The sequence below is a fragment of the Phyllopteryx taeniolatus genome, chromosome 20 (genome assembly GCF_024500385.1).
Source record: "Phyllopteryx taeniolatus isolate TA_2022b chromosome 20, UOR_Ptae_1.2, whole genome shotgun sequence".
NCBI lineage: Eukaryota > Metazoa > Chordata > Actinopteri > Syngnathiformes > Syngnathidae > Phyllopteryx > Phyllopteryx taeniolatus.
This window is the reverse complement of record NC_084521.1, coordinates 7978607-8108491: the sequence shown is the minus strand read 5'-3', so window position 1 is coordinate 8108491 and position 129885 is coordinate 7978607. Positions and strand designations below refer to the sequence as shown.

Sequence of the window (129885 nt, the reverse complement as noted above, 5' to 3'; positions counted from 1 at the left end):
TCGGGAGTAAAATTGTTTAATCTTCCCAAAATTAACTCATAAGTGTCTGTCGGTTGAAATGTGCATCTCTATTGCAATGGTAATTTTAAATTCACACTTAATTTTTACTGCCACTGTACTTTCTTTTTTTTTACAATTTACCAACCGTCAAAATGTGTCTTTACCCGCTTCTTTGCACTTTTCCTTCTCCATCCCAGGTAGTGACCGCCATTATTAATTCTGGGAAGAATCTGTCAGCAGAGCATAAGAAGACGGAACGCTGCCCTCTGCTCTATGAATGGCACAAGAAGCAGTACGTTGGTGCCGCCCATGGCCTGGCTGGAATCTTTTACATGCTCATGCAGGTAAACCAGGACTGATGAAGTCCAGTTTCAAGTAGCCAGTTAAAAAGTATCTCTCTCGCTTCAGCCAGGGGCAAGGGTGCATCCAGACGTGCTGTCCGAGTTGGTTCGGCCCAGTATCGACTATATTCGCCACAAGAAATTTCGTTCTGGTAACTTCCCATCGTCGCTGAGCAATGAAAGCGACCGACTGGTTCATTGGTGCCACGGCGCACCTGGCGTCATCCACATGCTCATAATGGCTTATAAGGTAAGAAAGATATGCACAATCCAGTGATGACGCTCAAACACACTCTGGCTTGAACATAAGGTTGAATTTTCAAAGTTAGAAAATGTCATGAGAATGTTTACTGTATTTGTGCGAATTAACAGGAATTTATTGAAATAATGGAATGGAATAATTTATCAAGTTGAAGGTTGGCTCTCAATAGGGAACTTATATATAGTTGGAGAAAATATACTTTGGTATAATCCTGACTAAAACAACTCGATTCCATAAAAGTATAGTTGAATATGAAGAGCCAAATATCTGAAAGCATTTAGCAAAAATTACAGGCTTGGCTTTAGAAGCATATGGGAAGATTTTTTTATTTACATATTTAATTGGACTTTTTGGAGTGATAGGGGCTCTATTCATTTCACATTTTAAATGGATGGGGGTGGGGTGCATTTTCATTCATTTTTTTAATAAATTAGTTTGGGAATAGGAGTATTTAACTCAACATTCATTATTTGTTCTTCAATGACATTTGATTGTTCAATCAAATATTTAAAAGTTTAGAATGTTCTACTTAAAACAAATCTGTTGAAATTTCATGCTTTTCAATTGTATTAGTGTGCATTGATGTATGCTTATGACGAAGCAAATGTTTATATTTATGCTTGAATGTGATAATTTTCAATTAGATTATCCTCAATTCCCAGTTATTTCCCATTATTCCCATGGAGAGTTTCCTATTTGGAATATTTCTGAAATTCTCCATTTTCAGTTTACTGGAAATTTTCCAACTCTTTGCAAACCTAATTGAACATGGAGTCTAATCCCATCTACTGGCTTGATTGTCTGTGATCGATCTGTTCATAAAACACGCATTTAAGCTTGAAGACGAGAGTGACAGAGTCGAGCAGACTAAAATAGGATATGTGCAAAGGATCTGTGTCACACTCACTATATTTCATTTTAATAGCCTGACTTTACACGCACACACATACTGTAGCTATAAATTGTTGAATTCCCTCCCTTCTTTCTCAGGGAGCTGCTTGGCACCTAATGTGCCATTAGCTCTCTCACTGCACTCACGAATCCACAAAGACTTGCATCGCACAAACTTCAGTAAGCGCCACACAAAGCTCATCTCTGTCTCACCATTATGACTCCTTAAAGAGGAATCTATTGTGGAAAATGTCCTTTCTGTTTGCTTGTATACAAATAGTTGGGTGTTTCTGCCCACCCATCAAGTGTGAAATTAAGATAGCATGTAAATCTTTTATGAGCAGTCTATTTCTGACAATGTCTGTGTGCTGTAGTTTTTGGATGCCCCGACATAGCGGGGTAGTTCTTGACCCTCGAGATATCATGACAAAAGCATGTCAGTCACGTTATGACATCTGGGAACTATTTTTAAGGTAGATACTGAGCCAGAAATTGTATTTAGGTTTTCCAAACATTGGGATGCGAAGCAAATTTTATGTGAAAATAAAGAGCTTTGAATTTTGTGATTTTGCTTGGGTAGCGTTACTCTTCTCTATAATTGCATCAACACAGCCTGCTGAGATGTATCTGGAAAGTGCAACCCCAATTCCAATGAAGTTGGGACGTTGTGTTAAACATAAATAAAAACAGAATACAATGATTTGCGAATCATGTTCAACCTATATTTAATTGAATACACTACAAAGACAAGATATTTAATGTTCAAACTGATAAACTTTATTGTTTTTAGCAAATAATCATAAACTTAGAATTTTATGGCTGCAACACGTTCCAAAAAAGCTGGGACAGGGTCATGTTTACCACTGTGTTACATCACCTTTTCTTTTAACAACATTCAATAAACGTTTGGGAACTGAGGACACTAATTGTTGAAGCTTTGTAGGTGGAATTCTTTCCCATTCTTGCTTGATGTACAGCTTCAGCTGTTTAACAGTCCGGGGTCTCCGTTGTCGTATTTTACGCTTCATTATGCGCCACTCATTTTCAATGGGAGACAGGTCTGGACTGCAGGCAGGGCAGTCTAGTACTCTCACTCTTTTACTACGAAGCCACGCTGTTGTAACACGTACAGAATGTGGTTTGGCATTGTCTTGCTAAGCAGGGGCGTCCATGAAAAAGACGTTGCTTGGATGGCAGCATATGTTTCTCCAAAACCTGTATGTACCTTTCAGCATTAATGGTGCCTTCACAGATGTTTAAGTTACCCATGCCATTGGCACTAACACAGCCCCATACCATCACAGATGCTGGCTTTTGAACTTTGCGTCCATAACAGTCCGGATGGTTCTTTTCCTCTTTGGCCCGGAGGACACGACGTCCACAATTTCCAAAAACAATTTGAAATGTGGACTCGTCGGACCACAGAACACTTTTCCACTTTGCGTCAGTCCATCTTAGATGAGTTCGGGCCCACAGAAGCCGGCGGCGTTTCTGGGTGTTGTTGATAAACGGCTTTTGCTTTGCATAGTAGAGTTTCAGGTTGCACTTATGGATGTAGCGCCGAACTGTATTTACTGACATTGGTTTTCTGAAGTGTGCCTAAGCCCATGTGGTGATATCCTTTACACATTGATGTCGGTTTTTGATGCAGTGCCGCCTGAGGGATCCAAGGTCACGGGCATTCAATGTTGGTTTTCGGCCTTGCCGGTTACATGCAGTGATTTCTCCACATTCTTCATAGATGATGAAATCCCGAAATTCCTTGCAATTGTACGTTTAGGAACATTGTCCTTAAACTGTTCGACTATTTTCTCACGCACTTGTCACAAAGAGGTGAACCTCGCCCCATCTTTGCTTGTGAATGACTGAGCAATTCAGGGAAGCTCCTTTTAGACCCAATCATGGCACCCACCTGTTCCCAATTAGCCTGTTCACCTGAGGGATGTTCCAAACAGGTGTTTGATGAGCATTCCTCAACTTTCTCAGTCTTTTTTGCCACCTGTTTGGCAGCCATAAAATTCTAAGTTCATGATTATTTGTTAAAAACAACAAAGTTTATCAGTTTGAACATTAAATATATTGTCTTTGTAGTGTATTCAATTAAATATAGGTTGAACATGATTTGCAAATCATTGTATTCTGTTTTTATTTATGTTTAACACAACGTCCCAACTTCATTGGAATTGGGGTTGTAATTAAATATTGACAGGATGGCAATGAAATAGCTTTTAACCTCTTTGCCGAGTTCTTGGTCCTCAATACATCGTTTAATTTCTCACCAGTGTTCATGTTTGCCAGTTTAATTTCACCATCCGTTTTTGTGATGACATTTTGAAGAAATTTGATGAAAATACTTTTCGTGTTCGTGGCCTTCTCAAACAGACTCTGTGGGTTTGGTTGGCAATAGAAAAAGAATTAGGCCACATACATAATTTTATAATACTGTATATTGACTATTTTTAAGGCTGGGACCTTCCACTGCATTACGGCTGTGAAAGGATGTGCTTTGGTGATCAGAACTTCAAGCCATTGTCACAGTCTAATTTTGATGGGTTTGATTAACGAGTAGGGCTTTTGATAAATTTTTCCCCTTTGTGTCTATAATTTGACCTTTTAAATATTGAATAATATGCATTTAACAGCAACATATTAGGATGTGCGGCACGGTGGCCGACTGGTTAGAGCGTCAGCCTCACAGTTCTGAGGACCCGGGTTCAATCCCCGGACCCACCTGTGTGGAGTTTGCATGTTCTCCCCGTGCCTGCGTGGGTTTTCTCCGGGCACTCCGGTTTCCTCCCACATCCCAAAAACATGCATTAATTGGAGACTCTAAATTGACCGTAGGCATGACTGTGAGAGCGAATGGTTGTTTGTTCCTATGTGCCCTGCGATTGGCTGGCAACCAGTTCAGGGTGTATCCCGCCTCCTGCCCGATGACAGCTGGGATAGGCTCCAGCACGCCCGCGACCCAAGTGAGGAGAAGCGGCTCAGAAAATGGATGGATATTAGGATGTAAACTGGGGCTTGTGTCTTCCCAGGTGTTTAAAGAGGAGAAGTACCTGAAGGAAGCGGTCGAATGTGGCGAGGTGATCTGGCAGAGGGGTCTTCTCCGAAAAGGTTATGGCATCTGCCATGGTACCGCCGGCAACGGCTATGCCTTCCTCTCCCTGTACAAGCTCACCCAGGAGAAGAAGTACCTGTACCGTGCCTGCGAGGTAATGAAGGCCGGAAGCTGCTTTTAAAGTGGCCTACTATGGAGGAACCACCAAATCAAACTACAGTCAGCATCACATTATTGCATCATCTCCATGTAGTAGTAGTATTAAAAAAAAAAAAAAAAAAAAAAAAAAAAGTGGCCAAACTGAAGTAAAAGACCATGTAAGATAAATGAGCTTGAGCTGTTTTCCAATCATGTGGAAGTTTTTTTGATAATGTACTGTACTCCCTCGTCGTGCTTGGTTATGATAATAAGGCACATACATCAGTAGCATTCAAATGACCTTGTGTTGAAGTGAACATTTGAACCAATTTGTTCTGTTTCTTTCTTGATTCAGTTTGCCGAATGGTGTTTGGACTATGGGACCCACGGATGTCGTATCCCCGATAGACCCAACTCGCTCTTTGAAGGTATCTAAAATCAAGACCTCTTATTTCAATTGTCACCTTCACCAGCGCTTTCATCTGATCTTAGTGACTGATAATGTAATTCTGAACAGAATGACTTCAGCTTGTTGATTACATTTTACATGACTGCAAACGGATGGATATTTGTGTAGTATGATATTCAGCAAGACAGCAAGCAAGTTAGATTTTTTTTCTTAGCATATCCTGCTCCTGTTCTTATTGCACAAGAGAGAAGCTGTAAATGAGAGTGAAATTCAGGATGCATCGCCCACACAAACAGTTCGCCCACGTGGTCCCAATGAATTCTCCAGAGCTGTTCTGGCCACGCATTGCAAACATTACTCATCGAAGTCAGTTTACCTTTCTGTCTAACTGATTCAAATATTTTTATAGCTCCTTTGGGAAAATAGATATACAGTGCTGTGAAAAAGTATTGGCCCTCTTCTCAAATTCTTATATTTTTGCATGGTTTCCCCACTTTAATGTTGGCCCATCCAGTTATTACGTTTAGGGGGTTATTACTTTTTTACACAGGGCCAGGTAAATTTGTTAAAGTTATAGTGCATTCTAGGTCCATTGTGATGTATAAGGCAAACTAATGCAACTCTGGACCTCACTTTAATTTCAATTTTGAAGCAAGGAGATTTGTATCACATGCCACACTGCAAATGTGAAAGTTGAAAGTACATCGCTGAGAGGAATGAATCCCGTTTCACCCGTCAGGTATGGCTGGGACCATCCACTACCTGTCAGAAATGGCCGCACCCGAAGCTTCCTGTTTCCCTGCCTTTGAACATTGATCTGCTGGAGCGAAGAAGGGCATCACGTTTTGAGCAGATATCATCTTATTTGCTTCCTGTAATTTCAAAACCCCAAAGTGTTAGGAGCGTATTTTGGGACCAAACTACATGCATGAAATGCTGTTGGAAGGATTTGGCCACACTAGTAGGACAATTCAGCGCACTGGTAGAACAACTGTCTTACGAGTAATGTTTTTCCCACTACTATTTCAACTATGAAACCGTACTAGTAAACTACTGTGCTGCACTAGTTACACTACTTGGTCCAACTAGTAGGCACCCACTAGTAGCCGACAAGTAGCACCACAATGCCTACGGTTGTCCTACTAGTATACAGAAATGTCATATCTTAGTATAAGGCGGTAGTGGAAAGAACATGGTAAGATGTAGTCATTCTACTAGTACACCTTAGTTGTTCTACTAGTGTGCAAAATTATCTTACTAGTGAGGACAAAGAGTATACTAGTACATGGGCCTGAAGCTGAATATCAAAGTTATGGAATGAATGCTGAAATGGCTTTCCATAGACATCACTGTCACACATGCTTTCAAAAAAATACGGCCAAGAAACACAACACATGTACTGTATGTGTGATGTATAGTATTTGTATTCACCTGCATGCTCAAGTGGTTCTTCCATGTCCTGTCAATGTGAAAATGTTTGTGTGTGTGTGTGTGTGTGTGTGTCAAAATGGAGTAAGAAGCAAAACACATTAATAACATGTTTGAAGATAACCCAAAAATTAAATAATTAATTGCCGAATTGGTAGCAAAAACATTGCATTGACAGACTGGTATATTCATGATTTATCCAAATTCCAAAGCAGTGTTTCTCAAACTTTTTACACCAAGTACCAACTCCAAAAAATATTTGGCTCTGCAAGTAGACCATAATGTCCATGATACAATTAAAATGTACTGAACAAAAGTTACCTAAATAAATGCACTATATGTACTGCTGCTAACACAATAGTCATTGTGGCCGACAGCATATGAATGCCTAATTCTTTTACTTTCCTGAATGTCCCTTGTCCCTCAGTTTTTATCCGAAATGTCTTTGTGTCCTATTTGTCCAGCCAAAGTGTGTTATGATTTGATTATATTGTATAAATTGTGGGGAAAAGTATGTACCACTTGTTTTGCAGTATATTTTACCAAAAAAAAGAACAAACAAAAAAACCACTGGCTCAGGTGTGTTTACTGTGGTTTATAAACGAGCTGGTGAAAATGAACATTTTTTGTAGTTTGGAAAGGAAACAAACTAGGGACCTAACCACTGCCCTGTGGCACACCTAACTGAGGTGGTGTTTGTCTGTATTCGGACATCTTGTCCAGTAGGAATGGACTACAAAGAGGAAAGGCAACCATTCCAGGAGTAGATTTCCTCCACACATTGGAAATGGTAACAAATGTGAGCATGTCTTGCTTTATAATCAATTTATTGGGCAGTGAACTGTATTTGGTAACTTAAGGGGACATGCTATCTGACTGTCTCAGTCTTATACTGAATTAATTGTAATGTACTACAATAACTGGGATTAAAAGCATTTCATAGTGCCCTATAAAAGAACATTTAAAATGCAAAGCTACTTGTAGCCATTAATCATAAAGCCTAAGAACAAGTTACAGACATTCCTCTTCATTGAAAATGTGTTTCCAATTTTGCTGCCTTTGGACTTGTAAAGCAATATGACGATGTCACGTTTGAACAGTCTGCTGAATCTGTGATGCCCATAGAGGTTTTTATTTACAGTTTATGAGTACAACCCTCACATTTTTTGGAAAGATTTTATTCTTTTCATAGGACAGCACTAAAGAAGACATGATTGTTGCTACAATTTAAAGTAGTCAGTGTGCAGCTTGCGTAACTGTCCTGTCAAAATAACTCAGAACACAGCCATTAATGTCAAAACTGCTTGTAACAAAAGTGATTACACCCTTGAGTAAATATGTCCAAATTAGGACCAATTAACCATTTTTACTCGGTGTCATTGGATTGATTAATTTGTGTTACAAGGTCTCAGGTGTGAACAGGGAGCATGTGCTTTACATTGGAGCAAAGTGTCATTTTTTTCAGCGTTGTGCCATGAAAAGACATAAAATATTTATGAAAATGTGACTGGTGTACTCACTGGTGTTTTGTGAGTTACTGTAAAAGCTACAACAGTCACAATTCAATTTTCAAACTTTATGAAATTGTGAAAAGAACACTAACTACTAATATATATATTAAATCATGGTGGTAGCAGAGGTCAAGTCATATTGGTACATTATTCCTGGCTAACGCTTTTCTAGTTGTGGACTTTGTTCATCTTTATAACTGATAACCTGAAAATACTTTTAAAAAAGAAAAAAAAAAAAAACTGCATTGACACAAATAATATCCCACTTTTTATTACATGGCACGTTTCAATGGCATTAAACATTGTGCAGTTGAGAGGAAAAAGGAAGCTGGTGACAGTGAGTCCACCTGATCCACTTGAATGATGAAGAAAATAAGTGGTGAATGCAAATGAATGTGTGCATGTGGATCTAGATTTGGACTGCTGTGCCTGTTTTTTTTTTGTCTTTTCTCCAGGACAACAAACAGAGTGCCACTCTTCTCACAAAATAGTTAAGGTTCAAACAAATGGTGCACTTCCTTCTTCTTCTCCTTATTGTGCTTGCAGATGTTACTTCTTGTCGCTGTTGTGGAAAATTTGTTCGTAGGACGGTGGCGGGTGGTTGCAGTAAGATGGCGGAGGAGGGTAGGAGGCCAGCATCATGTGGGTGGAGCCGGGCTGTGGCGGATATGCGGGGTGCGTCGTGGTAAGCGTTGGGTCCCCACCCGTCATTCCGTTCACGCCGAAGCCGTGCATGCTTCCCGGCTGCTGGGAAACTACACAGAAGACAGATCCATTAAGAGGAAGATGAGGCAGAGAAGGTCCCAACTGAGCTCCATTAATAGCAGTTGTTCCCACAGGGCAAAGACAATATATGCCTGTGAGTATTGTTGTATGCTCTGCTTGTATGTGTTCCTGCTCCGTGTGCTGCAAAGTAGCAGTTGTTTGAATGTTTAATGTTTCAGCTCATCTATGGCGTTTTGCATAATATGTAAGCATTATTATTATTATGTAAGCACGTGTGTTAGATGAAATTATATGGTTTGGGTGAACATTTTGGTGTTTAAATATACAATGTTTAATCATCTTTTGTTACAGTATCAGTTGCCGTGAATTCATAGTGAGAGATAAACGTTGCATACAACATGTTCTTCTTCTTAGGAATCAACGTTACTCAATACTATTTACCCGGTGTGGTGACAGGGTGTCTGGTGAAAGATACGTTGAAGGCAGGCTCATCTCTAAGAGACGAAGGATACATCCTTCTCCGGATGAAGAAGCCAGCACCGCAGCAGAACAGCACCCCCATCATCAGCAGCACCCTGAGAGCAAACAATGTCAATTGTGAGAACGCTCTTGCCCGTAAACGTAGTTGCCAGACACAATCCTCTTTTTATCATACATTTAATGCAACAGTAATCACTTGTTGTATCCCGATAACCCAGGTGAAATGAATCCATGCATAACATTTATTTGCATTTCACAGAGAGGGAAATAATATTTTATTCCGACTTTATGAGCAACAGTCTACTACCCAGACCATCCTTACACTTTAAATCTGATGTGTTGTACGCCAGGAGGCCCTTTATACGCTCAAAACAGGGGGTTGTTAATGCTGAGTGACTGTATTTACAGTATATTGGAAGAAGTGGCAGCATAAAAGAATGATCTGTTATCGCACCTACGCCTGAAGACACCTTACGATCCGATCCCCCCGTAAGGGAGATGAAGTGACCCAGCAGAGGGAACCCAACCCCAGATAAGCGGAAGGTGGATGGAGATCGAGAACGAAGATTTGCTTCTTGTTCTGATGGCAGAGTACTCACCAGAAGTACCAGAGTCTCTGGATGGACAGAGCTCTGACACAGCAGCGAGTCCCGCAGCAGTCCTCGTACGAGCGACATCTGGATTGACGGCGACACATACAGTTAGCATCCAGTGAGTTCATCTGTGCAATGCCATTCGGTGAAAACACAGAGGAGCGACCCAAGCAGGAGGGAATTCTTGACTGATCCGCTTTAACAACAGTCAACTGGAAACCGCGTTACATTGGAAAGTAACTGGTAATAGGAAAAAAGTAGACCGCTTTGATAAGCTTGAACAGCGTAACACGCACACAGTTGTTGTGACTTTCGGCTTGTCCCAACATAAAGTAATTACACTAGATTTTTTTAATTTCATTATTTCTTTACATTCGCTTTTATACAATACAATACTGTGCTATTAAAACGTGTTGCTGCTCTATGTGTTGAAGTAGCATTTGTTTGAAGGTTGAACATTTCCGGAAAACAAACTCACTTGTAAATGAGTTCTCATTTAATGCTGGCTGAAATGATGTCTACTGAGGTGTGATATGCTGACACATGCATCACACATGATGTGCCAAAACATTTATTATTGGCTTACTATCAGCATGCATGCATTCCAGTGAATTGGGTAGCATATGGTGATACTTACATGAAGTATATTGGGTATCCACCCTCAAAATACCAGCAGTACTTTTTGGCCTCTACAGCCTGTAAAAATAAATAAAACAAAAACACATAACACACGCTGCAACAATATGTGTTTGTTTTGCCATTAAATATTACCTCCAAATTCTCTGTATGGTAATTTACCAATTAAAATGGATTACCTACTTTTTTAGTCAACAATATGTACGCCACTTTTGCAGTGCATGAGGAAACTCACACACCGAAGCAGGGCTAATTTCACAGACGCATTATATTTTAAAGTATGTACATCTGCTGACTTTAGCTTCAGTTGATATTGAATGTTGACACTATTAAACTTTCCTTTGGTTTCTGATGTCTAAAAGGGGGCATAGTAAGAACAACAGCTCCCAGGTGGTTATAAAACACTTGTGACCTTTGTTTTTTGTTTTTTTTAAACGGGTGTTTACAGTATACAGCAAGTCCCAATATAGAGTTGTGCGCCTTTAGTGGAGTGCTACATTCTGCTGCAACATAGGGGACCACACTGAGGTTTATTGGAAGAGATGCTGTGCAGTTAAGGGCAAGAACAAGAGGCAGAGAGGGTCCACAAGTCCAACTGAGCTCTAGTAATAGTCGCTGTTCCTACAGAGAAGAGAGAATCTAAGGCAGGGGTGTCAAACTCATTTTTGTCGCGGGCCACATCGCAGTTATGGTTCCACTCGGAGGGCCGTTATGGCTGCAAACCCATGTGATTGCCTCATATTATTACATATACACACACATTAATGGATAATTACTTTTGAAATCAGAAGCCAGTAAAACAGTTTGTTCAACTACAGTATGAATCAATTTTATTGAAAAAAAATGGGTTGGTAACAAAAAATGCTTGCAATATCTCAATATTTTTAAAAGTTAAGCCAATTTGCAATTTTGGTATTTTAGCAAGAAACACAAAGTCAATGCACACTCTCGCGGGCCACATAAAATGACGTAGCGGGCCGGATCTGGCCCTCGGGCCACCAGTTTGACACCTGTGATCTAAGGTTTTCCTGTGAGCAGTGGCGTCGGTAGGCCTATTTTAGGGGGGCTAGCCCCTCCGAAATGATTTGGCTGTTTGCGGTTGGGCCAATTTTATTGTGTCTGAAGCACCCCCTAAATGCCGACACGTATAGTGTTTATCCAGAATGGAAAATTTCGATCCACGCTGAGGGCTAATTAGAAATCTGAATTTGTTATAGCGCTATTGTATCTTGTGCAGTGTCCGCTGACAGTATGTCAGAATACCCTTCTGTATACAATTTCATTGTCTAATTTGTGATGAATTTTAGTCCCGCCCAAAGAGAGGAATGATCCCCCTGCAACCTCTGAATGCTCCCTCCGCCGTCATGAGAAGGCACAGTGCTGCTGTCGGCTGTCTGCTTAATTAACTGCCTTTGAAATGATCTCCTTGTACACACACGAGACTGCCGGCTTGATCAGATCTGCAAGAAGAAGCTGAGAGTACTGAGAGGACAGACCTGGACAAAGTATCACCCAAGGGCTGCGTTCGGCCCATGCGCAGTCCTTGGGAGGTCATGATGAGGTCAAACTAAAAGTTAGGCGATGCTTTTATTACTATTTTCAAGCCTGATTGAGTGCTCTGGGGATTATAAGTAGCACAGTGGAAGGAGTTTTGTGGACCACTGTTGCTGTGGAAAATAATAGTCTCACTTTGTAAAACGCAGCCTCATTCCACGCAGTCTGTGATAAGACAAAAATATGGTGTGACCTTGGGTAGTAATTTACATCCTGCAGCTTTGTGGTTTCAGCCACGTCAGTTTGTTGAATGTCTCCAGTAAGTTTACCAATGCAGTGAACGCTCATTTATCGCACGGGGATATGTTCCAGAGCCACCCACAAAGGCTGCTTCCTTCAAGCGGTTTATTTGTCACTCCATTTTGCACTTTACTGAAGAACTGACACATAAAACAAAGGCGAAATAAACAAAGTACATTTCTACTTCTCGCTGTTAATTACGCTGACCGGCATGTTGCGTGGTACTGCACTCAAGGCACGCAACTCTGAATTCGGACTTGTGGGTATAAGGTAAAAAAAAAAATATATATATATATATATATTTTTTAAAAAAACGATGAACCGAGATATAGCAAGGGTTAACTGCCTATGCCGCTGGTAAAGTCTGGGAGGAGATACACGCTAGGGGTTGAACAGACTAGTCACCTAGTTGACGAGTCAACTTCACTTCTCCGCAATGACCTTTAAAGTTGAAATCGACTAATCTCAAACTTCCTGGTGGATCGTCACTTCCTGTTACGGGTCACGGACGTTCTTTATCGAAGCTTCTTTGTGTCTCCTGGCAAATTATTCATTAGTTTCCACTGAAACGCAGTTTCCAGTTCGATAGCGCGTATCAGCCAAAATTCACCCCTTGTTGGATCGCAACTCTGCGTCGTTAGGGAATTTCCGCTAGCTCTCAAAGCTGCAAGCCTTTCCAGCCTTTCCAGCCTCTCCAGGCTAGCAGCACCACACCAGCGAAAAACAAACATCCAGCGTCCAACCAAACCCCTGATGGACCCTCGTTATACTGTACTGTTCAGCGTCTTGAGCTGTTCGCTGGAGGAGGTAGCAGCGAACCTCGTCAAGCTAGCTAGTAATTTTAGTGTTCTCATTTTTTTTGTTTGTGTATAATGATGACGGGAATGATAAATAATAAGGCATAATTAATAGTAACAGTAATAGTAATGCTTTCGTGAATGTTTAGTATTCCGTTAAATGTCAAAAATGACCTGCAGCTTGGGCAAGATTAATCCTGTAATTATAAAACGGTGCTCCATTTTTTTCCCCAATACATAATTTTGAAAATTTGAAATGCGCCTGAATGCGCTTCTATCCGTTTTCAATGTTTGGACCTAATTGTTATCCGTTTACCAGCAATGGCCATCATCCAGCTCTGTTCATTGTCTTCCTCCAATTAGACAAGAGTGAGGAAAATGCCTCTCTCTGTGCTCCCGTGGGACAAAAATGACTCTTACACAACCACCAAATGTGCTCCGCTGCTTTTAAAGCTGCTGGGAGGTTTTAGCCAGAGGACATCGGATGGGGGATGAATGGTTCAAATGGTTCTACACTGAACATTAGGCCCTGAGAAGCACAAGTGTGTGTGGGGCAATTCGCCTTTGTAGTCGCTGCTTGTGAAAGGCGTGCGATCAATAATGAAGCTCCCTCACAGACATTCGTAAGCACTGCATTTCTCTGACACTGGGCCCCCCTACCTTGCACTATCAAAGGAGGAATATTTAATGATGGAACACATTTCATAATATACAGTATGCAGTAAGGCATTGTATGTACCCTTTGTACTGAAAACAATCCATCATAGCCAAAGAGTAGTTTTCTTAGTAACTTCCACATAATATTTCAAAACCATCCCTCTCATTAAATTTGACACTTTCTTCTTTTTAAAAAAAAATTATATTTGACTTTATATCGCACATCTCTCATGCTTGATTCCTCTCATCCGGTACAAGCTTGTCCCATCCATCTTGCACCCATTCACCCCGTCTTATTGATCCATGGTGGCCTCAGCGATTAGTAAGCCAACAAGAGATATTTCATTGTCAGAGTGAGCTGAAACGAAACATCACAATCAGAAACAGATTTGAAACAAAGGGGAAAATGAAATCTGTGGGCAGTCAGCCGATCTACTATGCTCGAAGTAGTGTGTATTCTATTCATAGGATGTTCAAATTGAAACACAGAATGGTTGAAAAAATCGACTGTAAAGTACATTATAAAGTTGGAAGCTCAGAAAACGTGGAACTTGATTTCCGTTAGCCTGTCTATGGTATTTCACATTATATGTGAGCATTAAGCTTGCTGACTTTAGTCATTGTATCATTTGTATGTTGTTGTTTTTTTTTAACACATTTCAGTGTTAAAATAAACAATGCTTAATTCTCTTTTGTTTTTGTGTCACTTTTACAGTAAACTTCAACTGGGCTTGACAAATAAACCTAGAAGCAAAAACTTTTTTCTTCTTATTAGGAGAACTATGGGACCGAAAAAGCGCATTTTCTCAAAGCGATGTTATACTATCGTTTCCATTTTCCAACAGGCGCTAAAGAATAATTTCAAAAGTGTGATTTATTGTATTTAAAGCATGTACCGGTATATCTATATTGTAGATTTCCACCTATAATTGGTGAGTCTGGAACATATCCCCCGCAATAAACAGGACCTGTGTCTGTAGAGTATGAATGAGATTGCTATAAAAACAATATTGACCAGTCTGGTGTTTAAATGTGATCGAAATACACCTCTGCTCCCCCTTCCCGTGTCGGTTCGGCCACTGCAGTAAAGTAATAAGGGGAAAAAAGAAAAATCTGCAGCCACTAATCTACTGTGAATACAAATTCCCATAGCAGTTTCTGTGTCGTAAATCCAATTTATACTTTCCAAGCACTGTCAACGTTGCAGGGTTTTTATAACTGCATTAGTCATAAATTTTGTCGCTCGAATGACTGTTGAAAGAGAAATGAGCTGAGTCCCGCTTCGGCGGTCTACAGACTACATGGTTGGGCCGCTCCACAAAGCATGACAGAACCTTCGAAAATGTGTACATAAAACATGATGAACATTCTTTTGTATTTATATATCTAATAACTATAGAGTATATGCGGAACATATACACCGACCAGTCATCAACTTTGGACCAGTTGACACATGCTTTTACACTTGCATGCAACTAAGTGAGGTAATCAAAATATTACAAACAGCTCTCAGTATCATGCTGTACAGTTCCACGACATTGCAAACTACAACCACAATAACGAATATTTTTTAATTGATACCTCTAGCAATATAAATCAAAATTGAACTTTATCCCTTTGTGAAGCCAGAATATTTTATCATTTTGTTGCGGCTGGCCGGTGTGAATATAAATAACAGACAAACAACACTGACCATATGGTCTCCTAATGGGTTCATCAAGTTCCTAAATATAGGCACAGAAAGTAAGTCATACTTACAAAGCAGGAGAGCGACTGTCTATTCATTTCAAGTCTAAAACGATTATGGGTTACTTGTCTCAGGTCTTGGACATTTCCTAGTCTAAAGTCGCCTGCATCATGTCAAACTATTCTAATAGGGACAGGCCTTTGACTAAATGTCGTTGCATGAATTTGGGAATTAATCATGCAACGATTATACTGTATAACCTATAAAATTTTTGGAGTACAGCAGGACCTTGACTTACAAATTTAACTCATTACATGACCAAGCTCGTAACTCAATGTATTTGTAATCCAAATCAGTTTACACCACTGAAATAAATTGAAAGGCCATTAATCTGTTCACAGCCCCCAAAAAAAACACCCCCATTTTTTTGTTCCAAGTTTTTAAAAAAAACACAGCACTGGATTGACAAATGTAAATATAAAAACACGACAAAAGAGAATGTGAACAAAGAAACTGGTTTAATACATTTTAATTAAGCCAAAAGTCACGTACCAACCTGAGTATTTGTGTGTTGAAGTGTGTGTGCCTTTAAGGGCCTCATTTGACCCAAATGTCAAACAATTGGCAAAAAAATAAATTAAACCAAAGAATGAGCGACAGGCAAATCTGCCAGCGAGTACCACTCTGAATAGCATTTCCATAAAAATACGAAAAACAGTCTTACTTTTGACAACGAACACGTTGACGGTGTCGGTGTTTAGCCGGAATCTGCATTCTCAGCGTAGGAGGGAAAAAGCGGGATTACCTCCGAAGTCAAAGTACCCTTGACATCAGCACAGCAGAGTACGAGCAGAACAAGGCCTGACATGGCTCGCAGGCCACATCCGGCCTGTCCACACGTCTCTGACCGACCCTCATGAGATTGTCATGACGTCAAAATAAAACGTCAGCGCTGTGCTCTAATTTTGAAAGTGTCTCTCTATGCGTTGCCTCGGGGGTGCAGTCAACAACGGTTTATCGTGAGGGATACATTCCAGCACCAACCACAATGTGAAAATCCGCAATGTACAGACATTTTTTAAACTTAATTAAACACACTTTTTAAAATATCCTTTAGTGACTGTTCTCACTCTCTCGCTTTCACGGTTCTCCAAATAAGAGGCAAAGTGTGCTTGCTTCAAGCTGTTTGTCACTGCCAGTTAAAGTTTACTGTAAAACTAACACATTAAACAAAAGAGAATGAAACAGTGTATATTTAAACACAAAAAATGTTCAAGAAAACCAAATAATTCCTACTTAAGGTCTCCGAGTTTAATGTTAAAGTACATTACGAAATGCCATAGACAGGCTAATGGAAATGGGCATGGATGTCACTGTAATTACAAACCTTCAAACATCTGCTACTTTAATAAACACATGCAGCAGCAACACATACTAACACAGCATATAACATCTTTAGGTTACTAAACAATTGATCATTGAAATTTATTAATCGATACAGAATCGTGCATCACGATGCATCTCAGAATACATTATTTTACTGTTTTACCATTACAAAATGTAATGATCGTTACTACCGTGTTTTGTGTCTGGAAGTCTGGTACACAATTAAACATTGTAAGACAAACGCACGACTAACAGAAGGTACAACATAGAAGAAGTTGTGTTTCTTTTTTGAGTTGCAAACCTGAAACGTTCCCATTCTATTTTTTCCCCCCGAATTCATCAAAAACATAATCCTTGAATCCAAATGTACAATAATAATCTTTATTACTTATAATCCATGTTACTTGCTTCATGAAGTGGCCTCTGCACTCAAGTGGCCTCAGGAATACCTCCGAAAATCGGCAACTCAAGTCTGACTCGAGTCAAGTCATGTGACTCGAGTCCCGCACGTCTGGTTTCAACGCTGATCAAAGTGAACAGAGCAGTGTTGAAGGGCTTGATTCTGACCACACTGCCTGTATACATTTAAAATGGATGAGCTCAGTCAGCTGAGTGATGATGAAATAATCATGATTCAAGTTAATAATAAATGTACATGAGTGTCAGTGGTGGGCTATAAGGGAAAATGGGGATCGTGAGCACAGTGTTACCTTCAGAACGAACTTTATGGCTCATTGCGGCGTTTTCTATCCATTTTTCGATACAGCTTATCCTCATTAGGGTCACAGGTGAGATGAAGCCTATCCCACCTGTTTTGGGCAAGAGGCGGTGTACACCCCGGACTGGTCGGCAGCCAATGGTAGGGCAACTTCCTCATTCACACTCACATTTACACCTATGGACAAGAGTATCCAAGGAACCCAACATGAATGTTTTTGGAATGTGTGAGGTAGCCAGATTACTCGGACAAAACTTACACAAGCATGGGAAGCAGCTTTATCAAAAGGTACAGTGAGCCGCCGCACGTCACAAACCCTGTGAATAATTGACCCCCCCGAAAAAGAAGGTTTACCACCTAATATGGCCTAAAGATGGCTGAAAAGAACTACTTTTGTCTAAATGACACTTATCAAGTTACTTCAACAGTTTAATAAATCAATAAAATTAAATCCAAGTGGGCTGGGAACCAGTCCAGGGTGTACCTCACCATTGCCAAAAGTCAACTGGAATAGGGGCCAAGCCCTTCTGTAAATAGTGAAACTCTGCAAGTATCAACGCCCACCCCCAAAATTTTCTAATTGCCTATAAGTGCCATAATATGGTGACAAAGCACTTTTTTCTCTTAGACAAGGATATGGCCTGACAACATGAAGAATGCGTGAAAATGAAGGAAAAACTCAACGAAACTCCTCCTCTCAGTTAAACATACAGTAGTTGCTTGTCACCAAGAAGCCACCAGATGGTGGCAAAGCAATATTTTCATGTTAGACATGGTTTTGGGCTGAGCCAAAAAAAAAGCAAATAGGTGAAGGGTAGGTTGCCAAGCATATCTGCACATAGGCCAATTTGCAAATGCCAAACCGCTAATTTTCGTGGGTTCATCGTAAATTCATTTTAAAATGTCAAGAGATTATTAGGGACATTGCTGGCATCTAAAAAGAATGAAATATATTATTTTGCCATACACGGGCCCAATAACACAATGTTAGGATATGGGGATGGTAGATCACAGGTAATATATAATCATCTTTGCATCTTGCTCATGCAACTTCTCACCTTTAGCACTTTTTTTTCGTGACGTTCTCCTCAGTTTCAGGCTTGTGCTTCTGTGACAAAACGGTGGAAAGAAGCGGACTGCCTATCTAAAAGTTGGGATTTGTTTCAAGTCAATTGCTTTTAGCGGTTATTTTTGCATGCCGATTTGACAAAAACATGTCAAACATCCCACTGATGTTGTAGCCTGACCTCTATGTATGCTGTCATTATTATTTAAAGGGAGCTTAAGTTAAATTGTTGTTATTCTGGTAAGAGGTTGAGCTTGCATCGCTCTAACACTACATATCACAGGAAGAATAAACGTATTTTTTTGTTTGTTTGTTTTTTAGGTCATGACATATGGAGGGGTTGTCCTCCATATGTCATTACAAAAACGGACAACGTCTGTCAAACCAGGATAAAAATAACAGCGGCGCGCTTCACTCACCTCTAGAAATAGCCAGAATGTCAAGGCTAAATCGGTCCGTGGAATCCTCATAATATCTTCGCCGGTCAAAAGTAAACGCTCCACTTGGAAAAGGGCCGACGTGGAGGAGAGACGCTCCTTTATGGCCGTGTCGCTTTCATTCCCAGCTCCCGGAGAGCCACGGGGATCACATCCAGCCGACTCCACCGCCACAGGAAGCCACAGCAGCCTCGCCTCGGCGGTGAGACGGAAGCTAGTTAAAAATGGCAAACTGGAGCAGCGGCAACGCTAGCTGTCGGTGACGTTACGCCCCTTTCGAACCATCCGTCCACCGAGCTCACACCTTTCACTTTCACCACTGAGTCCATTTTCAACCCTGAAATGAATTGAAACCACCGTTAATCCGTCCCAGACCCCGTTGTTAATTGACGGACATATATAATTGTAATTGCCCTGAAAAAAAAAAAAAAAAAAAAATACCGTCAATAGCCATTTTCCATAAAAAACAGGGGTGGTCTCGTCCAATTTTTTGTTCATTCATTAATTTTTAAGATTTAAATATTATTTTAATTAATTTTAAAAATCCGTAAATAAGTGAATCTGCGGGTGCTCACTCCTTCCTAGTACTGTTTTGGGACTAGGGACTGACACCGATACTGTATCGACGTGCAGTATTGGTGCAGATACTGCATGTCTGAGAAGGTGCTGATACCACTACACCGATACTACTTTAGCAACCTGACATTTACGGTAACCTCCGTGTAGGTGTAGTAGTAGCCGTGTCGCCCGTGTGATGATAAGTTAAACAGTTAGACTGCAAATCACACTCAAGCAAAATGGATGACGAATTTCGCTCGCGCGGCGACGGAGGCAGGTCGTCAGGCGAGCGCCAATGTTTCCCCAGCCAAGCCAACTTGTGGTATTCTCAGAAAGCAGTCTTGTATTTCATTTTACACACTTTATTTTGTCGTTAAAATACAGAGGTAACATGGCATCCGTATTCCCACTTGTTTCGATCCACCAGACTCGACATTTTTCTTCGTCTCTTATGTACTGTACGTCCTCCTTTTACATAGTACCCCGTATTGTTCAAACTGAGATACCACATAACTGAATTACCATGTGCTACAGGCTACATCGAAGTGAAATGTGTGGCAAGCCTGTGAGAAGAAAAAAAAACATGCAGTTGGATGTTAAAATATCAGGAATGACAAATTGATACTCTAAAAAGTGTTATATTTGAATGAAACGTGTGCCATGTTTTTAGACATCCATCCATTGTCCAAGCCGCTTATCCTCACCAGGGTCGCGGGCGTGCTGGAGCCCATCCCAGCTATCATCGGACAGGAGGCGGGGTACACCCTTAACTGGTTGCGAGCCAATCGCAGGGCACATACAAACAAACAACCATTCGCACTCACATTCACACCTACGGGCAATTTAGAGTCTCCAATTCATGCATGTTTTTGGGATGTGGGAGGAAACCGGAGTGCCCGGAGAAAACCCACGCAGGCACGGTGAGAACATGGAAACTCCACACAGGCGGGGCCGGGGAATGAACCCCGGTCCTCAGAACTGTGAGGCAGACGATTTAACCATGCCGCCTGTTTTTAGACATTGACATTTGATTTTTAAAAAAAAACAAAAAAAAACATTTTCATTACAATTGCAAGACGTAATAGTAACAAGTATAAGTTCTCAGTACCCTAATTGTACTCAAATTGAAAAAAAGTGGTATCGGTGCCATAATAACACATATACTGTATGTAAATTCATGACTGTATTCTCTCTGTCTATTTTTTTTATGATACTGAATAAGATCATTCAGATCACAAGACAGAAGGAGGCGTTTTTTTGTTGTTGTTTTTTGTCCATGCTGTTTTGAATTTTGCATGGGAATGGCAGATGGCGCCTACAAGAATGGAAAAAAGCACTGACCTATAAAGAACTATTTAAAATTTGATCTTGTGCCCAACAGTGAGCACAAAAAATGAATACAGCATGTAACGTAGCGCTAGACTTGTCATTAATAAGTTATTATTATTATGATAGTAGTCCCCATGGGTTACTGTACATATAATTTTGGCTCAGTCCACATTTCCCCCTGTACCAGTCACTTGCATAAATATTTCCATAAATTTAGAAACTTATTATTAATCATTGATTCTTTATTATTATATTTCTATGTCAAAAGAAGAACTGTAGTGATTCTTAATTAGATCGTCTTCATTGACCCCAAGCCTTCTCGTTACTAAAATATACTTTAACAACCATTTTAATGTAGAATGGTGAACTAAATAGTCATAAAAGACCAACAAATACCCATAGTTTATACTTAATTAAAACGAACTCTGATGCACCTTTTATTATAATGTACTTTATTTTGATCAAGTGTAAAAGGTTGTTTTATACAACCTCGTGTGCATAAGAACAAGTGGACCAAGACTATGGAAAGCCGAAAAACATGAATATACAGTAATTTTAAAAGCGTAGCATCAGGGGAATTCTGAATATATAACAGGTATCGCATGTTATAGGGTGTAAAAATGAATACTTACTGGGTAACTTTTGGTCCAATGATAATTGCCTGAGTGAACGCTAATGACACAAAAACTGATGTGTGATGCAAAACACACCTTGTCGTCATCGTTTTCTATTTTGGACTGTACCACATGACAAGTGTGAACACACCCTTAGTGGGAAAACTAGCACATTGATTTCCTGACATCTTCACACAATAATTTTACTTGAGTGGCAAAAAAAAAAAAAAAATAAAAATAAAAAAAAAACTGTTGCAAAAGGTAAAAATAGCTCCTTTAGTGTTTGTATGACTTTGTCAAAAAAAAAAAATATATTATTTATACATATTTTAAAGCTGTATGAACCTCTCCAGACTCTTATTCATCTCCCCCACACTCCTATTAACCTCTACCATATTCTTATAAACACTATACTCTTAAACACCTTTTAAACTCTGAAACATACAGTAATGCACAGTAGTACTGTAGCCTATGTATATGTTATTCCTTGTAATATGTGTTTAAAAGTTTGTTTGTTTTTTTTATTTACAATTGTAATGTTTTAGGCTAGGAAGTGTTTATTTTACCACCAAAAAAAATAAAGCATGCACTCAAAATCCCGTGATATGACGAATTATGCACGAAATGAAGATGAGAACAAATCTGAAATAGTTGAACTGCGATACAGTGAAGGAACTTTGTAATCACAATGGTAATCACCGGTAATCAATTCAATATTTAAACCTCAAAGCCAGAATTTTCTACCCTCTCCCCATAATACCAGAAGATATACTGTACTCCGAAACCTAACAAGGCACCTTGCTATCTCAAAGTTTTGCAGAGCATATAAGTTATTTTTATCATCTGTCTCCTCCCCTCAAGATAAGGGAGAGGTTGCTTGTATAACATTTTGAAAGACAGATGTATAGAAGGCTTCCATTCATCGTCTTGTTGCAAAAAAAAAGAAAGGAAAAAAAATCATTACATGGTTGTCTTTGACTCTGTGACATTCAAAACATCCTTTTTGAAGCCTCACTGCTGAGCTTATAGGGCTTGAAGATCCAAAACAGTGCTACCAACTAATTAATTTTATATTTAATAAATGTATCCAAAGCCTTGAATATTTCCTCTTAAGACAGAAAACAGTCCTCTGATAAGAACTTCCCCTCTCATATGCTTGCATTGTTCTTAATAGGTATTTGTATAATATCATTTTTTAAATTTCAAAATTGTTAAACATTTAAATGTGATTAAATATATAGTATATATCTATTTCCATTTGCTATATCCTGCCATTAGGGTCGTGGGTGAGCTGGAGCCTATCCCAGCCATTAAATATCTTGTCTTTGTAGTGTATTCAATTAAATATAGGTTGAACGTGATTTGAAAATCACTGTATTTTGTTTATATTTATGTTTAACACAACGTCCCAACTTCATTGGAATTGGGGTTGTATAAAATTTATCAATTTATTTTTAGGTTTTATTTTTCACATTTTGTTTCTATTTTTTAATTAAACATACATATTTTACTCTTATTATGATTACCATCCTAATGATTTTTATTATTATTCAAACTTCTGTAACACCTGAATTTCCACTGTGGGGATCAATAAAGGATATCTTATTTGATTCCGTTTGAGCACATACTAGTTATTCTCACCTTTGCTGCCCCCCAATGGCGACTGTGCTCAGGTGTCTTCAACGCTTCAAATCTGTTTAGCGTAGTTGTTTTCAAATGGTATGAATGCGTAATTGTTATTATCACTCACTCAAGCTATATTAGCGAGACAACAATCCCATTATTATAAGTGTATTTGTAAAGGCAGAACTCTTGTAATGGTTCCAATTAGATAGGGCCTGACTTTGTGGCATAACTTGTTTAATAGAAAACAACTTCAGCAAATTCAGATGAATCAAACTAGTTATCCATCGTCGCTAGCTGACGTGCACTGCTTACACTAACAACATGGTGTGAACAGAGAGGACCTAGTTTACAAGAGCAGTCAGTGTTAAAGGAGCCAGGTGGAAGCCAACACTGGAGCCAAGTGGAAGCCAATCAGGGAGTGAATTGCGCTGAATCTTGCCTAACAGATGGTACCCAACTCCCAACACATTTTCAATGTTTATTTGTAGTATAAGACATTTTTGTACAACCATTGTTTCAAGACCGTCATTCCCAAAACTATAAAGTCAACATGTACAACTTGAACAAATGAATATTTATAGTGCTGCTAAAACAAATGACAGAGCCCTTGAAGGTTGTATCCTATGTTGAACATTCCACAAATACCTGACATGTATATTTAACAGTATTGTATTCTTAAATTATATAAACAAACATCATGTACAAAAATAAGTTGAAAGGTAAATTTAGTATAGTGGACACAAAACCCTAAAAATACTTTCTTCAATCATGGCACCAAAAAAATAAAATAAAATAACACAATGCGCCTGAGTGAGATAATAGTATAAATCAACCAAATTATAGAAGAAACAAAGTTTTTCGTCAGTTTTAGTGTGAAAGCAAATCAGACATTTACATAAGTGCTATTTGAAGTGGCATTTTTTTAGCTTATATTTTTAGTTTATTAACCGGTGGCTTAATGTGTTTTTTTTTGTGGGGGGCGGGGGAGTATTTGTCAGACAAAAAAAAAAAAGTACATTCATGAGCCCACCAACCAAGGCAAATGACCATGCACATGTTATAAATTCCTATGTGTTATGCAATTGTAATTTAAATTCAATTGTTATTAAAGTATAAATATGTCTACAGTTTGGCCTACAGAGAGGGCCAACACCTTTCTTTTCACCCTTGCAAAATTCCTTAGGCATTTTTGGATTCCATTTATTATTTACATATTATAACTAAGACATTTTTTCATCTCTTTTTAAAGTATTTTTTAATTTAAAAAAAAATCCATAATGTGTGTCTTTTGCTGCTGTTCAAATGTCATATTTGAACAGCATTCACACTAAAGCTAAAAAGTTATGTTGGTGCTTCTTTTTCAAAAATCATATTCATAAAACTTATTCAGGGCTATATTCACTGCCTACATTAATTGTAGTTTTTCTTAAGCTTGTAATCATTCTTTCTTTGTAGATGTGTTTTTCCCAACTCTTTTTTTTTTCCTGGCAAGATGATACATTTAAAATCTAAAATGAGAAGAAACAATGCTTAACTTGTTGTTTCTGAAGTCAAAAATGGTTTTAGTGTAGGTCAAATCGGTGAATAATTGGTGAACACCTGCTCTTAAAAAGATCACTACAAAAGAAAGATCCTCACTTCAACAGCCAACAGGTTCAGGGGTTAAAGGTCATCTACTGGTGCTTTGGAGTATAATTGCAGATACATTTATGAGTAGCCACTTCAATAAAGCACTTAACAATGACAAGTTGTGTGTGAAGCGTTATACAAACTTGACACATCCATAGGAAACAATTTACAACCGATGGGGTAAGTGTTGCTCGTGATGGAGTGGAGAGATGTAAACAGGGCTACTTAGGTCAAAAAGTGATTGATTTATGACCATGTCACCAACACCCAATAAAGTAATACAATGAAAGCCCCGGATTGAATGGCTCAATCACATTTTTGAGCCCCGTTTACCTCTTATGGGTGGAGTTTCAGTAGATGAACTCCCCGGGGACCTCCTGCAGGACACTGAAGGGCTCCTCAAACTTGAAGCGTTTGGAGTTGGCCTTCTTCTCTGTGACCAGGGCCTCCTTCTCGGCGGCGGAGGACTGGCGGCATTGGCCCAGGGTGTAGGCGGCCATGACGATGAGGTCCTCAGTCACGGGACCTTCATCTTCCTCCTCAACGCTGTCTGTACAAGTAGTAGCAGTGCAACTTTCTGGGCTACTGCTGGATGCACCCTGGACTTCCAGTGGGGGGCGTTCATCGCATGTCGCCGTTTCCTGAGGATCTTCGGGCTGGAGCCACGGGTGTTGGAGACACTGCTCGGCTGTGGCTCGGACCCTGAACACAGACGTATATGAAAAGCCGTTTCAGCATGTAGTCGATATCCTTGATAACTATCTTAACAAGTCATACCTTCACGCAATAGAAAAACAATTAACATAGCAGAAAGAGGTTGGACTGACTGTGGCTGTTTACAGAGCAGAGTCTGGATGAAGGACACGGCCTGGTCCAGCTCCTGCAGTTCCTCCTCATCATAGCTAACGTTCATCTGGGAGATGTTCAGAAAGGTCTCCTGCTTGTCTTTGCCCAGGAAGGGAGAGAGGCCTGTCAGCATCACATAGGCCAAAACACCTATACTCCTGAACACGTAAGAAGAACAATAGTTGAGACCATCTTGGCACAGGAGAGAAATTCAACAATGTCGCGGAACAGACTGTGCTCAACCTTTCAGGTTCCACTTACATTTCAAAGATGATATTAAACCACCATTAAACCATTAGACCACGCATTATAATGTAGTGCAGTTCAACACCACTGCAAGTTCCAAAAACAACAATAACCTGAGACATCAATTACCATTAAAAACTGAATATCTTATGTAGACTCGTCAGTGAAACATATTTAAGCTTCACGTAACACATAAGATACAAATCTTTAATAATGACTCAAAACAAAAAACAACCATCTCGATACACAGAATGTGTCATGATAGATTTGTTTTCTTACCACATATCTGTTGCTGTGCTTATAGGCTCATAATTTAGAATCTCTGGTGCTGTAAGAAAAGTAAAAGTGGTTACTTCGCAGATAAGATCATTATAGGGTTAATATCATATCACACACTCACCAACGTACTCAGGAGTTCCCATAATCTCTCTGAGCTCTTGGTGGCTGCTGACGATACGGGACAGACCGAAGTCCACTATCTTAATGTCACCCAGAGGAGAGCTGCTGGTCAGAAGGATGTTCTGAGGCTGATGAATCCCCAAACATGATAGTAATGTTAGTGCCTTTGTTGTACCATTTTGTTAAAAATAGCCGCATATGTGTTATGATTTCTCATCAACTCTTGTCTTGAGTTAGGGTTTTTTAATGCAATGGTCGATAAAAATGAATTCACAAACCTTCAGGTCAAGATGGACAACATTTCTTTGATGTAAGAAGGCGACTCCTTGTAGGATCTGTCTCATGAGCCTCTTCACGTCGTTCTCGCTGAAGGACTCGTCCTCTTGATCTGACACACACTGGTTGAAGATCTCCCCTCCAGCAGCACTGGTTGGTAGAAACATACACAGGCGGATAAAAGTCACACATATCTTCTTCCAGGAAAGGTCACGAATTCAGATCACAATCCACTCACGCGTATAATTGTGTGTACGTGTAGGCAAAAATAGAGCACTGCCAAATATAGCGAAGTCATTAGGAACGGCAAAACCAAGCACTCTCTTACCACATGATATGACAAAACTTGGTTGTAAATATAAGCTTAATACAGTACATATTACACAGTCGGTCAAGATGTTACATCAGGCCCTGTTAATTTCCTAATGTTGTGATAATCACAAATAGACAATGAGTGAAAAGAAAAGAGGGGAAAATTAGTCAGAAATAGACAAAGCATCCCCTTGAGGTGCTGTTGAAGTAGGCTTAATCTCAGAGGAAGGTGGAGGTTTGAGGAAGAGGAGGCCTCACTGAGCATATTTGGATTTCTTCAAGGTCAGATGATGGATTTAGACCCAACAAGAGAACACTGGTTATGCGACGTATAGGCTACATACGGAGGATATTGATGACATAACAGGTGACAATGAAGAAGCCTTTTGGATTTAGGTTGAAACCTCTCCAACAAACAAGAGTCCCGTTGCCTCGATTCAACCTTTGCGAATTTCCATGACTTGGATGACTGAGAAACTGCACACAGACATTCACACCTATGGGCAATTTAAAGTCCTCAATTAACCTCCCATGCACGGTAGAAAACCCACGCAAACACTGTGAGAACACAACCATGCAGTGTGGGACTCCTCTCATCAACTCCGGCATCTCTCCGCCACACATTTAAATAGGACAAAGACCTCATTAATTCCTCAACTGGAAGGAATACTCCCAACCGAGCACAATCAAAGCACCAAATTCTCAAAATGTGCTGCTGCATCCTCGCTTTCTCAACAGAAGTAAAATGCTGAACTACGAATTACTCAATTAAAGTGATTATATTTTGAACAAACTATTTGAATGGAGGCCCCCGGTGAGTTTACAAGCTAACCTACTGTAACAAAAGCAAGCAAAAAAGCTGACTGGCCCAATGGCCGTGTGTTGCTCCTGATGCCTGACAGAGGCTTTGAAGTGCAGTGCGAGGTCACGTTCATACACCCCGCAGGCCGCGCAGAGTTTGACTGGAGAGTTGCTAATTTGATTAATGAAATTGGTGTCATTACAAAGCAGTGGGAGTGGAAATAGATCGAGATAGTTCGGGGGTGGGCACATCTGACCTAAATATTGATCATAACTGACCTACAACCATGCAATAAACACAAACACGCATGAAAACAATGGACATGCAAGGACAGGCAGATTTTCTTTTTTTACATTTATGTGCATGGCAGTACAGAGGAAGGCGCTAAAATCAGAGTGAGATCATGTGAATGCCTCAGAGTGCCCCACATCCTGCACTCATCATGTAACTGTAGTCGTGTCCGTGCTTGTGGTTACAGATGAAGCGGTCTTTAGAAATACAAACTCAAGACAGAGACACTCATTTGCCCAAATACACCAAATCAGACGTCACTGCCGATACAGTGCGGTTAACCTTACAGCGCCCCAGGGTAGGAGTTGAAGGCCCCTATTGAGCCAATCTAAATTAATAAGTGTTCCCATACTGGAACAGACGCTGTATTTATGAAATAAATATACGTTTTGTTTTGTTTTAAATGTGGATTTAGTTGATTTGGGTGCACTTTTCCCACAATTGACAGCGGAGATATTGCAAGTCAAATACAATGAATGGATGGAAAGCAAGGATAGAGAAAACATACAATAGAATAACTTTATTTTGGAGGGATAGAAAGGGATGAAAACAGGTTACGTTATTTGTTATGGGGATTTGTTTTTTTAACAAAACAATGTGAGATTGACTAGTGTCTTATGTTTACTGTCTATAATGTTTGTATCAATACACAGTGAATTTAAAAAGTCCATACACCCCTATTCAAATGCCAGGTTTCAGACATTCTTGTAGGCGTTTCCTGACATAATTATTTGCTTTCTATCGGAAGCCTGAAAGTTTGTGTTTGAGCCAAACAAGCATTTTGGAAATATGGACAAAAATATTGGACCGTAAAAATTTTCCCACAAGCCTACTAAAACAGCTGAAATTTATTTGGGGTTAATCAGAGGCACTTTAAGTGGTGACAGTTTTCTGCTGACTCCGATTTAACATCAGTTTGAATGTCATTGGTTGTTTCTGCCACATCATAAAAGGCCATTTCCCTGTTATAAGAGGGTGTGCACACTTGTGCAACTACATTATCTCAATTATTTATTTTTACTTCCCCTCTCAAAAAGGTTTGAAAAAAAAAAAATTGAGTTGTGCTGCTTAGGTAACATTAATGATGGAAAAGGTTTTGAAATTGTTTTTTTTGGGTCTAATTTATCCATCCATCCATCCATTTTCTGAGCCGCTTCTCCTCACTAGGGTCGCGGGCGTGCTGGAGCCTATCCCAGCTGTCATCGGGCAGGAGGCGGGGTACACCCTGAACTGGTTGCCAGCCAATCGTAGGGCACATCGAAACAAACAACCATTCGCACTCACAGTCATGCCTACGGGCAATTTAGAGTCTCCAATTAATGCATGTTTTTGGGATGTGGGAGGAAACCGGAGTGCCCGGAGAAAACCCACGCAGGCACGGGGAGAACATGCAAACTCCACACAGGCGGGGACGGGGATTGAACCCCGCACCTCAGAACTGTGAGGCTGACGCTCTAACCAGTCGGCCACCGTGCCGCCTGGTCTAATTTATATTTCAACAAAAACCTGGCATTTGAAAAGGGGTTTGTAGACTTCTTAAATCTACTATATTTGTTTCACTGTGTGCACATTGTCCAAAATCTCCGATTAATACATTTACTGTCTGTGTAAATGTTGCACTGACTGATTTAAGGGTTATAGTCTTTCAATCTGTGGAATAGAGTTAAACAGTATTCAGTGGAAAACTAATAGAGAATATTGACAAGTTGATCTGAACTGTCAGGCCTCTGTTTTTTCCCTCACGTGGTCTTTCTGTGTCTCTGGGCGAGGGGCCACGCTATTGCATGTCACGTGCGCTTGTCAGGCTCAACCGTTGTAATGAGAACTGGAGTTCAGCCAGCATGGATCTCAATTTTCAATCTTTCTAGATTATTCTCTCTTGGTTTGACTCTCCTCTCTGTACTGGTAATTCCCTAGCACTGTGCTGCAGGAAATTATCCAATTTCACTTATAATTTTATCAGAAAATGAATATTTACTACAACTAATGTAGCTTTGTTTATCTATCTATGTCAGTGACCTATAGTGACATGCAAAACAATTAAAGGCTCTTCCACTAGATGTTTTTATCATCATTATTTAGGTATATAAACTGATTATGACATCTTAGTTTGATGGTAAAATATGTGCTTTGGCTCAATATATGTTGGGAAACACTGCTCTATACTAAAGCACAGGCAACTTTATTTGTTTCCTTTACAGCATTTTAGCTTTTTCTGCTCAACGTTCTCCTGATTTTTGTATTTATTTATAATACCCATTTTTGCTTGCTCAAACCAACTCCATCAACTCTGCACTGCATCCTCTGTCATCAGTGTTTGCCCTATCGTTCCATCCATGTTCTGTACACTGCTTAAGATATCCATCAATTGTTCAGCAAATACAGGTCAGGCAGTCCGTATGCCCCTCACAAAGAATCAAAACATTCTGCTCTACTTCCCCTGGATGGGAAAACATAGGGGGTGGGCAAAGAATAAAAAAGGAAAGGGGATGGGACGGCATTTCTGTGGACTCAATGGTGTTGACACAAGCTGTCAATCTCAGAGGTTGCCTCTCTCAACACTGACCACTGTACAGGGCAACAACTTTTGCATTCAAAGTTCAAAAAGAAGCCAGATAAATTTGATTGTGACACGATTAGATGAATAGGTAATGTTTTCAGATAAAACAAAGTTTAAAGAAATATGCGCTCAATATACAAGATGAATGAAATGGAGGGATGTGTTGATTTGTCACAAATTTGACATGTTTCTATTAAATATTTAGCACTTTTCTGGAGACAAATGCCTATAAATTCAATGTTTATGCAAATAGTCAATGTCAAAGCCTGAGGAATAACATTGACATGAACAGCGGGGAAGCGTTTAAGCGTCATACAAGAGCATGCCTGTGAATATCAATGACGTTGTGTCATACATACAGTATGTAGAGGTCAGAAAAGACAGATCCCTTGTAGGTCAATACCATCTAATTTTGTAGATGTACTCAGTGTTTTGAATGCCCCTCAACCCCCATTTGTGTGTGTGTATTGTCAATTGTCACAATACTAAGAGACAAAATCAAATCTGAGATGAGAAGGGAGAGAAAAAAAGAGACAAAGTGAGACAGACCTTCTTCGCCATAGACGACACCATGAACTGATGCACGGACAACACACACACACACACACACACACACGCTCTATGGGAACCAGGTCAAGCATGGCCTCGACATGTCCAGTGGGATGAGATCATTGACAACTGGTGCATCTACTACACTCAGAAATATGCAGATGCTGTGTATGTGTGTGTGCGTGCGTGTGTTGATGGCTGGAAGCAGACCAAGCACATCATTGAAATAACTAGCGGTAGGTGGACCATTCAAATCTAGCCCAGGTAATATTGTTTAGATTAGTAAGACCACAACACTCAAGCTAAAGTACACAACATTGAGTGAGTATACCCTGTTTGAAAGGTATGTTTTTTATTGATTGTTTCTCAGTGAACACAAGCAAAAACTTTTACAATGTTAGGTTGTGTCAGGGTTTTTACAGGATTCACGGTTACGCTCTTTCCGGCATCACGTGACATGTCGGGTGCAGTTGTCTGGCTGCGTGGGTGAAAATAGTGATGGTGAAGAACAAAGTCACACTTCCAATCGAAGCACGATGCAACCCCAAAAATCGGAAGAAATGTGGCGCAGCGAGATGGCAGTAAAAGCGACTTCCCTATTAATATTCTTCTGTGTGTTGAAAGGCATGCTCCAATATTGTGAGCTGATTAGTTGTTAAGTTGATTGTTGGGCTCATTATACACACATTATTTAAGAATTATATTCAGTGAATTTAACTTTTAGCCATGTAAATCACTCACTGGGAGTCCCTGGAACCCCGGGCTGACTTAGAGTAAGCGATTGCTACATTCCAATTTTTTAAGTGTGAGTTTTTACAGTAGACTGTACAGGTGTGTTGTTAAATAAGCATTTTCTGATTAATATACAGTCTAGTATTGTCAGAAAAATGACACATGTTGTTTTGGCTGCTTTTAGTTTCAGTGTGCATGTTTTTCTTTTGCCATGCACTCTTCAGTCAACCAATGCCACCGGGTGGGTCAGATTATTTTATAATGAAGTACAGTGCACCAAACAACAAAAGTGCATGACTGGCATACTGTATGTAAATGTTTTCATTGATCTGGGCTGCTGAGCCTACCTTGTTTACTCTGCCCGGGAACAACTGGGCGGTCAAATGTGTGACGCGAATAGGAAAAAGAATCATAGTAATTCTGTTCTTAAAAAAAAAGTGTCACGATAATAAAATGGTGTCATATTTTCACTTCTCACAACACATGCATTGTCAGATTGCTTTTTTTGTTGTTGTTGTTCTGAACGAATTGGATACTTACAATTCCAGGACCAGCACCATCTCAGAGGCCATTTCATAGACCTGGTGAAGACTAACCACCCGCTGACTGTCTGTGGCCAGCTCAAGCACGGCAATCTCGTGGATGATCTCCATACGGCAGTCCCGCCCTTTTCGCCGCTTCCTCATGAACTTTGCGGCGTATTCTTGACCTGTGCATTTCTTCACGCACTTTCGGACCACGGCGAATTTGCCCCTGAAGACAAAAAGACAATTCTGTAAATATTTATATTAGGACATTTTTATCTCCCATGGTAGAGCATCAGGTACCAATAAAGTTGCTGTAATGTGCTGGGAGTTGCACACTTAATGATAACTTTGACTTTTTAATATGATGTGAATAAATATTTGTTATTCTTCTCCATGTACTGTTAATATATACATGTATTTTTCTCTTTTAATACATTGACAACACAACATTGCAATATTGTGTTGAGAAAACACTGCAATCCTCACCCTAGTGGAGATCCCTTAAAAAGCAAGCTTGAGTCATAAAGACAGACAGGAAATTGTATTTTATTTTGTTATACGTAGCAGGAGAGGAGAACAAAGGAGAAAACACTCATCAAAGTTCTGTTTATCAGCTGTTTGCCAGTAAGACTCAAACTTGCAATCTATACAATGTAGGAAAGCCAATACTGTCTGTACTTGTACTCATAAAAATACTCCTATGCTACGACACAGACACCACTTAACCAGCCTGACATATTCCTTCCAACTAAAAGATACTTTAAGGTAAACACGGATGACAGCTCTTTTAGCCTACTGAAAATTGTGTTCTGCAAAACGGGTGATAAATTTCGCCCAAGTTTCTTGAGCCCCGTCGCCTGTACCACTTCGCTTGGTATCGACGGTAAACGTTCAATGTATGTACTTGTACTCGTAGGCGGTCTGAAATGACGACGAACCGGAGGAGATCGAGGAGGCTCCAGGCTTGGCACTGTTCGCCGTCAAGTTCATCTGTATCTTAATGCAAGTCTTTTAAAGTTGTTGGCATATAGCATTGAGCCCACCCCAAAAAATGAATGACATGAAAAGTTAAATGTGCTTTTAATGCATGTTCTTTGGTTCTACATATGGTAGGTTGACACGTACGCATCGAAAATCACCTCCCGCTAACCCTGAAGTAAAAGTTGAAATTTCTATCACTCCAGTGACGGTAGGCAGTGGTGCGTTTTTGCTGTGGTGACAACTGGAAACAGCAGATACACTGCTGAGTGGTTTGGGAGACCAGGCCTGCTCTTTAGAAACCATACTGGATGACCACAGCCCGTTCCGAAGCCGTGTCAGCACATTTCCAAAGCCGACAACCTCGCTAAAAGGCTACACCCTGAAAACTTCTGTGTGCGTGTGTGTGGTATCGAAGCTGAAATAAAATGGGTCGCAGTAGATAATGATGAAGAGTACACATAGCAACTTTGATATTTTTTCCTGAGGGGAAATGTGTACTCTGTTATATTTTACAATGTCAGCGCCACACAAAGAGAGCATGGCACTTGATAAAGCCTTTGGTTCGTGAGCACGGCCGTGAGCACAAAACCCCCACATGGCACTGTTGCACAGCCCGCCCGCCCCAGGGTACGCTAACATGAAACCATAAACAATAACATGGTAATAATGTTATGTTCAATGTTTCGGTACTTTTTGAACTCGCTGTTCTAACAGGTGTTTGATCCAGCGGTGGACCAATCCATTTCCTGGTCCAATTACAATTGCTTTTTAAAACAATCATCTTCACCACGCTGTTCACATTTTGAGGTCATGAGACCAAGACGACAAACACCTAACAACAAAAACAAAAAGTACTGAAACACTGAATAGTTGGACATATGCATTCAAAATTTATCAACATGTTATTCTATTGTGTACAGACTCGTAGCTGCAGAGTCAATGTTGTGTTTAAAACGTACTGCAAACAGCAGGTCGATTCCAAACTGCTATAAATGCCTAAATAATCATAATGCATGTACAGTGTTTTGGAAAAGTGCTCTTCATATAATGATGATGATTATTATTATTGAATTGTAGATTGTGTCTTGTATTGGTAGTGTGTTTGGGGCAGACGAGGTGTGGGTGCAATCACTCAAAAGCTTAGTCTACTAGTACCAGATGAGCTAATACGAGCATGGCCCTCCTGTCACGCGGTCCCACAAAGGAAAAAAAGCTTTGTGTCTTAACCATATGGAATTCCATCGTCGCTTCATATTCGCAGGATCTACCCAAATGAGCTCGGCCACGAGCCATCTGGGATTCCACTGCAGGGGCATATTGAGAGTATTATCTTAAACTACATGCTCAGCCCAGCTCGGTAGCCATCTGGTGGGGTTCATACGGAAGGCTTTCTGACGCATGCACGGCTGGTGAGGTCTACTGGTGGAAGCGCTGAAAATGTGACCTCAATGATTATTGAATTAACAGTCAGTGGTCTACATATGACGGTGGACAAAAATGTCAATCCGGCATGGAATGTCAATCAATATCAGGAGCAGAAGCTATACAATCTCGCATTCAAAACAATGCAAGCATTGCTATGTAAAAATGGGCTGTATAAAAAGATGCTTAAAGATGTTACACAAAGGACATACGCATATGAAAGAAGATATTTCCCTCTCCTGTCCTCCGCTAACCTGCGCTCACACTGCTATTTAAACAGGTGTATCATTACTTCATTGTACAACGCTGTATTGTTTATTTCTATTGTACAAGATGAATGAAAATTCGGCCAGTAGAGTCAGACCGTACACTGCAAGATGGGAAAAGAGGAAAGACCAGCCATTGCAGCACATGCAATGGAAATCAGATTAATATTTTTCATATTGGTCCCAAAAAACGATCCCATCACCCTAACCCAAGTATTATTTGACTGAAATATTAGAACATATCAGGTTTCAACCACACGGGGTTTAAATGAGTTTTGGTATCTACAGTACCTGTTCAGTGCCTAATCTTGAACTTAGTTTCATTTGAAAAGTAAAAAATGTATTCAGCAGGTTATACATCTAACCTCAGTTTGATATTTGACAACTAGCTTTACATTTGGGATGTCCATCAAGTGTGTTTGTCAGGAAACTACTCACCACACACGTCAATTGCCATATTTGTTGTTGTTTCTTGTTTTCCAAAAATGTTCAAGAATAAATGAAAAAAATGAACGCTATGTCATGGTAATATCCTTTTAAAAGATGAATGTACTGACAATGTACAATGGAACCTCGGTTTTCATGATTAATCTGTTCCAAAAAGTCTGACTAAAACCGAACTGTACCAAAACTGAAGCAATATTTCCCATTGGAAAGAATGTAAATCCAATTAATTAGTTACTAACAGCCCAAAATATGAACAAAAAATACATTGCATACAGAGCAACAATAGTTTAACATACAGAAAACCATGTGAAATACATATAAATTACTAATGAAATACGTAGACAAATAACTTTTATTTTTAACCTTGACTTGATGGCATATGAATGGCGAGCAAACAATAAGGTTGCACATATGCGCATGGTATGTTTTGTGTGGGAAATCAGTGACACGGGTAGGCGAATGAGTTTGGGACGGACCATTTTCAACGGAAAAAAAAATACAATTTTTTTTTTAAATTTAAAAATGGCGAAAAATATTACCACATACAAAAACCCAAAAGCTGGTAAATGTCGGTCTTTTTTCCACTTTGAACTTGTGTCAGATGACTTGCTGACTACAATGCTGTAGTATGCCGAGTGGTATGGTACTGCAGATCAATGTAACCGTTCTGATGCTGATCTGGTAGCTAAGCTGAGTCACAATGTCAGGTCATACAACGCAAAGCCAAGCACGCACACACACACACACACGTGCGTTCAATCAGTCATACAGCTATTCGAGGAGGAAACTGGTGGCTGATTTAACTTTGATTCAGCCAAGAAATCTTATCTGAGAGGTTGAACCGAGGTTAACAAAAGAGTCAATTCATACCAACAATGTGACTCAAGCCAATCTTTCCGTGACTATTCCTTATAAAAAGCATATTCTACGCAAAGCTGAATAAGCCTTGTGACTTCATTAATGATCATTTCACTTCACTACAGCACCACTAAACTGTAATCCAACAGGCTGAGATTTTTTAGTTTTTTTGGGCGACAGACCACCCAGAGTGAACAATGGAAACATACTGAAGTCAATCAATACGTACAGGATTTAACCTCTTCTGAAGTTCTTTGAGTACTTTGCTGAACAAAAAACGCAATTCAAGGGTGGAAAGGTGAAAAAAAAAAGAACTGATGACTGATACCAGCCTGTAGCAATATTTGGAAATACCAATGGGACTCACACAGGTTAAGTGTGCTTCAACACATACAAGCTTGTACAGTCACACTAAAGACATGGCGCGGCAAGATGATAACCATGTGATTTGGGGAGAGAACGCGGCTGGAAAATGAACAGAGGCCTGCAGAGTTATAAAGATCAGATGATAAATATGTTGGTTTTCAGTAAGGGTTGACATGCATGTGGGTTTGGCATGAATGTTGTTTTCCAGTGCTTGTGCAGCTGTTGCACTTGTGGGAGGTACTCCTGCAGACATGACAAAATAATGTTAGCTCGTCAAACAGTCTTCAGATTTTGAAAGTAACTGCCCCCAAAAATACAATAGAAAAAAATTCTCCATTGCCTCGTGACACTGATTCAAACCTTGAAGTGAGGCAGCTGTGTTAACCACGTGATCACTTTGCTGCCATATTTGCCAATATTTATAGTCCAACGTGTGTTAAGGTTAATTACAGTGGAACCCTAGGTTCAACACAATACATGCTAATTTGGTCGTATTTCACAACTATTTTCCCCAAATAAATGACTTCCAGGGTCAAAGAGTTACAATTAAAATAATAATTTTTCAGAGTAACATTTGAACATTCTTAACTGTCATATATAGTAAATATAAAGATTTATATATTGTGATGAATAATATTTTGATTACTAAAAAACTCACAGACCACCACATGGCCCACCGACTCCCCACTGGTTGAGAATCGACCGTATAAGCTTAGTAGAATAAATGCCCATGATGGCAATCTGAACAGCGCACGTTGTAAGGCTTACGGGAGTGAGGCTTACACAGGCTAGCTGGCTTTTTACACAATATTGTTAAATCTATCCCAAAATGTTGAAAAGCAATTTCTCGCTCTTCGTTAGCTGTTTGTGAAACCTTCTGCGCGCGAGATACGTTCTACTCAAATCCTATGCAACTCCTCGGGGCTGAGCCACCCCTGTCCATAAAACATAGTGACGCCCCTGCATGAGCCTAAAGTATGATTCAATCCAGAAGATAAGAAATTTAAAAATATATCATTTTCATGGGTTTCACATTGGCCAAAAGTGGCCACGGTGCAATTAAAAATAAATAATAAAATAAAATAAAATAAATAAATAAAAAGGTCTATTTTGATACAATATTGATATAGTTACAAGAGCTAAAGCAAAACCAGATAAAACTCCACACCCAATTGGGAAGTTTCATTACATGAGCATAAACACAGCATTTTTTATTTTATTAGATACAGTCGTACCTTCCGAGCTCTTTGCCGGGGATAATGGTGAAATGGTCGGTGAAAGGTTCGCTCTTGATGGTGGTTGTAATTTCGGTCAACAAGCCTCCCACGATGCTCCGGTTCGGTTCGGCCGGCGGGCTGTGCTGGTATTCGGCCTTACCGACCGTCTCCGCCGCACTTGGACATTCGGGGATCATGACGTCTTTCAAAAAAAATAAAAAAACACCAACCGAATACGTTATTTTTCAAAAGTTCCTGTTTGAACTCCGGTGAAGTCACGTCTGTCAGCTAACCTTACTAAATAAACAACACACGACAAATAAGCACGTAAACATTCGTCAAAGGGTAAAATGGCGGTTAAGAATGCAAATTAAACGTAATGTTTAGTCAGAAAAAACAATTTAAAAAAAACGCTTGTGAGCGGCTCATCGTGCCGAAGTTATCGGTCTGTGCTCAGCTTTCCGTTTGTCAGCGGTTCACAGGCGAAAGCGAGAGCTTGCGGCAACCATGGGAACCACTTGATTGACACCTCAACTAACCAATTAGGTAAAGCGAAGGAGGACGTACCAATAGACAGCTCCACTAAATATCGACTTCTGAACAGTCGTTTAAGATGTGCACCCCCCCCCCCCCCCCCCCCCAACCATCCACCTGCTTTATTTAAGGTCTGAAAACACTGGACCATTTTGAATTTTTTACAAAGATATGCTCTCAATAACAATACAGAATAAAAAAAAAATAATTTGGTTTTACTCGCACATGTACCTATAAATAGCAACCGTGTACTTAGCCCCCGCCACAATATACAAAAACGTCTCTGAGAAAAACAAAACCTCAAATAGGTATTTCACTTTTTAAAATTCTATATGCATAATGATTTTGGAGCACAGTGTAGATGATTTTTATTGACTCGCGAATAATATTTTAATGTAACCGTAATGATGACCGATGTGTATAAATCCATTTTGATCACTGTGAGAACAATGCAATAAATGTATCTACCCAAACCTGCAAATATATATATATATACAAAAATAAATAAATCTACTGAAAATCCAGTTCAAGGTTTTCCAATATGAGTCATGCTGCAAAATAAAAAAAACATGAGGAATATTAGGATGTATTTATTTCCTATTTAACTAAAATAACAATAATAATAATAATAATACGTACTGCACACAGAAGCAGACGCACATAAAGAGCAAAAACAGTTTGGTTGTCTCATTGCTTTTATATATTTCATGAAAAATATGAATTATGTGAAGTTTGTTCTACATTTCTTTAAATTATTATCATTTTTACATAATCAAATACACTGAAAATAAACACGAAACAAGGTGTACATAAGCAGTCAATTTGGTAAGAGAACATATTGGTACAAAAAAATAAAAATAATGTTATGGCTGATGGACCCTGTTCAATATAGACAGCAGAGGGCCCTCTTGCTAAACAATAAAACTCAATATGACCTAAGGTAGAAGACGTTGGCTCTGTCCAAGGTTCTTCGCGAAATGCCCATTTCAAGCACATGCAAACAATACGAAATAAGATACAAAGTAAATAAACCACAGATTAAAAAAAAAAACATTTAAAAAATTTAAACAGAGCCATGCTGTTCTTCCACACTAGATTCATTTCAGTCTTCACATCTTAATTGCAACATTTATAGTTTTTCAGTCCTGAAAAAGAACTGTTTCCCATGTAGGGAAAACAAAGGCATGGACAAACATTTAAATTATTATTTTTTTTTCAAAACTAACATAACCAATGTTGGCACGAACAATAACCATTAGGTCATAAAAACGACAATAATAATAATAGATACATACATAGAATAATATGTAGGAGCCAGGTGAGCTTTCCCAGTTATGAAGGAGTAATAAAATCATTTATACTACTTTAAAAATTCAGTGGAAACATTAGGACAATAAATTCACAATTTTGTGATAAATAAGTCTTAATATTACATGACTAAAGTCGTAATAGTCATGTGGGAATCTTTTACAATCACGCTTTCAAATTATGATTTGATTCCAGTAAATTTACAACTTCATTCTAAAATATATGACTTTTGACTTACTGTATTCTCATAACAGTGCTACATTATACTCATAAATTTACAAAAAAAATTCCCATGTAATTTTACTTTACGTCTCCCATTGTGGCCCTAATATTTCTTTGCACCCTGAACTAATCTGCCTAGCACAGTAATACTGGTAAAGACGTGTGGTGTACAGGCAGTTAGAAAATACATGAAGAAAATCACTTCATTAGTGTCATCATGCACAAAAATAACATCTATTTATTCAAAAACATGGCACCCATGGTAGTTATCTGAAACATTTTTCATATATTGTACTTATCAAATATAGAGACCTTTCTTAACAAAAAATATATTGCATTAGCTACATAAAGATATTGCATTAGTAATAATACTTCATAAGACACTATTATGCAAGGCATACAATGGAAATCTCTACCCAGAGAGGAGTATGGGTAGCTGATTGTCTTGTAATTAAATGGCTTCTAGTTTATACGGTAAATGTACAAATAGGTGAAATCCCTTTTAATACTTTAAACTTAAGAACTACTGGCCTCACACAAAAGATGGGATGGATATTGAGGATATCAGAGTTGTTTGAGCATTTATTCAATATTAAGTATATTGAATAAATGTTCGAATGGGTTTATGGAAAGCTGTTTGAGCATTCATTTACTGTAATTTCCTTGATATTCATCTTAAGATCATACTAGTAGGCCAAAATTGGCACTAGTAGTGGGAAAAACATTACTAGTAAGAAACGCTGTCGTTCTACTTGAATTGTCTTAATTGTGAGGACAAAGAACATTCTAGTACATTGACCTTAAGATGGACATCAGCGATATTGAATAAATCCTCAAACGACTTCCCATACATAAAAATATTGCATTAAAGGTCATACTGTACAACCCTCAAATTAGGGACAATAAAATTCACCACTAAAACCATGATTATATTGCTTCATTCCATCTATGGATCGAGGGTCGCTTTACATGTGATATAAGGATGACATCATATATATATATTTTTTTTTTCATTTTTCAAACCATAACCCACATTAGTGTCTTCTTAATATCGCAAGCCTTCATATTTCAAAACATAATGGCTGGAGCCACCTAATCATCATCCCATGCTCAAGTCCTTATGTTCCTACTTTCAGTTACTATGAAGTTGTGGGCCAAGGGTGAGCATAACAATAATAATTAAATCGATTAAATGATCAAATATGTGGATATTAAAGCAACTGGAGCAACATTTTGTGCACTACCTGAGTCAGTCTCAACTAGTTTGTGGTCGAAACAAGTACAACAGGAAGATCAGCAACATCCACACAGATGCCTACAAGGGAAATCCACAAGGTAGCATTATTCTGCTCAATATGACACTGGCATGGAAACAGGAGTTCAGATCATTCAGAAAGAGTGTGAGAGAGAGATAGATAGAGAGAGAGAGATTCTTTCTATTATTCCTATAGCCTAAAATAGAAAGTGTGTCAAACACTGATCTCTAGTCTGGAGTGGCCATAATAATAAGACAGTGACTGCATACCTGACTAAATGAAGCTCCTCTCACCTCAACATTGTTACTTGTCACCAAGATGCCACAGGATAGCGCCAAAGCAATACTTTTATATTAAACAGGGCTTTGGCCTAAACACAAAAACAGCAAATAGGTGAGTTTTCGGCAAATAAAAGAGAATAGGTTAAAAAAAATTGAGAATAGATGAATTCACAGATAACAAATTGTGAATATGTGGTGGGACACTGTAATAGTAATAAGTTAGTTTAATATAATGAGACTTTTTTATTTTTTATTTTATGGTTGAACCACGACTGACCAGATGGGACAAAACACTCTTACCCTCTTTAGTTAATCTTGAATCTAAATGTAATACTGTATACACCAAGAAAATGTGTGCCCTTTGGAATTCTCAGTTATTGGGTGTGGCAAAACCGACCCAAGCCTGTAAAAGGAATTACAAGCCTGTAAATGGAATTACTCAAAGATTTTACATCATGAAGGCTCAGATCCCAAATAAAATTAGTAAACACCTGAAACCTGAAGTCATCCAAGGGATGGAAATAGTGGCCACACAAAATATTGACACTTTGGCCACAATTTGGACATTTTCATGTGGGGTTTACTCACTTTTGTTGCCACTATTGTATAAAAGTTAAAGATGCAAAAAAAATGGCTGTCAATATCTCAGCATATCCCCCCAAATCTGACAGATTATGACTATTTGATTATTTAAAAAGAACCCATATTTCCAGTAAATTTTAATTAATTATCTTCAATTCTCATGGAAAGGATGCACCTGAATATGTTTTTAAATTCCTTAGCTAATTTCCCATTTCTTATTTATGATCATTATTCTTTTTATTGGTCAAAAAGTTACCATTGTCCATCACCTTGATTCTGCATTCCACATACTGTTTTATAACCTTCTTACCGATTGGGTGATTTGTGATCTGTACATCTCTTAGATTGTCTTTGGTAGTAAAAATGAAATAACGTGTGAAGCATGCTTGCACTACACTGAACAAGACGTCCGAAATATCGATCCATCTCTTGTCTATACCACTTACCCTGGTCAGGGTCACAAGGAACCTGTTACGGTAAATTGTACTACACCCTGAACTTGGTCAATTGCAATTGTGAATTAAAATGTCAAGTGGGAATTTCTCCCACACCAGCTGCATGAAAGTGAACTATGTGAACTACGAAACTACCAATGGTACCGCTAACACTGCAGAGGCTGGAGGTTCAAACGCTGATCGAGGTATACTGTACCTCACGTTTTGATTGATAGCTGGCAGTATACTGTACAACAAAATAGTATTTAAAATAGTATTTGTGGGCAAGAGACACACCCACATGGCGAACACACAAAAAAAGGCCTCAATAGACCCTAATGGCTAATACAATTCTGACCAAATAAATTTCAGAGAAGAGCTTGCTGCTGGGATTTAACACTGATCATTTGAAGCAAGATGCTTCATAAACATACACGAACACACACAAATGCACACATTCACATAAACTCCAATACTGTATACAGTGTTACCCCACTATTTGCGGGGGATAAATCGAGCCCTGCCGCAAATAGCAAAAAATCTGCAAGTGACGGCCCCTCGATTAAGGCTTATAATGTCCTATGCGTGCCACAAAATGGTGGCAAAGCACTACTTTTTTTTAGACAGGGCAACGCCTTGTCTAAATGAAGCTCCTCTCCTCCCTTCAACATAATTCCTTGGCACCAAAATCCCACATCAGGTGATTCGCAAATAAGCGGGGCAACACTGTGCTCATAAAAACACTTACAGACACCATACTACAGGAAATAAAGTGAGGATCTCATCCAGTCATAATACTGTATGTACAAAGCTTTTCCACCTTGATTGTTTGAAACGCTGGCGAGTCAATTTTTATGATTGTCCAAAGGCACCGCTATGGCTTCCTTCTGAAAGATGGCCATAGAATTGATCATAACACAAGGAAAGGGAGGGCATACTGAGTATTTACAACTGTTGAGGGCTTGAGGCTGCAGCCAAAAAAAGACCCAGGAGAAAGCACAAGGCGGGGTGCAAGGGCGATAGCAGAGTTCCCCCGGAGGAGTTGACGGAAGACGTCTTGGTCTCAGAGACAACGAGAGCAGAGAGGGGAATGTGAGAGACGAGTGTTGGACTGGCGTAGTTGATGAGGGAATCTATCTTCTCGGCTTCCTTACTGCAGGCTTCAATCTGGAAAATGCACATTCAACATGCAAACATCAACACTGACAACTCAAAAAGTAACTGGACAAGCAACGTTTTAAGTAACATTATTAACAGTTATACAACTGTAAAAATAGGTTAATAACTCTAATATCATTACTGTAAAAAAAAAACACTCTTTAAACTCTCTCAAACATAAATGACAAATTAAGAGGGTGTGATAAAAGTTGCCATATACTGTAGATGCACCTGACACATAAATATTTTTTAAACTGTCACACTAGTATAAAAACAAGTGAATCACCAATGTAATGTGTAACAAGTTAGCTCCACCTCCAAGTTTTGAGTCTTTTGAGGCCTATTTTTCCTGAAAATTGTGGTTAATTTACAAATGTGTTTCTTATTGGGGAGTAACACATACACCAAAAATGGTAAAACATCACCTTATAATAAAATGAATCATGAATTAAACCGATAGTGTGTTTGTGTGTGTGTGTTACCTGCAGAGGCGTTGGATGCTGGTCGACTGGCGCAATGAGGATCACCAGCTCGTGACCAATACTGAGGTAGCCAAAGACATCACACTGTGGGACGGAGACGTGAAGTCGCAGCATTTGAAGGACATCGTGGACTGACACTGGCTGGTTCTTATTTAGCTGTAACAACAATTATCAGGTCAAACAACACTCTGAACAGACTGAAAGACAGACAAAGATAATAATTCAAATATATTCTGAATAATCCAACAAAAACAAAATAACAAGATCCTCTAATGTATTCTGAAATGCCAATAAGTGTATTAACAAACATATACAGCAAACAGTTAAGCTAGGTTTATAACTACAGTGATACGGACCAAGCCCTGCCATGAATATGGAAAATCCTAGAAGAATTGACGGTCCAAAACAGATTCACAATCGCGTAGCATGGATTCCAGAAGATGGCGGCAAAGTAATCTAAAGGGTGAGGCTCATAATACATAAACACCATGCTTCTAGCATGTTCATAATCATGAACCCATGTTACATAAATGACGGCGTTAAGTAGTTCCATTATTCAATACAAACAAACCACCTACACACGAGGCTCATCTATAGCATTAGCTAGAATACGTACAGGGAATTCTAACACCAAATTAGAAGACACGAGCTATGGACTGTAGAGCATCCAAACCTTAGAGAAAGTGTTCATTTGTTCCTTGTTCCAGAGGACTTGCAGCAGACTGGCACAGATTGGGCAGCAGGCTCCTGAAAAATTATAAATTAAGGCTTGTCATGATGTGTTCTTCACTCTTATCATGTATATGGTCGTTTGCAACGTGCAACTCTGGCGAACATGCAAATTCGCTTCTTCACCGATTCGCTGAAGTTGAAAAATTTCGATTCAAGCCACAAATTTGGGTGGCGATGCGTCACGACAGACAATCAGTGTCGAGAACATACTGTCTCACACACAACGTCCTGGATTTGTTGAGCAGAACAATGGAGGACAAAATTGTTTGTGGGCACCCGAATCTTTTTGATAACAACCAATAGCGGGACCGTACGAAAAAGAGCAAGCCGGGAGAATGGTGAGCGAGGAAGTTGCGGTATCTGGTAAGTATATTTATGTTACTTGTTTACAGCAGTTGGTTGTACTTTACTGTAGCCAAAGTTTGAAGACAACCACCAGCTGAATTGGCCAGAATCCCACCATGACTGGTTCTTTTGTAGCCCCAGGGTGTGAAAGAGTTGAATGACTCACCTGGGGGTGTGAGAGGCTGGCAGCCCGCTGTAGACAAACGTGGACAGGAAATTAGACTGCAGGCAGAGTCAGTTGCCATGTCAGACATGGCCCCCACAGCCTGACAGTGTCCCTCGTAGTCAAGAGCCACCCGGTCTGAGTAGGCCTCACACACCGTATTATAGGTCTCGCCATTGTGCCCACAAACTTGCTGCCGACTCTTGCAGGCTTCCTGAAAACAAATACCTCAAATTAACTCACTGGTCATACCATTACATACTACCTGCAGGCAAAACTCCTACTATCAGTTCGTGCCCTCAAGCTTTCTTGGCTGATGCAGCAGGACACCGTCCCAGAGCATACTAGCAAATCCGTCTCTGGATGGCCCAAAACATCCAAAATTAAGGTTTTGCAGTGGCCAAGTCTAAGCTTTCAATCCAATAGTGAAGTTGTGGTATGACCTCAGACGGGCAGTTCATGATCCAAAACGCTCCAATAGAGTTAAAACAATTCCACAAAGAAGAGCTATAGGAAAGACTCATTACCAGTTATCGCAAACGCTTTCATTAATTGCTGACAAGGCTGGCACAACCAGTTTTGGTTCTTTTTCACAAAGGGACAGATAGGTTTGAATTTTTTGTCCTCAATAAATAAAATTGTCATTTAGAAACTGCAGTTCATATCTACTTTGGTAGTTTTTGTGAGATAATAAAATAGGTTGGATGTCCAGAAATGTGATTTCCATGTTTTCCATCCGGCGGCACGGTGGGCGACTGGTTAGAGCGTCAGCCTCACAGTTCTGAGGTGCGGGGTTTAATCCCCGTCCCCGCCTGTGTGGAGTTTGCATGTTCTCCCCGTGCCTGAGTGGGTTTTCTCCGGGCACTCCAGTTTCCTCCCACATCCCAAAAACATGCATTAATTGGAGACTTTAAATTGCCCATAGGCATGACTGTGAGTGTGAATGGTTGTTTGTTTCTATGTGCCCTGCAATTGGCTGGCAACCAGTTCAGGGTGTACCCCGCCTCCTGCCCGATGACAGCTGGGATAGGCTCCAGCACGCCCGCGACCCTAGTGAGGAGAAGCGGCTCAGAAAATGGATGGATGGATGGATTTATTGAATGATTTTATGTACTTGTTGATATGTCTTGTCTATTTTTCAAGTCACCTGCCAAGGGACTGTGAATGTAAATTAGCTGTATGTTAACTTCAGCACATTTACACAAGTATTGTGCTGGTGTTCATTATTGTGTATTGTCCCTTTTAAATAAATTAATAATGAAAAAAAAGTTTTACATTTTATTTATCTATCGTGGATTCAACAGTTATCGCAATGCACTTTCCATATGGAGCAGGTCTAGAACCAGACTCTTAACATATCAAAGAAACCCAATTGAAAACCAGCATAAAGTCACCCCCAAAAAAGGATATCACAGAATCCCTACTGATTCTTGGTAAGCTACCAAATAATTAAAATTTGTATTTCTTAGTACAAGAAAAAAAGTCTTGAGTTTCTTCCCTCACCTGACAGTGACCCATATAGGCAAGAGTTTTCCCGGCTTGTTGCAGTTGGCACAGACTGGGGTGAATGAGACCGTCAGTATCGCAGACTGGCTCCACACTGTTCTTGTCGCAACCCAACTGCCGGCCGATGCATTCATACTGCAGGCAGTCCGACATTTCGCTCAGGCAAACTTGATATTTTGGGATACACCTAGAAACACACAGGTTTAATTTGATATCAGGAATGACAGCATTCATGAAGAGAAATACGAAGACAAACTAATAGTGTAGCATATAAAATACTGTGCTTAAATTATCACACACATTCTGTAATGTAAGATTGAGAATTTCCATATTGAACATGAGGACAATTAACTGTTAATTGAAAAAAGGTCTTTAAACCCAGAGCATCTGATTTTGACTTTTTATTGTTTATTATCCTAAAGAAGGAATTAAATCCAAATTAATTAATTCATTAAATTCAATTAAATCAAATCTAAATCAGGTGAACCTATCAGTATAACTCTATAAAGGGGTTGCCACAGGGAACCATCCTCTTTCTCTGCATCTTCTGCTGTTATTCCAGCCATCTGCAAGTCTTCCCTCACCAAATCCATAAATCTCCTCTTTGGACTTCCTCTTTGCCTCCTACCTGGAGGCTCCATTTCCAGCATCATTCCACCGATATATACGTGTCCGAACCATCTCCGTCTGGCCTCACTAGCTTTGTTTCCAAACCTTCAAGTCTGTATTGTTCCTCTGAAGAGTTCATTTCCGCTCATATCCATCCTCTTCACTCCCAAAGAGAATCTCAACTTCTTCACCTTCTTCTTTGCAAAATCCACTACTATCTGTTTTCTAAATTCCTTTCCTTAACACCAAACCTGCCCATCACCTCCTCATCACCTCTGTTTCCTTCACAAACATCCCCATTGAGGTCTGCTCCAATCATCACTCTCGGCGCTCTAGGAATACGCTCCATAACCTCATCCAACTCACTCCAGTAACCTCTCCTACTCCAAACAGTCAGATCCCACCTGTGGGTCATAACCATCCACAACATTCATCATCACATCTTCAATTTCTAGCTTCATCGTCATCACCCTATCTGACTGTTATCCTGGAATATTCTTCCTTCAGAGTCACCCGTACTCTATTCCTCTTCCTATCCAAAGCATGATAAAGAAATTTGAATCCTCCTCTGATGCTTCTAGCCTTGCTGCCCTTCCATCTGGTCTGCTGCACATACTGTACAAAGTGTCTACCCTTCTCCTCTGCATCATACCACCCAGGGTTTATGTCTAGATTTAACATTCCATAAATCTAAACCATCAACAATATGAATGGTACTGTTTACCCATACCCTGAAAATACAGCCACATGCTGGAATTAGTACACACGTTCTATGGAAAACATTTTTGCACAACAGCATCATCCTAGTTCCTATGGCAACGTGCAAAGAAACCTTCTATGCAACCACAGAAACCATCAACAAATTTATGAGCAGATGAGAGGTGTTTTTTCTTGTTTGCAGTGCTTACACTCAAAGTGAAAGAAAACTGCTTCAAGCAGCGTGTGCTTGTGTATGTGCATGTTGGTGAGCTTCAATCAAATCCACTCATCACTGCCTGCTTGTTCCTTTGAACGGTGTGCCAGGAAAAATACTTTAGGCAATTTATTTCTAGGGGATCACAGGCATCATGGGGTGTGAATGAAAGTGGTAAACCGGCATGAGGGTGTGTGAATTAGTATGAAGAATGTTTTCCATACCACATTGATGGTTATACTGAAAATCATCAGCTTTGAGCTGTGTGGATTTCTTAACGTTCCACAACATTTTCACTGTCCCGGTGTTTCTTTGTTTCTTTTTTGTTTTTGTTTTTGTTTTGTTTTTTTCCCTGGCTACCCAGAACCTCTGTTTGCCTATTTTTGTAAATAATTTTTGGGAGATTACCCAGCATGTTTTCCTTGCCCTGCCGGCTTCTCTGCACTTTTGCCAGTTTGAAAAGCATATTGTCAGAGTGATGTTAATACTTGCTATCTATGCAAATACAACAATTCGGAAAGTGGCGAATTACAATGAAACAAAGTACAACAAAAGGTGAACTTTAAAAATAACTTGCATCAAATATGCTGCGGGGTTTGCCCACAAGAAACTCGAAAACTATTGAACGAAAAATGCCATAAATGTCTTAATAATAGGTTTATCTGGAACTGTGGGGTTGACCTATTTGTCAATGTCATGAGTTGCTGAATTTTAGCTCAGAATAGACAGCAGCTGTACCAACCTCTGGTTTCTCTGGCAGGGTTTACTGGCACAGGGGTTAGTGAAACGGCACTGGCCAAACACAAACTGATGGTCCTTGAAACCCATACAGCGTGCCACACATGCACTAGGATATGTGCGGCCGTTGGAAGCACACACTGGGATGAAGTGGTCTGGACAGTTACATGGAAGACCTGAGGAAAGGCAGGGGTGACAGGGGAGGCAAGAAACGAGTTAGTCTTGACTGGAAACTGTAGATTGGGTTTTGCTAATAAGGACAAGCTCTATAGAAAATGGAATTTTCACTGTTAAATAAAAAATGCCATAAGATTAATCAGTTATCTGTAACTTTTAATAGTTTGTTTAACATTATGTTAATATTTGCCATCTATGTGATAGCCTGTAGGTTCTTGCCTCTAAGTTCAAGGATCCATATGTTAGACCTCACACACCATGAATGAACAAATCTAGAAACATTTGTTGAGGTTACTCACATTCTAAATTCAAGCATTGACAAAATGTTATCATAGCTGTCTGAATGGATAATTTCAAGTTCATGCTTGGTTTGTTTTCCCAGATGCAACTGTATTTACAGAATGAGGGATACAGTTGACCACAACAGGGTGCTGGACAGAAAGCTAACATTATTTTATTGATGAGAACATTGTGTTTTTGTCTTCTTAACACGGCTGGGACAAAGTATCAATATTACGATGCAACATCTGACATCTATATTCGATACTGTCCGTCGTCCAAGTATGTGAGTTGATGATGAAGAAACACTTCCACATTGTTGAACACAGGTATGTGTCGGCCGAAAAGGGACAAAAGGCATCATGGTGGCAAAGCTTTTCGACAAAAATCTTGTAATAAGCCAGTGAATTTTTATTAACCATATCTCCAGCTGCCGCAAGTGAGTGAAGATGTGTAATGAGGACTACCTTATGTAGTCTACAATGAACTGAGAAACACGAGGAAGGCCTGCTACAGATCTTGAGTCAATATTTTGGACAGGAGAACATCAACCAAACATATCCTTTATGTTTTTCATTGAGCGGGATATTAGTGTACCCAACATAAACCAGGAGGAGAACAAACAAACTCCACGGAGAAAGTCTCGAACACAAACGATTCCTTCCTCTGGTTCCCTGAAATGTAACTCTGTCCTATTGTACCACAGCTTCATTACATTTGCCATTATAACTCAATATACCAATACACAATATTGAGAAGGATGATGACAAACAGAAGTAGAACATTATGTATGATCAGTGTATGATTAAACATCCAGACAGCCTCTCATACAAGCAGACAGACCAGTAAAATGTAGGCGGTCTTCATCTGAGCTTTCAATGTTGAGACATTCTCTGTCAGAACAGATGGGGTGGCCACCGAAGCAGAAGCAGGTGTCACAGTCTAGCCTGAAAGATACCCCGTGATCTGGTGAAGACAGAAATCACACACACACATGCACGCACACATTCACACACATCACACACAGACAATTTGAAAAATTGAAGAGCACATGATGTTTCTACTGTACAATGGCATTCACAATGGAACATGGAAAAATAAAAATGAATATGAGTTGAATGAGTGGCATTAAGAAAAAAACGTGATGGGAATTCTACTTTTTAATTCGGTGATGGGCTATTTAAATCGTGTGTAACACAAATTTGAAGAAGAACAAATCTCACAAGCGGAAGCAGCTTGTTGAACATGCCATTTAAAGATTTGTGATGGTGTGACATCAAAAGCCAGTGAACCCAGATACAAGAGAACCCGGGAAGGAACGCAAACAACTTTAATTCAAACCAAAAGTAAAATTTAAACAATGGCTGGCATACAATAACTAAATGCAAAAACACGAAACAATGGTCAGGAACCACAACCGTGCCACAGAAAAATAAACAACTTGGTTTTACCATGACAGTTAGGATTGCAGCGTATTTTATTTTAGAAAATACAGTACCACACACACCGTACCGTAACCTCGGTCAATTCCCAACAGCAAACGCCCTTTCATCTGGATCATTACTGCTTAAAACTAAAGTTATGTCTAGAATTACTGAATTGTTTGTGGTCTACAGCAGCGGGCCCCAACCACTGGGCCGGCCCGTGGGGCATGTCCCCTCAGCTAAGCCCTTGATATGTCGAGTATTTATGTGGCAATTTGGTCCTACGTGGCATGCAGAGAAATGGCTGACAGTTGAGCTCACAGTTGATTTGTTGTCACATTTCTGTCGGGCCAATTATGTACTACTCGTGCACTCACTGTAGTAGTCTCGCCACGCTGCACTATTTGCATATCTGTTGTTGACCAATACTGGCCACTCATGCCAGAGTAGCATCTCCCCCATTTGCACACTGACTGAGGAGGATCTGCAACATTTGCACAATTAACATTGTCAAAGATTATCGCGCTACTAGTCACTTTAAACTGCATACACTCCTTGAAGTCTCGGCACCCTTTGCACAATGGTCATTGCGCCGGACTATTGCGAGATTAGTCATTCGAACTGCTCTAAATGCTAGAGGACTCTGCATCTTTTTGCACAATTGTCAAAAAATAAATTGTATCGGCATTACCAGATAACTAGCAACCCTTTATATTGCTCAGTGACTGTTTTTCTCAATGTCTTTATGTCTCAAAAGTGTTCTGTCAATTGACTGTCTGTTGTCGTACTAGAGACAGACAAATTCCTTGTGTGTTTTTTTGGACATACTTGGCAAAGATGATTCTGATATTTAAAAAAAAGAACCCCCCACAAACACAAAGATTTAGACAGCAGCACTTACTTTTTTTCTGTCCTCCAACAATGCAAGGCTTGCTGGTGTCCACACAAGGCATCTCCACACAGTTCTCCAGGCGCCCACTTGAACCACAAGTGCAGACTTCATAGCACCCGGCCGGACCACTGCGAGTCGGCACCTGTAAACGTGTGTCCTGTTGCACCAGAAAATCCGAAGCCTCGCCGAGTTTACAGCCTGAAAACAGACAACAAACTCAGAGACACACAATTCTGCGGAATATCAGAATCAGAATATTTCAGAGTATTTATGTGGTAATTTGGTCCTACCTGGCACGCAGAGAAATGGCTGACAGTTGAGCTCATCAAGGCAACCCTTTCTGTTGACCTGGCATAAGTGGTTGCTCGGGCAAGGGTTAGGGTTGCATGGATGGATGACCTCTTCAACCACACTATTTCCCAGGGAACTTGGGGCTGATGGAGAAGACAAAATTTTATATTAAATAATTCATTGATAAAATTACATTGTATGCATGCAGAGAAGACCATTCCTAATGAGATAATTAGGGCTTAATGCTAATGGACAATGGACTTAATGTTGGTGCGTATTATAAAGATGAAACTTGTCCAGATAATAGACAGGAATGCATCAATGATGTGGTAATGGCGTCATTACATTACCCCATTATCCGGTCATATTGCTGGGACTGTCAAGATTGTCATCAGATGCCTATATTGCTCACAGACCCTAGGTGGCATATTTCATCCTGATCTATCCAGCCATCCATTTTCTATACATTGTTCTCATTAGTCAACCTTCATTCCTGTACTGTGAATTTTTCACTTACTGAGGTATCTGTGGAGGGGGATGCAGCGTTCAGGGTCGTCAATGGGCGACAACAGCTCACATATCCTCTCAGGAGTTTGTTCCTCGTTAAAATGTTTTCTGTCCCCACATTGGGTCAGGATTTCCACACAATCCGACCTAAACCCAACAAAAAACGTGATCATGCAAGTTGTACACATTTCCGCTCCATTCCAGTGTCAACAACGCACAAGAGTATTACAACATGGACACAGGATGAAGTAGTTACACCAGGATTAGAGAACAATACAAAAGAAAGCATGAGGTTATTTATTGTCTGCTGCAGCCCTCTTGGCGCTGATTTGTTATAAACGGCTTCTCAACTTTACAACAACGATTTGTTTTATTGTTGCTGTCAGCCTTTTCGCAAGCAGAATGTGTCTCCTTATTGGGGTCAACAGGCTTCTGATTTAAATATACAATAGAGAGCAGAAATAAGATATACTTCACACCATATGGCCGAGTGGTCTGTAGAATGCAGCATTGTGGCAGTTGGAAGTACCTTACCCTGTACTGGTAGACTTACTTGCATATGACGCTCCCTCTGGACTTGCTATGACACGGTTTGATCTGCAGGGAGCAAGCAACCGCCTTCCACATATCCGGCAGACACTTCCTGATGTCCAGAACAGGAATGTTCATAAAAGGCATTTTGATTGTTCCATTGGACCACAGCTTGATGTCATTCATAGCTCCTTGGTCTGACTGCATGTTACAGCTGCGAAACAGCTCTGTGGGCCTGTGGACAGAGATAATAGGAGGCGTCCGTTGGTCTAAACAGAGTGAGCTAATTGATGCTTCAAAGCAAGTAGCTTCTATTTCGCAATTTGGGGTGTGTTCCATCAAGCTTTGTTTATCTTAATTGTAAATAAATAAACTCTAGTTTCCCCTTCAACCAGGGTGGCTGTAATCTGACTCTGAGAAGGTGGATATTAACCACACATTTTACCACCATAACGTAAAATAATATGAGGGGGGAAGATTGATTTTTACTTTCAGGAAATGCTTGTGATCAAAAGGCCAAGTACAAAAACAGTGAGTCTAACCTATTGTTGAAGTTGGTGCAATAGGAGAGATCCTTGCACCCCAACTGGCAGGGCTCTCTTACATCAGCCAGGCAGTTGATCAGCTCAGTCTCCACTGGGTTGTACTCACACAGCTTGTCAAAGTCTTGCCACGTTTGGCTGCCCCAGTTTGTGCTAATCTCTTGACACATGTCCCTGTCAGAGCAAAGAGATGTGAATTAATACAAGGGAAGTGACCCTACCCTCGTCCATAGTACCATATTGCTTCTGTCAAGATATTCTGCTGTTTTGTTTTCCAGGCTAAATAGATTCTTGTTAATATCTTTTGCATTGACATTTTGCATTTGTACTTTGTCTGGTTGCAATTCTAAACTTTTAAAGTTTGAATATACAGTTCATGTTAATATGTAAAGCCCATTATGTGGTGAGCAACCGGCAGTACCTGCAGAGTGAGGTGTTGGCCTTGGAGCAGCAGTGCAGTTTGGCACAGTCCATTTTGGCAGGATGTGGGACTTCTTTTTCAGTTGGGGATGGGGGATGGGCACTTCCCAGAAAGCACTGCCACATGGGATCTTGGGGGAGAGGCTGGGAGCCACACTCATCGATCAAACCCTCCATGATCTCATGCTCTGTGCTCAAGGTACGGAGGATTCGCCGGCAAGCCACCTGGCAGTGGGTAGCCTCCGCCCGGTCACAGCAGTACAGACCTGGACACGACGGGCTTGGTTAGTCAGATGGTAGCAACAAATTAATGTAGACATCTATCAATATATCTATAATCTAACTGGAGAAGAATAGGATGAAATACCATCAGCATTTACATAAACCTCTAATGGTCAATTTCCAGATGGTTTCCTTTATCGGTTTAATGAGTAGGATATCAGATACATTCTCAAGACAACAAAGTACATCCTAACAATGTAACATACCATGCAGGTTTTACAACATGTAAAATTGGCAGTAAGTAATGTCGTGGAAGACACTATCCCCTTTATTTGTACAGCTGGAACTTACTGTCTATAGGGCTGCGTATTGGGTAGGACTTGGTGAAATTAGCGACACAGCTGAGGAGTTGAGCACTGTGGCTCTGACAGTACTCTTTGACGGCGTTGATTTGAGACACGGTGGGGGTTGAGTCGGTCCTGAAGATGGCCTGACAGTACTCTCTACAGGTGGTGTGACGTCCCGCATAGCTGCAGCACGTGGAGCCCACTAGATGACAGCACACAAACATAATGTAGCACTCCGTATTTAAAAAAATAACACTACTCACAAAAAGTGAGGACGAGTGAGCAGAATTTGTGAAAATATATATTTTTTGTGCTTTTACAGTTAGAGTGTAGTGGCCTCATCACTGTCCAGCTAGTAACTTACTTTCATTTTTGGTGATGCAGCTGTGTAGAGGATTCTGCAACAAGAAAAATACTGTTGACAATCTGTTGAGACTATTAACCGACTGTTTCATTCCTCAACATAGATGAGAGAATAAAATCAATTCTGAGCAAAATAAGACTTAATTACGCCATTATGTTATTGTTATTTCTATGTTGATGACTTTTGCATCCATTTTGTGTATCTGTGTGTGAAACCTCGACTTACCTCTGTGACTTTTTTGCATAATTTTGTTAGGTCATTTTTGGATGATGCCTGTGGAGAGAACCAAAAGCGGAAAACAACACAGGATAACAATATATCTTGAAAACAAAGTCTGGACATGATTTATTTACAATTCTACATACCTGTCTGCATTCCCTGCGGCACTCCGATGAGATAGCCAGCTCACAACAACCAAGCCCTACCCAGCTGTCTGACTTTCTTGATACTCCTGAAAACAAATCAAACCATATAATAAACTCAGTGTCTAATGATGAAATATTCCTGATTTAAATAACTGATCTACTTTTTTGCACAGTGTAAAAGATTACAGAAAGATTCTGTTTACCAAGAAGATTTTCTATGTAAATACACATAAAGCAAAGCCCAAAACATATATGGACCACATTTTGAGTAAAAGTAAATTTGTATTTGGTGAATGGCAAAAGATTGTAAATACTGTCTTGACAATTTGTCCTAAATGCTATATTATCTTACCTGGAAGTGTAGAGTTGATGCAAACCCACAGCTCATTCTAAAGGAAATACAAATAAGATTAGACAATTAGTATTGCAATTTCATGCAATAGAGTGTTTTACCTCTGAGTGTGTTTCACAGGATTTGATAGGACTGTCATGTACACCTGTTACTTTCAAAAATGTAATACAAGATGTCACTTTAATTTTATATAAAACTTTATGGTTAATTTAATTGTTACTTCTGATAACACTGTGTTACAGTATGTCTTTTTCTTAGGGGCATCCATGCACACTCTCTCCTTTATTCTGAGCCGTTTCCTCTCTTTGGGCAAACGGCTTCTTTCCTTGACAATGACAATTCGCATCGCTCGGTGTGCGGCGGGCCTAAGACGCATGTTTTTGGGATGTGGGGGGAAACTGAGAAAATACACACAAGCAGGGGTTAGTTATCATTTTGATACATGTAATGATTTAACCAAGGTCAATTGTCAGGGAAAAGTAAGGGTCAATACTGCTGGTCAGAATCTGGCTACCTTGTGAAAAAGGTAAGGAGCCTTCCCTGACAGGGTGATGATGTTGTCCAATAGACACTTCTTGGCATTAAGTTTTCATTTGTATGTGAGGAGTTTCTTACCAAAACGTTATAAATCCATTTGCATTATTCTGAGGAGAAATGGCTTTATTGTACCCAGACCTTCACATTTTAGAAAAACAACTTATTGCCTCAGTCTGACTATGTTCTAGCAAATATGATAGAGTTTGTACACAATAAAATGGCATGGCAAGATCGATTTTTATTTTTTATTTTATTTTGGCCTTTATCTAATTTTGGAAACGAGCTTATCATGGACATGTACTGGATAATTAATGCTGCTGGCTGTTTCTTTCCTGAATGAACGCCTTATCTTGCTATTCTACGGCCGACCTTCACACAGAGTGTGTCCATTCTGGTGTACCGCTTAACTTGTTAAAGGATGTGTTTTGACATGTAGTAGTGGAATAGAGGCATCGGAGCTTGTATAAACAGACTTAAGAATCATTCTTTTTCCTTGAGTCATCACCGACAGGCTGTACATCACCACCCATACTGTCGCCATCATCTATCATGTTCTTGTGAAATTATAAAGGCAAACTCTTCTGTGCTAACACTGCAGTTTTGCTTACCTTTTGGCTTTGATGTGTGTGTGTTTTTTTTCAGTGAACTTTATTGATTAGGTTTTGTGTCACACAGGGATTGGACTCACCATTGACTCTGGACAGTAACTTGGCAATCTCTGCAGGAGATGTTTCAAACGAGACTCACTCTTTATAGTGGCGAGCTGCAGGAAAAGAAAATGGTAAGTAAAAAAAAAAAAGAAAATCTTTCTATCTATCTATCTATCTATCTATCTATCTATCTATCTATCTATCTATCTATCTATCTATCTATCTATCTATCTATCTATCTATCTATCTATCTATCTATCTATCTATCAAAAAAAATTGGTCTGACCTCAATGTGACACACACTTACAGTATGTCATCAAGTTCACTTTACATGTAGTAGCATTTGGACAATGACAGTTATGATTTTGCTGTGAACCAAAATGGAATCGAAAGAAAATGCATCTGTAAGCATGCCGTTCTTTTTACGTGAAACATGGCAGAGAGACGGAGGAAACAACGACGTGCGAGGCTCAGTCAGAAGAGGCACAACACCACTGGCCTCACATTCAATCTCTGTCCACCTTCAAGTCTTCTGTCTGCCTAAAAAGGTCCATCTTTCAGCCGACAAGAATGCCACGTCTAATGTGAGAAAACATGTTGCCGTTTTCTGCCTGCTAACCCGATTCTGCAGTTTAACAAATATACAAAGAAAGTAAATCGAAGACCTTTTCTTGGTGCTGAATTTTCCTTTATCTATGTTGTTTTACAAAGAATTTATCATTGTTTTAGTTACATTGATATTATTGGGCAATATTTGAAGTTGCACATTCATAATTTATATTTTTGTCTCTTTGACATTCAAGTGCAGATGAAAAAAAAAATCTGAAGTTACAAGTTACTCAGTTCATACTGAGTTCTTACTCTCACGCAAGTAAATATGTGGAGGACTACGTTTGCTTGAGTAATATTATTATTAAATACTTAAGTACTCTCACTTGAGTACAAGTTTTGGCGACTCTACCCACATCACATATGTACTGCATCTAGATGGGAAAATCGTTCATGATATGAATCTCAGCCCAGACATATGTTCACGTCACCAATAATTTTAAATCCAAGATTGAACACACACATACAAACTTCACCATTTAAGTGTTATGATACATACTGTGTACTGTAGAGGGGAATAGCCTGGAAGAATGCAGGCACTGCCAAAAGTGATGTAAGTTCCACACATTCATCTCATATTGGTCATAAGCTAGTAGTTCCTTTCCAAGAATAGCAGTTCTTTGAAATGACATGAGGTGAAAACACTGCCCATGGTGATTAAGAATACAAGAAAAAAATAAAAACATGAAGATGGTAATGTAATAATCATGTGTCACCCTTGTCGCTTTGTTTAAAACGTGGCAAATAGCTGTTTTGTTTTGAAAGTAAATCTGACTCTCTTTAGCGGGAAACAGAAATGAGAAGAGGTGTGTTCTCTGTATTCAGTACATGATCTACTGTATGATGTCACATTTTGCAGTCAAAGCAATCTGTTTTTACTGCAGGTTGATTTTGTTATATTAACAATTACCACCTGAAAAAACTAAAACAGTAGATGCATTTTGACATCTTTGTAATGTAAGCTTATTTGTTTACAATTCCAAAAGTCCAATGCTGTATAATGTGGTGAATCTGAGGACTTAAACTACTCTCCACCAGATAAAAAGCAAAACACAAAGCAGCACAGTGATGTATTTGTCTATTATTAAGAGGCAGCATCTTCATTATGCCACAAAGTTGCAGAAGCACGGAACCAAGAGGCCATAGCATTGACGTACATTTCAAGATGGCTTATTCCATTAGAGTGGATAGAGCGAGCCATAGTGAACAGTGCATGTCTAAGGGAAATAAATTATTGTGACGATAAAGCTGCGTGCCATAAAAGGCTGCTAATCAGCAGGTTTTCATTTTATTAAGTCAAAATCAGTTGGGTCTGATGAAGAATTCTCTATCCTTTTTTTGTTTCCCGCTAAATCAGACTCAGTTGTTTAGGGGCCGTTTACACAAGACTATTATTTTGCTTACAATACTTCCCCAAAAAAGTGTATTTTAATACACCACTATTATTTACCAGTGTGGTTACTTAGGCAAGTCTTGGTTCGCATAGCAGATGGACAGTTAGGTTATCCATATGACCTTTTGAGGAAAAGCAGATGGTGCACAAATGCATAGTGTTTCTTTTGTAAGTGCCATCCCCAACTACTGCTCTGGCATGCTGATTAGTCCAAAAGTATTGGAACAATGAGACCAGGTCATCAGCCTTTGAAGCAGTTTTTGGAAGCATGTCATTCCTTTGCCATGGTTCACCAATTGACATTGGAGCAGCGTTGCAAAATTGCCGCCTGGCAATAATTTTTATATTTTTAATTTGTCCCGACTCGAGTTCACTCCAGTTCAGTCCTACGGATACTGGCTTTGCACCAACGCCTGCTCTCAAAGTTCCGGTTTTTCATTAGTGGTAGTAGTAGCAGACCTTCCGCTGCGTGGTTTGTGAGGAACAGATCCTGTTTTGAAAAACTTGCCATGAATAGCGTAAACTGTACTATGCGTTGGAGCAGTGTAATGGCTATAAAGCTTCTCAAACTGACAATGAACAAGCTAGCTAAGGTTCTGTTCACATATTATTGAATTAAAAACAGGAACCAAATTGGGATCGGCCCTTAGATTCATTCATTAAGGTAATTATATTCTAAATATAGCTAAATGGGTGTAACCAGACTAAAGGGAGCTTTCATTAGATGTAAAATGGAACTGGTGATTATAATGTGTGCCTGGCACTACGTCCCACCCCAGAACACACATACACTGCACACCACTCCAACTTTTACGAACATTTTGAGGTGGCCACACTTGTAAAAGACTATCGTCATTCTTTCTCCATCTTTTTGATCCTCATCTATTTCTTTCTCCTTTTTCCCTTTTGTGGTATTTGCTAAAACATGCAAGAAACCACCTCCTCAACACTTCCACTTCAAAAGCATGAATTAGACTCAGCCTGTTTGCTGGTTGCGGGGAAAAAAAGCTTTCTTTGCTCTTCATTTCTCCATGTCCTGTTTTGTTAAGGAGGCCACGGTGGCGGCCTCAGAGTGGGACATTGTGTCACCTGCTCCTAATTGAAACAGGGTGACAGAGAACTTTTACTCTGCACTTCAAAGAGCCAAAATACAAAACAAAATAAAAACAACTTTACACCACCACTCCCCTTCAAAAATCTCTATTCATGAGCCAACAAACGGGCTAAGGAATGGATTGGTGTATGACTGTGTGTTCATACCTGATCACAAGCTTCTTTACAAGGGGAGAACTCGGCAGCATGGTGGCAACAGGAGGGATCTGCGAGCATATACACAGACTTAATACAGTATATAGAATAAGAAAATCCTGACAGTGGAACTGGAGTTCAGTGCAGATGAGAGATTTTTGTGAGTAGGATTTTTCCCAGACATTTTCAGCAGGAGGCGGGGTACCCCCTGAATTGGTTGCCAGCCAGTCGCAGGGCACATAGAAACAAACAACCACTCGCACTCACATTCACACCTACGGGCAATTTAGAGTCTCCAATTCATGCATGTTTTTGGGATGTGGGAGGAAATCGGAGTGCCTGGAGAAAACCCACGCTGGCACGGGGAGAACATGCAAACTCCACACAGGCGGGGCCTGGGATTGAACCCCGGTCCTCAGAACTGTGAGGCTGACGCTCTAACCAGTCGTCCACCGTGACGCCTAAAATAACTATTAATTAAATATTTCTATGTTGTTCTAAATATAATACACATGAACAAAAGTGCCTTTGCCCAAAGAAAATCTGAGCCTGCTTGACAATCAATAAATTACAACAATAGCTTACATCCTTTCACTCTGACAATCAATGACCCAATAAAAAGACACCTATCCATCATTCATCGAGACATACAGTACATTTTGGGTCTTGACCATTGGTTGCAGCGGCACGGTGGACGACTGGTTAGAGCGTCTGCCTCACAGTTCTGAGGACCGGGGTTCGAGTTTGCATGTTCTTCCGTGCCTGTGTGGGTTTTCTCTGGGTACTCCGGTTTCCTCCCACATCCCAAAAGACATGCATGCTAGGTTCGTTGAAGTCTCTAAATTGCCCGTAGGTGTGAATGTGAGTGTGAATGGTTGTTTGTTTATATGTGCCCTGCAATTGGCTGGCAATCAGTTCAGAGTGTACCCCGTCCCCTGCCCGTTGATAGCTGGGCGAGGCTCCAGCACTCCCGTGACCCTTGTGAGGATAAGCAGCTCAGAAAATGGATGGATGGATGAACCATTGGTTGTTCCGAAATCATGCCCCATTGGTCGTGATTGGCAGCTAAAGTCTCCTCCTCAAGAAAATGGGCGGGTTTACAACACCCACATCCCCATTGTGTGTGACGCCCCTTACATCTACTATAACTACTACTTATAATAATAATAAATTGATTTGGTAGCGCTTTTCTAGATACGCAAAGACACAAATAATGACTTCTACAATTGATCTTTATAACATGGTGGGGAATAAAGATAATCAGTTTCAGAAGCAAAAATGGTTTGCTCCACTTTCTACTCGAGGTCCCATTTGTGAACAAACAGTACGACATTAATGATTATTAAGAAAATGGTTTAAAACTGTCATCTTACTGTAGTACAGATGGCTCTTATTTTTGTTCTGGATGTGGAGATGTGATTTGCTGCTCTAAGTTTATTAGCATATCTATTCTAGTGGCATACAGGGCCAAGTGCCACCCCAGAATCCTGAAAAATCACAAACTATTACCATTATTACCTTTAAAAGAAAAGCTCTGATGTAGGATTTTTTTCCAAAATAACTATATACAGTATATAAACAATTTACAAATGTATACTTGCTTGATGGTTTGGTTTTAGCATGTGACCAGTTGAGAATCACTGGGCCACAACATAGGGTCTCACAGCGATTCAATGTATTCATGCCATCTTTAAAAAAGAAACTATTGACTCAAAAAATGGGAGAAACAAACAAACAGAAGGAAGAGAGGGTGTGTTTTGTAGCAAGAGAGGTCCAAACCACAGAGTGGCTCAGGGTTCCAGTAAATGTCTTGGCTCCATTTGCTCTCGACAAACTTCTCCCGCCTGCTCAATGTGGCCAAACACTTTAACGCAATAGTGATGTTGGACTAGACTGGACATTTAGCTGCTCTTGTGCGGTTACTCATGTTGACAGCTGAAACTCTTACCAGACCAAAACTCGGAAAACAGGCAACAGTGTGTCCACTGAAGCTGTAGGTTATAGTAAAAAAAAAAAAAAAAAAAAACATCTTTAGATACAACAAACCTTAAGAACTCGTGTAATATATATATATATATATATATATATGTGTGTATATATATATATATATATATTTAGGATTTATCTTGGTCTCCTTTTATTTGTTACAAAAACCTGGCATTTGAACAGGGTGTGTCGACTTTTTATATCCACTGTAGATTAACCCTGAAATTTCACCCAAAGGCCCAATATCCCTAACTTTTTGTGAATAGTGTATCCATCCATCCATTTTCTGAGCCGCTTCTCCTCACTAGGGTCACGGGCGTGCTGGAGCCTATCCCAGCTATCATTGGGCAGGAGGTGGGGTACACCCTGAACTGGTTGCCAGCCAATCACAGGGCACATACAAACAAACAACCATTCGCACTCACAGTCACACCTACGGGCAATTTTCAATTAATCCACCATGCATGTTTTTGGGATGTGGGAGGAGAAAATGAGATGCGTGCCCGGAGAAAACCCACGCACGGGGAGAACATGCAAACTCCACACAGGTGGGGCCGGGGATTGAACCCCGGTCCTCAGAACTATGAGGCAGACGCGCTAACCAGTCGCCCACCGTGCCGCCATGAACAGTCTATATAAAATATAGATTTTTTTGTTGTTGTGACAAGGTACAACCAATTCTCAAGAGTATACAAAGTAAGCATGAGTAAAAAGTGTGGGACACAACTTGGACACACATACTTTTCCATATAAGGGGCTTCATTGTCCAGCTCCAGTAACCATCATCTGTTAGCTACCAAGCCTTTTGTTCCTCTTTCATTTAAAGTGACCACCAATGCTGGCAGGCATTAAAAGACATAAAAGAAAGTGAGCGTACTTGACAGGCAAGACATTGACAGAAACCATCACACCCACTTGTCAGTGTATCCATGTGTACGGATAAGCACACTTGTGGCTCCATTTATGTGTGTTGGAGAGAGAGAAAAAAACTGTTGGTGTGTCCTCAGCTGCTTGACACAGGGGTTTCTGGATTCCATCAGCAGGTCCAGTTGTCTTTGATGCTTTAAGGAGCAGCAGTCTTCCACTGTATAAAATTTGTGTATACAGTGTGTGACTTAGAGAGAAGGTGCACGGTGCTCACGCCAAACTGGCCTTTTTAGCAACTGGCTTGAAAGGTGTTTGCAGCTGTTTCAAATACTATTGTACAATGAAAATTTGGTAAGTGTTGTAAAATCAGGTCTGTGGCAGATGCATTTTAAACATATTTGAACACAAAAAAAGTAAGTGCAACCATGAAGTGTGTAGAAAATTAATAATGCAGTGTCTGTGTGTGCAAGGATGCGCCTCTAAGAGGCGGGGCCTGGTGAGGTGGCTCGTGATGATGGTGAGTCTGGGTGTGAGTGTCTGTGTTATAGCAGGAGGTTCAGCATGATTGTGCTCACTGTTCTGCAGCCTCTAGTTCCATACATGTGAGGGAATTACAGTAAGTATACTGTAAAACCCCATAAAAAAGATCACTTACAAAAAACAAACGCTATAGTTTTATTTAGATAGCATTTTCAGCTCATACCAAATGTTTCGTGTCACGTCACATGTCGATCATGAATACCTTTCTGCCCTCCGCTAGTACATCGCCAAGAAAGTAAAGACGACCATTGCTCAAGAAAACTGTTAATGATGGCAATAAGTCGAAATTTTCAGTGGGAAATTGTTTTTTCTGTGCTCATTTATAGTTACAGGTAGGATAGACAGCTGCTTTACAGTCTGCTTTTGTATTTTGACAGGAAAGAGAAAGGAAGCAAAAAACAAGCAAGGGCAGAAGATAGAAATAAGTACAAATGGAAGGAAAAACAACAATAAGATTGGTTTGAAGGAAAGAAATTAGAAGTGAAAAAGAAGGAACGGAAGGAACAATAGCCAAAATAGTCTGTGGTCTTTAATAAATTATATTAAATTATATATTATATTTATGTTAAATAATGTGCATTTTTGACAAAGTAAAAGTAATACTTTTAATTGAGATCATATCAAAATTTAAGGCTTGAACTACCAATATAGCTGTAACAAATTAGAGAATTTCTATGAACTTGGTTCAAAGTATAATGATTTTTGGTGAAGTATTTTGAAAATGTTAAATGTTCTTGTGTCGAAACTGAAAGGTGCTTGTGGCTAAACTTGTCTAAGGACTGGTTTCATGGGAAGTGAGCGTTTTGTTAAACACCATTGTGTCTGAATGTAGAATTTGACACTTATGTATACGTATACTGCAACAAAACCCGTTACAGAGTTTTTTTTCCCAATGGAATGCGTTTTTACTGTACTGAATTAAGTGACTCAGTTTTTGGACAACTTCTGCTCTTTCAGTAACCTCGACAGTGATATTCTGACCGTGCTGTTCCTGACACCAAATACATTTTTGAGGCCATAACTGCGTGCAAATAACTGATGGTTGAAACAACGGCAAGTGAGATCTATTGGCGAGAGGGGAAAGGATGATGGATGGCATTCAGTCATGTAAAATATGAGGCCTCTTGCTCGGTACTAATGAGCACTGGCCCCATTCTGGTCCAGCATACATAAGAACAAGTACCCCCCTTCAGCGACACTGTTACATTCATGGTTAGTGCAATGAAGGCCACTGGTTGTGGCCAACTTCCCACTGTAATGCTGCCATTCATTTCCCAAATGAAGTAAAGGTTTCCTGAAATATAGGATAAAGTAACTTTTATGATTTCCAAAAGTCCCAATTTTAACTTCCCATGGAAATTTACCAGCAATTTTCCACCCCTTTGCGACCCTACTCCCATCATCAGGCACACCACATTCTCAAGGCTGAGAGTGGCTATTCTGTGTGCTGGATATTATTTAGCTGTAGTTGAATCTTTTGCAGTGAGTTGCTTACTAAATAATATATGAATATCTGCATAACACCTTAATCGCAGATTAATGATTACGTTATATCATCATAATCTTTTAACATCTCTGCAGTTGAAACGTGGCACAACATTAACATTATTTGTTTTCCAGCAACTACTGCCCAAATTGAGTTGAATTGAAGACAAATAAAACCCATCCTCTCTCATCAGCCAATGTATCTCAGTGTACTGCATCACTCAAGCACTTATTCCGGTGTTTCACGGCTATGTTTCGCAATTGCTTTAGCGTTACTACTCCATCTTTTCCTGTTTATTACCCCTGGTCCTCCTTTCGTGGTAACGATACTTGTCAGAAGTGGAGCTTATTCACTGCCATGGAGGCAATGATTAGCGACTTAGAGGAGCAGCTCTGCACCGTGTGTAGCCGCACTAGTTAGCCAGGCGCAACCAGTAACTAGCTAGAGTGGCGCAAGATGTCGTAGTGTCAAGCATTCCCCAATAATACTCGAGAAGCGGGGAAAATAGGGAGGATGGGTGACTGTTCGACACGAAAGCACTGTTCTTCCACTCGGAAGTGGTTAAAAAAAAAACCTAGACGTGCTTAAAGCCATTTTTACACAGAGCCAGACATGATGACATCATCAACAAGCATTATTGCGATTGGTCGGTAGAGTCTAAATCTATACCTTCAGCCAAATTCATATCGTCTACCGAAAATTCACTATATACCATGCACCCATAGCTGTGGCAAATGATTTGATAATTTAGACATATTCCAGCATCCACGACAACTCACAGTATCACCTTTTACCCTCAACCCTCCCTCCATGTTGTCTCACCACCATCCAGTTTTGTCCGCAGTGAACATTAACAGGGATGATTCTGGTTCGCACAATACCACCAGCGGTACCAGAAAAGCTATCCTAACACTCTGCTTCGTGCATTTCTAAGATCTGCAGCAGAATCTCGGAGGGAAGATTTTAATGGATGGGGGTCCAAGGTCACTTCCTGTGCATTGATTCATTGCGAATGGCCATTAGGAGCTGTGCAATAATGTTATCAACAGAGTTTGGAAGAATAAGAGAAGAAACTTGAACAATTGTTGAACAATTGTTGAACAATTCAGTCACTTTAACCGGCTGATGGTGGCATTGATGTGCCATTGTTTGTGAAACTTGGCAAGATCCTCAACAGTCCTCATTTTAACACTGCTACATTATATTTTTGACTCATAATTTCACAAATGTATTCTGGTAATATTACGACCTTTTCCCCATAATATTATGACTTAATCTTGTCTTTATCTGAAGGTATTTTACAACAAAATCATATACCTCCGGACAGCGAAAGACAACTACAAAACAAATTCACAGAGAAGCTGTTGGAGCACATGTGTGAGGTACTCACCAAGTATGCATATTATATTGTTTTTGGGACATTCCTGCAGCTCTGTGTCAAGCAAGATCGATTGTATGCAAAAAAAAAAAAAAAAGTATTTAAAAAAGTCCCACTTTTAAAAGATCATTCTTGTCTAAAACATACATTTAGACAGCTGGACCTGCGACTTGGTTGAATGTAAGAAAATGGATGGAGCATTTATTGTAAAGAGCTGAGAGAATGAACAAAATACAAGAAACCTTAAGCAACAAAGCAGCAGTGAAGACACCAGCAGGAGAGAGTATTCATTTGTTCTCACCAGTCTAAAGGGGAATCTGCCACCTTATGATTACATTACTGAATAACAATACATCTTCAAGCATCTTGAAAGGATGCATATTATTTTTCTATACATTTATTTTTCTCATTGTGTGGGTATAATACTTTCAAACCATCTTTGTCATATTTCAAAAATTTACCTACTGTATTGCACTTGCAGAATCCCTGAAGTTGAGTAAAATAAAAAGCTGCCATAGTGGTTACATAATTTACATCTAACCAAAATCCAGCCGTTATGTGAAATGAGCAATATTGACACAAAACTTCTGATGACAGGCTTACACATCTTACAAACAGACTGGACTGGTCACCAGCCAATTTTAGGGCACATATTGACACCCATTCACACTCGCATTCACACCTGTGGACAGGTAAGGAGTCTTCAATTAACCTAACATGCATGTTTTTGGAATGTGTGAGAAAACCCATGCAAAAATGGGGAAAACATACTGGAGGGCCTGGGCTGAGATTGATACCCAAAACATCTCGACTGTGAGGCAGACATAATAACTACTAAACCAGCGTGCAGCCTTATTTAAAGATTGATTATTTGACTTTATGTGTAATTTCTGACTGGTTTGCGTATGCATTAGATGCATTCCAGAATCTATTATTTCTCACGGCAGCACGTTGGGCGACTGGTTAGAGCGTCTGCCTCACAGCTCTGAGGACCGGGGTTCAATCCCCGGCCCCATCTGTGTGGAGTTTGCATGTTCTCCCCGTGCCTGCGTGGGTTTTCTCTGGGCGCTCCGGTTTCCTCCCACATCCCAAAAACATGCATGGCAGGTGAATTGACAACTCTAAATTGCCCGTTGGTGTGAATGTGAGTGTGAATGGCTGTTTGTTTGTATGAGCCCTGCGATTGGCTGGCAACCAGTTGAGGGTGTACCCCGCCTCCTGCCCGATGATAGCTGGGATAGGCTCCAGCACGCCTGTGACCCTAGTGAGGAGAAGTGGCTCAGAAAATGGATGGATGGATGGATTATTTCTCCCACCCTGTCATTAGAGGTGAGCTCATAGCCGCAGCAAGATGTATAGCAGGATAGAGAAGTATTATAGAGGGGGGAAAAGAGGAGAGGAGAGCAGTCACTGGGCACGGAATCAAGTTTTCTGTTTACAGTAACAACAGGCATCCAGTGTCAAGATTGATGTGCCACATATCACACCAGTATGAATAAGAGTCATCCTCTGACCACAGCCCATTCATGCCACAGCATTACATCATTACTGCACCAAACATGGAACAATGGCTCTAAATTGTAAAGATAAGACATCTTGTTCTAAAACATCGAAATCAACTGAACTGTCAGTGTTGTTGATTTATTTATTTTTTTATTGCAGAATATTACGTCCGGCATCTCCTCAATAACAAAAACTTCAATACAAATTACATTCTCTGTGGTTCTGTTTGGATCATGCCTCTGTGAGTCACAACTAGTCAAGTCTACAGCCAACCAGCTGTAGACAGTTAAATATCAATGGGAAAAAAGACATGTCCACAATAACAACACAACGCCATGAGAATAGCTGTTTGAACAATGCTGAGATAATATGTGAGAACATGATAACAGGGCTTTACAGGAAATAAGCAGAAGATGCAATTACATTCAAATGACAGTTGTTCATCATTAATTTAGCTAGTACTTATAGGGTTAGTGGAGATAATTAAAACTAAGTGCATATTTATTATTATCATTATTATTAGTTACCATTATTATGATAAAATCTATCCCGTTCATTGCACCCGTACCCAGCCATTGCCGTTCCCAAACCCGGGTAAAAATGGGGGGATTGCATCAGAAATGGCATTGGGTGTAAAAGCTGGTGACCCCTGACCTCTGTATACTATAAGAAGGCATAAAAATAGATTGCTTAAAAAATCTGCGATAAAGCCGGGGTTAACTCTATTTTTGTCAGCTCATTTACTTTGCGATTTCAACACAAAAGAGGTCTCGGAGAAAGGTTGTTCGTGGTTGCTGCTAGTCTCTAACTGTTACTGAGCGGGATGGGTGAGACGTGGCAGGCCATGATTGCCGCGGAAACCTGGTCAGATTTTTAAAGTATCAAAACATTTACCGCAGCAGTCACGCGGTGCAAATAGTAGTAAAACGGAGTTATCGCAACCTAACTTGGCTATAGGTAAAAGGGAGAACAAAGCTACTCGGTATCCACAATTCATCAGTAGAAAGCCTTGACAGAATGTGAAAAACATGTCAGACCTATTCACTGCCAGACGTTTTCAGAGCAGAGTTCCCCATGTTGTCAGCCATTTTGGAGCATTTTGCCGAGTCAAGGATATTGTGTTCTGTGGAAATGTAAGCACCAAATTCACAAAAAGAAAGAGTAGATTCTCTTCTTTCACCAGGATAAATGTTTTTTCTACCTGTTAACGCTCTTTAGTAATCAGTGGTAGAACATAGGGTTGATTTCACCCAAAACAAAACCGTGTTTCTGACCTACAAGCAGCGAAAACAATCTTTTTTTTTGTGAAAAGAAACATCAAGCAGAGCAGTGATTTGATGCAAATATTTTTTGCTTTTGCACCACCTCAAATATAAAACGAAAACAAGACTGAGAAAGGGCTTTTGGTGGCAAAATAATAATTTATTTACTGATAACTAAAACGCGCCACGAGCGACGCTGACTCAATGCATGGTACGAGGTGAACGTCAGTCTGATGTTTCATTCTGGTTTCAAGCATCTTATGGAATTATTTGCTTTGCTTTAATGCATGTAAATGTACTGAGTGTACATGATGAGAGCTCAGCTGCCAAAGCGTCAAAGGATTTACTGTTTTGCTTTTAGTCTCAACAAGGGGTGTTAAGAGTAGAATGTAAGAAGAAAACTGAATACACTGCAAGTTAAATAACATACATAAGCAAAATTCCATTCAAAGCAGTAAAATCGCAGCAGTTTTGAAATATTTTTGTCCAGTACGACGATACACGTCACATTGTCAGTGGCTATCAGCGTTAAGGCAGAGTGTTTTGCTGTAATTACATTTCATAGTGGTTAGCTTCTTTTTACACGTGATATAAGTAATAATGCTAAAAATAAAGTGTCCTATCTACCAATAGGAATCACTTAATGCATCACGTTTGTCATTAAAGTTAAAGCAAAGAGAGACTTGCGCTCAACTATGACATTTGACTGAGGATGACTTGACACTGAACACATGCACAAAAACGAGTCAAAAGGGGAGAGAAAAAACATTTGTAGAGTTTTGTGAAAGGTTTATGTACAGATGAAGATATTGCGCACAGATATTACAACAGTGCTGCTATCTGCCACTGTTTTGACTGAAGTACGTATTGCATGCATTTGCAGGCATAACACACATGGGCATTTCATCTGTTCAGTAATTACAATTTAAATGGAAAGATAACACTGTAAAATCCAAAAACAATGTTCCATTTTCATGGTCCAAACCAGAGCAGTACTTTCATGAACGGCCGACATTTAACAACAACAAAAATCTGTTCTCAGTTAAAAATGGCCTGATCTCAATGGCTAAGGAAAACTCGCACAAGAGAGGAACACATGCAAACTCAAATGTTGAAATTTGCAAATAATTCTAATTATCTGATAACCACGGTTTGACAGCAGCTTTGGTACAGTGTCTGAATGAACTCAAAATAAAATGAAAAGAATGATAAGCCACTTGAGTAGCAAAAAAACAGAAATTGTACTTTGAGAATGCTAATGGCGATATCGTAGCACTGAAGTCCTAAATCAGGATTCAATAGTTTTTTTTCAGTATTTTGTTGGACGAGCACACAAATCATATATACGATACTCTAAATAATAAGTATCAAACTCACAGGTATGCCCTTTGCATCACTTTATGTGGGCTACTAATGCAAATAAAGAGTCCCTACATTATCTTTCTTGCTAAATGGGTTCGTTCCCTTTATTTTGGCAGAATATCTGTATCGAGATATCAATTCCTGTCCATTTTCCCAAAGCACTGTACTACAGTATCAAATATTTTAAGAATTGAATATTCTGCCGATTCTCCCATCGTTACCCTAAATTTAATATGCAGTAACATTAATCAATGTGGAAAAATGATGACAGCGAAGATTTGAAGCAGAGATTTTGACTTTTTTTTAAATTAATATATATATATAAGTATATATATATATATATATGTAATTCGGTTAATCGTTTCAGCCTTACTTTGAACAGATATTACAAGGATGGTTTTTTTTGTTTTTTTTTTTACCAAATCCCTTCTGAATATAAGCAATAGTTGTATACTTAAATATTTGCGTGTCACAATTTTAAATTGACTTCTGATTTCAAATTCGATTTGTTCTTAACATAAAACCAAACAATGTAATAATATGATGGGGTGACTATAGACTTGTATGGTTTTCTTATTATGGCTCTCTGAGGTAAACCATAAGTACTACGTTGCCCACTACAAAATTGAGTTTGATACCCCTGCTCTAAATAGACATGGAGAAACTACAGAATCAACAATAGGAAAAAAATGCATCATATTAAAAGTCACATATGGTCAGATTACTTTAAATTGGTCAAGTAGATCTTTTACTGCTACAATATATAGGCGGTGAAAGGTAATTTTGGAAGTTGAGTGTTTATTTTTCTTCCCTCTCCAGCTGCATGTTGCTGTCGTGTTTATACAGTACCGTATATTTATCTTTCACCAAAGCCAAGTGGTGGGCACTGGTCAGGCAAAAACAATATCCATCCATTTTCTATACCGCTTGTCCTCGTTAGGGTCACGAGTGAGCTGGAGCCTATCCAAGCTGACTTTGGGTAAGAGGCTGGGTACACCCTGAACAATCAACTGCATTACACATATAGATTAACAACCATTCACACTAATATCCACACCTATGGACAATTTAGAGTTTGCAATTAATCTCACATGCAGGTTTTGGGAATGTGGGAGGAAACTGGAGTAGCCGTAGAACACCCATGCTTGCACCGAATATACAAACTCCGCACAGGAGGGACCAGAGCAGAGATTGGAACCTCTTGACTGGGAGGCAGACGCGCTAACCACTAGGTCACCGTACTGCGCAAAAGCAACATTTCATACTCAATTCCACAATCACCGAACTGAAAGATAGCCAAGAAATTCAAGTGCAAACCGCCACTTCAATCTAATGTTCTCAAAACTATAATTTTGTTTGCGGGATTGGAGCCCATTCCTGATTACAGTGGACACGGAAAATAAAAAGGGCAGCCGTTCACTGCTCTCCTTCCCCCCCTTTTCCACCTCCTTCTCCACCCCTTCTGCTTTGAGGAGTCAAATTGGTTCCAGATGCATTCTCTCACGGCTTGCCTCCACAACAAAATAACATGAAAGACATGACGCAGAAAACGTTTCACCAAACTCACTCCAGGCAAAAATGCAAGGAATTTTGACATAAAATGAGGAAGAGTGACGTTACGTTATTGCCTTTCGCAAAGCTTGCTGATCTCTTTCCTGTATGGTGATATAAATTCTACCATTTAGAGCCTTGTAGAGAGCTTCTGGCCTCTCTATATTGTAGACAATGTGCACCCCAAATGAGGATCTAAGAGCTGTGTTACGTTCATGTTTCGGGCAGATGTGAGTGGGGAAAAAAAGAGATTCAAAGTGATAGCCAGAGCAAATCCACATCCTTAACCCATGTGGACTTGCACATCAAAAGACCTACATGTTCTAATAATGTAGATGGGACCCTTAAAACACAAGCATGCAGTTTGGCCCCACATTTGAATAAAATGGCAACACAAAAAAAGGTGTTTAGGGAGACACCTTCCCAAATGGTTTCAAATGTGATAACAAACAAAAAAAAACAATGCCAGACTGTGGTTGACTCAGCCCATGGAATAAGTTGGGTTACATTTAAAGCCACAACCCCAATACGCAACTCAGTGTTTGTCTGCTTTGACAAGTAAAAGTGAATTAACCTACTTAACAAATTAAAAGGACAGAATAATAGTCAATTGAATACAATTACATATTCATATTTTTGTATTTTGTTGAGACTGGTATAAATTGCAAAATAATGCATTTTTGTGGGTCTAATACAGTGATATTAGGAATGCCAAATTGAATAACTAATCTTTTTTATTCGCTAAGTAGTTATAAAGGCTCTTTTCACCTTCTTCCCAAGCCGGCTGCGTCAAACATCCCGTTACTGTATGCTTACTATTGTGCAAACATGATTAAAAATAAGATCAGCGTAAAGTGATGGATCAGTGAATCTCAAAGTGTGGTACTCGAGAATCACTGAATCAAATGTTCAAACTCTGCATCATGTTAGTGTCTTCAACTTTTTTTTTTTTTTAATACAGTACAGTATAATGGTTAGGTAGAATTCAGTATTTACCACATTTGGATTTAATGCAGTTAGAACTGTTCAATTACAATGAGTTTTACAATTTTGCTTTTATGTGCAATACATATTAATTGCATCATTATTCAAGTATTTTTTTAAGGTTCTTATATTTAAGTACAGTGTTATTGTTCAAACTGTGAATAATGTTGCAGCGACTTGTGTTTTTTTTTTGGTGTTTTTTCCGGGGGGGGGGGTGGGTGAACACTTGGGCCTATTACACCACTGTATATTTAAAATTATTATTATTATTATTATTATTATTGTGGTGGTACTTAGTGTAAAAAGTACTGCGCATCACTATTATCGATCATTCATCGTTATTCTGTTTGGAGTCGAATTTACGTGTTCGGGAAACAGGATGATAATGCTCGAATTAAAGCGTCATGCTGCATTTAACGCCCCGTTTTGGAGCGCTAATACTCAAATGTTCGTGTTTGTGTATCGTATATGAATTCTTCCACCGGGGCGCCATTCGCCAGTATTTAAACGGTTCCGTTATTCGAAGTGCTTTGAACACACGTATAACTTTACAGCGGCAAATTTAATCTCGTAATGCACCGCATTTCCTCTTCGAACACGGTTAAATCCCACCCCGAGATGAAATTTGGGTGTAAAACAAGGACAAACCGAACGGGCCAACGGGATGTCAGCTGTCACTAAAATCCACAACTACAACTTTGGGAAAGAAAAGAAAAAAAAGAAGTGAACACTCGTGCTGGAAACGCACCATTTTTTTTTTCTCTCTCTCTCTCTCTCTCTCTATCTATCTTTATCTCCTGACGGAATGTCAGGAGATAGACGGAGAAGGGGGGAATAAATTCACAAATGACTTTTGGTCGCGTTGAGTAGAAGTCACCGTACGCAAACACAGAGAGAGGGAGTAAAGAAAAGAGAAACGAGACTCACCCTGGGCTCGGAGCGGCGGGAGGTCAAAGTTTGCGGCGAAGAGGAAGCCGATGATCTGCAAACACACACGCATCTTATTGAGATCCTAAAGTGCATCGTCGTGGACGAGAAGACATGGAGAACGCTGAAGCTGTGACATGGTCCATGAACCTCTCTTTCTTTCTCTCGCTCCCTCTCAGAAACCCTTTCTCCCCCCCCCCCCCCATTCTCTCTCTCTCTCTCTCTCTCTCTCTCTCTGGAACATGCGTAGAAGAAGAAGGACCAAAATTTTTTTCCACATGGGCAAATATTAATTAGAATCCATCCTTACCAGTGGTCGAACTTTTCATAATACCTTTCCCATCTGTACAACATACGTTAGCATTCTTTAAAAAAAATTAAAATAAAAAAAATAAAAAAGTCACATGAAGTGTGGAGGTGGCAAAACCACTCTCTCTGGGCTTAGATAGAAATTGTGATTTCCTAGGAATCTTTTAGAAGTGACCATTTGAAAATGTCAATTCTTGTATAGGTGTATAGAAATAAAGTGTGGCATGTTGAAATGTGTCTGTTTCCTACCTTGTAAAATTAATGTTGATAATTATTTGTTTAAAAATCATTAATGCGGGTGTATTTCACATTGATGCATATTATTCATGTTTACCAATAGCATATAATTAAATGGAATTTCAGCAAATTTGCCACTCAGAAGTGTGTTTCAAATCAGTGGCCTCTTAAATAAGGCCATGCATGGGGAAAATCTTGCTTGGAGTAGAAAGTCCAGATAACTGTTTTGTTGGGAATAAGGGTAAAATAAAAGTTGTGCAAAGATTAAATAACACGATCAAGTAAAGTACAGACACCCCAAAAATCTCTATGTACGGCTAATTTTGGACAAGAGGCCTCCATTTGTGAGAAATCAGCATCTCATAAGAAAGGCGAGTCCCTGCAAAGATGAACTAAAAGCATCATTTGAATTTTCACTCACCGAGACAGCACTTCACCCCCAAACCACTGAATTACACTTGTCAATTAGTGTGCGTATCCGTGCATGTGTGTTTATAGTTTTAGAGTGTTGTATGCCCTTCAGTATCACTCATGAAATATTTTTTTTAGGGGAAAGCATTCCGACAATTCCTGTAAAGTAATATTACATTTAAAATAAAGTATGCAGTGTCTTAATGATAAGATTGCTTACCATGTTTAAATACAACATTTATTGCTACAATCTGAGCAAACAAACATTAAAATAATCCCCAAATCCTGGTATATGAATGAATAGAAGACAATATTTGACAGGGATCGTGAGGTGGGGGGTCATGGGTTTCCAAGTGTGTCGCCTCATTGTCCCCCTTAATACCCATGTCGGCTGAGCCAAGGGGCTTTTTGTGCCAAATAGATTTAGCAGCAGGGAAATCTGTGTCCAATGAGACACCCCCTTTTGTAAGGGGTCAAAGGTTGTAGCGAGGAGGATCTCAGGGGCTGCGAGTAGACTACATCATGTCAACAAGCATGAATAGTGAGGGGCCCAGGAAAGAGTTGAGGAAAGTCGCTCATGCGTTCATAGAGATGTTCTAAGTCTGTTTAGGACTGATTGATTTTAAAATGTAGTTTGTACCAAAGCTATGGTCTTTGAATTTTGTAGCTTATTGAGCAGCGCCCAAGTTGCCCGTTACCATTGTTGTGGTGCAAATTATTAAACAATAGCTTCACCAAGCAAATCCCAACATCACTGTTTCACCGAGTAAACAATCATGGGAGGAAAAAAAAAAAAAAAAAAGCCTGCGGAAGAGAGAGTCTCTTGTTTTCTCGTGAATGTACAATACAAATCCTGATGCCAGTTGCACCATCGGTCTCTTTCTGCCCAACTGGCCCGCAGATTAAACATAAAGGTTCATTGTCCCGGCAGATGTGCTTCGACAGCATGAAGGATTCAGGGCTGTTTTGTTTTGTTTCCTCATCAGGCCTGTTGGTGAATCCACTAATCCGATTTTCATTTTCAACCATCACGCAGATTTGTGACGTAAAAGTCTCCAGCACTCCCGCGACCCTTGTGAGGATAAGCGGCTCAGAAAATGGATGGATGGATGGATGGATGGATGTTATGGTATAGTGACAGAACAGCACGCGGCCAGCATACGGTCTGTGACAGTTTCTCGACAGTTTGTCGATGTCACTGTAGGGTTTTATGTTTTTAAATAAATATAATTTTATTTAAAAATATATTTATTATGGCGGCATGGTGTGCGACTGGTTAGAGCGTCAGCCTGACAGTTCTGAGGACCCGGGTTCAATCCCCGGCCCCCCCTGTGTGGAGTTTGCATGTTCTCCCCATGCCTGCGTGGGTTTTCTCCGGGCACTCCGGTTTCCTCCCACATCCCAAAAACATGCGTTAACTCTAAATTGCCCATAGGTGTGAATGTGAGTGCGAATGGTTGTTTGTTTGTATGTGCCCTGCGATTGGCTGGCAACCAGTTGAGGGTGTACCCCGCCTCCTGCCCGATGATAGCTGGGATAGGCTCCAGCACGCCCGCGACCCTAGTGAGGAGAAGCGGCTCAGAAAATGGATGGATGAATATATTTATTATTGTTTTTTTTGTGTTTGATTTTTGTTTCAGGTCTGGTTGTTGTTTTAATGTGCACTATCCATAAAGTTGAGTTTAGTTGAGTAATAAGCCCCTACTTACATTTGTCAGCAATAATTACATACACTGTAGAACAATTCAAGTGATAAAAGATATTATATAAAGTATTTCGCAGATGATTCCTGGCTTGTGCTGGGATCCTTGGAGAACTGCACACACATGCTAACCAGAGGTACCCTGACTGCTGCTGGATGAAATCCATTGTTGGACCATATGCTGGTGCAGTGGGACCTGGTTTTCTTCTGATGCATGACAATACCCCGTTCCATTTGATAATATTAATCCGTTTGATTGCGGGTACAATGCTATAATACGACACCAAAAATTTGAGGGCTGCCAGTGTGTTGTGTGTTCATCCGCTAAAAGCCCTTTATTAGTCATTCTTATAACTGTCATCCTGTCTCATTGTGGCTAGTAAAGGCTTGTTTGAGCAACAGGAAACCTCGCAAGCTTTTCATGACAGACGCTGTATCTGACATGTCAGATTCCCATTCCTACATGGCAGCAACGTTTTGTTGATGTTCCACAAGGCAGCAATTAATGGCCTTTCAGCATCTGTCAGAATGTGGAAAAAAGAAAAAAAAAACTCACAAACTCAAGAGTGAATGCCAAAGCAGGTGAATGGAAAAGCTGCATTTACCAAAGCAAACACCTGTCATGTTCACACTGAGTGTACAGTCGTGTTCGTGCATTTGGAGCTGCATAGTTTTACACACGCACACACACACACACACACACACACACATGCATGCACACTTGCAGAACTGTCTTCACTGACTCGCGTTGCTGGATTTTTGTTGTGGCACAAGAGAGGGCGGAAGACAGACACGGACAAAAAAGGAGTCTCTGTCAGTGCTTGGGTGTCAAATAAGATGGATGACAAAGAGGAACATATGGTCTGCTGTTGTTTTCTTAACAAATCCTCCTTTTACTGTAGGGCTGTTAGCTTTATTTCCAAATGTTTGGGCTGAGTTTGGGTTGACATAACAGAGAGAGAACATGACACACATTGTTAGTGGATCTTGTATCAAAGAAAATGACACGAGCCACCTGTGGTCCGGCAGACTTGAGCACGAATGGCCAGCATGCGGCAACATTGTGCGTTTTTATAACAATACACATGGCAATGGAAAGCCATTGGAGCATTTATTCAAGATCAGGCTACATGTGCTACTATGCTCTTTGTTCCCACTAGTAATATAATTGAGAGCAATACTAGAACCATTAGGGGGCACTATGAGAACAAATTTTAAACTACTAGTGCCACTTTTGGCCTACTAGGATGCATTTAAGCCTTCCTAGTAAACCACTGTACTGCACTAGGAACAAAATTAAAAGTCAAAGTAAATTTGGTTTGAGGTAACACTAAAATGTATTAACAATTTTAAACAAAAGAAAATATGTGACTAATTTGTATTCAATGTTTTTATATTTAAAAAAATGTTAAAAATAAAAAGTGTTACATCTTGTAACATTGACGATTACTTGCAATTTTAGATTTAAAAAAGTGTGAATTTTTAAAAACTTTTTTTTACATTTAAAAAATGTCAAATAGAAAGTGTGAAATTGAAAGAAAATGTATTTAAGATTTTAAATAACAATAATAAAAAAAATAATTTGACTTTTTTTTACATTTAAAACAATTTAAAATAAAAAGTGTGATATCTTGTGAAATTAAATTTTTTTAGTTATAGTTTTTCTTCTTTAAATGTTGTCTCTCATCCTTTTCACACTTTCTCCTAGCCTTTTGGTTGTACCTTTTGGGCTGTCCAAAAGAAGAAGAAAAATAAAATCTTCCCTGGACTTGCCTCTTCTTTGCCAATGTCGCTGTGTTGGTGTTGGCTAGGTAGCATGTACGCGGTCTATACATAGCAAGCAGAGAACTGATACTACAGAGCCTGGAGTGCCAAACAAACGCGTTTAGTGCTCGCTTGCAGCCAAAATGTGGTCGCAGGGCTGCAGCACTCAAGCTGTAATTTTGAGCTAAATTTGGATCATGACCACTGCAGAAAAAAAGACCATTGTATATTCACTTAGCAATTTATATAGGGTTTATTAACTTAGCAGTATAGGGTTTATTAATGTGTGTCGCCCCCCCCCCCCCCCCCAACCCCCCCCAAATTTTTATTGCATTGATTTGGGTTCCACAAAGTCTTTTCAGTTAATCTGAAGAATTATTCGACCAGGGGCCACCAACCTTTTTGAAACCGAGAGCTGCTTCTTGGGTGCTGATTAATGCGAATGAATGGCTATCAGTTTGATACATAATGCATGCACACAATTCTCAGAAATACTTGTCAATGTTACATTAATACCAGTCAATATTGCATTTATGCCTTGTATTAGTGTTAAAATATCCTTTTGGAAAGGACTAATTGCTACCATCAAAAGAAGAAAACACATTTCACAAATTTAAAAGTACAACCTCAATTCCAATGTAGTTGGGACATTGTGTTAAACATAAATAAAAACAGATTACAATGATTTGCAAATCATGTTGGACCTATATTTAATTGAATACACTACAAAGACAACATATTTATTGTTCAAACTGATAAACTTGATTGTTTTTAGCAAATAATCATTAACTTGGAATGTTATGGCTGCGACACATTCCAAAACAGCTGGGACAGGGGGCAAAAAAGACTGAGAAAGTTGAGGAATTTTTGGGATGTGGGAGGAAACCGGAGTGCCTCCTCTCTGGCTCATCATCATCAAAAGGTTCAGAGAATCTGGAGAAATCACTGCATCTAAGCGGCAAGGCCAAAAACCAACATTCCCTCAGGTGGCACTGCATCAAAAACCGACATCAATGTGTTAAAGATATCACCACATGGGCTCAGGGACACTTCAGAAAACCAATGTCAGTAAATACAGTTCGGCGCTACATCCATAACTGCAACTTGAAACTCTACTATGCAAAGCAAAAGCAATTTATCAACAACACCCAGAAACGCCACCGGCTTCTCTGGGCCCGAGCTCATCTAAGATGGACTGACGCAAAGTGGAAAAGTGTTCTGTGGTCTGACGAGTCCACATTACAAATTGTTTTTGGAAATTGTGGACATCGTGTCCTCCGGGCCAAAGAGGAAAAGAACCATCCGGACTGTTATGGACGCAAAGTTCAAAAGCCAGCATCTGTGATGGTATGTGGCTGTGTTAGTGCCAATGGCATGGATAACTTATACATCTGTGAAGGCACCATTAATGCTGAAAGGTACATACAGGTTTTTGAGAAACATATCCTGCCATCCAAGCGACGTCTTTTTCATGGACGCCCCTGCTTATTGCAGCAAGACAATGCCAAACCACATTCTGCACGTGTTACAACAGCGTAACGTCGTAGTAAAAGAGTGCGGGTACTAGACTGGCCTGCCTGGAGTCCAGACCTGTCTCCCATTGAAAATGTGTGGTGCATTATGAAGTGTAAAATACGACAACGGACACCCCGGACTGTTGAACAGCTGAAGCTGTACATCAAGCAAGAATGGGAAATAATTCTACCAACAAAGCTTCAACAATTAGTGTCCTCAGTTCCCAAACGTTTATTGAATGTTGTTAAAAGAAAAGGTGATGTAACACAGTGGTAAACATGACCCTGTCCCAGCTTTTTTTGGAACGTGTTGCAGCCATAAAATTCTAAGTTAATGATTATTTGCTAAAAACAATAAAGTTGATCATTTTCAACATTAAATATCTTGTCTTTGTAGTGTATTCAATTAAATATAGGTCGAACATGATTTTCAAATCATTGTATTCTATTTTATTTATGTTTAACACAACGTCCCAACTTCATTGGAATTGGGGTTGTATATATTTTACATAATAAGTTTTATCCTCCAACAGAAGGAGGCGGTAATTTGTCAAAACGCTGTTTGAGAGTCAGACAAACATGACGAAGAAGAGGCTGGTCACGTCGAGTCTGCGTAATGATGTCATTGTATACGTAGGCATTGACGCAGCCTCACATCATATAACCCTGTAGTACCCTGTTCGTTGACATTGGAGGCTGAACGTGGACAGAAATACTTCAGTGAGTCGCTAATTTTATGTGTAGTCATACTCCAACTTATAGGTAAGTAACCCCTGTAGCCAGCTTTTGTCCATTGTATATCTTTGTTTTACGTAGGGATATTTGTTAATTTAGGAACTTTAGCCAATATTAGCAGTGCTACTAGCTTGTCTGTGCGTTAGCTGCTCAACATCTAAATGAAGTCAGTCTGCTATTTCTTAGTTGAAGTAATCACCCATTAGATTTTCCAAATGAATCGCAGATATGTGGGCTAAAAATATGAGTGTAGCTTCCAAAATGCTAATGTTAGCACAGAGGTTATTTAAATGTGCATGTCAATGTATCATCTCATCATTATTATTACATTGTTTTAATGTCATGAGGTTAATTATGACACAAATGCACACGTGGTAATTACCCTTGAGGTAGAACAGTGTTTTTATATTTACAGTGATTTTTTCCTGTCCGACACAAACGCAGTGGTGTGAAGTAACGAAGTATAAATACTTAGTTATTCTAATTAAGTAAATCTTTCGGGTACCTGCACTTTACTTTTGTATTCATTTTCACTTTTTATTCCCTATATTTGAAAACTGTTATATTTACCTTTTAATCAGAGCAGCAAGTAAAGGGAAGTCAAAGGAGTACTTCAATCTTGACTCACGTATCTGTACTTGTACAGGGCGTGAGTACTTTTGCCTCTGCTGCATAAACAAGGCAAGTTAATAAAAGGATTTTCCTCCTTGTGTAGATGTGATCACAAACATAAAAAACAGAAATAAGCATTGATGTTACGGTAATTGTGTGCTGCCCGGCATGTGTCGAAACAACGTGGCACTACACAGAAAGTGTGCAACTCTAAATACAGATTTTCGGAAGTATTAAAAAGATGTTAACAACACAGAAGTGTTCTCACGTAGTATTAAATGAATGATGGACTGTGATATAGTGGGGAAACACTGTATTTATTGTCTGTCTGTGTGTGTGTGTGTGTGTGTGTGTGTGTGTGTGTGTGTGTGTGTTTGTTGCCACATCAGATGAGACAAGATGGGGGCCTCCATCTCAACACCTGCTACTCCTACTGTTCGGGCAGAGGCAATGATTGCTACGCCTCCTCAAGGCTGTCCTATGCACAAAGAAAATCAGCCTGTTAAAGGTGATAATGCATAAGATAACACCATGGAAACTCTGGGAACATAATCTGATACATGTGTGTCTCACTTTTTAAAAGTTGTATCTTCCCCGTCAGAGTGTCGCATGCATCAAGCTCAGCTAGTTACAGATAGGTACAGGTTGATAGGCCTCATATACTGTATCCTGCATTGTGTTGTGAAGTCATATCATTCTGTCTTAATCCGGTGCTCTGTTCTGCTTGCAGCGTCTCCGCCTTCGGAGTGTCCGATGCACAAGGCAGAAGCAGGCCCAGTTCACCAGGATCGGGCCTATGAATTTGTGGAGTGTCCCATGAAAGCTGCAGCAAGCCTGAATAATGACATCGACCCAGCAAATATGGTACAATAAATACGTGTTAGTGCTTTTATTTGTTGAGATTGCATGTAAATGTTACGTTAGAACAGTTAGTGTAAGGATTTTTTTTCCCACTAATAACAATGAACATTGCACTATATTAAACTAAACCTTCAGTCTCCCATCTAGTCTGTAATGCTAACCCTCAGCTGTAGCCTATCAGTTTATAAAATATACATTTTAAGGGAAAATATTCTGAAAATAATATAAAATCAAATACAGTGTTTGACTATTTGTGGCAGGGCTCGGTCCCTATCCCTGCGAATACCACAAAGCCATGATTTATTGACTCCCTGCCTAGCAAAAAAGTTTAGAATTGCCTATAGAGATGCTACATGGTGGCGGCAACATACTACTTTTATCTAAAAGCATCTCCAACTCGCTGTAGTGTAGTTCCTTGTCCCCCACGATAGCAAAGCACCACTTTTGTCTAAATGAAACTCCTATTCACGTCAAGACAATTTCTGGCTCCAAAGGTGCCACAAGATGGCGATGAAGTAATACTTTTATTGATTTGGCATGAGCACAAAAACAGCGAATGAGTTTTTCCACTGGGAGGGAAGCCTTTATTTGACCCAAAATTTTTTAGCGGGTCACACTATGTTAAGGCAGTAGTAAGTCATAATTACAATAAATGTTTGAATGGAAAACACTCCTGGGCCATAAATATAAAAGCATCAAACAGGAGAACAGTATCAAAAGGCATGATGTCCAAGCCACGGAGGTTGAGGAAGTTCGGTAGTTTGCTTAATTGCATTTTAAACCTAGTGTTTGCGTTTGACACTAGTATTATATCATGAATGCTGTATGTCGATTTCTTCCGTGACACGTCCTCAGATGCCTCCTCCGAACCAAGCGCCTGCTCCAGACCAGCCCTTCAAGTTATCTCTCACCAGAGAAGAATCTACAATTCCCCGCCATGGCACAGAAAAGCACTGGGTGTACCCTTCTGAACAGATGTTCTGGAACGCCATGCTGAGAAAGGGGTCGGTGTGTTTATGATTAATAGCGAAATGCAGCCTGTGTTGTGATGCTACATTAACCATTTGACAAGGAATTATGCTATTGTTCAGAGCAGAGTTTCCCAACTTTTATTGAGCCAGAGCACACCACCCCCAAAAAATGCTGCAAAAAGTATATACAGTCTCTCTGCTACGTGTGAACAAAAAATATTAAAACGACAAAATGTGGTAGATCATTTGCCTTTCTTTTAATGAAACCAGTGTATAAAGTATTAGTTTTGGACATCTTAGAAACTATGGGATGTTTCGATATGAGTGTTTATCTGGTTTAAGTCTCCTGTGTATTAAATTTACACTCAGGTGGCGCTGGCGTGATGACGATCTTGCCGCTGATGACATGGGCAACATAATCAAAATCCACAACAAGAACAATGAACAAGCCTGGCAGGAGATCCTGAAGTGGGAAGCCCTGCATGCAGGGTGAGGCACAAATCAATAGATGGCAACAGATGATTTTCCTGCCAAATCAATTTTCTACCAAATATTCCACCAGTGAATGTCCATGTGGTCCAACATTGAAGAGGTTCGGGGGTAAAGCCAAAGAGTACTCGCCGAGGGCTCGCTTCCGCCATTGGATGGGGTAAGGCGATCACTCGCTGTGATGTACATATGATATGACTTTGCCATGTGTTTGTATTGTAATAGACTAAAAACTACATTAGCATTTGTTATTGCTGAAAAAAAAGGCACACTTTTTCCATATTAGGAGTGTCAAACACCTTTTTAATCTGGGTGACAGTGGCATAATTGTTGCCCTCAGAGGGCCAGTTTTAAAACAAAATACAGTACATGTGTTCTACTTGTCATATACCTCTGCATTTGATTGATTTTTAGCAACTATTGTACAATTTCTCCCAAAATTAGTTTTGTAACTGAAACCGTCTGTTGTGCAAATGAATTTATTCATTCCTTGGAATAAGTAGGTCAATTCTCACATTACTTTATTATAGCATAAATAATAAATTATTTCGTGTAGCATAGATAAACATCGCAGTCTGACAAATTGTGTTCCTCCAGGTACACTGTTGTTTTTAGAAAAACAAATGTCCAAAATGTAGACAAAATATTATATTGTATTTATTACTGATCCTGTCTCTTCGCAAAGAAGGCATACCAATTTATCTCCTTTAATCATAATATCGATATTTGCATAATTTCTTGTTAATTGGAGAACTACATGTTACTAGTGAAGCAAAACTGTGCATTAATTGACATCTGCTTGCTACCTGTAAGTGTGAAGAGAGTGAAGCACTAGTAGTGCTAGTAGCACACAGTCAACTAATGAACAGTTTTGCCTCACTAGTACCATGTAATTGTCCTACTTATATGCCCGAGTTATCCTATATAGAGGATGGAGTGTACTAGTAATTGGAACCTTAAGCCTGATATGAAGGATATTGAATCGACTAGTTCGTGACACATGCCTGCGACTTCGACCCTAGTAGTGCTACTAGTGCAGTACAGTAGTTTACTAGTAAGGATTAATTGCATACCAGTAGACCAAAAGTGGCACTAGTAGTAGTCATTCATTCGGATTCATGTCATTTCCATTATATTTAGTGGGCAAAGTTGATTTGAGATGGGGTAGCACTGTAGTGTGTGGCACTGAGAGAAAGTAGAACACACGACATTATGTTCACTTGCACAGTCTCGTGAGATCAAACACAAGAAGTGTGCCAATTATTTCGGCTCTGTTCTGCTTTGATAATCTTATTAAGAATGGGTTCATTATTTCAGGCTTGTCGAGAAATGACACTTAAGTACTACAAAACAGAAGACTGAGTGCCACGTTTGCCCCTCTGATGCCTTGTCTCTCTCGCAGCTACGAGCTGCCCTTTGACCGTCACGACTGGATCATCGACCGCTGCGGAAAGGAGGTGCGCTACGTCATCGACTATTATGACGGAGAGCTCAACAAAGACACGTACCAATTCTCCACCCTGGATGTACGCCCGGCCTTCGACTCTTTGGATGCCGTATGGGATCGCATGAAAGTGGCCTGGTGGCGCTGGACCTCCTGAAGATGAACTACACATACAGACACGCGCTTTTCTCATTTCATCTCTTTGCGGGTTTTGTGGTGCTGTGTGAAGAGAGTCTGCTTTTTGCAGTTAATTGTGGCTTGTAAGAAACTTGAATTAAGCCAATTATATAACTTTGAGCTTGATTTTTAGTCACTGTTGTATTTTAACAGGATATTTTGCTTAATTTATGGATTTTCTTTTATTTTTTATTTTTATTTTTACATATTACCTCAAAATGTCACAAAAAAAACTATTACATGAATGGTTCTGCAATAAATAAAAAAATTCAAGTAACTCCCATAGTATTCAAGGTTGGAGACCACTCCTTTACATTAATGAATGTACTGTATTACTGTTACTAAATAAAGATATATAGTCCACAAATGTATTTGAGAAAAAAATAATGACTGTTATAGCAACAGGTTTTCCTTTAAGGAACTTAACATCTTTACTTTATATTTGGACAGGTACTGCTTTCCAATCAACAAACTATTACAGAGAATATGCCGTAAACATACTTGCACATGTTTAAATTAAATTATTGTATGTTCCCCTATTATCCTCGGTATTGAATCGTGTTGTAAAGTTAATTCTTTAGACATCCCTTAATAGTAAGCGCAATTGAGTCAGATGCATAGTAATCCGTAACAGCCTCGTGGATGCAGTTTCAAAGGTGAACAAGAGAGGGAAGTGTTCCACCAAGAATGATTTCTTAATTTGAAGTCAAGGGACACACTAAAACACAACATTCACAAAAGAGTGCATAGCTCTTTAATGGCCTTTAATTGTTCCTATACAGTCCCCTCCAAAAATATTGAAATGCCAAGGTCAATTGTGTTGTTTTTGTTGTATACTGAAGACATTTGAGTATCAGATCAAAAGAATATGAGACAATAGTACAGAATTCCAGATTTTGTGGTATTTACATCTAGATGGGTTAAAACAACTCAGGACAGCACCTTTTGTTTGAAGCCACCCACTTTTCAAGTGAGTAAAAGTATTGGAACAGACATTCATTCATTCATTCATGTTCTGTTCCGCTTATCCTCACGTGGGTTGCAGGCGGGCTGGAGCCTATCCCAGCTATCTCTGGCGAGAGGCGGTGTACACCCTGAACTGGTTGCCAGCCAATCGCAGGGCACATAGAAACAAACAACCATTCACACTCACATTCATACCTACGGGGAATTTAGAGTCTTCAATTAACCTACCCTGCATGTTTTTGGGATGTGGGAGGAAACCCATGCAGGTACGGGAAGAACATGCAGACTCCACACAGGCGGGGCCGGGATTTTAACCCCGGTCCTCAGAACTGTGAGACAGATGTGTTCACCAGTTGTTCACCGTGCCGCCGGAACAGACATTAACTTAAAGTGAATAATAGTTAATATTTGGTGGCATGGCCCTTACTTACAATAACTGCATCAAGCCTACGACCCATTGACTTCACCAGACTGTTGTGTTCTTCATTTGAAATGCTTTTCCAGGCCTTTAATGCAGCTTCTTTCAGTTCTTGTTTGTTTCTTGGGGTTTCTCCCTTCAGTCTCCTCTTCGGGAGGTAAAATGCATGCTCTATTGAGTTAAGGTCCGGTGATTGACTTGGTTAGTCTAAGACCTTCCACTTTCCCCCCCTTATGAAGTCCTTTGTTGTGTTGGCAATGTGTTTTGGGTCATTGTCTTGTTACATGATAAAGCTTCTCGCGATTAGTTTGGATGCATTTTTCTGTAAATTTGCCAGACAAAATGGTTTTGTAGTTTAGTAATGTAAATAAATATGTTCTTAAAAACACTGACGCTACATAGAGCAATTGCACAGAATACAAGGACACCAAGTCAGGAATTGACTGGATAAAAACTGAACTGAAACACAGAATTGAGAGACAACAGGATAAGAATAACATCCATCCATTTTCTGAGCCGCTTCTCTTCACGAGGGTCGCGGGCGTGCTGGAGCCTAGCCCAGCTGTCATCGGGCAGGAGGCGGGGTACACCCTGAACTGGTTGAACTGTAAAAGTTATACAAATTGCACAAAGACTGATTTAAAAAAACGGTCAATGACGGAAGAAATTGTAAGGGGTGCCACAGGATATACTAATACAGCGGAGAAAAAACATGCAGACTAAAGTCCTTCAAATCCTGGTTAACTTTAAAAGACACATTTTGTAGGCCTCAAAAATGCGACATGCCCGGGGAAATAAAAAAGACGTCCAACCATCTTAGCCCCCTACCAAGGTGAAACTGTTTTGATCCTTGCTTGTGCTGTTGACTATAAAATCACCTTTCTCCACAGGAGGTTATGCCCTTCTATAGCATTTCCCATCTTCACAGCAAAGCTACTTGCAAGGCCATGGGAAGCCTGCCCATGGATGCCTGCGGCCCGATTGGGTTTATACTTCCTTTTTTTTGTGCAGACCACAACAAAATAAGATGTGATATGTGCTCATTTGTGAGCCTCAGTGTTGCTGGCAGGCACAGTTTAAGCCTTGAACCAACCAAGCAAGCAAGCTGTGTTTACTGAACAAATGTTTATCATGAAAGTGAAAGCCACCCCCAAATGTATCAAAATTGGCTTTTATGAAAAATGAGCCACTAGGAATCAAAATAGGTTTTTACTGTTTTCCCTTTCTATTTTTTTAAAATAAATATTTTTACATTTTGTAAATAATGTACTCTTGAGTAATCATATCCATGCCGCACAGCCTTTTTAACAAACCTCCCTTCACGTAGAATCAGGTTCGAAGGGTTTGAAGGAATTCAATCTGAGACTTAGGAAAGCGGCCCCTAGGAAAATGCAGGGAAATGTAAGTCCTGAATTAAAAAAAAAATTAAATAAAAATGTCCATGACGAACCAACGATAAATATTCTGTCCTGAATCTCATGACAATGCCCATGACAGACCAAAGCTACAGAAAGAAGAAACAGAGCTGAGGTCTTGAATCTTAGATTAGCTCCCTTGGCTAGCAGAATGAGATAATTTTCTTTGTGGCTATAAAAAAAAAAGAAATAAATAAAAATAGTGTTGTATGCTTCACTGTATTTTGTCCTGATCTTGGAACTGAAGTATTCATTTATACTTTTTTTTTTTCAGTGTCCGATGACACGAATCCGAAAGTAAAGACAAGCTCCCATCTGAATACGTCTCACCTGTTCATTGAGCTGAGGTACAGCAACACATTTCATATACTTTCAGATTCCGTGGTTATTTCTGCTTTATTTATCTATTTTGTGTTATCCTCCAGTGGCTTTTGTGGAATAACTGCCAATGGGCACATATGGCCATGTTGAATTGATGATTAGCTGTGGGTAACTTCTGTAGGTGGACGGACCAGCAACCTAATACCCAGTCAAGGCAACAGACGTAACATGTCTTCAGGCTGTTGCACTGCATTACCGTCTGTGGAGAATCTGATATCAGTGGGTTCCTGCATGTGTGTCTGCTGTACTGTTGGTCTTCTTAAATATAAGTCTTAAATGCACGGTACACATTCAAGAATAATACTTTTTTTTCTTTCTTGTCTTACTGTGTAATTGGCAGCAGCAGGAAGTAACAAAGTACACAATATTATTTTTATTAAAAAAAAATTGTTTTTGTTTAAATTCACACTTCAATCTTGTCCCTGGGGGTTCATTCAGTCCTGTTTAACACATTACACCCCTGAAAAAAATTGGAATATTTCACAAATCACATGGTTCACAGGACGTTGCATCATTCAGATCTTCTGCAGGCCATGGGATGACCAAAAAGTAAGTTTACTCATTTATTACCCACACTATTTATTTGGTAATTGGCAAGTCTTCCATGGGCAATAATAAGAATCAAATCGAGGCTGTATCACAAACATTGTCAGTGTTTCACCTCCACACTGTCATACGAAGGCCTCTCACCTATCCAATATGTGTCGTCCTTGGAGCCATACGTGTTGCCTTAAACACTTGTGTGCCGGCGTGATTTCCCATGTGTGTAGAAGCAGACCGCAAAGCTACACAACACACAGCAGATGTCCAAACCCTCCAGCATTCTGCACAAAAGTCAGATCTTTTATAATATCTATTCTCTGCATTCGCCATTTCCATCCCAAATAATTTCAAGCACCATCCAAGCCACTGACTGGCCATTTTATCTCTATCTTAATCCAGTTTTATGAAGAGCAGCATCAGGAATCATTTCCTCAGCTGCTGCTCTGTTTGCACTTTTGCATCGATTCAATGTTTCTGTGGATTTATTAACTAATGGTGCATTCAGAGCAATAGCTGTCATTTCAAGATTTGTACAGATATGACCCAGGTGGAGTGGAGTGGCCCACATGCACTCGAAGCTTAATCAGAGACATTATGGATTGTAGAGGCTTTCCTAAATGAAGCCATTACATTCACCTGTGCGACACTGCTAAAGAGATGAGTTGCGGCTTTTTGTTTCTGTTCAAAACCCGGTTAAGAGACTTGCAAAATCTGCTCGCATTAATACATTTAATAATCAGCATCTGGTGTGAGTAAGATGGATATTATTGACATTTGTAATGTTTTTTTTTGTCACGCTATTAGATAAATATTGATTGAACTGCTCCAGATAATGTACGTGGCACAGTTGTTTGCTGTTATATTGCTTTTCTATGATGTTTTCAATAATAAGGACGAGATAGCGATGGTTTTAAGAAGTGGATTAAATTGGGTAAATCCCCCCCCTTAAAGCCCAGGTACTAAATGCATAGCGTACCACTGGCAAACCCTTTTAAATACAATGCAATACAGTCAATATTCACATTTGCAAAAATCTGCATATTGGCTGATTTTCTTTTTAAAAAATTTTAATTAAAAAAATATTTTTTTTTTGTAGAATAATATATAAAAAAAGAAATCACCTATAACCTGTTTTTGAGCTGTGGCTGAAGCCATATATAATACAAAAATATTTCTTTGGTGCCATCTGGTGGTATCTTGATGCCATGTTGAACTAGCGGGAGGATCATAATTTAGTCAGGCCATACATAGCCTTGTTTAAAAGAAAGAATTGCTTTGCTGCCATCTTATATATATTATTTTGAAATGAATTTTCAGCGAAACATAAGAATGGTGTTGAGGGTTCCGATCTCTCAACATTGCTTCGTTTGGTGAAATCCAACATCTGTTAGCGGTTCATTTAGAAGGCACAAAATTGATTTTCATTGCCAAAAACTTGGCAGTGTTCTAGCTAATTTGTGCATGTACTTACACCACTATCTCCTGAGATGCATTTAACTTCACATCCTGTGGTCATATTTTGCTATAAGGGTAAATTGTCGTACTGAAACATGGCTATAAACACCAAGAGACTATGTTTGTGTTTAATTGATGCCTTCTTTTCAAGTACCCTGAGGCAATTTGTTTTTTCTTCCTGGCTGAGGAGAAAGATCATACAACGCTGCACCTGCTGATAGAATATTAAGGAGGTCTGAGGATGACCAATACACTGTTGGTCAAGTTTGTTTCTGTGTTTGTGTCCGCTGCATGGGCTGCATGCCGCACATTAAGAGAGAAAGTAATTTCAATGGGAGAGGACATTGAGCCTGTTGTGACCCTCCAAAAAGGTCCAAAAGGCTTCAAAATACTGTGTTTTATTTTATGTTTATCCTTGGGGTGTTGTTTATTGTCCAAAAGTGTGTGCAAATAGACATTTTTACTGTCAGAACAGCCCAGCGGGGGAAGGGCTAAAAGCCCTATGCAGACTTCCATTTGCATAGAGCAAGTCCAAGGTTTTATTTGCCAAACTGAGTAAATGTGGGGTGGGTGGAGGACGGCGACGTATGATTGAAGTGTTCGGGGATGAGAAGAAATCCCAGCGCGTGCGACGTCTTCAGCTGTAAGGATGTATTATCTCACAGACTGCAGTGACATCGGCATATTAGATTACGAGAACAGGTGGAAACGAAAACCTAATGAGCAAAACAAGACATGAATATAGGTCACAAGAAAACATGAAACAAAACCAAATATATTCAAAACCACAAAAACAGGGATCATGACAACTACTGCTTTAGCGTCAGTTATTGATCGACTTTGTCGCTGCCCCCTGCAGTTAATGCAGTGAGGTAAAATCACCCGTTTCCCGTGTTTGTCACATGAATCCGCATACAGCGGATTAACAGCTTGAAGTTCTTTTGCGAAGAATTGTTCACTATCTGCCAAAAATCTGCTTGTTGTGAAGTGACTTGCAACTATAGAGTGGCCGCATGTATCTCAAATTTTTGCTCACAAGTCAAAGCAAAAAAATTGGATGAATGACGGCTCTAATCTTGAAAAACTTGAACGCATTCGAGTCGAGTCCCTCCTTTCTCAAGGTACCTCTGTACTCGATTTTCGCTACTCGAGGCAGGGCTCGGACCCTCTATAGCTCGCTGTTCACGATATTTCGCTCATTAGGTTGTCGAAACAACTTGTCTTATTACAGGAAAATAAGTGCAACTTTTGTCCCGTTATAAACACTGCGTCAAAAGCACGTTGTCATTGGTTAATTAGCTTCACACTTTTACTAATACAGAACACAAACATTCCTAAAGTAGCGATACAAGGAGACGGTGTGCTTCTTTTTTTTCCTGGGCAACCCCCACACACCATCACCAGTCTTGGCAGCGATCGAGAATGGCTTTGACACAGAAGTAGACATCTCAATCAGGGCAGAGAGCTTCATCACACATCTCCTCGGGGATATAATCAGTCCTTCTCCAATTTGGCATAAGCTGCTTATCGTGCTACCGGGACCAATGACCAACGACTTTTATGGTCTGGGCCACTGACAAATGGAGAGATATTCCCCATCTGCCTACTAGTGTCTTTTCACAATCGTGCTGATAAACAGTTGTGAGCATCAGGGTTGAGGCCCTTTATAATTACTTCTCCAGTCATGATTCTATTTCACCTGGTATAATGGATCAATATCGCAAAATATTGATGACTTACAAAGTCGCTTAATCTCACTTGATGCTACCTCCAATATGGGAGCAATGTAGGAGGTCTTTATGTGGAAGAACAATGGGCTACAGAAACTACACTACAACTTCACTACCACATGAAAATATAGTTGCGGTAACTCGGCATTTGTGTCCGCCTTGTTGCTTGTGTGATTTAGTAATTTCCCCATTGAAAAGAATTAAAATGGCATTAATTCATTCCAACCTCCTAAAAATTTTTTTTTCTTTTCTAAATAGCAATCTATAATATTGTACTTTACAAAAACAAAGTAACGACATAATTAAATAAAATGTAAAGATTTATACAGTTTTTGTCACAATGCAATTGACATGGTGCTGCTCCTTCCGCATATTACAGACAAGTCGATATATAACTTTACACGGTGAAAGTCCTCAGTCAGTTGCTGTTATACAAAACACACACACATGAAACTGAAATGAAAGTTAAACATGGAGCTTAGTTAGTTTGTATACATTGAAAATTTGAGCTTATTTAAGATTTCAAATTATGTCAAATGTCTGCTTCAGTACCAATTCAGTAGCTTGATGCTGGTTGTGCTTGACGACCAGTCATGCTTGTCATCCAGAATGTCTTCTGCTTTCTGCCCCTTCCACATTCTGCAGGCCACTTTCACTTCTCTCTAAGCCCGTGGAGGTTTTTATACACCTTTGAATCACAGTGTGTACCTTCCACTGCCGTGATAGCCGAGACAGTAGTAATCAGTCACGTCTTTTGCCTGGACACCACTGATGATCAGAGTGCAGTCAGAGCCAGATGGCGTGCCGCTGAATCGAGATGGCGTGCCAGAGAAGCGACTGGATTCATTGTAGATGAGAGGTTTGGGACTAACTAACAAAAAGTGTTTGAAACGGTGTGTCTATATAGATTAACATGCCCGAACCATGACCTAAGAGCCATTGAAAGCACGTCTAATAGAAAAAACTGGTCCTGTCCTGTTCCACACAGCGGGTGAGGTGCGTCGGCCCACCCTGACCGTCTTCCCTCCCTCCAAAGAGCAGCTGCAGACGGGCAAAGCCACAGCCGTGTGCGCGGCCAGCGGGGGCTTCCTGGAACCTGAGCTGGAAGGTGGGCGGCATCCCCGAAACCTCCGGGGTGTCAGACAGCCCCCCGGGAGAGGCGGGCGAGGACGGCCTCTACAGCTGGACCAGCACCTTGAGCCTCCCTGCAGACCAGTGGAGCAAGGCCCAATCGGTGAGCTGCCAGGTCAGCCTAGGCGGACAGAACCCTGTCTCACAAACACTGCCGGACCCGGGACGCTGCTCAGAGTAGAGCCTGAGTCGGACTCCAAGCCCAAGCCTACATTGTTGCAAAGTTGAAGTATTATGAAATAAAATGTATGAAAATCACCAGTCTGTGTGGCAGCTGCTTATTGGACAAGGGAACACATAAGATGAACTCCTCACTGCTCACTTTGAGGGCATATTGTGATATGTAGCCTAGATATAGTTTGTGCTTGAATAAAATTAAATAAGATGGATTATATCCACACATTTATGGTGACATGTACATATACTGTAGTCTGCACTTGAAGAGACAAAATATTAAAACTCATTCACTGCCATTGACGGCTGTTGAATTCAAATATCCATGTTATCCATGGAGGACTGGAAAGAATATGATTAGTATCTTAAAATAGTTTTAAAATAGTTTAAAATCTTTAAATTAAAAGTAATACAATACAAATATAGTTTGCTCTCAATTCAATTTTGTTAGTTTAATTAAAAACAATGACACTGTATATAGAGCTGGTGCTTTCATATTTATAGTAAACTTATTGTGATATAAACCGGAAATGTAATTTGGACTAAAAATTAAATCAACACTTCAATATACGAATATAATTATAAACTATGGATTTATTCATTCATTCATCTTCAGTTCCGCTTATCCTCACTCGAGTCGCGGGCGTGCTGCAGCCTATCCCAGCTATCTTCGGGCGACTATGGAATTATAATTTCAAAAATATATTTTGTTCTTGAGTAAAAGATAAAGAATAATGAGCACATTTACAATGACATAATATACAGTACGTTGCTAAAATAAAAACAATTATAATAATCACATTTATGGAAAAATATTTGTATTTTACATATGTTTTTACATATACATATATTTTGCACTTTTATACTATGTTATTGTTATCTTAATATAGTTTACTCTTTAATAATAAAAATGTATTAAACAAAAAAGAAAAGCACAGCAAAGCAAAGCAAAGCACATTTATTTATATAGCGCATTTCATACACAAGGTCACTCAATGTGCTTTACATGATTAAAAGCATTAAAAAACAAAAACAAAATAGCTTATAAACATTTAAAACAGAGAAAAGAATTAAATAAAAACTACAAATATTAAAATTTAAATTAATAAAATGTGTTGTGTGAAAGTCTTCACTAATAATTACACACGTAAATGTAATTAAAAATGATATATATATATATATATATATATATATATATATATATATATATATATATATATATATGTAAGAATAATGACCTCACTTATAATGACATCTTGATAAAGTTTTCTCTTTAATGAGATGAAAAAATATACATTAACAACAGATTTGCGAAAAAATACAAATCTTGAAACTAAAAAATTAAAAACATTTTCCTCTCAAAGACTATGTTCACTAAAATGTAATTAAGTTTAAAATAATGACATATAGATTTGATGCTTTAATATTTACATATTTTGTAAGTTTGCACTCTAAATTAAATTAATATATACATAGCAATAAAATGATAAATGTATAATTTTATAAATACAGTTTCACACTTGAGTGAAAGAAAAACATTAATAACTACACACTTATAAGATCCTAATATTGTTCACTGCTTAATAAAAATAAAAAAATAATGATGATAAACACAGATTTATAAAATTAGAAATATTTAAATTAATTAATTAATAAATACACAGTTTGCTCTCAAAATTAGGATAATTTAATGTTTACAAATAATATAATTACATCATAAGTAAAGATATACTATATAGTTTGCACTTTAATGAATTGTTTCAATGATAATAACCACACATTCATTGTGACACATAAATGTAGTTTATTATGTAGGTTAAATAAAATTAATACATAATTTAAGTAAAATAACTAAATAAATAAATATATTTTGTCCCGGAGAAAAATAAATAATAACCACTCATTCATATAAAAAAATACAAATATTGTAACTAGAAAGAATAATATGAATATAATGTTTTCAGTCAGCTTGAGTGATTCATTAGCTTGACGACCAGTCATGCTCATCATTCAGTGTCTTCTGCTTTCCCCTTGCCACATTCTGCAGGCTGCTTTCACTTCGCTCAAAGTCGAAAGAGGTTTTTGTACGGCTCTGAATCACCGTGTGTACCTTCCACTGCCGTGAAAGCCGAGACAATAGTAATCAGCCACGTCTTCTGCCTGGACACCACTGATGGTCAGAGTGTAGTCAGAGCCAGATCGCGTGCCGCTGAATCGAGATGGCGTGCCAGAGAAGCGATCGGATACATCGTAGATGAGCAGTTTGGGAGCCTGCCCAGGTTTCAATTGGTACCAACTGAGATCGCTCCCAATGTCTGAACTTCCTGTGGCGCCAATGGTCAACGTCCCTCCAAGAGAGACGGACTTCATTCTGTCCGTCTGCCTCAGGAAATCAGCGGCAGAAGATCCTGAAATGAGACAGTGATGAATGAGAGAAAACCTCCACCGTGACATGACACAAGTTTCATACTGTTATTTTCTCCTACATCTTTTGGAATTGACTGCTGATACACCTGATAGAATGTGAAACACCACACGCAAATATTCTGCTCAGACACCAAGTTTCAAAGAGTCTCACCCGGAATCAGTAGAGCCCAAAGGACGAGTGCGAGTACGGGCGACCGCATCCTGACTCGGTTTACAAGAGGAGTTTGTGTGAAAAGATTCGTGCAGACTTATGAATAAGCGGCTGAGCGGCGAAGCGCAGAAGCTCATGCAAATAAAGCTGCAAGCGCACCTGTCTTTGTGAAAGTGAGAGGTCATCGCTTCCTGTTTTTTGACTCTGGACTCTTCCACACCTGTCTGAGGGCATTACTGTATTTAAGTTAACATATTTAGTGCCCTTTTTGTCATTTGAAACAGGATGGTTGGAGCTGCAATTTCAACCCAGAACCTTTCGAGCTGAGAGGCAGACATGCTAACCACAAAGAAACCCGGGTTTCATCGAAAACCGAGGACCTCAAAATGTTGCCCAAACAAAAATGGCTTTCATCAGATGGGGAAAAAAGGAAGGTTTCAGACTTCTCAAGTCAATTTCCAATTTTCAATGTATTTTACCTGCTAAGGAGTTGACTTGCGAAGTTAAGAACCCCACAAAACCATCCATCCATCCATCCTTTCCTATAACACTTATCCTCATTCATCAGCGGCAAGAAGTGGACAGTTTCAGACTTTCCAAGTGAATCCCCAGACTCAAATCTGAGGGAGCATGCATTTTATCTGTTAAAGAGGAGACTTGAAAGGAGTAAGCCCTCATAAACAATCCATCGCTTGAGGCGGATGTGCAGGTTTTAGATTTGTCAAGTCAATGTCCAGACTTAAAACCAACACGGCATGCATTTTACCCATTAAAGAGGAGAGTTAAAGCGAGTAACATCCAAAACAATCCATCCATTCATTCTCTATTCTCCTCATTACTGAGGCGGGTGACACACATTTCCACCTATGGTCAATTTATTGGCTTCAATAAACCTAACATGAATGTTTTTGGGATGAGTTTATGTGAAAAGAGTGGTGCAGACATAAAGAAACTGCAAAGCGCAGAGGCTCATGCAAATTAAATCTGTGAGTGCACCTGCCTTTGTGAAAGTGAGAGGTCCCGCCCTTCCTGTTTTTTGGACTCTTTGTACTCGTCCACATCAGTGAGGGCATCAGTATGCTTTATTATTGTATTTAGCAGAAATGTATGTTGTGACTCTTGGAGTCTTCCACATCTGTATCGAGTGGTAACAATCCCAAAAGGACTCATGCAGTGGCCTCGACTGACTGGACATGCATTTGTGGAAAGAAACCGTCAGCGACACCAGTGGAGCTTTGCTCGTTGACAGTCAACGAGGTTTTTGTACGGCCCCTTCACCGTTTTGCATCACTGTGGTGGAGTTTCGGCGGAGGAACCAAACTCGTCCTCGGCTGTAAGTAACAGACTTTTCATTACTATTGCTATTATCATATATTGTTTTGCACCAAAAAAATATTTTCAATCATTATGCGTTCGCTGTTTTCGACGTTTAAAAACGCCCACATTTCTCAACTAATTCTAAGGTCAAAATTTTCAGGTCATTCGGGACATCCGTGCTTTCATTTTTCACACTCCTCAATTGTTTACTTTGCTCGCAATTCAGTATTTTTCCAGATAAAAAAAAAACATTCATATTAATGGAAATATCTCATAAATTCACCGCAAGTTAAACATTTCTCAACGGATTTAAACCATCCAACGCCGAATTGTGAAGCTCATTCGGGAGTTTTGTGCTACTCACACAAAAATCGACATTCTATATTATATTAGCTGCTAACGGCTAGTTTAAATTTTTTGGTGGTGGGCTTGTTGCCATAGGTAGCATGAGCCAGCTAACATTATCTTGCTTAAAACAATCAAACTAACAAACAAATTATCATTATTTAAAATTTTTACAAAACACAAATGCTCAGATGCGTATGGGGTAAAAACAAAAATCAACATTACCTACTAATGGTTTATCAATGTTTGGCTATGTATACAATGCAACGATGTATTATTATTATTGGTGTTATTTTGCATTTGGGCGCATGTTGCCCCCCCCCCCCCATGTAAAATCAACTAACAAAAAGTGTTTAAAACGGTGTGTCTATATAGATTAACATGCCCGAACCATGACCTAAGAGCCATTGAAAGCATGTCTAATAGAAAAAACTGGTCCTGTCCTGTTCTGTCCCCCCACACAGCGGGTGAGGTGCGTCGGCCCACCCTGACCGTCTTTCCTCCCTCCAAAGAGCAGCTGCAGACGGGCAAAGCCACAGCCGTGTGCGTGGCCAGCGGGGGCTTCCCCGCTTCCTGGAACCTGAGCTGGAAGGTGGGCGGCACCCCCGAAACTTCTGGGGTGTCGGACAGCCTCCCGGGAGAGGCGGGCGAGGACGGCCTCTACAGCTGGACCAGCACCTTGAGCCTCCCTGCAGACCAGTGGAGCAAGGCCCAATCGGTGAGCTGCCAGGCCAGCCTAGGCGGACAGAACCCTGTCACACAAACCCTGCCGGACCCGGGACGCTGCTCAGAGTAGAGCCTGAGTCGGACTCCAACCCCAAGCCTACATTGTTGCAAAGTTGAAGCATTATGAAATAAAATGTATGAATATCACCAGTCTGTGTGGCAGCTGCTTATTGGACAAGGGAACACAAAAGATGAACTCCTCACTGCTCACTTTGAGGGCATATTGTGATATGTAGCCTAGATATAGTTTGTGCTTGAATAAAATTAAATAAGATGGATTATATCCACACATTTATGGTGACATGTACATATACTGTAGTCTGCACTTGAAGAGACAAAATATTAAAACTCATTCACTGCCATTGACGGCTGTTGAATTCAAATATCCATGTTATCCATGGAGGACTGGAAAGAATATGATTAGTATCTTAAAATAGTTTTAAAATAGTTTAAAATCTTTAAATTAAAAGTAATACAATACAAATATAGTTTGCTCTCAATTCAATTTTGTTAGTTTAATTAAAAACAATGACACTGTATATAGAGCTGGTGCTTTCATATTTATAGTAAACTTATTGTGATATAAACCGGAAATGTAATTTGGACTAAAAATTAAATCAACACTTCAATATACGAATATAATTATAAACTATGGATTTATTCATTCATTCATCTTCCGTTCCGCTTATCCTCACTCGAGTCGCGGGCGTGCTGCAGCCTATCCCAGCTATCTTCGGGCGACTATCTTCTTCTTCTTTCTTCTTTTCCTTTCGGCTTGTCCCGTTAGGGGTCGCCACAGCGCGTCATCCTTTTCCATGAGAACCTATCTCCTGCATCCTCCTCTCGAACACCAACTGCCCTCATGTCTTCCCTCACGACATCCATCAACCTTCTCTTTGGTCTTCCTCTAGCTCTCTTGCCTGGCAGCTCCATCCTCATCATCCTTCTACAAATATACTCACTCTCTCTCCTCTGGACGTGTCCAAACCATTGAAGTCTGCTCTCTCTAACTTTGTCTCCAAAACATCGAACCTTGGCTGTCCCTCTGATGAGCTCATTTCTAATTTTATCCAACCTGGTCACTCCGAGAGCGAACCTCAACATCTTCATTTCCGCCACCTCCAGCTCTGCTTCCTTTTTTCTCTTCAGTGCCACTGTCTCTAATCCATACATCATGGCTGGCCTCACCACTGTTTTATAAACTTTGCATTTTTTATAAACATTTCCACACTCACCATTGCTCTGGACGGTTGACCCCAAGTATTTAAAGTCCTCCACCCTTGCCATCTCTTCTCCCTGTAGCCTCATTCTTCCCCCACCACCCCTCTCATTCATGCACATATATTCTGTTTTACTTCGGCTAATCTTCATTCCTCTTCTTTCCAGTGCATGCCTCCATCTTTCTAACTGTTCCTCCAGCTGCTCCCTGCTTTCACTGCAGATCACAATGTCATCTGCAAACATCATGGTCCACGGTGATTCCAGTCTAACCTCATCTGTCAGCCTATCCATCACCACTGCAAAAAGGAAGGGGCTCAGGGCTGATCCCTGATGCAGTCCCACGTCCACCTTAAATTCTTCTGTCACACCGACAGCACACCTCACCGCTGTTCTGGTGCCCTCGTACATGTCCTGTATTATTCTAACATACTTCTCTGCCACTCCAGACTTCCGCATGCAGTACCACAGTTCCTCTCTGGGTACTCTGTCATAGGCTTTCTCTAGATCTACAAAGACACAATGTAGCTCCTTCTGACCTTCTCTGTACTTTTCCATCAACATCCTCAAGGCAAATAATGCATCTGTGGTACTCTTTCTAGGCATGAAACCATACTGTTGCTCGCAAATACTCACTTCTGTCCTGAGTCTAGCCTCCACTACTCTTTCCCATAACTTCATTGTGTGGCTCATCAACTTTATTCCTCTATAGTTGCCACAGGTCTGCACATCACCTTTGTTCTTAAAAATGGGCACCAGTACACTTTTCCTCCATTCCTCAGGCATCTTCTCACGCACTAGAATTCTATTGAACAAGCTGGTCAAAAACTCCACAGCCACCTCTCCTAGATGCTTCCATACCTCCACAGGAATGTCATCAGGACCAACTGCCTTTCCATTTTTCATTCTCTTTAATGCCTTTCTAACTTCCCCCTTACTAATCATTGCCACTTCCTGGTCCACCACACTTGCCTCTTCTACTCTCCCTTCTCTATCATTTTCCTCATTCATCAACTCCTCGAAGTATTCTTTCCATCTACCTAGCACACTGCTGGCACCAGTCAACATATTTCCATCTCTATCCTTAATCACCCTAACCTGCTGCACATCCTTCCCATATCTATCCCTCTGTCTGGCCAGCCTGTATAGATCCTTTTCTCCTTCTTTAGTGTCCAACCTGCCATACATGTCATCATATGCCTCTTGTTTTGCCTTTGCCACCTCTACCTTTGCCCTGTGTCGCATCTCAATGTATTCCTTTCGCCTCTCCTCGGTCCTCTCAGTGTCCCACTTCTTCTTAGCTAACCGTTTTCCTTGTATGATTTCCTGTACTGTGAGGTTCCACCACCAAGTCTCCTTCTCTCCTTTCCTGCCAGAAGATACACCAAGTACTCTCCTGCCTGCTTCTCTGATCACCTTGGCTGCAGTGGTCCAGTCTTCTGGAAGCTCTTCCCGTCCACCGAGAGCCTGTATCACCTCTTCCCGAAAAGCTGCACAACACTCGTCCTGTCTCAGCTTCCACCACATGGTTCTCTTCTCTGCCTTTGTCTTCCTAATTTTCCTCCCCACCACCAGAGTCATCTTACACACCACCATCCTATGCTGTCTAGCCACACTCTCCCCTACCACTACCTTACAGTTGGTAACCTCCTTCAGATTACATCGTCTGCACAAGATGTAATCCACCTGTGTGCTTCTACCTCCGCTCTTGTAGGTCACCCTATGTTCGTGCCTCTTCTGGAAAAAAGTGTTCACTACAGCCATTTGCATCCTTGTTGCAAAGTCTACCACCATCTGTCCCTCCAAGTTCCTTTCCTGGATGCCGTACTTACCCATCACTTCTTCATCACCCCTATTTCCTTCACCAACATGTCCATTACAATCTGCACCAATTACGACTCTCTCTCTGTCTGGGATGCTCAGAACTACATCATCTAGCTCCTTCCAGAATTTCTCTTTCACCTCTAGGTCACATCCTACCTGTGGGGCATAGCCACTAATCACATTACACATAACACCCTCAATTTCAAATTTCAGCCTCATCACTCGATCTGATACTCTTTTCACCTCCAAGACATTCTTAGCCAACTCTTCTTTTAAAATAACCCTGACTCCATTTCTCTTCCCATCTACACCATGGTAAAATAATTTAAACCCTCCCCCTAAACTTCTAGCCTTACTGCCTTTCCACCTGGTCTCCTGGACACACAATATATCAACCTTTCTCCTAATCATCATGTCAACCAACTCCCGAGATTTTCCTGTCATAGTCCCAACATTCAAAGTCCCCACATTCAGTTCTAGGCTCTGTGTTTTCCTCTTCTCTTTCTGCCGAAGAACCCGCTTTCCACCTCTTCTTCTTCTTCTTCTTTGACTTCGACTTCGGGCGACTATGGAATTATAATTTCAAAAATATATTTTGTTCTTGAGTAAAAGATAAAGAATAATGAGCACATTTACAATGACATAATATACAGTACGTTGCTAAAATAAAAAAAATTATAATAATCACATTTATGGAAAGATATTTGTATTTTACATATGTTTTTACATATACATATATTTTGCACTTTTATACTATGTTATTGTTATCTTAATATAGTTTACTCTTTAATAATAAAAATGTATTAAACAAAAAAGAAAAGCACAGCAAAGCAAAGCAAAGCACATTTATTTATACAGCGCATTTCATACACAAGGTCACTCAATGTGCTTTACATGATTAAAAGCATTAAAAAACAAAAACAAAATAGCTTATAAACATTTAAAACAGAGAAAAGAATTAAATAAAAGATACAAATATTAAAATTTAAATTAATAAAATGTGTTGTGTGAAAGTCTGCACTAATAATTACACACGTAAATGTAATTAAAAATTATATATATATATATATATATATATATATATATATATGTATATATATATATATGTAAGAATAATGACCTCACTTATAATGACATCTTGATAAAGTTTTCTCTTTAATGAGATGAAAAAATATACATTAACAACAGATTTGCGAAAAAATAAAAATATTGAAACTAAAAAATTAAAAACATTTTCCTCTCAAAGACTATGTTCACTAAAATGTAATTAAGTTTAAAATAATGACATATAGATTTGATGCTTTAATATTTACATATTTTGTAAGTTTGCACTCTAAATTAAATTAATATATACATAGCAATAAAATGATAAATGTATAATTTTATAAATACAGTTTCACACTTGAGTGAAAGAAAAACATTTATAACTACACACTTATAAGATCCTAATATTGTTCACTGCTTAATAAAAATAAAAAAATAATGATGATAAACACAGATTTATAAAATTATAAATATTTAAATTAATTAATTAATAAATACACAGTTTGCTCTCAAAATTAGGATAATTTAATGTTTACAAATAATATAATTACATCATAAGTAAAGATATACTATATAGTTTGCACTTTAATGAATTGTTTCAATGATAATAACCACACATTCATTGTGACACATAAATGTAGTTTATTATGTAGGTTAAATAAAATTAATACATAATTTAAGTAAAATAACTAAATAAATAAATATATTTTGTCCCGGAGAAAAAGAAATAATAACCACTCATTCATATAAAAAAATACAAATATTGTAACTAGAAAGAATAATATAAATATAATGTTTTCAGTCAGCTTGAGTGATTCATTAGCTTGACGACCAGTCATGCTCATCATTCAGAGTGTCTTCTGCTTTCCCCTTGCCACATTCTGCAGGTCGCTTTCACTTCGCTCAAAGTCGAAAGAGGTTTTTGTACGGCTCTGAATCACCGTGTGAACCTTCCACCGCCGTGATCGCCGAGACAGTAGTAATCAGCCACGTCTTCTGCCTGGACACCACTGATGGTCAGAGTGTAGTCAGAGCCAGATCGCGTGCCGCTGAATCGAGATGGCGTGCCAGAGAAGCGACTGGATACAAGGTAGATGAGCAGTTTGGGAGCCTGCCCAGGTTTCACTTGGTACCAACTGAGATCTCTCCCAATGTCTGAACTCCCTGTGGCGCCAATGGTCAACGTTCCTCCAAGAGAGACGGACTTCATTCTGTCCGTCTGCCTCAGGAAATCAGCGGCAGAAGATCCTGAAATGAGACAGTGATGAATGAGAGAAAACCTCCACCGTGACATGACACAAGTTTCATACTGTTATTTTCTCCTACATCTTTTGGAATTGACTGCTGGTACACCTGATAGAATGTGAAACACCACACGCACATATTCTGCTCAGACACCAAGTTTCAAAGAGTCTCACCCGGAATCAGTAGAGCCCAAAGGACGAGTGCGAGTACGGGCGACCGCATCCTGACTCGGTTTACAAGAGGAGTTTGTGTGAAAAGATTCGTGCAGACTTATGAATAAGCGGCTGAGCGGCGAAGCGCAGAAGCTCATGCAAATAAAGCTGCAAGCGCACCTGTCTTTGTGAAAGTGAGAGGTCATCGCTTCCTGTTTATTGACTCTGGACTCTTCCACACCTGTCTGAGGGCATTACTGTATTTAAGTTAACATATTTAGTGCCCTTTTTGTCATTTGAAACAGGATGGTTGGAGCTGCAATTTCAACCCAGAACCTTTCGAGCTGAGAGGCAGACATGCTAACCACAAAGAAACCCGGGTTTCATCGAAAACCGAGGACCTCAAAATGTTGCCCAAACAAAAATGGCTTTCATCAGATGGGGGAAAAAGGAAGGTTTCAGACTTCTCAAGTCAATTTTCAATGTATTTTACCTGCTAAGGAGTTGACTTGCGAAGTTAAGAACCCCACAAAACCATCCATCCATCCATCCTTTCCTATAACACTTATCCTCATTCATCAGCGGCAAGAAGTGGACAGTTTCAGACTTTCCAAGTGAATCCCCAGACTCAAATCTGAGGGAGCATGCATTTTATCTGTTAAAGAGGAGACTTGAAAGGAGTAAGCCCTCATAAACAATCCATCGCTTGAGGCGGATGTGCAGGTTTTAGATTTGTCAAGTCAATGTCCAGACTTAAAACCAACACGGCATGCATTTTACCCATTAAAGAGGAGAGTTAAAGCGAGTAAAATCCAAAACAATCCATCCATTCATTCTCTATTCTCCTCATTACTGAGGCGGGTGACACACATTTCCACCTATGGTCAATTTATTGGCTTCAATAAACCTAACATGAATGTTTTTGGGATGAGTTTATGTGAAAAGAGTGGTGCAGACATAAAGAAACTGCAAAGCGCAGAAGCTCATGCAAATTAAATCTGTGAGTGCACCTGCCTTTGTGAAAGTGAGAGGTCCCGCCCTTCCTGTTTTTTGGACTCTTTGTACTCGTCCACATCAGTGAGGGCATCAGTATGCTTTATTATTGTATTTAGCAGAAATGTATGTTGTGACTCTTGGAGTCTTCCACATCTGTATCGAGTGGTAACAATCCCAAAAGGACTCATGCAGTGGCCTCGACTGACTGGACATGCATTTGTGGAAAGAAACCGTCAGCGACACCAGTGGAGCTTTGCTCGTTGACAGTCAACGAGGTTTTTGTACGGCCCCTTCACCGTTTTGCATCACTGTGGTGGAGTTTCGGCGGAGGAACCAAACTCGTCCTCGGCTGTAAGTAACAGACTTTTCATTACTATGGCTATTATCATATATTGTTTTGCACCAAAAAAATATTTTCAATCATTATGCGTTCGCTCTTTTCGACGTTTAAAAACGCCCACATTTCTCAACTAATTCTAAGGTCAAAATTTTCAGGTCATTCGGGACATCCGTGCTTTCATTTTTCACACTCCTCAATTGTTTACTTTGCTCGCAATTCAGTATTTTTCCAGATAAAAAAAACCATTCATATTAATGGAAATATCTCATAAATTCACCGCAAGTTAAACATTTCTCAACGGATTTAAACCATCCAACGCCGAATTGTGAAGCTCATTCGGGAGTTTTGTGCTACTCACACAAAAATCGACATTCTATATTATATTAGCTGCTAACGGCTAGTTTAAATTTTTTGGTGGTGGGCTTGTTGCCATAGCTAGCATGAGCCAGCTAACATTATCTTGCTTAAAACAATCAAACTAACAAACAAATTATCATTATTTTAAATTTTTACAAAACACAAATGCTCAGATGCGTATGGGGTAAAAACAAAAATCAACATTACCTACTAATGATTTATCAATGTTTGGCTATGTATACAATGCAACGATGTATTATTATTATTGGTGTTATTTTGCATTTGGGCGCATGTTGCCCCCCCCCCCCCCCCCCCATGTAAAATCAACTAACAAAAAGTGTTTAAAACAGTGTGTCTATATAGATTAACATGCCCGAACCATGACCTAAGAGCCATTGAAAGAATGTCTAATAGAAAAAACTGGTCCTGTCCTGTTCTGTCCCCCCACACAGCGGGTGAGGTGCGTCGGCCCACCCTGACCGTCTTTCCTCCCTCCAAAGAGCAGCTGCAGACGGGCAAAGCCACAGCCGTGTGCGTGGCCAGCGGGGGCTTCCCCGCTTCCTGGAACCTGAGCTGGAAGGTGGGCGGCACCCCCGAAACCTCTGGGGTGTCGGACAGCCTCCCGGGAGAGGCGGGCGAGGACGGCCTCTACAGCTGGACCAGCACCTTGAGCCTCCCTGCAGACCAGTGGAGCAAGGCCCAATCGGTGAGCTGCCAGGCCAGCCTAGGCGGACAGAACCCTGTCACACAAACCCTGCCGGACCCGGGACGCTGCTCAGAGTAGAGCCTGAGTCGGACTCCAACCCCAAGCCTACATTGTTGCAAAGTTGAAGCATTATGAAATAAAATGTATGAATATCACCAATCTGTGTGGCAGGTGCTTATTGGACAAGGGAACACAATAGATGAACTCCTCACTGCTCACTTTGAGGGCGTATTGTGATATGTAGCCTAGATATAGTTTGTGCTTGAATAAAATTAAATAATTATATCCACACATTTATGGTGACATGTACATATACTGTAGTCTGCACTTGAAGACACAAAATATTAAAACTCATTCACTGCCATTGACGGCTGTTGAATTCAAATATCCATGTTAACATGGAGGACTGGAAAGAATATGATTAGTATCTTAAAATAGTTTTAAAATAGTTTAAAATCTTTAAATTAAAAGTAATACAATACAAATATAGTTTGCTCTCAATTCAATTTAGTTAGTTTAATTAAAAACAATGACACTGTACATATAGCTGGTGCTTTCATATTTATAGTAAACTTATTGTGATATAAACCGGAAATGTAATTTGGACTCAAAATTAAATCAACACTTCAATATACGAATATAATTATAAACTATGGATTTATTCATTCATTCATCTTCCATTCCGCTTATCCTCACTAGAGTCGCGGGCGTGCTGGAGCCTATCCCAGCTATCTTCGGGCGACTATGGAATTATAATTTCAAAAATATATTTTGTTCTTGAGTAAAAGATAAAGAATAATGAGTACATTTACAATGACATAATATACTGTACGTTGCTAAAATAAAAACAATTATAATAACTTTTATGGGAAAATATTTTTATTTTACATATATTTTTACATATACATATATTTTGCACTTTTATATTATGTTATTGTTATCTTAATATAGTTTACTCTTTAATAATAAAAATGTATTAAACAAAAAAGAAAAGCACAGCAAAGCAAAGCACATTTATTTATATAGCGCATTTCATACACAAGGTAACTCAATGTGCTTTACATGATTAAAAGCATTTAAAAACAAAAAACAAAATAGCTTATAAACATTTAAAACAGAGAAAAAAATTAAATAAAAGATACAAAAATAAAAACTAAAATTAATAAAATGTGTTGTGACAAAGTCTGCACTAATAATTACACACATAAATGTAATAGAAAAAAAATAAAAAATAAATAAAAATAAATAAATATATATATATATATATAAATATATATATATATATATATATATATATATATATATATATATATATATATATATATATAGGCGGCACGGTGGATGACTGGTTAGAGCGTCGGCCTCACAGTTCTGAGGACCCGGGTTCCATCCCCGGCCCCGCCTGTGTGGAGTTTGCATGTTCTCCCCGTGCCTGCGTGGGTTTTCTCCGGGCACTCCGGTTTCCTCCCACATCCCAAAAACATGCATTAATTGGAGAGTCTAAAGTGCCCGTAGGCATGACTGTGAGTGCGAATGGTTGTTTGTTTCTATATACCCTGCGATTGGCTGGCAACCAGTTCAGGGTGTACCCCGCCTCCTGCCCGATGACAGCTGGGATAGGCTCCGCACGCCCGCGACCCTAGTGAGGAGAAGCGGCTCAGAAAATGGATGGATGGATATATATATATATATATATATATGTAAGAATAATGACATCTTGATAAAGTTTTCTCTTTAATGAGATGAAAAAATATACATTAACAACAGATTTGTGAAAAAATAAAAATCTTGAAACTAAAAAATTAAAAACATTTTCCTCTCAAAGACTATGTTCACTAAAATGTAATTAAGTTTAAAATAATGACATATAGATTTGATGCTTTAATATTTACATATTTTGTAAAATATACATCAAGTTTGAACTCAAAATTAAATTAATATAAACAAAGCAATAAAATGATGAATGTATAATTTTATAAATACAGTTTCACACTTGAGTGAAAGAAAAACATTAATAACTACACACTTATAAGAACCTAATATTGTTCACTGCTTAATAAAAATAAAAAAATAATGATGATACACCCAGATTTATAAAAATAGAAATATTTAAATTAATTAATAAATACATACAGTTTGCTCTCAAAATTAGGTTACTTTAATGTTTACAAATAATATAATTACATCATAGGTAAAGATATACTATATAGTTTGCACTTTAATGAATTGTTTCAATGATAATAACCACACATTCATTGTGACACATAAATGTAGTTTATTATGTAGGTTAAATAAAATTAATACATAATTTAAGTAAAGTAACTAAATAAATAAATATATTTTGTCCCGGAGAAAAAGAAATAATAACCACTCATTCATATAAAAAAATACAAATATTGTAACTAGAAAGAATAATATAAATATAATGTTTTCAGTCAGCTTGAGTGATTCATTAGCTTGACGACCAGTCATGCTCATCATTCAGTGTCTTCTGCTTTCCACTTGCCACATTCTGCAGGTCGCTTTCACTTCGCTCAAAGTTGAAAGAGGTTTTTGTACGGCTCTGAATCACCGTGTGTACCTTCCACTGCCGTGATAGCCGAGACAGTAGTAATCAGCCACGTCTTCTGCCTGGACACCACTGATGGTCAGAGTGTAGTCAGAGCCAGATTGTGTGCCGCTGAATCGAGATGGCGTGCCAGACTCGCGACTGGATACAAGGTAGATGAGCAGTTTGGGAGCCTGCCCAGGTTTCACTTGGTACCAACTGAGAAAGCGCCCAATGTTTGAACTCCCTGTGGCGCCAATGGTCAACGTTCCTCCAAGAGAGACGGACTTTATTCTGTCCGTCTGCCTCAGGAAATCAGCGGCAGAAGATCCTGAAATGAGACAGTGATGAATGAGAGAAAACCTCCACCGTGACGTGACACAAGTTTCATACTGTTATTTTCTCCTACATCTTTTGGAATTGACTGCTGGTACACCTGATAGAATGTGAAACACCACACGCACATATTCTGCTCAGACACCAAGTTTCAAAGAGTCTCACCCGGAATCAGTAGAGCCCAAAGGACGAGTGCGAGTACGGGCGACTGCATCCTGACTCGGTTTACAAGAGGAGTTTGTGTGAAAAGATTCGTGCAGACTTATGAATAAGCGGCTGAGCGGTGAAGCGCAGAAGCTCATGCAAATAAAGCTGCAAGCGCACCTGTCTTTGTGAAAGTGAGAGGTCATCGCTTCCTGTTTATTGACTCTGGACTCTTCCACACCTGTCTGAGGGCATTACTGTATTTAAGTTAACATATTTAGTGCCCTTTTTGTCATTTGAAACAGGATGGTTGGAGCTGCAATTTCAACCCAGAACCTTTCGAGCTGAGAGGCAGACATGCTAACCACAAAGAAACCCGGGTTTCATCGAAAACCGAGGACCTCAAAATGTTGCCCAAACAAAAAAGGCTTTCATCAGATGGGGAAAAAAGGAAGGTTTCAGACTTCTCAAGTCAATTTCCAATTTTCAACCTGACAGAGAATGTATTTTACCTGCTAAGGAGTTGACTTGCAAAGTTAAGAACCCCACAAAACCATCCATCCATCCATCCTTTCCTATAACACTTATCCTCATTCATCAGCGGCAAGAAGTGGACAGTTTCAGACTTTCCAAGTGAATCCCCAGACTCAAATCTGAGGGAGCATGCATTTTATCTGTTAAAGAGGAGACTTGAAAGGAGTAAGCCCTCATAAACAATCCATCGCTTGAGGCGGATGTGCAGGGTTTAGATTTGTCAAGTCAATGTCCAGACTTAAAACCAACACGGCATGCATTTTACCCATTAAAGAGGAGCGTTAAAGTGAGTAACATCCAAAACAATCCATCCATTCATTCTCTATTCTCCTCATTACTGAGGCGCGTGACACACATTTCCACCTATGGTCAATTTATTGGCTTCAATAAACCTAACATGAATGTTTTTGGCATGAGTTTATGTGAAAAGAGTGGTGCAGACATAAAGAAACTGCAAAGCGCAGAAGCTCATGCAAATTAAATCTGTGAGTGCACCTGCCTTTGTGAAAGTGAGAGGTCCCGCCCTTCCTGTTTTTTGGACTCTTTGTACTCGTCCACATCAGTGAGGGCATCAGTATGCTTTATTATTGTATTTAGCAGAAATGTATGTTGTGACTCTTGGAGTCTTCCACATCTGTATCGAGTGGTAACAATCCCAAAAGGACTCATGCAGTGGCCTCGACTGACTGGACATGCATTTGTGGAAAGAAACCGTCAGCGACACCAGTGGAGCTTTGCTCGTTGACAGTCAACGAGGTTTTTGTACGGCCCCTTCACCGTTTTGCATCACTGTGGTGGAGTTTCGGCGGAGGAACCAAACTCGTCCTCGGCTGTAAGTAACAGACTTTTCATTACTATTGCTATTATCATATATTGTTTTGCACCCAAAAAATATTTTCAATCATTATGCGTTCGCTGTTTTCGACGTTTAAAAACGCCCACATTTCTCAACTAATTCTAAGGTCAAAATTTTCAGGTCATTCGGGACATCCGTGCTTTCATTTTTCACACTCCTCAATTGTTTACTTTGCTCGCAATTCAGTATTTTTCCAGATTAAAAAAAAACATTCATATTAATGGAAATATCTCATAAATTCACCGCAAGTTAAACATTTCTCAACGGATTTAAACCATCCAACGCCGAATTGTGAAGCTCATTCGGGAGTTTTGTGCTACTCACACAAAAATCGACATTCTATATTATATTAGCTGCTAACGGCTAGTTTAAATTTTTTGGTGGTGGGCTTGTTGCCATAGCTAGCATGAGCCAGCTAACATTATCTTGCTTAAAACAATCAAACTAACAAACAAATTATCATTATTTTAAATTTTTACAAAACACAAATGCTCAGATGCGTATGGGGTAAAAACAAAAATCAACATTACCTACTAATGGTTTATCAATGTTTGGCTATGTATACAATGCAACGATGTATTATTATTATTGGTGTTATTTTGCATTTGGGCGCATGTTGCCCCCCCATGTAAAATCAACTAACAAAAAGTGTTTAAAACAGTGTGTCTATATAGATTAACATGCCCGAACCATGACCTAAGAGCCATTGAAAGCATGTCTAATAGAAAAAACTGGTCCTGTCCTGTTCTGTCCCCCCACACAGCGGGTGAGGTGCGTCGGCCCACCCTGACCGTCTTTCCTCCCTCCAAAGAGCAGCTGCAGACGGGCAAAGCCACAGCCGTGTGCGTGGCCAGCGGGGGCTTCCCCGCTTCCTGGAACCTGAGCTGGAAGGTGGGCGGCACCCCCGAAACTTCTGGGGTGTCGGACAGCCTCCCGGGAGAGGCGGGCGAGGACGGCCTCTACAGCTGGACCAGCACCTTGAGCCTCCCTGCAGACCAGTGGAGCAAGGCCCAATCGGTGAGCTGCCAGGCCAGCCTAGGCGGACAGAACCCTGTCACACAAACCCTGCCGGACCCGGGACGCTGCTCAGAGTAGAGCCTGAGTCGGACTCCAACCCCAAGCCTACATTGTTGCAAAGTTGAAGCATTATGAAATAAAATGTATGAATATCACCAGTCTGTGTGGCAGCTGCTTATTGGACAAGGGAACACAAAAGATGAACTCCTCACTGCTCACTTTGAGGGCATATTGTGATATGTAGCCTAGATATAGTTTGTGCTTGAGTAAAATTAAATAAAATTGATTATATCCACACATTTATGGTGACATGTACATACATATACTGTAGTCTGCACTTGAAGACACAAAATATTAAAACTCATTCACTGCCATTGACGGCTGTTGAATTCAAATATCCATGTTAACATGGAGGACCGGAAAGAATATGGTTAGTATCTTAAAATAGTTTTAAAATAGTTTAAAATCTTTAAATTAAAAGTAATACAATACAAATATAGTTTTCTCTCAATTCAATTTTGTTAGTTTAATTAAAAACAATGACACTGTATATAGAGCTGGTGCTTTCATATTTATAGTAAACTTATTGTGATATAAACCGGAAATGTAATTTGGACTAAAAATTAAATCAACACTTCAATATACGAATATAATTATAACTATGATTTATTCATTCATTCATCTTCCGTTCCGCTTATCCTCACTCGAGTCCGGCGGCTGCAGCCTATCCCAGCTATCTTCGGGCGACTATGGAATTATAATTTCAAAAATATATTTTGTTCTTGAGTAAAAGATAAAGAATAATGAGCACATTTACAATGACATAATATACAGTACGTTGCTAAAATAAAAACAATTATAATAATCACATTTATGGAAAATATTTGTATTTTACATATGTTTTTACATATACATATATTTTGCACGTTTATATGTTTAAAAATTAAATAAAAGATACAAATATTATAGTTTAAATTAATAAAATGTGTTGTGAGAAAGTCTGCACTAATAATTACACACATAAATGTAATTAAAAATGATATATATATATATATATATATATATATAAGAATAATGACCTCACTTATAATGACATCTTGATAAAGTTTTCTCTTTAATGAGATGAAAAAATATACATTAACAACAGATTTGTGAAAAAATACAAATCTTGAAACTAAAAAAATTAAAACATTTTCCTCTCAAAGACTATGTTCACTAAAATGTAATTAAGTTTAAAATAATGACATATAGATTTCCCCTCCTTGAGCCGTCACCTTGTCGTGGTGGAGGGGTTTGTGTGTCCCAGTGATCCTAGGAGCTAAGTTGTCTGGGGCTTTATGCCCCTGGCAGGGTCACCCATGACAAACAGGTCCTAGGTGAGGGACCAGACAAAGCATGGCTCAAAGACCCCTAATGATGACGACAAATATTGGACTTCGTTTTCCCTTGCCCGGACGCGGGCCACCGGGGCCCCCCACTGGAGCCAGGCCTGGTGGTGGGGCTCGAAGGCGAGCGCCTGGTGGCCGGGCCTGCACCCATGGGGCCCGGCCGGGCACAGCCCGAAAGGGTAACGTGGGTCCCCCTTCCCATGGGCTCACCACCTGTGGGAGGGGCCATAGGGGTCAGGTGCAGTGTGAGCTGGGCGGTGGCCGAAGGCGATCTGATCCCCGGCTACAGAAGCTGGCTCTAGGGACGTGGAATGTCACCTCTCTGGTAGGGAAGGAGCCCGAGCTGGTGTGTGAGGTCGAGAAGTTCCGACTCGATATAGTCGGACTCGCCTCCACACACACCTTGGGCTCTGGTACCAGTCCTCTCGAGAGGGGTTGGACTCTCTTCCACTCTGGAGTTGCCCATGGTGAGAGGCGCCGAGCAGGTGTGGGTATACTTATTGCCCCCCGGCTCGGCGCCTGTACGTTGGGGTTCACCCCGGTGGACGAGAGGGTAGCCTCCCTCCGCCTTCGGGTGGGGGGATGGGTCCTGACTGTTGTTTGTGCCTATGCACCAAACAGCAGTTCAGAGTACCCACCCTTTTTGGAGTCCTTGGAGGGGGTGCTGGAGAGCCCTCCCGCTGGGGACTCCATTGTTCTGTTGGGGGACTTCAATGCTCACGTGGGCAATGACAGTGAGACCTGGAAGGGCGCGATTGGGAGGAACGGCCCCCCCGATCAGAACCCGAGCGGTGTTCTGTTATTGGACTTCTGTGCTCGTCACGGATTGTCCATAACGAACACCATGTTCAAGCATAAGGGTGTCCACACGTGCACTTGGCACCAGGACACCCTAGGTCGCAGTTCGATGATCGACTTTGTGGTCGTGTCATCGGACTTGCGGCCGCATGTCTTGGACACTCGGGTGAAGAGAGGGGCGGAGCTGTCAACTGATCACCACCTGGTGGTGAGTTGGCTCCGATGGTGGGGGAAGATGCCGGTCCGACGTGGCAGGCCCAAACGTATTGTGAGGGTCTGCTGGGAACGTCTGGCAGAATCCCCTGTCAGAAGGAGTTTCAACTCCCACCTCCGACAGAACTTTGCTCATGTTCCGGGGGAGGCGGGGGACATCGAGTCCGAGTGGACCATGTTCCGCGCCTCCATTGCTGACGCGGCCGACCAGAGCTGTGGCTGTAAGGTGGTCGGTGCCTGTCGTGGCGGCAATCCCCGAACCCGTTGGTGGACACCAACGGTGAGGGATGCCGTCAAGTTGAAGAAGGAGTCCTATCGGGCCTTTTTGGCCTGTGGGACTCCAGAGGCAGCTGATGGGTACCGGCTGGCCAAGCGGAATGCAGCTCTGGTGGTCGCTGAAGCAAAAACCCGGGCATGGGAGGAGTTCGGTGAGGCCATGGAGAAAGACTTCCGGACGGCTTCGAGGAAATTCTGGTCCACCATCCGACGTCTCAGGAGAGGAAAGCAGTGCACCACCAACACTGTGTATAGTGGGGATGGGGCGCTGCTGACCTCGACTCGGGACGTTGTGAGTCGGTGGGGAGAATACTTCGAAGACCTCCTCAATTCCACCGACACGCCTTCCCATGGGGAAGCAGAGTGCAGGTTCTCTGAGGCGGGCTCTCCTATCTCTGGGTTTGAGGTCACCGAGGTAGTTAAAAAGCTCCTCGGTGGCAGGGCCCCGGGGGTGGATGAGATTCGCCCGGAGTTCTTAAAGGCTCTGGATGTTGTGGGGCTGTCCTGGTTGGCACGCCTCTGCAACATCGCGTGGACATCGGGGACAGTGCCTCTGGATTGGCAGACTGGGGTGGTGGTCCCCCTTTTTAAGAAGGGGGACCGGAGGGTGTGTTCCAACTACAGGGGGATCACACTGCTCAGCCTCCCTGGTAAGGTCTATTCAGGGGTGCTGGAGAGGAGGGTCCGTCGGGAAGTCGAATCTCAGATTCAGGAGGAGCAGTGTGGTTTTCGTCCTGGCCGTGGAACAGTGGACCAGCTCTACACCCTCGGAAGGGTCCTCGAGGGTGCATGGGAGTTCGCCCAACCAGTCTACATGTGTTTTGTGGACTTGGAGAAGGCGTTCGACCGTGTCCCTCGGGGAGTCCTGTGGAGAGTGCTTCGGGAGTATGGGGTACCGAACCCCCTGATACGGGCTGTTCGGTCCCTGTACGACCGAAGTCAGAGTTTGGTCCGCATATCCGGCAGTAAGTCGGACTCGTTCCCGGTGAGGGTTGGACTCCGCCAAGGCTGCCCTTTGTCGCCGATTCTGTTCATAACTTTTATGGACAGAATTTCTAGGCGCAGCCGAGGCGTAGAGGGGGTCCGGTTTGGTGGCCTCAGTATTGCATCTCTGCTTTTTGCAGATGATGTGGTTCTGTTGGCTTCATCAAGCCGTGACCTCCAACTCTCATTGGAGTAGTTCGCAGCCGAGTGTGAAGCGGCTGGGATGAGAATCAGCACCTCCAAATCTGAAACCATGGTCCTCAGTCGGAAAAGGGTGGCATGCCTTCTCCAGGTTGGGGATGAGATCCTGCCCCAAGTGGAGGAATTCGTCTTGTTCACGAGTGAGGGAAGAATGGAACGGGAGATCGACAGGCGGATCGGTGCAGCCTCTGCAGTGATGCGGACTTTGTATCGGTCCGTTGTGGTAAAGAAAGAGCTAAGCCGAAAGGCGAAGCTCTCAATTTACCGGTCGATCTTCGTTCCTACCCTCACCTATGGTCATGAGCTGTGGGTCGTGACCGAAAGAACAAGATCCCGGATACAAGCGGCCGAAATGAGTTTCCTCCGCAGGGTTTCCGGGCTCTCCCTTAGAGATAGGGTGAGAAGCTCGGTCATCCGGGAGGATCTCAGAGTAGAGCCGCTGCTCCTCCGCATTGAGAGGAGCCAGATGAGGTGGCTGGGGCATCTGATTCGGATGCCTCCCGGACGCCTCCCTGGTGAGGTGTTCCGGTCATGTCCCACCAGGAGGAGACCCCGGGGACGACCCAGGACACGCTGGAGAGACTTCATCCTTCGGTTGGCCTGGGAACGCCTCGGGATCCCCCCGGAAGAGCTGAATGAAGTGGCTGGGGAGAGGGAAGTCTGGGCGTCCCTGCTGAAGCTACTGCCCCCGCGACCCGACCCGGATAAGCGGTAGAGAATGGATGGATGGATGGACATATAGATTTGATGCTTTAATATTTACATATTTTGTAAAATATACATCAAGTTTGCACTCAAAATTAAATTAATATATACATAGCAATAAAATTATAAATGTATAATTTTATAAATACAGTTTCACACTTGAGTGAAAGAAAAACATTAATAACTACACACTTATAAGATCCTGATATTGTTCACTGCTTAATAAAAATAAAAAAATAATGATGATATACACAGATTTATACAATTAGAAATATTTAAATTAATTAATTAATAAATACATAGTTTGCTCTCAATATTAGGTTAATTTAATGTTTACAAATAATATAATTACATCATAAGTAAAGATATACTATATAGTTTGCACTTTAATGAATTGTTTCAATGATAATAACCACACATTCATTGTGACACATAAATGTAGTTTATTATGTAGGTTAAATAAAATTAATACATAATTTAAGTAAAATTACAAAATAAATAAATATATTTTGTCCCTGAGAAAAATAAATAATAACCACTCATTCATATAAAAAAATACAAATATTGAAACTAGAAAGAATAATATAAATATAATGTTTTCAGTCAGCTTGAGTGATTCATTAGCTTGACGACCAGTCATTGCTCATCATTCAGTGTCTTCTGCTTTCCCCTTGCCACATTCTGCAGGTCGCTTTCACTTCGCTCAAAGTTGAAAGAGGTTTTTGTACGGCTCTGAATCACCGTGTGTACCTTCCACTGCCGTGATAGCCGAGACAGTAGTAATCAGCCACGTCTTCTGCCTGGACACCACTGATGGTCAGAGTGTAGTCAGAGCCAGATTGTGTGCCGCTGAATCGAGATGGCGTGCCAGACTCGCGACTGGATACAGAGTAGATGAGCAGTTTGGGAGCCTGCCCAGGTTTCAATTGGTACCAACTGAGATCGCTATCAATGTCTGAACTTCCTGTGGCGCCAATGGTCAACGTCCCTCCAAGAGAGACGGACTTCATTCTGTCCGTCTGCCTCAGAAAATCAGCGGCAGAAGATCCTGAAATGAGATGGTGATGAATGAGAGGAAACCTCCACTGTGAAGTGACACCATGTGTAGAGACTATGGCAATAGTTTAATACTGAGATAAAAAGTTACAGAAAAACTAGTAGAGTCCTGTAATTATCTCCTACATCCTTGGAATTGACTGCGACACCTGATAGAACATGAAACATGATAAGCACATATTCTGCTCCGACACCAAGTTTCAAAAAGTCTCACCTTTGATCAGCAGGACGAGCAACAGTGCGGGTGACCACATCCTGACTCGGGTTGCAAGTGGAGTTTGTGTGACAAGAGTTGTGCAGACTTATGAAGAATTGGCGGAGCAGCGAAGCGCAGAAACTCATGCAAATAAGCGAGTGCACCTGTCTTTGTGAAAGGTCACCACTTCCTCTTTTTTGGACCCCCCCCTCCAAAAAAAAAGTTTTAATTGTCTATAGATGCCACAAGATGCGGGCAAAGCACTACTTCTCTGTTAGACAGGGAGATGGACTATCTAAATGCAGTTCTTCCCATCTGTTCCAGGATCTTTTGGTCTACTTCACTTTGTCAGGCAGTTCCTTTTCAAGTGATTTTTTGATTGAGAACAGGTGTGGCAGTCTTATTTTTTCTCCCTTAATAATAAAAACCTTAATTTAAAACTGCATTTTGGGTTTACTTGTGTTGACTTTGACGAATATTTAAATGTGTTTGATGATGGGAAACAACAAGCGTGACAAACATGCAAAAAAATAAGAACTCGGGAAGGGAGCAAACACTTATTCACACCACTGTATATACCCATGAATATTGTTGTAATATTGAGCATGAAATTAGATTTTCAATACAAACATGGCATACATCCAGCATTCCACTGTTTATATGCAGCCAGCTTGGCTTTTATCTTGTCAGAGCAGACTACTGCACAATCAAGACGCATTACCTTGTGAAAGTGTCTCGACAATAGCAATATTCACTTCAATTTTACATGCTGCAAATATTCGGTGATTCCCCACACCAACAAAGACAGACTCACCGCTGAGCAGATCCTTCAAAGTGCTTCAGGACATGAGAGGAAATGGCAAAAGCACTTGCCCCTTATGCTAATCAAAGTGGATCTATTTAGTATTCTCTCCAGGAGCTCGGTAGACCCCCCACCACCACCTTTAAATTCACAACAACACAAAGAAACTCTGATTGTGCCCCCTATGTCTAATTCTTTGAAAACTTTGAACTCCAAATGAAACCCTGCATCATCTCACCATGCTATGAGTAATTTCACAAATGCATAGACATAGCAGAATACCAAGGTAGAATATTAGATATTAGATTTCTTGCTTGCTTATTCATTGTAGAAATCATTGTTTTTGTGAAAAAGACCATGTGGATATTAAAAGGAAAATAGAACAAAAGGTATGTGATACAAACTGGGGGATGGGTTTCTTCGTGGGACAATTCTATAACAGACAAACATCATAGAAGGAGAACAGTCTCACAACCAAGTCATTTAGTAAGCTGCAATAATATTAGTGATGTTTCGCAGCACCGTTTGTGTTCTGTTGCTGAAAGTGTTACTGCAACATCGATGCTAGTTTCGTTAGCCTGTCTATAGCATTTTGAATTGTATTTTAGCATGAAGCTAGCGGACTTCCATAAACAAGTCTCTTTGTTTTATGTGGGTTTAAACTTTATAACTGGGAATGGTAATAAACAGCTTGAAGCAAGCTTGGTCTCTTTTTGGAAGAATTGTTCACATCTGCTACTTGTTGTCAAGTTCGCATTTTGTGTTTGTAACTCAAATCTTTGCTCGCAAATCAAGACAACAACAACAACAACAACAACAAAAACCTGCCGAGCCACAGCTTGTAACTCGTAAAACTCACGAGTCGGATTACTCGTAAATCGATGTACGGAAATTAGCATTATAAACCTTGAAAGAACTAATACTTTAACACACAACAGCAACGCATACAAACTGAGCGTGCTGCCTCTTCTTCTTGCTCTTAATTACACTGCATCTCTTCCACTAGACCTCAGTGCTGCCCGGCATGTTGTGGCACAAGGTGGTACTACACCAGTAGACATAGCTTTGTTTCATTTTTGACATCTTGTCTCTCAAAAATCTTAATTTAGTGTTTAGCCCATTGAGGTTAAATGAATTTATGGCATAAGTACCATTTCATGTCCACTCCCTCAGGTTTTAATAACCTCTTGTCTCGTCGTGCCACCACCACGCAGATTTGGAATTGCCGTGAACGTAACGAAAAGAGCACAAGTTCATTTGAATGCGCCGACAATCACATCTTTTGCTGCGGAGGATGCTGTGAATCGAATGCATTTGTGGTCCTCAGCCAACTTCCAGTGGGGTCAATCAGAGAAGACCGACGCAGGGTCATGTTCACGCACGGCTGGCTCAGGCTTTCATTAATATTATTTTCCTGTCGAGCCGTGTCGCTGGCTTATTGCTCTCTTGCACGCTTCACATTTCGATGAGGGTTACCTTTATGCTTTAAGATATATTTTTTGACAATGAATTATTCATTTTGAATGGAGTACTTTGATATGCACAGGAAAGCCTGGGTGGGAAATGAAGCTGGGCTGTTAGATAGCAATCACAAGGTTTGCTTTGTTATACACCTGCAATGTTTGGCTTGTGGTCGTGATGTGGTTACGGTCACGAGACTACTTCAGCCTCACTTTGAATTAACAGATATTAATTTAACTCAATTCAATTAAAGTCAAACGCCCTATAGGCTGTAAAATTTGGAATTGAGACTTGTGAGTGCGCTTTTAAGAGATTAACACCAACGGTGTGTTGCATTTTTCGTTGACTTGTTTATTGTTTTCTGTGTTTGTGGTGCTGATCCACTCCTCATAACTCAATTTACTTGTGTTTCAAATCAATATTCCCACATTGAAATGACTTAATATGCCATTCATTTGTCTCACAGCCCCCCCAAAATAGTTTAAAAACCCTTTTTAAACAACCACATACTGTATGCAGCTTTACCTTAATAAAGTCTGTGTAGCTTAATGCTAAGAAACAGTACAAAATGCCATGGGCAGGCTAATGAATAGCATCAGTGTCGCAGTGCTATAACCCTTTAAGCAACAGATGTTTTAACACCAACATATGTAGACAGACAATATATTAATACTCACTGTCATATAGTTTTATCCTTTGTGAAAAAGAAATAATATTACTGAGTCAGTTGTGAAACTCTTCTTCGTGTGTGTCTCAATGTTTGTATTAAACTCCCCCCAGGTGGCCAACATGCATACACACAGAAGGAATAGCACAACGTACATTGAATTGAAGCAAAAACATTCAATTTAATTATGTCAGGAATGTATGTTTTTTTAAAGGTACTTTATTACAGAGTGCTATTTTTCTTAATAAAAACACATTACCCCCCCAAAAAGTATTTTTTCCCCATGTGTTTTAATTTTTTTTAAATTTATTTCAATGGGAAAACATGATTTCAGATACGAATGTTTTGAGTCACAAACCATCTAAAGGCACCACTGTACTTTAAAAAGTGTGTTTTAACAAGTTTACATGCGTATTACGTGTGTGGGAGGAGTAAAAAAAATATTTAAAATGTCTATATATGTCTGTATGTCTTTATCCCGGACACACACACAACACATTTTCACCTTTAAAAAGTGTGTTTTAACAGGTTTACATGCGTTTAACGTGTGTGGGAGGGGTACAAAATATTTAAAATGTCTATATACGTCTATATGTCTTTATCCCGGACACACACACAACACATTTTCACCTATCACGTGTGAATCTGGAATGTATCCCCGCAATAATGGGTTCACTGTACACTGCATAAACACAACATATAGACACCCGAAGTTATTTGTGGAGTAGTCTCTTCCTCCTTGACACTGTAAAGCTCAAACAGGTCAGTGCTGGCCTGAGCCCAAATGCCTTTTGACACACTGCCAACATGTTTGACCCTTGATTCAGGCCAAAATCCAAGCCAATTAAAGTTATGTGCAGCCACAGGAAGCAAAAAATCCTGCCGGTAGAGGTGGCTGTTGTCCTGTGTAGGGGCTGTAATTGGCCAGTGAGTGTGAGAGGCGTGGGCGGTCCGTGTCTGACATTCTATAGAAACACACAAGTTAATGAAAGTGGAGAGTGAGAGAGAGCCAAAGATTATGCGAACATTGGATTTAATTGGACTTCTTTAAATAGCACTGGAGCACACACAGATGTGCTTTGTGCATATTTCTCAGTCTGTGTGCGTTCATGATGGTCTGGCTCACTAAAACCCTCACGGATGTGGATCAGTAATCTGTTTGACATCCTTTGTTTGTCATCACACATATTATAACTTGAAATATAATAAGCAATGAAATGTAGTGTGGAAAAATCCAAAGTTTTAGTCTTGGTATTGTTTTTCTCAAGCACTCAGCAAACGGGATGTTTTTTAATGCACTTTTTTTTTTTTTTTTTTACTACAACAGCTTTATAACCATGAAGGCTGATGTTATCGACCTATTAAATATAGTTTTAAACATATAGCAGTTATGACCTGCAAATCTTGCAAATAACAACTGAGATCAGGGCATTCATTCACACATTTTTGATTCGATCATAGGAATAAATGTGATCATTGTGAACATTAATTACAGGTATAATGGCTGAAGATGAACCTTTTTATATCTTCCTAATCTACCTTAACCATTGATGACCAATACAAAACATGAGCATTTTATATTTCCTTCCAGCACTAACCTTGTCCTAACCCTTTCAGCAGTAACCCTAACCCTAACCTCTAACCCGCACCCTAAAATCAATAGTTTTTCAAATATGAGCCTCTATCAAATGGCTGAGATGTCACTTAATGTTTGAAAAAAAGATAGAAAAAAGAGGATAATAAAATAAAAAATAGACAAAGGTTTGGGGAGATTGGAGTCACTAGATTAGTTTTTTTTCATTGCATGAAAATACTGCAGAAAATAAGAAATATTGCCTTAGATTTTTTTTTTTACTTTCATCTCATCTGTGTAGAATGCAACAGCACACCTTTATTTGAGTTCTTCAACAACAAACATGTTACAAATCATTAATTTAAAACCATAGTCTACCAAACTGCTGAGCTAGAACCTCTTGTCTTTAAGACTATCGTAACCCTAACCCTAAGTACAGTAAATCCAACCTCGTGCTTTTCTTATTTTTCCTCAGCACAAACGCAGCCTTTACTGTTCTGTATTATCACTGCATTTTCTACATATCACTTCCGAAGAAGGTTGGTGTGTATTTGCTATGTTTGAAAGGGGACTCTTTTCATGGCCATCTTGATGTGTGTGTGTGTGCGTGTGTGTGTGTATGTGTACGTGACTGCAAGTATATTGTGTTAGGTTTCTGCCATTTAGGAAGCAACGACTGGTGGCTTAAGGTCGATCAATTCTGTCTCTTCCTTTTCCTCTAATCAGCCAAAAGGCGTAGCTTTAATTGAAGCAGCAAAGAGGCTCTTGCAGCTGGTGGACATTTAATGTTTCTAGTCATCACAGTTTCTCTCCATTTTGTCTTTTATCACGTCATGCTTTAGTCTGTCCATGTTGTGTTGATTTGCAGTTGGTTATATATTCCCACAAAGTAGACACAATTTACAATATCTGTAATGTACTGGATGTTTTTGATCAATCATGTTCAATCTGTTCTTTTTTTTTTTTTTTTTTTATCATGACGTCCTCCATTAAGTGAGGTCAGTAAGACTGAAATAAATGGGTTGTCAGTGACCTCCCATGTCAAATTTATAGCAGTCCTTGAATATATTTCCTATGCTGTATTCTCTTGTAAATGGTTATTCCAGCTAGAGTGACATTTAGCTATTTTAAAAGCAGTACTTTCCAAAGCAAGTCATAAAGTCTTAACATATTAGCTTCAATGATAGCAGAAACAAATGTCTTTTTTTTAACTCTAAAATGAAAATACATATAACAAAATACAAATGTAGCACAACTTTCCCCTGCATAGTCGCGGTCTGCCATTCGCAAATTTGCAGATTGTTTTGGGGAAACTCACATATTTTGTTTTTGAATGATGATGATCTGATGCTGAAATGAGTTGAGGAAAGCTTCAATTAGACAAAAGTAGCCATTTGCTGCCATCTTGTGGCATCTATATGCAACTACAGTACAGTATAATTGGTTTTGGAGGGGATCAATCTGCTCTATGCGGAATGTCACGTGACCAGGCCAGGAAAAAGAGGTTTGCGGACTTCCTGTGTATGATGTGATAATGAGCATGACTAAGGGTTGATGACATCATGATGATACTTCGAAGCCGAACTTGCTAAAATTGTCTTTTCTTTATGACTGGTGTCTGTGGACAAAAGTTACATACATGTATGTCATTTTTTTATACAAATGTGATTCATGATATATGTAAACACGAATGAAAGCTAAACATCGAATATTTTCATCTTTGGTGCCTCTGTGGTGACTTCTTGTGTTAACTAAAAGACATTTTAGATGTTTAAAGTTCCTACAGGTGCTTTTTCCTGGTCCCATTCTGCCATTTCCCTGTGCCGGGAGGAAGTGCTTTCACCTGGTTTACCGAATACAGAAGTAGGTTGCGTGTGTACCGGATTAGTTGCAGATTTTCATATTAGCTGTTTTTGTGCTGTAACCTATAGACTAATACAAAGATTACAGGGTTGGTGCCTCCCTAACTAATGTTACCTTCAAATAATAGCTACACTAGCTACTGTTGTCATCGCATCAATGAGCCCATATTGTCTTCTTTACAGTGGAAACTCAAATCCCAGTGTTTGTACAATATGACCCAAACGTTTTCAGGAAAAATGCGTCCCTCAAGTCTCACCAAAACACCGACAGCCCTTGTGCATAACCTCCAGATATTTCGCAACACATCAGCAAACCTTGCGAGACTTCATTTCAGTGAACAAGCGTGTATTTTTTTTTCTTTTGTGATGCCAGCACAGAAGGGGTGATGGCAAAGGGGGGAAAAAAATGTGACAATGAGAATAAAATAGAATGGAAAATGGAATTTAGGCTGAATACCCACTGAAAGGTACAGACTCAGGTCAGCGTGGCTCTACTCTTCCCCTCTTTTTCTACTTTTCCATTGGCAGAAACAGTTACTACCACAGACTACTTCTGATTTAATATGGGTGAAGTAAACCTCTGCTGGTCACTCATGAGTGGTAATTTACCATGAAAAGTACACTCTACAAAAAGCTTCACCTCCACAAGCGGTAATCCTCCCTGCACTTGGGCCACCGGATTCATATTAAATTTATAAGTGAGGAGACAGTTCATTATTATATTTTTGTAATAGGTTTTTACTGTCAGTAGTTAAATTATTTTTATACTTGTATGACATTTAAGAATGTTAAACTATTACTTAAATCAATGCCTGTAGCGAGAAAGGGAACCCTTAGCGTTTGCCCTATATGATAGAAGACCCCATCAGATTTATAAATGTTGTTGTGACTTTTGACTCGTCTCATCAGTGGTTGTCACTGCGAGTCGCTCGGATGATTTGTATAGCACAGCTTTTACGGTGGATGCCCTTCTTGACACAACCCACCCATTTTTTATTTTTATTGGGACCAGCAGTGACTGGGAATTGGGACACTGGCCAGGAATTGAACCCACACCATTTACATTAAAGGCACCACCGGGTACCGCTCGCTACACTACTAGTGCTTCACCAGATTTACAAATATAAAATTGAAATCATCCAATTTTACCCACTAAAAAGTAATTTGATCATGTACATTGGCTGCACATGATTAAATTGTGTTGCACGTTTAATTATATTGTGGTAAACTGATGCGATTGTCCCCTTTTCTAAAAAACTAAATAATAATAATGAAATAAAATGCCATTAACCCCCCCCCCCCAAATAAATCACTACAATTTGTGTTTTTGTCAGGTTTTTCATAAAGGAAAATAACACAGTATTGTTTAAAATCATAATGAATCAATAAAAGAGATTGTATAGAAATAAAACTGTTTTTCTGGGGTTTAATTAACTGTACGCATCCTGTAGTATACGTGTGTTGGATGTGTGTCTTTAATGGGTGTGACCTCGTGAGTGCCAGCTGGAGTCGGATCAGTTGGGAAGGTTATTTTGTATTTGTTTGTTTAACTATTTGTCCTTTTTTCGAGAAACGGCTGGAAGAGGTTCCACTGTACTATCATTTACTGTATGCGGACCAGGCTGGACATCTCTGCTAGAGTTTGCAGTGCTTGGACAAACTTTTGCTGCCTCATAACAACAACAAAAATAATCAGTAAAAAAAAAAATATCTGTCATAACACCAACTCTTTATCAGATAACAGTTGCTTGTTTACTGCTGTCAATTTGTATTTACCGGTAGTGGATTAAAAGTGAAATATATGTCACAAATCACAACTCTTGGGGGAACTTCTCAATAAAGAAAATCTATCATTCCTGACTGCTACTTTAATTGAAATGATTTAAATTAACTTGGATGTTTTTTTCAGTACTGACACTATGAACGAATTATGTTTAGTATGTTCCTGGGTTTAACCCCCCCCCTATATCTTACTTATCGCTGATGATGGAAAAGGACTGATAGTCTTCTCTTAATCCTGCTTCAGGCTTCAAGCCTTTCTGAGTAGCAGGAGAAAAGGATTTAATGTCGGCTGAATCTATTTCCTTGAGGGCTTCTTACACTCTGGGGGGTATTTTGTAGGTGTCAAGTGCCTAACATCCAGTTAATGGAAGGAAAAAACACCCAGTGGCTTTTCCCAAGACCACGTAGGTGTTAATATTTTCTTCATATATGGCACTCTTGTTGTATTACGGGCAGATGATCCCAGTGCACCACTGTCTTTATTTTATAAAGATGTGGGTGACTGTGACAGGTAATGTTGTCATTGTAGGGTGGTTTGTCTTACCGTAGCTAGTTACCTGCAACCCGAAAATGCACCTTGCCTTCGGATAGTCCACTGGCGTGGCCCCCTTAGAGAGCCTCGTTGTCAGCCATGGGTGTGTGCATGTGACACAGAAAAAGACGGAATAGCGATGAGGGGGAAATCATTATTTTATAAAGTCTGACTTGACAGCCACCCCGTGGACAGGGGCTTCACCCTGGCGTGGTCGCTTTAGAGCGCCTCGTTGTCACGGCATGGAAGAGCCCCGTGACAACCCAGCGGGCTATATTCCACCCACAGGATGCTTTAATCAGAAATATTTTTGCTTAAAGCATATAATATGTTGAAAAAGGTAAAAACAAATTAGTAAAATCTGTAGAATAATAACAGTCAAATACTGCTGAATATAAATAAATATGAAGTTTCTGTGAATGGCACGCGATTAAATAAGGATCAAATCAGAATAACAAATTAAGCACTGGCTTAATATTTCCAACATGCACTGAAACTAAAGACGATGTAAAAAAAAAAAAAAAGACCAACTTTAAAAAAAAAAGGCATCATTTTAAGGTTAAGCAGTGACTCTGTCCCTCAGGATTTAGGGTCTGGATGCTTGTCTAACAGAAGAAAGAAAAGAAGAAGATTGGAAATTGGGCTTTGGGAGAGACTGGACACCTTCCCAAATGCTGTCAATCTATCCGTATCAGAAATAAAAGTATATGTGGGAGCAAAGACAGCCTGTCAATCTTAAACCTTTTAAGATTCAGTAAGATAACATTATCAACCATTTAGTTTCACTTGAACAATTCTCCCCTCAAACTGCCCCTGCTCCTCGTGTCTTACCGAGGAGTTAATTCTGCCGATGTTACTGTCTGAGTCTGCAAAAGTTCACGTCTGCACTTTCTACCTTCCACTGCCATTATGTCCCATTAAGCCCACAAAGTCCACAGGTTTTCCGTGGATTATTGATCAACTTCAGTGCCTGTCGGCTACCGTTCTTGGAGAAAACCGCGAAATGTGCTCGGACGCTGTACTTTCATTAGACAACGCCACAGACAAATAGCAAGGAAGAGGTAAAGGGCATCAAGTCTAACATTCTGATAATTAAGCTTGATGGTTCTCTGCCAGCCTGTTCGCTGTCCTTCAAGTCGATTTATTAGGGAGGCTGTGTGTCTGATTCTTGACCAGTCCCCCCCCCCCCCCCCCCCCCCCCCCGTCAAGCACCAGGAAGGTGTTGAGAACATGTTGTCAAAAGAAGAACAGAAGAAATACATCTTTCTTTTTCAGGGTAATTAATAATAAATGCCAAAAGATTTTTGAATTGTACTAAATGAATTTGACCCCGGTATTGATTACAAGCAGATATAGCTACAACACATAGGCTACTTACAGTACACTATATCACAGTAAATAGTGAGACACTTTGATTTTCTGGACTTTTGCTTCAAGAAATGGAAGATTTTCTGGAACATTTACCCCTGGCACATGGAATTTGATCAAATGGTACAGCAGTTTTTGTTGTTGTTATTTTGACTTTACAGCAAAGAGGTTCTCAGCTTCAAACTTGATCTGTGACCTTTTTTCCTCTACTTGAGTGGGTTACCATGCATTTTTTGGATCTTCATGTGAATGGGCCTGTAATTGTCAGCTCCACAATTGATTAGCAGTCTGTTCACTAGCCCTACGTCAAGATGAATTAGGCTCCAGGTCCTTGCAACCCTGCACTGGAGAAGCGGTATCGGAAATGGATGGATAGATTGATGGAGTTGACTTGAATGAAATGGGCCGAAGCAAGCCAATAAGGACTGCGCCTTAATGAGATTGAAATCATTTGGAATAACTGTCTGTGCCTGTTTCTTCATTTTTTTTCACTAACAAGCAGTCTACTACCATACATCCGTCAAAGTTGACCCATGGGTTGGTACATGAATTTACCAATAGCCCCGTTTACATTGCATTTTCTGAAAAATTGCCGCATCAGATCCTTAATAGTGGAGCCAACATTTATCCGACTGTACCTTTCGGACAGAATTCACCAAGCAGGACAATTGTTGCGTCTGTCATGGAGGTTGGGGGTTGGAGACCATCTCTGCCTCTTCTTGCTTCTTAAATATGCTGCATATCTTCCAGTAGACCACACGTTGTGGTACTATGTGGTACTATACTAAAGGCGCGGAACACTTCATTCAGATTTCCCGTATTGTGTAAAAACTAGCGATGGGAATTAATAAGAATTTAGCAATTCAGATTTCAATATCGATACTGCTTATTACTCCAATTTCTTATCGATTCTTTTTTCGATTCTCCTTGGGTGAAGGAAAAAAATGGGTTTGTTAGCTTTAACTCCTGAATATCTTTAACTTCGGACTGAAGATACAGCACATCCAGTAAGCACTTATAATCTGTCATATATCGTTAAACAAATGGAGGCAATTTACATCTCAAAGTATGTCAGGAGACCAAAAAGCTTTATGCAGTTTTTGCATACCTTACAAGATGTTAGAGTGCCCGAGAAAATTTTAAGCCCAACCAATACAACGACTTTAACTGACAATAGTTAAAGGAGAGCTTTTAACTTTCATCGTGTCTGTCAGGATACCAACTCTTTGTTAATCCACCGGTGGCACGGTGGATGACTGGTTAGAGCGTCAGCCTCACAGTTCTGAGGACCCGGGTTCAATCCTGTGAGTGCGAATGGTTGTTTGTTTCTATGTGCCCTGCGATTGGCTGGCAACCAGTTGAGGGTGTACCCCTCCTCCTGCCCGATGACAGCTGGGATAGGCTCCAGCACGCCCGCGACCCAAGTGAGGAGAAGCGGCTCAGGAAATGGATGGATGGATGGTAATCCACCATGTATAGTATTATTTAAAACGTGATCGAAAACTAATTTGGACCTAAAACAAATCTTCTGTTATATAGGAGCATATTTGACCTGGTTTTGCAAAAATATCACCTGCAGGATTATAGAAACCCACTTTTTAGAAACTACAACTTTATACAATCACAACCCACATTCATATAATATAAGGGCACCCATCCTTGTAGTGCATTCCGATAAAAGTCATAACTTAAAACAAGTTGTACGCTTGTAAAGAAATGTGAACATGGGAGAGACAAGCTTCAAAATGTAAAGTGTAACACTTACACCCCCCCGCCCCCCGCACACATCATTTCATAAGGGTACATTGCTTTTTGATGTTTTCCTGTCACTGCAGGGCTTAATCCTCCCTGTTGTCTCAATATCAAATGGAGAAAGGATGAAATAATAGAGCAACACGGGAGAAGGGGGAGGGGCGGTATATCCCTGAAAAGCATCCTCGAGGGAAATAGCCCACCCCCAACCCCTGTAAAACCCACAAGAAGATTATTAAAACCCACCCCCTATTCATATTGACCCATATTGACCCCCTCATCCCTCCTCCACTCGATACATTTACTTCCCATACATAATAGTACTCATATACCTAACAAAAGCCGAGGCACAAGACAAATACAGATGGTTTGTTATTAGCTACGCATTTTAATGGTAAAACAACGCGGTGCTGCACT

The 129885-nt window shown here is 39.9% G+C and overlaps 5 protein-coding genes and 7 gene segments (V, D, J or C); 5 read left to right on the top strand and 7 right to left on the bottom strand.

Annotated features, from left to right (window-relative positions):
* Positions 1–7044, top strand: part of lancl2 (LanC lantibiotic synthetase component C-like 2 (bacterial)) — a 10608-nt gene extending 3564 nt beyond the window's left edge. For both annotated transcript variants that reach the window (XM_061758104.1, XM_061758105.1), the window contains 5 exons: positions 198–344; positions 409–591; positions 4533–4709; positions 5049–5121; positions 5842–7044. In XM_061758104.1, the coding sequence (XP_061614088.1) occupies positions 198–344; positions 409–591; positions 4533–4709; positions 5049–5121; positions 5842–5918 (657 nt within the window). In that variant the 3' untranslated portion in view covers positions 5919–7044. The remainder of the gene's footprint in view (positions 1–197; positions 345–408; positions 592–4532; positions 4710–5048; positions 5122–5841) is intronic.
* A 1252-nt stretch (positions 7045–8296) lies between these two features.
* Positions 8297–19134, bottom strand: vopp1b (VOPP1 WW domain binding protein b). Of its 2 annotated transcripts, none has more exons than XM_061758108.1 (5): positions 19001–19134; positions 10478–10536; positions 9847–9924; positions 9209–9342; positions 8297–8796 (listed from the first exon to the last, which is right to left on the bottom strand). In XM_061758108.1, exons 1-5 carry the CDS (start codon positions 19049–19051, stop codon positions 8591–8593), a joined length of 528 nt encoding a protein of 175 aa, XP_061614092.1. In that variant the 5' UTR covers positions 19052–19134; the 3' UTR covers positions 8297–8590. The 2 variants fall into 2 exon arrangements, with proteins under 2 accessions (XP_061614092.1, XP_061614093.1); XM_061758109.1 differs by lacking the exon at positions 19001–19134 and adding an exon at positions 13948–14077.
* Positions 19135–19216: 82 nt separating this feature from the next.
* stk17a (serine/threonine kinase 17a) lies at positions 19217–38434 on the bottom strand. 2 transcript variants are annotated; one of them, XM_061758106.1, is made up of 8 exons: positions 37890–38434; positions 32328–32540; positions 26544–26691; positions 26267–26393; positions 26146–26194; positions 25602–25778; positions 25108–25476; positions 19217–19355 (listed from the first exon to the last, which is right to left on the bottom strand). In XM_061758106.1, exons 1-7 carry the CDS (start codon positions 38066–38068, stop codon positions 25125–25127), a joined length of 1245 nt encoding a protein of 414 aa, XP_061614090.1. In that variant the 5' UTR covers positions 38069–38434; the 3' UTR covers positions 19217–19355; positions 25108–25124. The 2 variants fall into 2 exon arrangements, with proteins under 2 accessions (XP_061614090.1, XP_061614091.1); XM_061758107.1 differs by lacking the exon at positions 19217–19355 and having other exon boundaries at positions 23611–25476; positions 37890–38433.
* Positions 38435–39082: 648 nt separating this feature from the next.
* On the bottom strand, positions 39083–74321 carry reck (reversion-inducing-cysteine-rich protein with kazal motifs). The gene is made up of 21 exons (XM_061758328.1): positions 74131–74321; positions 60297–60355; positions 57073–57147; positions 55848–55884; positions 55496–55581; positions 55356–55403; positions 55131–55164; positions 54771–54968; positions 54199–54463; positions 53778–53951; positions 53258–53470; positions 52715–52851; positions 52197–52340; positions 51916–52104; positions 50434–50556; positions 49139–49310; positions 46872–47061; positions 45372–45582; positions 44802–44875; positions 44129–44284; positions 39083–43655 (listed from the first exon to the last, which is right to left on the bottom strand). The coding sequence occupies exons 1-21, from the start codon at positions 74201–74203 to the stop codon at positions 43434–43436; spliced, it is 2880 nt and encodes a 959-aa protein (XP_061614312.1). The 5' UTR covers positions 74204–74321; the 3' UTR covers positions 39083–43433.
* A 6373-nt stretch (positions 74322–80694) lies between these two features.
* On the top strand, positions 80695–85633 carry LOC133470399 (holocytochrome c-type synthase-like). 4 transcript variants are annotated; one of them, XM_061758761.1, is made up of 8 exons: positions 80730–80829; positions 81384–81483; positions 81804–81922; positions 82145–82278; positions 83131–83279; positions 83616–83735; positions 83809–83895; positions 85138–85633. In XM_061758761.1, exons 3-8 carry the CDS (start codon positions 81814–81816, stop codon positions 85334–85336), a joined length of 798 nt encoding a protein of 265 aa, XP_061614745.1. In that variant the 5' UTR covers positions 80730–80829; positions 81384–81483; positions 81804–81813; the 3' UTR covers positions 85337–85633. The 4 variants fall into 4 exon arrangements, with proteins under 4 accessions (XP_061614746.1, XP_061614745.1, XP_061614747.1 ...); XM_061758763.1 differs by having other exon boundaries at positions 80748–80829; positions 81389–81483; XM_061758762.1 differs by lacking the exon at positions 81384–81483 and having other exon boundaries at positions 80695–80829.
* Positions 85634–95358: 9725 nt separating this feature from the next.
* Positions 95359–96256, bottom strand: LOC133470469 (Ig kappa chain V region 3547-like). The segment is given in 2 exon segments: positions 95359–95977; positions 96148–96256. Coding segments are annotated over 2 exon segments (360 nt in total).
* A 1007-nt stretch (positions 96257–97263) lies between these two features.
* Positions 97264–98682, top strand: LOC133470557 (Ig kappa-b4 chain C region-like; the record flags this gene model as incomplete). The annotated part of the segment is given in 2 exon segments: positions 97264–97480; positions 98274–98682. Coding segments are annotated over 2 exon segments (549 nt in total), but the record flags the coding sequence as incomplete, so codon positions are not given.
* Positions 98683–103315: 4633 nt separating this feature from the next.
* On the bottom strand, positions 103316–104168 carry LOC133470468 (immunoglobulin kappa variable 1-6-like). The segment is given in 2 exon segments: positions 103316–103869; positions 104040–104168. Coding segments are annotated over 2 exon segments (360 nt in total).
* Positions 104169–105148: 980 nt separating this feature from the next.
* On the top strand, positions 105149–106572 carry LOC133470556 (Ig kappa-b4 chain C region-like; the record flags this gene model as incomplete). The annotated part of the segment is given in 2 exon segments: positions 105149–105365; positions 106164–106572. Coding segments are annotated over 2 exon segments (549 nt in total), but the record flags the coding sequence as incomplete, so codon positions are not given.
* Positions 106573–108527: 1955 nt separating this feature from the next.
* LOC133470431 (Ig kappa chain V region 3381-like) lies at positions 108528–109562 on the bottom strand. The segment is given in 2 exon segments: positions 108528–109296; positions 109467–109562. Coding segments are annotated over 2 exon segments (360 nt in total).
* A 1035-nt stretch (positions 109563–110597) lies between these two features.
* On the top strand, positions 110598–112007 carry LOC133470555 (Ig kappa-b4 chain C region-like; the record flags this gene model as incomplete). The annotated part of the segment is given in 2 exon segments: positions 110598–110811; positions 111599–112007. Coding segments are annotated over 2 exon segments (546 nt in total), but the record flags the coding sequence as incomplete, so codon positions are not given.
* Positions 112008–116840: 4833 nt separating this feature from the next.
* Positions 116841–119432, bottom strand: LOC133470461 (Ig kappa chain V region 3547-like). The segment is given in 2 exon segments: positions 116841–117465; positions 117688–119432. Coding segments are annotated over 2 exon segments (351 nt in total).
* Between the last annotated feature and the right edge of the window lie 10453 nt (positions 119433–129885).

Bases quoted from the DNA above. Each gene is read 5' to 3' on its own strand.
- LOC133470399 (XM_061758762.1), top strand. From the start codon at position 81,814: ATGGGGGCCTCCATCTCAACACCTGCTACTCCTACTGTTCGGGCAGAG. The intron at 83,280-83,615 runs GTCGGTGTGTTT...ATTTACACTCAG, and splicing joins AACGCCATGCTGAGAAAGGG to GTGGCGCTGGCGTGATGACG. The intron at 83,736-83,808 runs GTGAGGCACAAA...ATATTCCACCAG, and splicing joins TGGGAAGCCCTGCATGCAGG to TGAATGTCCATGTGGTCCAA.
- stk17a (XM_061758106.1), bottom strand. From the start codon at position 38,068: ATGATCCCCGAATGTCCAAGTGCGGCGGAGACGGTCGGTAAGGCCGAA. The intron at 26,692-32,327 runs GTAAGTATCCAA...TCTACCAACCAG, and splicing joins ATGGTGCTGGTCCTGGAATT to TGCTGCTGGAGGGGAGATCT. The intron at 26,195-26,266 runs GTGAGTGTGTGA...CTTTTCTTACAG, and splicing joins GGGAACTCCTGAGTACGTTG to CACCAGAGATTCTAAATTAT.
- vopp1b (XM_061758108.1), bottom strand. From the start codon at position 19,051: ATGAGGATTCCACGGACCGATTTAGCCTTGACATTCTGGCTATTTCTA. The intron at 10,537-19,000 runs GTGAGTGAAGCG...TTATTTTTACAG, and splicing joins CATTCTGGCTATTTCTAGAG to GCTGTAGAGGCCAAAAAGTA. The intron at 9,343-9,846 runs GTGAGTACTCTG...GTTTGCTCTCAG, and splicing joins CAGAGACTCTGGTACTTCTG to GGTGCTGCTGATGATGGGGG.
- reck (XM_061758328.1), bottom strand. From the start codon at position 74,203: ATGCGTGTGTGTTTGCAGATCATCGGCTTCCTCTTCGCCGCAAACTTT. The intron at 60,356-74,130 runs GTGAGTCTCGTT...ATATGCTCGCAG, and splicing joins CCCGCCGCTCCGAGCCCAGG to ATCCCTCCTGTTGCCACCAT. The intron at 55,404-55,495 runs GTATGTAGAATT...TTCTCTCCACAG, and splicing joins GCCGCAGGGAATGCAGACAG to GCATCATCCAAAAATGACCT.